We start from the raw sequence: 140,570 nt of genomic DNA on the forward strand, positions 1-140,570 counted from the left end.
TCGTGGGTCCTCCCATGCGGTGATGGAGGGAGGGGCAAATCGCAACAAGCCATGGCCGAAGCTGCAACCACTCAACAGACTTCAGTCAGATGGAAATCATGCGTTACTGCGTTGCACGTAACTTATGGTAAGATTGAATGTGGTATTTATAGTCACCGTGGTAAGAAGACCTTTGGTGCTTCTGAGCAAACCTGCGTTTGTCAAAATTCCTATCCAGCCTTGTCAGCAGAAGCTACGATAAATGCATGCCTACGCCTTCTTCAGTGTCTCTTTTATGCAAGATGATTATTTATAACTAACAACGAGCACGGAACAACGAACTGTTACATTCGAAGAAACACTTGCCCTCGTGGTCCAATTCAACGAAGAGAACAAACACCCGTTCTACGTATACCACTCCGTCGCTGGCCATTATATCCCTTCCCGGCCGACAGTGTTGGATCCATCACCTCTCGCCAGTGTCCCGGGAGGTGACAGGCGGTAACGGGGCCGAGCGGGGCAGACAGACGCCCTCCCGATACCCACGGGGCTTACCGCGCTCCAGCCTGGGTGCATGCCAGCTGATCCTCTCCTGCTGACCGCGAGCAGCGCTCACCGGCGCGCCCGAACACGATGACGTCACAGACGGAATACCAACAACGCTGTCAACTAACGAGATTGCCGTGTTTTATCGCGAAGTTTGTCAGCAAGACACGAGTAAGAGAGAGTGTTCTGATGGTGTGGTATTTTGTGATAACTGAGGAAGTGAATGGCCCTATTCTTTCATTCGATAAATATGAGAGATGTTTTTCTACGATAACTGATTAATAAGGACACAAGTCAACAAATGGGAAGATAAAGAGTGAAAAGATAAAACACAGTCTCGCATATCTTAAAATGTCGCATTAGACGAACGGTAGGTACACCGTTAAATACGCGCGAAAAGGCGTGGAATGAAGGGCTAACATCAAGATGACAGACTGATGGTGCAGGAAACATTGCTCAAGAAACATTCGTAGAAACTGATAATGTTAGTGTGCATACGTAACAGACTTACGAAATCCATGACAAATTGTGGTATAACTGGTTTGTGGTGTGGCTTCAAGTCTTTCACAAAGATGACTAAAAAGCATGAATAATAATGCTGCTTACGTTGATAAGTGAAGTGATCTTGTTTAATTCATATTAACTTGCACTTAGGGATGCACTGCTGTGATGTTTTGCTTGTTGTGTTTGTTTAATTAGTCTCAGTCCCTTATCGGGACAAATTACGGTATACCTATCTTTTATCCTGAGTTGCGGTAAGTGGTTCTCCTTTACCGAACGCCTTCCTTTGGCCGGCCGGGAACACAGCAGTCAAAAGCTTAAATGGCTATGTAAAGCTGACCGACAACTGTGCTGTGCGGTCTCAGCGGCTCTATAACTTCTGTGTCTATGACAAGAATCAAGAATAATCTACAACGTAGCTTGTCTAACTGAAGCAATGATCAATGTTATTTTCTAGTATAATAATCATGCTCAAAGAAATGTTGAATCATATAAGATTATCTTTGAGTGATTGAAATTGTAACTTATCAGGTAAACTAACAGCATTCATCAAACCATCGGATCGTTGATAAATGCATCCTCAGAAAATAACGAAATTAGATGAGCAAGAAGTAGCAATAAAGAGCACACAATTGCACATCAGTCGCACTGCTTAGACTTGGATAAACCAGTCATGCCCAAGGACGTATGCATGGACGTCAAAGGCAGCCGCAACGAGCGCGTAATCAGTTCCCATTTCCTCTCAATCGCGGCCAATCCGGTCCCACAGAACACTGGCAGCTGACTAAGGACACGAGAGGACGGTTCAGGATTCAGTGGCGGGTTCGCGGCACATACTGGGCGGTTCAGAACACAGAAGCAGGTTCAGGATACCTACGAGCTGCGGGTCCAAAACACAATTGTTGGTCCAGGACACAACGGCCAGTTCATAACATAACGACTGGTTCACGATACGAGCTCGATCGATTCATGGCACAGCGCGCCCGGTTCAGGACACAAAAGCACGGTCTTATGAGCGTCAGCAGCAGATTCACGACACAGAGCAGGTGATTCGGGACGAACACACGGCTCAGTTTCAGGCCGCGGGATTCAGCCCCGTTATGCGTCGCTCTGCAGACCCGTCCGGCAGGCAGCAGGCGCCCCTCCGATCCTGGCGTCCGTGGTGGCATGTGGCGCCGGCCGACGGACGGCCTTCCGGCGCTGCCGGGCGCAAATTACGGCCTCTAGCGTGGCCCCTATGTGGCTGCAAAATCGCCAGATCGTGGGCCGGTAATCCGTTTTTCGCCGAAGTGCCGCCTTAATAGGAGCACGGTCGATCGTAATGCCATGCGGCGCCCGGTCGGGCGCAGATGGGCCGATTTCGCCGGCACACACTGCAGCCAGCCCAGCCGGCTTTTCGGGTGACGTCAGCCCATTTTAGGAGACAGCCGAAATCTACCCCAGGGAATTTGCTGTTAACAGGGAAAACGCTGCATTTATGGATGGCAGTTTTATGCGTCTATCCGTCATTCATTGGTTATTATAAGTACTATTTGTGAGCAGAAACCATTTCAGCAATGTGTTTCTTAGAAATGTTTTCACAATTGTAGTTAACGAACTCAAAATGAGATGCCAACTTTTGTGACCTTGCGTGATTTCTAAAACACTTGTAAGTCACATATAATATAGGACACACATGCGAATGCAAAATCATCCAAACATACATGCATGAGTGGTTTTGCGCGTCCGATGTCCGTCGCTTCATTGTAGGCCTGAGAACATTTTAACTAAGATAAACATGCGCTATCATCCATGAAAGGACCAGTGTCCTAGCTTATTTTTCTTCCTGCAAAGCTAAAAAGAACAGTTTTCGCTGATCGCTTAATGCGTATCTAGAGAGTTGCTGACATCTTCGTTTTGTTGTCTTTCTACTTATTGTATATGCATGTTGGCCATGTGCAGTGTACACAGATTCATGACCAATAATACCCATGTCAGGGTGTGCCGGTGTTAGCACACGCTATACCTCGAGCGTCCTTCACGCATTCCACGGCCCACGAACAGTGATCCGATCCAATTTCTGCTGCACTGGCAATAACGCCGCTCTTCTATTTATGTATTTTTTGGTGAATCTCCTCCGATTTAAAAGGAATGTGGAAAGTACGTCTGTTTGTTCCTCGTAGTACCACAATCTGTGTTACCTTAGCATGCCAAGGCGAGCTAGTTGAAAGATTGGGAGGGGGAGGGGGTACATACGTTGCCAGGCAACCAACCTAAAGGAGCCTACCCAGACGAATCAACCGAGAAGGCTAGCCGCAATGCTTAGTCAATGAGGCTGAACTATTTTAGTAGCTACGTAGTTTCAACCCGAGCTGCCCCAATGTGCTTACTGATTTGACATATTCTAAAGCAAATGCTTTTATATATAGTTAGGTAGTGTCGGTAGTGAGTTTTAATCAGGGCTGCGGAGTCGATGGATTTACGGCGACTCCGACTCCGACTCCGGCTTTCAAAAACCAACTCCGACTCCGACTCCGGGCAGAAATGTCGACTCCGATCGACTCCAACTCCCGACTCCGACTCCGCACACATGGCAGGGCTGCGGAGTCGACAGACTTTCGGTGACTCCGACTCCGACTCCGGCTGGGGTTTCCAATATCGACTCCGACTCCGACTCCGGTCACAACTGTCGACTCCGACCGACTCCGACTCCGACTCCGACTCCGACTCCGCAGCCCTGGTTTTAATACGCTAAGTTTCTTGGCTGACAAATATAGTAAACGTCGTTGATTTTTATACCTCATGTTGAAAAGAAGTAAGATCAAGCTCAAAAACGCATACCGTAGGCACACACATTTATTTACAATGGTCATTTATACATGCAGGGTCGACATGTATGTAGCTGGATAAACTTCCCAGTAATACATGGACGTAATGCTGTGTGAGTGCCGGGTGATTTCGAGGTGGTGATGGAAGACGTCATTCAAGCGTCTGAAACAGTTCAGAAAGAGCATTACAGATTGAATTACACTGTTGCTAGGCATTGATAGGCAGCACTGGATTATTAGGCAACTAAAGAGATTATTATGGCTGCACTGGAGAGGCGCTGGGAATAACTCAGATAAGGCGGTACCTGGCTAGCGGGGACGCTGCAACACAGCACTGGTGGAGTCAGGATTGGAAAGAAAGACAGTTCACGGATGTCATTGGTCTGGAGCATCACTGGACACTGGACAGCCCAGACTGCCATCGAGGACGTAGCTAAATGTGTCTCTGGTGACACGAACGTCGTTAAAAAAAAAAACTCGTATCATCCAAGCTTCCAGTCTTAGAAATGATGGTGCCACAAAATCACTATTTATCATGCCTGATTGCCGTTTATTCCCAGTTCCTGTCTATGTACTATCAGTAACAAATTAAAGAACAAAAACAAAACAAAACAGATGGGCACCAGAAATACCACTTCATTGTTATCCCTTGCTCGTTTGTCTCGACATTTTGTCGATGTTTTCATTATTTTATCCTCTCTTTGCCTACAACCGATGCTGTAATGTCTGTGTATACCATGCCTCCTCAAACCTCGAATCACGACTGGCAGTATTACGGCGGTCCCTGGGTCCAGCTGGAGGAGCCAGCAGAACGAGATGAGAATACGTCGAGTCCCACTGGTCTCATCCTGTACCGCGTATCGTGAGACGCGGAACCTTGGTGATGTAAGAAACACCGGCTTAGCATGTGGTGTACCTGAATCGGAGATTTTGGGTAAGCAAAAAGGAGTAAAAATTGTCATTTTACGTATTAAGAAAGCAATGCACGTAAAAAGGTTAATTCGCTCCGCGTGATCATTGCATAAGAAAGGCTGAATATTATATTTAATTCACATATAAGAAGTGTAATCGTAGGCATTACATTTTTTATTTGTCCGTCGAGTGCAATAGATAAAACAATAGAGACTCAGCATGATACCTACATCCATACTCTTACTTCTGTTCCAATGTCTCATTCCGCACAAATTGGTCAACGTCCTTACTAGTGATGTCATTTTCCCAAAAATGTCTGACCGATACCGACCGAAACCAAAATTTGGGGAAAATTTCCGACCGAATACCGACCGATAACATCCCAAGCCAAAATTTGACCGAAATTCTATTTGCTATTACTCTACCCCAAAATTAAAATATGGTAAATTATGATGGAAAATAATGGGAAATGGCATTTCAGTCCAAGTTCAGTCAATTCTTTGCCACTGCAAAATACATTTTGTGGTAGAAGTTAAATTGCTGAGGGTAGCAACACATGGACCTCAGCATGTCACAGATTTAGTTAATTAGATTTGTCAACAATCTAATTCTGGAAATAATTTGTCAAGAATCTACTGTGGTCTATGTAAGGAAGAATGCTCATTCATGTTGCAAAAGCACAACCAATTAGTAAGTCAAATGGTTGGTAATAGGTATGTTCATGACAACATTCCCTTGGAGAAAAGGCGGAATCAAAACACCACAAAACACATCAAAACTGCTTGGAAACTTGCCTTGAGTCTTGAGATGTGGTCTGAGATACTACAAAGAATTTCATTTGACACTGAAAATCCAGCTGAAAAGGCAGGTATTCGGTAGCTCTGAGCTTGAATTTTGTCCCAAAAATGAAATGAAAGTTCATTTAACAGGCACTTTGCCTTATCTCTTGTTTGTCTTATCTTTACAAGAAAACAAAATATGCAGACAAAATTAATACAAAATACTGAAAACACTTTTGAAGAACGTTAAGAACGTACAGGGGCATTTAGACCCCTGTGGGGTAAAATGTTATGCCACCGTTTTTCAGAACCCCCATGGTTCTTCACGTAGACGGCTTTGCATTCTCATCAAAAGAATCCACACGATTCTTCCAAAGACTCTTATGAGGTTTAGGGTTTATAATAAGAGCGTTCTTAGCACCTAGATAAGAACCCCAAAGGGTCTGTGAAGAAGTCCCTGAGGTTTATAGGGAAACCACCCTCTGTTCTGAATATCGGTTGTAGAACCCTTTCAGTTCTATTGCAATACCGCAAAATCCCCGTTCATTCGTCTATTGAACCTCCCATGCATGGCTATCGACCTGCGCCGTCACATGTGCTGCGCAAACACAGTATTTGATACGTCTTAAAATGTATTACCTTCCTCTTTACTCTGAGCAATCAGCCTGCAAGTCTCCAGTCAGGAACAACCAGCCCGCAACCAGCCCATGCGATCAGCCCGCAACCAGCCCGCATTCAGTCTGCAGGAACGCTTTCCCCTCGGCCTTGTCACTTGCCTTACACATCCAAGCCAAAGAACTCCAGAGCCTTTCGGGCATGTTTAATTATTTAGGTTGATTCCTTCACGCTCAGGGTTGCTTTCTGTACAAATTTGAACACATTTTTAGCTTTAGCAAGTGGATGTTTTCCCAAACACAGTATGCGCTATCGCCCATGTCAGCAGCCGGGTGGCGATATCGCATTCTCCCAAATCACATACAGTTTCTCCTTCCACCACCAGCTTCAAGCCAGCGTTTTCGACGATGTCGACGTCTCCGCGCGCCAGGACGCTCTCCCCAGACTCCAGGGCCTCAATCAGAGCGGGATGGCCTCGTCCCCTAGAATGAAGAGTCGGGCGGATGCGTTATTCAACAGGCAGGGAGTAAAGAAACTTAGATTGACTTCAGAGACCATGAGACTACTCCAAAAATAAAATAATGCACTTAACATATAAAGTGCAGCTAGATAAAATATTGCACTAATTAGCAAGAACATTCCGATGTTTATTAAAATCAGCCAAATTTAGGTACCTATACCTAAATCAGTTGACCCCAAAATGGCAAGCTGATTCTATTCCTGATTTATCTTCATTTGGAAGATTTGTCTAAATACCACATGCATAATTTAAGCTATGGGGCATTTATACAACATATAAATACTTACTGCATCGATTGGTCTTGCATATGAATTTTCTTCATCCAATGCATTCATCCATGCATTTGAAGAGCGTTGTGATACTGCTTATCATTGTCAATCACAAGTAATATAAATAATACACAACACTTGACAAGCCAAAAAATAACCTTATTTCAGTTCTTCAATATTCGATTACTTGTTATTCACCCAATCTTGCACCAGCCGCTCGTCACTGCACAAAGCGTGATCAAACGCGATCGAAAAATGGCGATCGCTTCCGGTAGACGCTAGAACGTGGTACCGCGGGCGTGGTCTTGATGAAAGCCATTACACCGATTAAACCACAACCCCTTCTTCTTAAACCCGATGCTAGTTCGTGCAAAACCTTCAAAGGGTTTATCTTTCGCGCGCTTTGTGTGACGTAATATCACGTGACTAGGGAGAACGAAGAAGAACCGGTGTTGGTCGAGTTGAAGCCCCCTGGGGCCGCTAAGACTGCACGCGAAGAAGCAGCACGTGTCTTCGGTCTATGTGGAACACTGGGTGTGTTCTTCATGAACCAGACGTTCTGCTTCGCCTCTAATCCAGTTTACCCTAATACCCAAAAAACCTAAGCGTGGAATATTTTAAGATGCTTTTGCATTACGTTCTTTCAACTTGTTTTCAGTGATATACAAAGTGGCGCCAAAGTGGCGCAAAAAGTAATAGAAGAACCAAGGATTGACTTTTAAGATCCTCTCTTCCCTAACGAAAGGATGTATGATGATGACGTAATATTTATTTATATGCCCTTTTGGTCGAATTATTGAAGGGAAATTAATTTCCTTGTAGTAAATTACACTCAAAATGTTGATTTCATTAGAATTCAATATCGTGTTGGATCATTTACATCAATAAAATAATTCACGAGGCTTGTTCAATCCAAAACTTATTTTTTGCAGCAACTTAATCAGCTGGTTTAAAGTCTCTGTTATGGCGCATCCGTTTCGAAATCCTTCCTTCACCTTGTGTTTGGAACGTTATAGAGTTCAGTGGTTTGGAATGTGCAAGATTCCAGAAATCGGACATGGGCCGAATCTGTAGTTATTGTCAAGATTCCTATGTTTTTATGTTGTTGTCATCTATATTTCAAACATTTGGTTGGTACCTGCAATGTTTAAGGAGAATGTGGAATAGCAGAACACCTGTGAAATGTAAATGTGATCACTGCTGAGTGCTAACTGTACAGTCTTCAGAAACACATTTCAGTAATTCAAGTTATTTTTGTCCTTGCATTTTTGATGACTGTATAATGATTTTTGTAGGCAATATTTCTTTGATTACAGGTGAAATTTTAACAGTTTTAGACTGGAATAGAGTTTCAAAATTGTGTGTACGTGTGGGGCCAACTGAGTCAAAGTCAGCCTGCTTGTAGTTGTGGTTGGACAATGGGTGGCTGCTGCCTGCTGGGTGGGATGGCTAATGAAGTTGCCAATATGTGGCATTTGGCATTTGGGGAAAATTTTGCAACTATATCATTAACATCCCAATAAATTTCATTTTAACTAGGCAAAAGTGGAATACTTTCTCTTTTTGAAAATGGTTTCACTGGCAGGGTGACCGAAAGTGTCCGATTTTTGGGGGGCCTGACCGACCGATTACCAAATCGGTCAGCATATCGTTTCGGTAACCGAAATTTTCGGTAACCGATTGACACCACTAGTCCTTAGCGTTACTCGTATACCAGTCGCTTAAAACGAACGTTTAAGAACACTTTATACGCTGACAGTTGGCAAAAATACGATAAGCTGAAAGTCTTCCTGAAGAGAACTAAGATAAGAAATGTTTTGCGATGTTTTTTTCCGAGACTCTTACCTACCGATATTGGTCATGTTCTTAAAAAGGAAATACACGAACACATTGACTGATCTTACACGTGAAAGCGTGGAGCAACAAGGCCTGACGGCCGGGATTTGCCGTTAGATACTGATCTTCAGAAGGCGCCGCTTGAAAACCGTTCGGGCAAACGGATTGACAAGGCTTTTATCAGATCTGATTGAAGTTATATCATGTCCGGAAGTGCAGCGCTAGCAGTTGAGTCATAGTGCGCACATAGACCGGGAGAAGAAAGTTAGCTCTTATGAAACACTTCATATGTCGTCCACTATGGTTTTGACCCAATCACATCATACTTGTAGTTATAAATGGACAAGTATTGTATCGAGAGTACATGAACCTCCAGGCTCCACGAATCAAACTATTAAAACAGTTACATTTAAGGCGCCTTAAATGTAACTGTTTTAATAGTTTGATTCGTGGAGCCTGGAGGTTCATGTACTCTCGATACAATACACATCATACTTATTAATACCAAAATTGCATCTGAATTGCAGTCTACTGGTCAGGCTGAGGGGACTGACGATCGTCCCCCAGTAGTATGCGCCACCGGTTTTGAGCTGACGCCTATCACTCTGCCGGAGCTCTCAACAGCCGTGCGTCACATGAGTAGCTCCAGGGCTGTTGGTATGGATGGTGTGCCAATTTTAGCTGTGCGTCGCTGCTTCGCCGTTATTGGACCATTGCTGCTTCATGTGATTAATAAGTCGATTGTTACTGGTGTGTTTCCTGATAGCTGGAAAATAGCTTGTGTGGTCCCTATTCATAAGGCTGGCGACCGTGGTGTAGCTGGTAATTACCGGCCTATCTCTTTACTGCCTGTCATGTCTAAAATCGCTGAGCGTGTAGTGTGTACCCAGTTGAGTGATTATTTGTATGACAACCGTCTACTGAGCGCATGTCAATACGCTTACCGCCGTGGCCACTCCACGGAGGACGCCGTACTCGACGCAGTATCGTGGGCCGTTGATAAGATCGACAACGGTGAGCTCACGTCGATAACGACGATCGACCTCAGTAAGGCCTTCGACAGTGTTGACCACGGCGTCCTCTTGAAAAAAAATGGCATGGATGGGTGTGCCTTCACATTGGTTCGACAGTTACCTAAGCGGACGGGGGCAAATGGTACGTGGTGGGTCCAAGATCTGTCCTGTGAACTTCGGTGTTCCTCAGGGATCTATTGTGGGACCTATTTTGTTCAGCATATTTGTGGCAGATCTTCCGGGACATCTTCCCTACGGCCGTTTGGTTTGCTATGCGGACGACACGCAGCTCCTCGACAGCTCGCCGCCAGACAGTGAGAGTTTGTCACAGCTCAGAAAGCGCATAGAAAAGTCAATGGCTTCCGTTCAAAACTGGTTTAGAAGTAATTCTCTAAAAATGAATGCATCAAAAACAGATTTCATCCTCCTTGGCTCCAGAAACTCGCTTCAAAAAGCATCTGGTTTCGCTTTCACGTTCTCAAACAGAACCTTTCATTCTTCAAAAACGATCAAACTTCTTGGTGTAACTGTTGACCAGACGTTAACATGGAATCAACACATCTCATCAGTTGTGCGCCGTTGCTACAGCATATTGATTTCGCTTTACAGATTCAGGCGTAGCTTCACTACCGAGGCCCTGCTTACTATTATCAAAGCTCACATCTTCCCTCAAATTATCTACTGCTTACCAGTTTGGGGCGGAGCTGCCGACAAAGAACTTAAGCGACTGCAAAAAATGATTAACTTTGCGGCTCGTTTGGTGACCGGTTCGAAGCGCCGTGATCACATCACACCAGTTCTTAAGTCGCTCCACTGGTCACGGATTGGCGAGCTGGTGGAGGAGCGTGATCAACTGAAGGTGCACCGCGCAATCTGCGATCCCCATGCACCAATCGTGGTACAAAACATGTTCAAACGTCGATGTGATGTGGCGACTCGTGACACGCGCCTGACAGATACAGAGCAGGTGCACCTACCGAAAGTGCGGCTTATTGCCACTCAAAAACACTTCATGTACAGGGCTGGCTCGGCATGGAACCGGCTGCCCCGAGAGATCCAAGGCATGTCCAGCATATTTGTTTTTAAGCGGGCGATCAGGCCACCACGAAATGTATAGTTTGATGCTGAAGTGGTCTAAGGTGTTGCCTTGGTCCTGTTTTCTCTTTTTCTCCTCTTGAGTGAACTCGAACGCGGGTCGAGGAAAGTGCATGTGCATTGTGCATAGTGGTTCCCTGATCATGTGCCATCCTGAAATAACTATGCCTGCATGGAAGGATGTGCAACAAATAAATAAATTAGCCGATTGCCCCACACAAGATATGCCATAAGTATACACACTTTCTTGGAAGCACATAACAGGCAGCTGTTAAAATTTGACATTTATTTGTATTGAACAGTTGCAGGTTTAGAAGGGTGTGTTACATTGACCTATAGAAGCATCTTTGGCTTATAAAAGGCTCATTGAGTTCAATAGTGTGCACATTGTTGATTATGCCTAAGCCCCAGTCAGAACCTATGTACAAGCAAGGGTATACTTTCATGCATATGACTTTTTGTTATATTGAAAAAAGTGACTAATGATATTATCAACATATCATCACCATTATAATGTTGATAGCTACAAGATAACATAGCGAATTGTGCTTTGTTTCGCATAACTTAGATACGTACGTAGGTATATCTCATACATAATCCATAAAACTATTCATTGTTATTGCTTACTTTAATACCTACCTGATTTAATCAACAGGAATTCTGATTCAGGTACGTTATGTTCTCACTTGGCTTCTTAAATATTATTGGCTTCTTGAATAATAAACATTATTAGTATAATGTTATATAATGAAATAATTGGCTTCTTGAATAATAAACAGTACCATACAAAAGTATTTGGTGTTGTGCTCAGGTTGTGCATGCGCCTATAATTGTCACATATATGCCTATCGCATGCTTGAGCCATCAACATCGTAGAATGTCTTCGCATTAATTTCGTTTTTGAGTTCTTCAGAAAAGCAAAATTGAACAGCATTTACCCAACGGAGGATGAAAAAGGGTATTTTTGAAAACCATTAATGTGCCTGAGGGAGGACTTGGAAATTCTTATGTAAGTGACTGGGTCTGCTCCGAGGGTCCTATGTGAGTGGGTGGATCAGTTCCGTGAGTCTTATATTAGGTGGCTGGGTTAGTTCCGAACTAACGTGAGCCCAATATAAGTAGCCTGGTCGTCCAATGGTCGGTCAGTCCTATGTAGGTCATAGGTGGCTGGGGTTAGGTGGTCCGTGAGTCCTATGTAGGTGGCTGGATCAGACCCGTCAATCCTATGTACCTAATTTTACAGTCTTGTATGCGGCTGCGTCAGGTCCGTGAGTCCAAAGGCAAGGGGGCTCGCGTTCTCATTGACGTCATTTTGATTTCGTGAGCCAATTGGATAAATTTAGGGCTTTGAGTCCATAGTCATACGTCCATCGAGTAAGGGCTGCTGAGTTGGTGAGTCCATAAGCTCCGTAAGGGACGCTGTCGGGCTGCTGGAATCCGTGAGTCCATGGCCGGTCGCCGGCTCCCCGTCCGGCGTCCGCCGCTGTCTGTCCGTATTGATCGGATGGTGCGGCGCGGCCACTGCGCTGTCGGCTCCCCGCCTGCCGGTCCGCTCAAACGGCCACTAATGGGCGCCACAATACCCGACCTGGCGCCTCCTCCGACACGCCCCCTCCCCCCCGGACCGACCCCTTCGCCTGTCCGAGGGGGCCAGGTGCGAACGAGGCACGGCGCCGGCCCGGGCCGCCGCGACACACGACTGCTGTTTGTGTCGCCAGACGCCACATACTGCGCCCGGTGGCCGCTCAACAGACTCCCTTTTCCCTCGTTTGTTTAAATTCAGTCCGTGACGGCCGGTTTTTAACCAAGCCGCCCGTTTCCGGCCCAAGTCATACAATTTCATTCATACCGAATGAATGAATGGAGCGATTTCGCTGGCCGCGCGGCCGCGGCGGCGGCAGCACCGCGCTCGCCCGATGGTTGCCATAGCGACGGGGGCGGAGCCTCACGGCCGGCCGTCTCGGAAACGGGCACACGTGCGGCGCCCCATTCAGTCGCATCGGAGCCGCCGTGTGGTGAGGGCCGGGACGTTGTCGCCGCTACGTTGCTGATTGCGTTGAATTGCGATTTGTGCTGCCTTGGATATTGGCTACACACCTGTTGCCATAGAGGAGCTGCTTTGATAAGGTGAGTTGTGGCTGCTGGAATGAATGGTTTGTGATCTGTAAGGCCGATTTAGCGGTTATGCCCGCAGTACTTTCACCGTCCGGTGGATCCGTATTGATCGGTGGCGGTGCGTCGTCTCCGACGCTCTGCCGTCGCTGATTCTGCGGGAGCCCAGCCCTGTACTCCCCTCAGCGCTCCTGTGTGAGTTGGCTCATTCATTGACCTGTCGGGGGCGTCGATATGGGTCAGATGTGACGCAGCTGTGGGGCTGCCGCTCGCGGCCCGTCGCCGGTCGGCCCGCCTGCATCTGGCGACTGGCGGCCGCTTTTTGTGGCCGGTCGGGGCGCAGCCACCGGGCCGCGGAGACGGCGACCGGCGACAGAGCAGCCGCTTATTTATTCTGCCATCGGGCGTGGGCCGGTGTGCGCCGTCCGGCCGGCTGGGCGGACGGACGGACGGCGGCGGCGGCGCGGCAGCCATGTTTGCTGCGTTGGAGATGAGACGGCCGGTCGGCGCAGCCTCCGCCGCCGCTGCCCGCGGCACCTGCGCGACCCACATGCCGTCATGGCGGCGCCGCCACCGCTGCCGCCTCGACACGGCGACGGAGCGCAGCTGATAGCGAGACTGAGATGAGCCACACCCAGCAGATACATACTAGGACATTTGGGATGATTCGAGATATTTTGTCCGGAAGGACGGAGCCAGCTCTGTCCATATATTATATTTTGTTTTTAATTGTACCGACTTATGCTCTTATTTACACCTCCGAAAGCGCTCTTGGCGTAGCTGTGTAATGTGTTTCAATATGAATTGCCTAAACTTATACCTAAGTTTGCTGACAAAAACTTTGCTATGGCGACCTGTCGACGGTGAATTTAGTGAATTTACCAACATTGGTGTCAGCACACTATCTCTACTTCGATATCTCCTTAAAAAAATGTCAGTTTCCAATAAACTATCGTTTCGGTCTATCACTACCTATTCAACTATCAAACTTCCAACTATCGAACTTCACTCTTTTCAAAAAGCGATGCTATATTTGTGTTTCTTTCAAGCACGCGATTCCGACATTTATCCATGCTGTCGCTGCAAAGCGTCCCTGACATTCGTAGAGAGAACGTGAGAGAACGCTCCGCAATTTTTAGAAGTTTTCAATTAAAAGGCAAGATGGCAAATGTAATGTCTTTATCGATTTTATACATGCTGCTGTGACACGGAACAACAGTGTCGGGTACTGTAAGTTAGCGGATACAAGTTATTTTTCAGCCCAGTGCACGCTCACAGCTAGACACAGTTGCTGATGAAACTCATTCCAGACACAGTCGTCCGGCTTTGAGTATCTGGCTCTAGCGTGCTCGGCTCTTTCTATGGTCATGTGAAGCCGAAGCGTGTGGTTCTAATCACGCCAGCCAGTGATCTGGCCCAATTCGCCTAACTAGAATGTAAACAGACCTGCTCGGCTGCCTGTTCGAGTCGCGCTGCTGGCTGCTGGCTGTCCGTTCTTGGAATACTGTCAGGCGAGAGAGCGTGTCGGCTTCCGGGCACGGAGTGGGACCACGAACAGAGTGGGAACCACGAACAGAGTGGGAACCATGAACAGAGTGGGAACCAAGAACAGAGTGGGAACCGCATGCCACACCTGTCACTGCCGGGACAACGCTACAATGGACAGGGCTGCCACAAAGAGAAACATTTAATGCCTGTTTGCTGCGAGAATGATTGACATTGCTGGCTTATCGACATATGGCAGATCATTGTTCAGCCGGTTTCAGAATTTCTTTATTTTCGTATGGACTACTCACCGGGTGTTTCCAAAGTGTGACGAACTCATTTATCTTGAGCACAGTTTTTAGCCTCCTTTCGGCCGGCTCATTGCATCACAGCGCTGTATTTTCGTGCCGTGTATCACGCTGGGCAGCCGCCGAGCGTTTGTGTATGTTTGTCCAGGGCGGCCTGCAGTCTCCTGCGCCACGGCGCTGACAGACCGGCCGGCTCGGATGGGTGGTCGCTCTGTCTCGGCTTTGACTAATGGCTCTGACCAGATTGTGGTGACCGCAGCACCGACAGACACGGGCCGGGGCGTGTCGGCCGCTCCCGTACGACCGAGAGCTTACCTCACCTCGCTCACCGCACCTTGCTCACCTGAACTTACCTCACCGAGACCGGTGTCGTGTGTCGTATGATCCTCGCTGAACTGCTTACGCCCGGCTCAGCAGGGCACTTCACTGAAAATGGATGAGGTGGTACACAATTTTTTATGTCGATCTACTCGTGTGATGCAACTCATCGCTTTGTACAAGAGGTGCAGCAGTGTTGTTCGACTCCTTTTTTCGTGGCTGCTCGGTTTTATTGGAAATCACTTCATTCATCCATAGTTGCAGTGAAACATTATGCTCTCGTCATGCTTCTAGGGCTCGGCACTGGCTGATGAGACGGATTGACGTCTGAACACGTATCGCTACATCGTCTTCCCGCATCCATTGGAGGTAATTCCTCCGCGGAACTGGACCGACGTGGCCCGGCGAAGGCGTTTTTGCCTGTCGACGAGCGGCGAGGAGGCGGCGGTTGGCACAGGCCCGACCTTGGCTCCGGCTCGGCCCGGCCCGGTGTGTGTTTGTCCTTGTTCCAGCCTTGACTATCGATCATTCATGGCGCCCGCTCGGGTGAAGCGTCGATTCCCGCCGCCGGTGTTAGCCCGTTGTTTTTGTGTCATTTGATGGAGTGGTGGTTTCCCGTCAGTGTCCAGGAGAATAGCGCACACCAGCAGCAGCAGCCGATCGTTACGATGTCGCCATTGATGGAGCTCATGCTCATGTCAGGCGGGTGACATGTTAGGATCCTATCCTCCTACCCGCCTACATTCATAACTTTACGGTGGACATAGCCAGGTGCCTGGTGTGGCGGCACGGGCCGGTCGGGCTACTCGGTCCTGCCTGTCCAGCCGGCGCAGCAGCTCGCGCGCGAACAATACACACAGCCTTGGTTTTTATCGCGCTGCGCCGAGCGCCACCGCGCCGGTTGCAGCCGGCCGTATAAGGTGGCCGCTCGACCGCCGCCCGCTCGCTCGGTCCTGGCGTGCCGGCTAGAGGACTGAAGGCTGGCACAACCTACCAGCTGTGAGTCGCTGTTGACGGCGGCTAACCTGGCGCAGAGTGCGCCGCGTCCGCCGTCACTGTGCCACCACCGTGGGTAACTGTTCCGGCGGCGCGCGGCCAGCCGGCCCCATTCATGGATCGGCGGCGGCGGCGGCGTGGGAGCGCCGGGCGGCTCGACGACCTTCGGTCGGCGCACCTCCGGCCGAGCGACCGACCAGCTTCCGCCGGCGCCGCCCGCACCCGGCGGAGAAACGAGCCAGGAAACTGCCGCCAACGGAGAAACGACAGGAAATCTTTTGTGGCCGCCGGAAAGGCAGGGAAACTCGGCCGCCGCCGCCGCAGATTAGTAGGCCGGGTCGGGCCGTGAGAGGATTTCTGGAGACAGAGAGCAATGACTGTCAGAGAAGGAAGTGTCAGCGACCGAGACTGTTCGATTGTGTCCGGTATCAATCCTCTAAAAAGTACTCAGCGGGAGTTACTGAGATATTCAGCATACTGGTATTTCCATAAGAGTTTTCTGCTTTGGATTATATAATATACCACAATGATGACAATATCGTGTGCACTGTGCATACGATTCGGGATTGTTCCTTCAGTGTTTTCATTCAGTAAAACATGTCTGATGCTGTATGTATATATCCCTTTCTTTTACGCATTCTGTTGATTTTAATGCACAGATCTCCCAATCTCTTTGGCAATGACCTATCGAATAATGGTTCCGTTCTATACCGTACCCGTCCATTGTGCAGCCGATAGTCGAATCGATAAGTGGCTGCTTTGTGAGCACATGACCCGGTGGCTAGTTTGGGTCAGGTCTGCGACCGAGTAGGCTCCACCAAGGCCGACTGACCGTCCATTCGTCCCCCGATCGTGATCGGGGAGCGGATGCCGACCGGGTATCGCTCGGTGCGCTGCCTCCTCATCAGTAGGCGATGGCTCTGCAGGCTGCAGCTTATCTGTCCGACGACCTCCGCAGTCCGCACCGCCCGCATCCGGGTTAAAGTTGTCATTAGATGCCCTAGCAACGGAGGCGCGGTGTCCTCATGGATTTGGTGCTCTGTTCGACGATTTGTGGCACGGCCGACGGCCTGGCCCAGACTGGGGCGCGAGGCCTTGACATTTGTGGAGTTGTAGCGGACAGCGGTGATTGTGGAAACAGTGCCGCTGGATCCGGAATCCCAAGTAGCGGTCGTGTGATGTGGTCGGGCTATCAGTATCGCTGGTGTTAAAGCCACAGCTCGGTGCTTGCCAACTGGATGGCCGGCCGCTCGACATGCAATGTTTGTTCTGCATCGGACTCTCAACACGGACTTCATTGATGCGCATTTAGCGGCGTGTCCGCGTGCGACCCAAATACCGCTCACCTGTCCGGAGCGAGGTCACGGCGACTCCGGAACGTTCTAAAGAGAGGCTGTGCCTGAGGGCATGCCACACCACGTCAGGAGGTGAGAGAAACGGGTCGTCGCTCGGCGCCGGAGCGCGGACATTGAAAGGCTTTGAGCTGAGCGGTGCGGCGGTCCGTGGCAAGCCGAGCCCCGCCGGAAACCGACACCGGCAGCCACTCGAAATGGTAATAACATTTCACTGGCCCGATAATGTGGCCCCAGAGAGAGGACACTTCGCCGAAGAGCGGACACGCTATCAAGATGGTGTCGGTGCGGCGCGGCCGACACGACTGCAGTAGTCACGTGGGCCCGCCGCGCGGCCATTACATATACAGCGGCGGGCGCGGACACCGCTCGAGCGCCGGCCCCTGGCGATAACCTGTCATGTTGGCATGTGCGAGTGGCTGTGGCAGTGACGACGCGCCAGGGGCCGGCGACGGGGCCACGTCTTGTCAGTGTCCGGGGACGCGCGCCTGGCGCCACTCAGGACAGGACACAGGGTTCTATCGCTGGTTGTGGTGTCGCCATGCATATTGTCAATTTGGCTTCACTATACTTGGGCCCGACAGGGACAGCTTGAGCCTGAGGAGGCCCCTCCGCGATCTCAACCTTTGGTGGTATGTAGATGTACCCCTCCCCCCAGCTACAGAGGCCGTTCCCACGCGCCTTTGCGGTTGAGGCGATTTGTCATGACCCCCTCCCCAGTTGGGCGAGTGTCGGACGCTCCTCCTAATGAGGATAGCGGACGTCGGCGGGGTCAGACAGCCTTTGATGACTTTTTTTGGCGCGGGCCGCGGCCGCAGTCCGGCTGGCGGCCGCCCCGCCCCTCCCCTCCCGCCCCTCCCCACATCCTGTGATTGTTTCCGGCGGGGCTGATTGTGAGGCCGGCCGGCCGTCCCGTCCCGTCCGGTTCGGTCGGCTCCCACAGGCCACCTGACGACGCGCCGCCGTCGGTCACCGTTTCCTGCGGCCGTCCCGCCAGGAAGTGCACCCCGGTCCGCGCTCCCCTCGGCTCCCTCTCGGCGCAGCGTAATCCGAGTCACCGGCACCGGGACCAACATCCGCCTGAGCAGCCCCTCGCTCGGCGCCCGTCGAGCCCTCGCCGCCCGCCGCGCTCGTAGCCCTCGCTCGCCGCCCGCCGCCCGCCACCCGTCGCCAACCGTCCACCGTCCGTCGCTCTCTCGGGCGCCCACCGTTTGCGATAAAAGCGGCGATTAGGGACAAAACACGAGGTGGCAGCTGTGTTATCCGCAGCGCCGCTCGCCACTGCCGGTCGCTATCAGCGAGATTTATGGCCACACGTCGTGTCCGATCGCCCCGATGCACAATTATCGGCCGCTGCGAGTGGTCGTGTTTGGCCGCGCGCTGTCACTTGTCTAAACACTCGGGCACCACGCCGACCGCACGGCCCCCAGACGACAATGTTGTTAATGAGTTGTGAACTGCAATCGCGGCCACAATCAACACGCTAACTAATGAGCAGAGACCGCGCGGCGATAAGCACATCCATCCATGATTTACACTCGAGGTGGTATGCGATTCATACCCGGCAGTCTCCGGACAGCCCGGGTTGATCGGGGTTCAGGGAGTCGCGGCCTCTGCCCTCGGGGTCGGCCGAACTCCGACGTCATCCTAGCTCGGAGCGGGCGAATATACGAGACGCCGGATGTCGGGAGCTGTGCAAATATACAGACACGACAGCGGCGGTCCGGCTGGGCAGCCTGCAGCGCGGGGTGGACACGGCTCTGCGATACACAGACTGACGGAGCGTCGGGGGCCCCGCGGAGTGTCCGCCGCTGGCCGGAGCGCCCCACATCACTGGGCTGTCCGGCCGGCCGAGCCGAGTCGAGCCGAGCCTACGTCACCTTCCGCCGCGGGGTGAGCCGCGGGTCAGAGGTCAACAGAGGGTCATCGCGTGGTCAGCAGCCCTCGGCCGACCCACCGGAGATGGCTCAGGCTTTCACTGGCTCTCCGTGGGCCGTTTCAGTTGTTTATGTAGCGGTACTTCTTATCATGTTTGGGGGATGGAACGTGTCGTGCCAGCTGGTAACTTCCGGTCAGATGTTCTGATCTGGCAACTTTATCAGGTCGCTATCTGGCAGTCCTCTGTGCGGCCCGGGCTTCGTCCATCTGGTCTGAGAGCGCTGGGCTGCGCGGGCGAATATCTGCTGATGCAACTGTGAGCTATCATAACCAGCTGGTCTGCGATAATCAACTCATCTCTAACCCACCCAATCTCAGTTTGAACTACGGCCTCACGAATCGCATACCTGTTTCAAAGCTCTTGAGCAAGGCCATTTCGTGGCTGTCAATTTGGACGGCGGCACGATATGCAACAGGTAAATTACGGATTCCGGTCTGTCTGTCTGACCTTAGTTGGGTGTGCGCGGCCGTCGGTGAAGGGTGACCCGGCCGCGTCAGGTGGCAGTGACGGGTCAGTCCAGTCCAAGTCCAGTCGCCCGGCCTACCCGCCCCGGCCTCGCTCAGTAGGCACGCACGTGCGGCTCGACCGCGGCCGGTCGGCCTTGGAGACGGCGGGTGCCGCCGCCGCGCCGCGTGGGCGCCTCACCGGGGTAGCTCGGGGCGACAAGGCCGTGCCCGCTGCTCACCACCTGGCGATGAACGCGGCTACTGTGGGCCGCTGCGGCTTCCCGGCCACCCGCGCTGTCCGGCAGGGCGTGCATGAGATGATGACGGAGATGATGGTCAGTTCTTGTTTGAAGTTTAAAGTGCGGCGGGAGTTTGAAGTGCGTGGACTGCGTAAATGTGTGGTCAGCTCGTCATCAAATATTGCCCTAATGGCAGCCAGCTGGCAGCACGTCGTCAGAGTTTAGCCGGCGGCTCAGGTTTGTGCTGAGCGATGGCTGTTTTTCATAGCTGCTGTAGTGGTTGAGCTAGCTCACATTGGGGGTGGCGTGACGGGCGGTGTCGGTCCGCCCGTCGAGCCTCGGGTGGGTCCGGGTCCACCCCTCCACGGCCGGTCACCAGCACTGTCGGCAGTTACGGTCCGGTCAGCTGCTGCTCAGTCGGCATTGGAAGGCACGTCCGGCCCGGTCTGCCACCTCGGAAGAGCACGGCCCGAGCGCTGACGACGGCCCGGCACGGCTCCGGGTCCGAGACCGTCCCAGAGGCGTGCTCAGTGGCTCTGCGGTGGAGGGGCGGCATGCAGTTCGGTCACACCCGGGAGATTTTACGTGGAGGGAGTGGGAACTTTTCACAAATAATATGAACAATTTTCAACGATTTTTAGGTGTGATGTATTACTAATACTGCCGTCCAAAGGCAAAACCCATAATGTTACATTGACCTGTGACCTAACATAATGGTTTTTGCCATTGGACGGCAGAATAGCACACAATTTTACTGATTATTTGCAGCAAATTGCACGGTGCACATCGAGTTAAAATTTCTGAAGAACACGGGTACAAATGCTCTCCATCTTACTATATTTTTGCAGCGCTTGTTAATGAACATGTCGTACTGTACTCCCTTGTGGCACCAAACTGTTCACACGCCCGCTAGCTCCCGTTCTGAGCCTATCCTCCTGCGCTCCTCCTGTTCGCGTCCCTGTCGGCGCCGCTGATGCCACCACCGGCTGGTGTCGAATGGATATCGTCACTGCCGTGTGCCGGCCGTCTCGGCTAGAGCCCAGGCTCCACCACCTCACCGAGCTGAGTTTCAATGGTGCGAGCGGTGTTACCGGATTTTCCGCCCCCCCCCCCTCCTGGTCCCTCGCCGGCCCGGTCAACTGTGTGGGATTTTTGCCAATGCAGGTCCTAACCCTTGTTATGTGGCCAAACGGCCTTGATTTGAATGATGTGTTTCCTTGAGCCATAAGGAGAATAAATAGAAGCCGTGCAGCGGTCCTGCTGTTCGGGGTAGTTGCCACGCCGCTTGGTTCTGTGTACGCCGCCTCTGACGTAGATTGGGGGGCCAGTGAAACTTCCAGTTGGTTCTCGACCGCCTTTCACTCGGTACCAGTGTGCAAAAGGTAACGGCTGTTCTGTTTTGTTTCAGGGCTGTGGATGAGGAATAATGAGCTACAAGCTTCATTAAACAGGTGGGTTTAGCGGCCGTGTGAACAGTGAGAGATGCCACGTTATTTCCCGAGATCTGCAAGATCGCATTAACTCGCGTCCTTGGAAACAACCTTTGGAGCTCGTGTGAATCCGACTGTTTCCTGCTTCAGCTATCCAAAGTGATTGACACGGATGCCTTTGAAGTTTTTGTGCCTGTTTATCTTTCACGATCCTAACATATTTGTGAGGCCAAAACAATAGATTGGATCACCCGAACATGTGTATGCTCGATTTCTGCCAATTGATGCTGGGAAAGTGGTCTGTTGGCTGCAGTCGTAGTCGAGTACTACATGGCAGTCCAATAAAGTACGCAGATAGACAAGCAGCAAAGGCGTCCTGTCGCACAGACGATATGGGTGGTTGGCTGTCAGTTTCCAAGAACTGGAACAGTGGATATGGGCGGTAGGCTGTGTTTCCTAGGATCGGGACAGTGATGCCGTAGAAATGATCAAAGGGCTGGCGTGTTCGTGTCTGTACCCTTCTGAGACTTGTTCAGCATGTATTCCTTCGTGGTATGTCTGGGCATGCATTCTTCGCCTGTGCATTCTCCGGGTAGGCACGTCTCGATGCGCTCGTCTGTGTGATGCTCCGGTGGTGTACATTTCTGTGGCGTGCGCGACACACGTAGCACGCTCTAGCCGACATGTCCGGCTGTGCATTCCTCCGTGGCATGTCGGCGATGGTCGTACACAGCGTGCAGTCCAGTGTATACCGTGTAATGTATACAAGTGACCGCCGGCGGCGTGGCGACTTCCATCCGCGCCTGACGGGCCGGGGGGTGTCCGTCCGCGCCTGACGGGCCGGGGCGGGAAGGGTGTCCGTCCGCGCCGCGGCGGCTCCCGTGCCCAGCACGGAGACCGACGCGCTGACTGCTGCGGCCACCCACCGATCTGACGGCTGGCTGCCCGCTCGTTGCCATAAGCTGAATTTATCATCTCTGATAATGAGCGCCCGCTAACCTCGGCTTAAGATGCCGTGTCGGTGGTTGTTGATAAGCGTCCTTCGTCGCCCCGGCGAAGGACGTCGTTATTTCTGCTAACCGTCACTCATCGAAACCATCGGGTGTCATTTGTGCGGCGTTAATTACCCAGATTGTAGAGTTAGTTAACTCGACCAACACAAACTACTTCTCATTCACCATTTGAGTATCGAAACATTTCCATCGATATTTCATTTTTACCGAGAAATAATAAGGAAGTAGATTGAAATGAAATGATAAGAGTTATCGCCTTTCGTGTATAATTGGACACCCGAGGCATGATTATGCCTGCGTGCCTGATTGCCGTGATAATTAGCACTGATTGCTCCCTCGGACCCACCGTCTCCACTTGCCACTGGACCTGTTCGCGGTCCATTAGCTCCCGGTTTCTGAGAAGCGCGTGTCCCCACCGTACGGGTCGTTACATCTGCGGCCGGTCCGGCGCGGCGCGGCCGCTCGTTCGGGCCTCCATTCTCCACAGCATCCGGTGCGCTGAGCCGCGCGCCGGCCGACCCCTCCCCTCCTCCCCGCCCAGACACTCTCCGCCGGCGGCACCGGAAACGAGCTGAAGGCGGCCCGCTCTCCCCGCCGCCCTCGCCCTCTCTCCGGCCCTCTCCCCTCTCTCTCTCTCTCCGCGCGGCCAGATGGGGCGCGGCGCCGCACGAGGGAGAGGCGACGGCGAGCGGGCGGGGATGGCGGCGATGGGCGAGGGAGGGTGCTCGGCGACCGGACGGAGAGCGAGGAGCGATGGGACGAAGGCGGGTACGGTGGAGAGACTAGAGAGCAATGCTGGCGAGGCGATGGAGTCCGACTATCGCTGTCGGCACGGCCGTGCTCTGCCGAGCTCTGGGCGGCGGCCGGCGGGCGGTGCGCGCCCAGCGTCGGCCATGTGGCGGCCGGCGGCGGCTGACACAGCCCAGCCGCCCCGGTGGCCAACCCAAATAAACAGACGGGGCCCGCCGGCCGGTCCGGCCCGCCCGTCGGCCTGTTTATAAGGCCGGCTTCACGTCGGCCCGGCCCGGCTCGGCGACAGGCGGCACCGGATGGAGCCGCCGAGAGCGGCCAGTCAGCGCGGCTGATGTGCCAGGCTGGACGGCCCATCATTCTCTACTCCTATTTTCTCAGAAAAGAGCCTTCATGCCATGCGTGTATGTCGCTGGTGCGTTTCCTCTGCACACTTTTTGTAACAACCCTTCTTCTTCCGATTGCATGTCTATGTACCAGACTCTGCCGCTGTGTTCTGTGTCACCCCGCCTTCCCGTCTCCCGCCCTCTTCTCGGCCCTGGCGTCGCCTCGGCCGTCCGTCCCGCCTGGCGTCCGGACCCACACGCCTGTCCTCACGGCCAGCCGCGCTCCGGAAGGAGGCCGACATCGGATAGCGAGCCAGCCGCTCTGCCGGCGCCAGGCGCGCCGTCCGGCACAGATACCACGCGCTGGGGGGCTCGCGAGGGGGCCCGGCCCTCGCCAGACCCGTCCAGCACGCTCTCAGGGCCACGCGGGGTCGCCCTGCACCGGCCAGGCCGAGAGATGGGCACAACGTCTGGACTCGAGCTCGCCTCGCCGAGGTCTCGTGTTGGTTGGAGATCTCTCGGAAAAGAACAACTCGCGTCGGTGATAGTGGAGAATGTCCAACACGCAACATTAGCATGGGCGACAGGCTGTACCCCGCCGGTTTCTCGCGGTGATGTCTGTCGCTGCATGGTGACACTGCTCACCAGGAGCGTGACATGTTCTCGCGCCCATGTCGCGACCGCGAGGCGACGCTCGCGCGCCTCTGCGGCCGCTGAGACCGGCTGGACACCGCTCGACCACGTCATGTCAATCGCCGCGCCGCGCCTTGCCGACGTACCGGAATCGCTCCTGTAAACAGCGCTGTTTTCTTGTCGGATTCGGCAGTACGGTGCGATTTGCAGCCGTTTTTCTCCCTGGAGACTCTTCCGGCTTGGATCGGTGTCTGTTATCTGGTGAGACACTTATTTTGTCATGTCGCTGCAGCTGCGGTGAAGGATTTGGCCGCAAGGATCAGTCAGCTGTCAATATGTCTGTCTGCCGGCTGTCTGCACCGTGCCCCAGAGAGTGTGTGACAGCACCGTGCAGGCGGGACGACCGGTCATTCATTTGGTGCACGGCTCGTGACCGCTGTGCTCCTAGACAGAAAAGGAATTCAGATGTTACAATATGCATCAGGACATAACATTGCAAGTATCGAGTGCTTTTACCATAGCGTCTGGCCCGGATGCTGGCGCCGTGTAGTTTATGGATATTGCCGTGCTACAGCAAGTAGTTGTATATCATTGACACAAATGTATTCAAATATTCAAATAGTGTATGTCAATTGCATGCGTTCAGGGAATCGGACTCGGGTGCTGTTTCGTGTAACGATCTTTTGGACAGTGTCGTCGTGCAAGTGACGCGAATTGGAAAACCCTGAAACATTGTTCCTTGTGAAATGAATGGTCGTGACTTTCTGTTACTATCCGAGTCCGAAGTACGACACGGAGGACCGTCCGTGTAGCGGGTGTTGTTCGCTGTCTTCACCAGAAGACACTGATTCGTTGATGTCCGCCAGCCAGACGCTAGCATCCAGCAGAGGCCTCATGTGGCCATCTCGCCCCTCGCCTCTGGTCCATTTCTAGCGGCGGAATGCGCCGATCTCCGGGGCCCGGCGCGGCAGCTATGTCCGACATTCGGCCGGCCACCGGCTGGCCGGGGGCGGTGCGCTCCCACGACCTGTGCCCCTGTGCCGGCGCCTTCCCACGGCTCAGTGGCTCAGTGTCGGCGGCATTCCTCGACCGCTGCCCGACTCCCACCGCCACCTGCATCTCGCCGCGGCGCGGTGCAGCGCGCGCTGGCGCCGATCGGAGGCTGCGCTGCCGCCGGCCGGTCGCGGTTGGGGCGCGACTCTGCAGCGACCGCCGCCGCCGGCAGAATGCCCGTCTCGTGAGAGACCTGTTCACTGCGGCGCCGATCGCCGTCGGCCAGTCACGCGGTATGTCGAATCGCCGCCGGCGCAGACGCCAGAGCGGCGCTATGTTGAGATGTGGCTGGCTGGGCCGAGCTGGCGACCCCTCGTGACCCCGCGCTGCAGACGTGTGAACACCTCTCCCCCTCTGGCCGATCTTTTAAAATCCAACCCGACTGCATGCGTGATTATAACACCCTCCGCATAGCTGCGATCATTTCCGGAAACTCGCTAGCCTGGGTGTCTGGTAAATCCAAACCCAGTGCCACACAAAGCAGTGACAGCGTTGGCGCTCGCACCGTTTCCGGTCCGTGTGAGCCGCCGCCGCAATGAATGGGCGCTGGAATGCGGTGACCTCGAGGGCGGGACGAGCGGAACGGACGCGCACCGGGCCGCCGCCGCCCGGCCGACCCGAATAACCAGCGGCCGAATGGCGCACTGGAGCCGGCTCCAGAGCCGCTCTCTGCCAGCCAAGAGTCAATAAATCGCCGCCGTGTTGGCGTTGGCACGGATTCTGCGCAGTAGCTTTACCGGCTAAAGTGGCTGTTATGTTCTCAGTATGATTGTGTGGCTGTGCTCTCCCTGAAGTGTTGGCTGTGCTCCGGTGGAGTTGCGCCATCAGATTACTTTTAACATTGAAATCTGATAAGGTGCGCGGTGATCCGGGGATTGTTTTCGTCCCGTTATGTTTGATTCGTTGTCTCTTTCGAGCGCATCGGACAACACCTCGTCCACCTGATGTCACCGGCGCCGTTCTCGTAACTTTGACGCAACAGTATTTCGTGTGTGGGAAAACCACAACGCCTGCACTCAGTGATGGTCGCCCCATTCACTCCGTTGGCAAATGTCAAATGAGCTGACGAGAACCACTTTTTATACCGCACGTGTCGTGGCAAAACGATTTTTATGCACGGACATGCCGTGTCTGTCCTGATGTCGGTGGCAGACCATATTGAGGTGTCACGAACTACGGACTAAAAACTACGAACTACGCCAGCACACCGCCGCGCCGGTGCTCAATGTCATCCACCCAGACCTCAGTCTGTGGTCGACGGTGATTGCGTCGGGCATTGTGTCAGCGGCACGAGATCCCATGATTTGCGCGTTGCAATGATCATCGGCAGAGGTTGGTTCCAGAAAGTGAGCCGAAACTTGCTCATCTGTCATTATCAGACGGACAACACAGATGGTGGGTGGTGCGAGAAGTTTCAGATGCTGCCGTGGGTTAATTGTTACACAGTGAGAGGTCTCGTTCTTTATATTCAAGCACCAGCAGCGGAAGTTGAAGTCTACGAATCACACCCGGACCGACTGTTTGATCAGCGTCGTGCAGAGACCGGCGCACACGGTCATCTCCTGATGTCGATGGCCCGTTTGACGTCACTTGCCACTGAAGTGACCATTATCGCTGTCGGTCTTAGATAAATTCAGACCGCATGACTAGATAGATAGACAGATCGACATCGGCTGACGCTCCGGTGACTAACTCGAATTAGACAAGGCAGGATGAAGCGGCCGAGTGGACCTTTGACACCACTGTTGACCTATGTCATCATGACAAAGGGAAGGCCGTTGATTGATGGATTAATGTCACGGAAATGGGCTTACGCAACACACTGATATCGATTGACCTGTTTCAATATAACTAGGTGTAGGAGTTAGGTGCAGGAACAAACATTGACGCCGTTCGCAGGCGGTGATAGGCATGCTTTGTTCGTTTACCACCGGGCTACTATTTGACAATGTGGAGTGGTCTGTCTGGCGTGATATCGTTTTGCCGTTCAATATTTTCTTTCCCAGGTGTCTGGCAGATCCACCTGTGTGTCGTAATCGAGGCTTGTTTTCAGAACTGCAGTGGGTCGCATGGTTCCTCGCCGACTAGTTAGCCGCCAACATCCGAGCTTCCCAGGTACCCGCTCGGCATTGCATGTTCCAATGACCTCACGAAGGCACCCGGACGGCATTCGGTCTATGTAGCTCGTTAGAGGCTTCCACTCCGAAAACAATATCAGATTTCAAAAGAGCTCCCTCGCAACGTTTCGCTGGCCGCCTGCTGGAAAACCCAGCGCCGTGTTGCGCATGCGCCACGCCGTCGAGCGACGCGGCGGCTGACCGCAGGATGCATATATGCATCCCGATGCATTTATGCATGCCTGCCGGTGGCACCACGAGAGAGATGGGCCTCCGAAAGTCCGGGAGTCTGAATGAAGCGTCGTGACCGGGTGTGACGCCTCTGCGGAGCGCGGCCCGCTCCCGCTGGTGGCCGGCCATCTCTCAGTAACAGGGCCGAGTCGCTGTCGCGGCAGACGGCTGCGTCCGGTCCGACTCGGCGGCGGTAGGTCGACGGCAGGGCTCGGCGGCGGCGGCCGGCCGTTTGGCAGCGGACCGGCCCGGCCGGTCGGTCGGCCGGCCGGCCCCCAGCCCCGCACGACCTCACCGGCCCTCACCCGGCCGGACGGACGGCCTTGGCGGCTCATTGAAAAGATGGCAGGCGGCGTCGGCGCGGCGGCTGGCTGGCACGCGGCGCCGGCTGCGCCCGCTCGGCCCGCTCCGGCGCGGCTCGGCGCGTTGCATGCGGGCCGCCGTCGGGCCGAGCGGCGCACGCTCGGGAGCCTCATTGTTCGCTGCCGATTAACATGGCGTTATGGGGCGGCCGCGCGGCCGTGGCGCCGGTCTCTGCCCGGCTCCGGACTGTCCCGGAATGTCACGTCCAGATGGTGCGCGTCGCCCGGAGGACGGTGCGTCGCTCGCAGGGCGCCGCTCACAGATGCCGGCGCCGGCGCTCGGCCGGGGTGCCGCGTGCCGCGGCGGCGCGAGGGACGGGCGGCGGCACCCTCTCGCAGCTTCCGACCGTGGTGCCGTCCGCCGGCGCTGGCCTCCAATGTAAACAGAGCTGGCTGGGCGGCGCGCCGCTGCGCCGTGCCTCGTGCCTGGCGCGCCGCAGTGGCCGCAGCAGCGCCGAGGGCCTCACGGCGCGGCGTGGCAACACCGGAGGCGTCAGTGACGGGACACGGCGCCGCCTAACTCACCTTGACCCGCCGCGCCGGCCCGGGCCTCTGCATTTACCTGGTCCCACCCACCGGCCGGCGGCGGCACCTGTTTCTGTGAGTGTCTAAGTGGGAGCTGTAGTGCGTCTGTCGGCGTGTTGCGTGTGCAGAGCGTCTTGCCTGAATCTTGTCTGATAATTGGTCGCGTATCGCCCTGCTCCCCAACAGACACCTCTCCGTTCACTCACCACCGTTGTAGACCCACCACAACCCTTGTGCCGCTGTCAGTCGGACGTGTGTAGACGGGATGCCGACCGCGTGTTTTGTGCCGGTGGCTGCGCTCCCCTGGACTGCTGGCTCGCTCGTGTGGGCGCTGCTGGTGGTGCCGGTACAGTAACCGTGTTCCGTCGAGCTGTGGTGTCTGAGCGGCTGGCAGCCGCCGCCGCGCCACCACCGCGGCCGTTTTCTGTCAGTGACCATGCCCGGTGACACATTCCGAGCATACCCGTCTGACAGGTGGTTCTGCTTTCAGGTTTCTGAGGCTCGATGGCTCTCTCTGGATGAGGGTGTAACTCTTGATGGCCCATCATGGCCAGCCGGCCGCGCCGCCCGCGCTGGTGCCACGGCGGCCGCCTGCCGCCGGTCGGCCCCCGGCCGCCCTGCCCGCGCTGGCGGCCGTGCACCGACCGCCGCCGCCTCCGCCGCCGCCACCGCGGCCCCCTGCGCGCCGCGAGGTCACACTGCAGAGTCCGCGACCCGACCAGCTGCGCGCCTTCAACATCTACTCAACAACACCGTCGGCATCCGGGGATCGAACCGACGCCGGGCGCGGCCGACGACCGGCGTCGGCGCACGGCAAGGCCGGCGGCGACAGCGGCTGGCACGGCAGCGCGGCGCCGGCTAAGCCGGTGAGTCGGCAGCCGGTGCCGCTGAAGCCGCCGCCGCCGCCGGCCGAGGAGCCGGAGCCGAGCCTGCGCGACTCGTTTGTGTGCTCCGTGTGCGGCCGCTGCCGGTGCGAGGCGTGCCGCGAGCCGCGCCCGCTGCCGCAGCACCTGCTCTGCGGCCAAAAGTGCGTACTCTCTGCCGAGACGTGCGTGGACTGTGTGTCGTGTCTGTGCTGCGTGAAGGCGCTCAGCTATCACTGTTCGTCTTCGGACTCGGGCTCGCGCGACGCCGACAAGCCGTGTTCGTGCGGCGCCGGCAGCGCGGGCTGCTGCCTGCGCTGGACCGGCCTGGGACTGCTGTCGGCCGTGCTGCCCTGTCTCTGGTGCTACTGGCCGCTGCGAGGCGGCGTCAAACTCTTGGAGAAGTGTTACCAGCGGCGCACCGGTGCCGGCTGCACGTGTCCGGCGACCAGCCTGCTGCAGCGGTGAGCGACGGACGGCCCGGGCGGCCGCTCATCTGTGATTCGCCGACGAACGCCGGCGCCAGCGCGGCGAGAGGGAATGTGAGCGACTGGGTGAGAGCCGAGTGTGAGAGAGCGAGAGCGAGAGCGTGGCTGGTGGCTGTTGACCGGTATCGGTGCGGTGGACCGCTGTGGGCTGCACCCGGGGCAATCGGATATTACATAGTCAGCAGGCATGTTCTGTATATTTTGTACATCCAACTATAGAGAAATAATTTATTTATATGGTGGGTTTACTTCGGAAACCGGCGATGTACAAGATTTGCTAAGGAGTATTTATTCGCGCGATAGCTAGAATTTTCTGCGCGTGACAAGGTGCTAGTCAACGTTTCGTTAAAACCCGCTGACCCGCCCGCTCCTGTTCCCGTGCTCCGCTAATTCCTCTCGTCTGCCTCTGTCGTTTGCTGGGCGCCGGTCGCCGCACTGCTCTGTCCGCCTCAGCTCGTGTCCGCCGGCACAGCCCGTGTCCGCGGACAGCCGCGGTGTGTCCGCAGCCGGACACAGTGTGTGTCAGCCGCCGCCCCAGGTCAGGTCGCCGCTACCGATCACCAGCAGCCCACGGCCGCTCTCATGTATTGGATGATGCGTTTTCCTTAACCGAGTTATACAGTATTATCTAGTCCCTGTTGGCGGTGCCCAGGCGCCCCTGCCGCACACGTTGTTTGTTGGTTGTACTGCTAATTACAAATAAATGCAGTGCGTTGTGTGTATGTATAACTGTACATGTATGTATAAATGTACCGGCTGTACGTGATCAATACAGCTACAGTGAACAATGGACAATGTGTGTCGAATGGAATGGCAACCAACGACTGGGAACAGAATGGAGACTGACGCATAGAACCTGTACCGTTAAACTGAAACAATACGTGATACAACTGACGGTTTAGCGAACTACTGCCTCTACCAAGCAGGCGCACCTGCTCAGCGATTCCCCGCCGTTTACCGATTTAGTGTGAGGTCGTATGGCCAGCCGTTCGGCCGTCCTTGTGGTACTCATCAGGTCAATGAGATCCACAGAGTTGCATTGCACTCTGTCGACCCGTCCATCGGATAATTGCGTTATAGCTGCAAGTCCTGCAAAGAAAAAGTACAAGATTGCTGAAATTAGCATTCAAATCTCGTCGTACTCCAGGATGCAGAACCAGGCAGAACCGGTTCCACTGCTTCCTTTCAGCGTTAGTCAAACTTCGGCCTATTATCCTGCAGCCGGTCTGGTGTCCGGACCCGGCGAGCAGGCCGGCCTCAGCCTGTCCCTGGGCTGAGGAGACCCTGGCACCGCCCCTGAGCCCCAGCCCGTCCCTGAGCTGAGAGACCTGCTGCCGCCCTTGAGCCCCAGCCCGGCCCTGGGCTGAGAGACATGCTGCTCCCGTGCCGTCCATGAGCCCCATCCCGTCCCCGGGCTGAGACACGCTCCTCCATCCCTAAGCTGAGACGTGCTAGTCCTGTCCTTAGGTTGAGACAGGCTGTTTCTATCCCAGAGCCCCAGAGCCCCAGCCCGGCCCTAGGCTGAGACACCCTGGCACGGCCCCTAAGCCCCAGCCCGTGCCTGGGACACGCTCCTCCCGTCCCCGGGCTTAGACAAGCTAGTCCTGTCCCTGGGCGAGACATGCTGCTCCCGTCCCCGAGCCCCAGCCCTAGCTGGGCTGAGGGGAACGCTGCTCCCTCCGAGATTCCTATAGATAGCTCCCTCCTAGTCCTGTCCCTGGGTGAGACATGCCGCTCCCGTCCCCGAGCCCCATCCCTATCTGGGGGGGGGGGGGGGGCACGCAGCTCCCTCCTGTCCCTGGGCTGCGACGTGCTACTCCCGTTCCTGAGCCCCAGCACGTTCCCGGCCGATCTCATGAGCCATGCTGCTCCCGTCCCAGAGCCTCAATTCGTCCCTGGACAGTGGACTGAGACATGCCTCATCCAATCCCTGAGCCTCGTCCCGTCCATGTACTAAGACATGCTCCTCCCGTCCATGGGCTTAGATATGCTGCTTCCGTCCCCAGGCCCATCCCGTCCACAAGCCGAAACGTTCTCCCTTGTCCTGCTGTTCCTGATCATTGACGGATCCTCGTAGATCCGCCAGTGACTTCTCATAACATTTCGTCTTGCATTTCCAAACAGTAGCAGAGAGCGCAGAAATTGTGCCCTCTCCAGGGCTCCCTCTCGGTCTGCTAGCTTTGGGCGTTGGGCGCCTGCCTCCACCAGCGCTGCCCATTTTCATACTATACTACAAAGTTGGGCCTCTCTCTCTCCCTGGGATGGGCTTCTGTTTCTGCCAGAGCTACCCGTCTACCTCCACCAACGCTGAGGTCTACCTCCGCCCCTAACGGCTGCTTCCCCGGCGCTAGCCTTCCACCTCCGCCTCTGATGGCTGCGCTGGTCGTCTGCCTCCCCCAGCCCTGACCGCCTGTCTCCGCCTCTGCCCTCTGCCTCCCCAGCCCTGGCCGCCTGTCTCCGCCTCTGCCGTCTGCCGGGTCACGGCGGCGCTCCCAGTCATTGATCGGCCGGCAGCGGCCGGAGGCCGACACCCGGAACCGTCCGCCCATCTCTGCCCTGGGCGGGTCGCGCCCACTCTCTCCCAGACTCCCTCTGTCCGACGACCCACCCTCGCCGGCCGAGCTCTGTATCTTTGGCAGCTCCAGAGCCGGCACTCCGGTACTTTCTCGGGCTGGCAGTCTCTCCCGGTCCCGGCCAATGACTGGTTTATTATCAAACTTCAGTTTCACGGATCGACTCCCGTCATACCAATGCCCTCGCTCCCATTATCGTCATCGTTTTCCAGGCAAGACTCCCGTGCATTCCCTTCGTGCTCTCTCCTGCACCTCCCAATGTTTTCCCTTTTCTGATACACTTGCTGCCGTCCTTCCTACGTTTACCTCTTCCAGCCATATCTCCCCGAAACCCTCAGAGTTATTTATCTCATTCATTTTCATTCATTTTCATTCACTGTAATTCTTTCATTCCTTCACTGGTAGGGCTCTACATTTCATGCTTCCTCAGCAGATATCAGACTCATTGATCCCCACTTCAGGCTCCCCTCCCAGCTTTCCCTTCTTACAGTAAGTAGGTAATCTTCGAACTAACTAATTTCCTTATAGTAATTATCCCTCCCAGCTTCCACAGGCCATATCTTTTATTTCAATATTTATTTCGACCAGCTTTTTTACCCCCGTAACTCTATCAGCCGTCTCCCTTTATCTCTCTCTCTCTTCTCTCTCTCTCTCTCTCTCTCTCTCTCTCTCTCTCTCTCTCTCTCTCTCTCTCTCTCTCTCTCTCTCTTCCTCTCCCTCCCTCTCTCAATCTACAATTTGCCCTGCCATCTCTCTGTCATCTCTTCTCTCTGGCATCTCTCTTAGCCTCTGCCCCATCTCCGAGCTCTCTTCCTGCCCCCACTCTGCCAGTCTCCCATTCCTCTCTCCAGTCCCTCCCCTCTGTCAGACCCTCACTACTCCTCTCCCCGACAGCCAGCGGATGTGAGGCGCTCCGCTTCTGTTATGATGAAGAGCGACCGATCTGGGCCAGCCCGCAATGGGCCGCGTCCGGCGACCCGACCTCTCGCCGGCCACGCCGGATGTGACTCCAGTGCGCCACAATGACTGGCCGGGCGCGCCTCGGAGCGGTGTCGAAAGCGGCGCGGCCGGCGGTGACGTCCGGCCGAGTTGTCAGCGCGCCGCGCCGCTCGGAGGCCGCGGCCGCTGCGGTCGCGTGTTTTTCGCTGCCGGTTCATTCATACGGACGGCGGCGGGCCGGTGCCCAGAGCGGCCGCGGCCGAGTCGGGGCCGGGCCGGCCGCGCCGAGCCAGAGACACGGCCTTGCCGACCGGGCAGCGGCGGCGGCGGCGGACGGCGGCGCGGCCGGCCCGTCCGGCCTCCGCCTCTCTCAGCGGCCCAGATAGCGGCCGTCTGTTTGCTCAGGCCGTCTGTGATTCACGCCCGTGATAGTGGCAGATAGCGATAGGGGCGGTGGCGCGGCAGCCGTCGGTCCGCCGCGCGGCGGCCGCTGCCTCCGCTGCTGCTGCTGCCTGTTGCGCAGTTGTTCCCGGAACGGTCGGTCGGTCGAGCCGGCCGGATGCCGGTCGGCGCGCGCACGGTCCAGCCACCGGCGCTGCCGCCGCCAGACGCCAGCACGCTTCCTCTGGAGCTGATGAGCCGTTTCCGGCGCCAACAGAGAGCCGTGAGAAGCCGATGCAGGCCGCCCAACGAAAATAGGTCGGATGCCCCTGAAATTCCGGCCCGATGAATGGACGGTGTAATTACGGACTGGGCCGGAGAGGGCGCGAGCCGGGCGGCTGTGCCGGCCGCCGCTCAGCTCCATGAATGGAGCTGCGCTGATCCGACTCGGCCTTGCCGATGACCACGGAAGGTTCGTGCCCCCGCACTCGGCCGCTGCGGTCGGCCGCCTTTCTTGCTCGTCCTTCCATTGAGCGAGACGGTGGAATTCCATTCACAGCCGGCGCAGATCGTGACGGTGAATGAAAGCGGGCGGGCGGTTGGACCGCGCCGACCGGGGAGGAGGGAGGGGGGGGGCTCCCGGGCGGTGAGCGTGGGCAGAGCAGGGGCGATAGATGCACGACAGTACGCCGAAACGCTGACCGGTCAGTACCCCCAGGACCATCAGGAGTCAGAACAGTCAGGGCAGATGGCATGATGCGTAGCGCCGTCCGCCGTGCGTTTCTGGCACGGGTGTGCGCCGGCTGTGCGCACGGTGCGGGCAGAGGCGACACTCGGCCGAGCGAGCGCTCTGCAGAGGCGGTGTGGCCGAAACACCTGCGGCCCTCTCGGCTCGACTCGGTAAGATGGCGGCCGCGCAGCCGGCTCCAGACGAACGACTGAGTGAGGAGGCGAGACCGAGGGACATGCAGTCCTAAAACAGCCCCAGAGCTGCTCCCCTGCATCATCAACCCTACCTCCGGCGCAAATCGGCATCAGAGATAATAGCCTTCCATCCAGATGTGCTACGTACACCTCGCATCTCTCGTATCATCCCTGCTGCTCTGGCGCTCCGACCAGTTTTATCTCCAGCCGCGACAGGGTGGTTCCCGAGGCGCCGCCCGTCGCGCTGGGGCCGGGCCCGCCGGGCTGACACGCGCACTTGTCTCGCGTCCCCTCCTCTCGCCTGCTCAGCGGATGTCGTCTGGAGGAGGGTCGGCTCTACGCTCTCTGAAGAGTGACAGGTGTCCCTCGGCGGGGAGGGGAGAACGAGGGAGGGAGAGAGAGAGAGGAGAGATAGGAGAGAGAGAGAGAGAGAGAGAGAGAGAGAGAGAGAGAGAGAGAGAGAGAGAGAGAGAGAGAGAGAGAGAGAGAGAGAGAGAGAGAGAGAGAGAGAGAGAGAGAGAGAGAGAGAGAGAGAGAGACCGGCGGCGGCGCCAGGACAGACGTTGTCGGTAACCTGAGCCGCCGCGGCCATCCTCTGCGTTCCTCTCTAGAGGGGAGCTGGCGAGTGGCGCCCGTCCCACGACAGGAGTCTCACAACGGGGCGGAGGCACACACACCAACACGGCCCTTTCTCGATACGGCCCCGCGTTCATCATCCGATTCGTGAAACGGACCGGCGGCGTCGGGTTGACGATGCGAGCTCTTCAGCGGCGCGGCCGGTCACGGCGTAGCCCGTCGAAGCTCCGCGAACCCGCCGGTCGGTCAGGCGGTCCTGCAGCCGAAGGTCAATTCATGCTGGCTGGACGGCCGGCGAGCTTGCCGCGTCGGCCGCTGGGCGGCGCTGGCGTCCGGGCCGGTCTGCGGACTGGCCGGCCAGCCGGACGGGCGCCCCGTGGCTAACGACGAGCACACATGTCAGCTGGATGGCCTCCCCAGGGGTCACCGGAGGGCGTGGCGCCGCCAGAGGGCGATCGGGGGCCGCTGCCGGCCGCAAACCGGCGATCCCCTCTGGAAGCGGGCCCCCAGACAGCGCCGGCCGCCCCCCACGGCCCGGCTACCGCCGGATGTGCGACTATCAGATAAGACGGCGCCGTCGCGCTAAAAAATAAGCCTCTGATGGGACACGTAAAGCGTCAGCTGACGGTATGGGCTGACGGTTCGGTGACCTGACCCAAGAAAAGCGGTCACAGCTCTCAGGTCAGCATGGGTAGGAAATGACAGCCGGCCTGTCGCTGAGGCCGAGTGCGTGGGCTGCAGGTACAGAGATAAGCTCAATGGCCTGAACCCCACGCCCTGCACCGAGAGGCCACTCCCCCGGAAATGACGTTTATCGTCGACTCCTCACAGTGTACGAGACTCGAGGTGCCGCCTTTTATCGAGCTGAAACACAGCATGGCTTCTCTAAATCGATACCTCAGAGACTATAATTTCCAGCCCAACAGGGAACGTGCGGGGAATGCCGACGATCAGGGGTCTGACGTCAATGCCGCGGCCCTTCTGCGAGATCTTTTGACTCTGAGTTTTGCAACATGGATGCAGCTGCTGATTTCCATATGACTCTGTCTCCTGCCCAGCCCCTTTTCCGGCGGCCGCTTGACTCCGAGCCTGGCTAATGCCTGAATTGATCACCGACCACAAGTAACCACTCTCCGGCACGACTCTGACTCCGACTCCGAGTCGTCCCCGCGGCGGGAGGTGGTGCCGGCCCAGCCGGGTGCCCCGACATTACGTAAGCCTACGTGAGACTAATGCAAACACCGTCACCGACGGCTTCGTCCCCTGCCATCCCATCCGCCGCTACTGTCTCCCATCGGTTATGCCAAAACCATATCACCCATTGCCGTCGTACCCCGCCGCCACCGTTTCCAAAGTCCAACGGCCAGCACTCGCTACCACTCACTAGTCACTAATGCATACCACCAACACCGCCGTGAGCCCTCTTCCATCGGCCGATGCCACCGCCATCTCCGCTATGTTGTCTCCCAGTCCCTTCAACAACCATCACCAACAGGAGATGGTGGCCGGTCGGTGGCCGGCCGTCTCCGTTTATTCATCACTTCAACCATCGATACATTCTCCCATTTATCAGCACCGTCTACCGTTTTCCTTTGACCACCACCACTTATCCACAATCATCCTATTAAGTATTAAACATCTCATTGCAAACGTCGTTCTTAATTGGCTGACTCAACCACCAGTAACGCATCGTTTAGCTCAGTAGCGGCGGAACACCTTCATTTAAGGGGGGGGGGGGGCACTGCCGACTTTCGGTCCCATTCTTTCCATGCAACGCCCATAGGGCTAGTGTTAAAATGCCAAAATCAAAGGGGGGCCCGGTGCCCCCCCGTTCCGCCGCCTTCCGGCGCTAAACTTTAGCTCTCTGCCATAAGTCTCCAGCTACGTATCAAGCCCTCGTATTTTGCTCGACAGCCGCCATCCCGTGCGCCACCAGCGGCCGTCGCTGTCGACACTACCGCCCTCTCTCTCCCCATCGCCGTCGACTATCACCGCCCTCTGGCGTCATCTGACCTCCCATTGCAAGCCCGTCGCAAACGTCAGCATGTTTCCCGTCTACAGCACTGCTAAAAACGTGACACAGAAGCAAGGCTGGATTTTTCGTCTGGATTTATCCCATCAAGGACGTGCCAGCCGACAGTTGATGTAAACTTGGAACTTTTCCATGTTTGCTTGCATGCGTGCCTGCTGGCTGCATGTCGCAACGCTTGCTATCTTTCAATCGCTACCGTTTTCATGCAACATGTTCCAGTTACGTGCAGTCAAAAACTTTTATGATTTGATATGAGCGACAACTGACGACAGCTATCGCGGACTTGTAGCATAATATTCCATTCAACCACGTCACTTAGGAAGTCGAATTCATTTTACCCGAATTTTACCAAACTAAAGCAAACCATGCATAGATCGATTCAATGGTTTCGATATTCGACAAGCTGTTGAGCGGGAAAGTACGGACTTGGACTAGACTCTAGAGTCTTGCTTTTTGAGGATCATAAGTCACAAAACAAAAATGTGCATGCGAAATCTCAGATCCGACGAAACATTTGAAGCATGACTGGGGTCTGAGGAGTGAGAACCGAGGGTCAACCTGGACCCCACCCCAGAACCTCACAACCTGCTCACAATAAAACTCGAACTCCTGCCGCTCGCAAAATGCTCATGAAGTTACTTAGCACTTACCACGGTGCAATCCTTCGTTTTTTTTTTAGCTCAATTGGCACGGTCATGTTGGCAAATTACTCGTAGTAATCACCAATACAATAAATGCAATACAAGATACACGTTGGATACACCCAAGATGCATAAACATATGCGTAAACACAATAACAAGCAAAAGGTAAACAAACATTCCCGCAATCAAAACTGACATCAATATATGATGATTAACTGTATTATGTTGATTTTTTTATGTTACATTTTGATTTATCAAAAAAAACCTTCAGAATTATATTTTTTGTGTAAGTGAGAGGTAAAATCACCTAACTTAGCCGTAAAATTCTGCCATTACAGAACTAAAATGTTCAGAAACGTCATTTACAATTCAAGCGTTCGGTGTTTGAAAGGCCAAGCCTTGAGGGCAAATAATTTCGACGATTGCGACAAAAGCGGCGTAGTAGGCGGCGGCGCGCGGGGGAGGCGCGTGGTTGTTGTAAGATACCCTGGTTGTAAGTTCTATAGCCTTGCAGGCCCATGTCGTCCCCTATCTCCCTGTGTGTCCAAGTGCACAGATGACGTCACACGAAGGGGCGGAGTCGGGGGCGGGGCCTGGCGCAACGGCCGCCATATTTGAAATTGTTTTATTAGAATTTATTCTATATTTTGGGTTTCAGTCAATTGTTATCGATAGTTTTATGAACCGTTAGATGTAATATAAGTGATTTATCAAGAAAAAACACATATTCCGCTTGCAATTTCGATTTAAGTACGACCCGCGCCTAGATTCGAACGCACGATCTTTGGATTACGGCGCAAGCATCCTAACCACTACACTACCGCGGCGGCGTGGCGGCCGGCGGAGGGGAGGCTGCGGAGGCATGGGGGCTTTTTTACGCATTTTTGGAAAAACTAATGGGTTTAGTGAAAAACGCTTCTTAGATAATTCAAAGAAAAATGTCTCGGCTTTCCGGTGATGCACTTAGTTTTGTGCTAGCTTTAGCAGAGTTTGTTCTACAGCGCTTCAAAAATCGCCCATTTACATGGGACTTAAACGGGACTTCAAGACTTGCCCCCAGATGACGTCACGAGCTGACGTCACGATCAGGTAGAATCGCCGGACGACCCTACCTGGTATATAGGGCCTTGTAGCCTTGGTTGTAATAATAAAGCGGGTTTTGCGGTAGTCGGGAGGTTTTATTTCAGTTGAAGAAGTCGTTCTGAATTTGTGTTATAGTTTACGTACTTAAGTTGAATAAGCAGCATGGCCTGCAATGATTTGATCTTTCTGCATGCTGGCTTCAGCTTATTGTTACAGTTATGCTGATGCCAGCCGCCAGGGCACCGGTTTTGACTTTAAAGTTCTTCTAGGATTTGAACGAAATTTCAAAACATTTAACTGTAGTCTGTATGACAGTGATAAAGATAATAATGCCATTTTCACTATTTTTCCATTTCAGTGTGACCTTGAGCCGCTGGCGGATCTAGAAAGACGGTCCTGGGACACTGCGGTCTGCGGGTGGAGCATCCAAACAAGTTTCCAAATTCCAAAAACTCATCAGATCTTGATTCCTTATGTGCTGCTCTGCATATGAAACCAAGTTTTCCTAACAAAAGTTGTTAAGTTTCTGTTTTATTCTTGCAAAACCACAAATTTCCATCAATTTCAGACGTTGTGAGGGGAATGCCCCCTTGGATCTGCCAGTGTCTCAAGCAAAAGATGATTGATAAATGATGACCATTGCACAGGGTTCATGTAATATACCCTCCCCACTGCATAAGGCAAAATCCTTATAAGAGTACCTATGCAACAGGCAAATGCAGTTATTAATAACAATAACATGTTAATGCATGCAGTATCACAATATATTGCTTTTTTAAGGTATGCAGAGTAATAATTAGGGAGTATGAATTTTACAGAATATACTAAGTATCTAAGCCACCCTCCTTTGTATTATATGGTTACAAGTGCTCCATTTCTTAATTAGAAAGCTCTGTTTATCTCAAGCTTGAGAATGGAATGTTGTTGAAAATGTACAGGCCAGTGGAACAGTACTCTTCACACTGATGTGCCATTCTGTTTATAGGTGAACCATGGAGCCCATGGGTGGTGCCGGCCTTGGCATCTGCACCTTTTTTGCTTCAGCTCATCCAAATGAATCATGTGGCATGAATGGGCTGCCACTGACGCCCAATTCCATCCAGATTCTTGGCGAGTTTCAGTACCTTAAAACACTGAAACACCCCAATATATGCCAATATGTGGATATCTGTCGTGGGAAACATGGTAAGTTTCAACCATCTTGGGACTTGGGGTGTGTGATGCCTCTTTCTTCTTTATGGTAAGTTGTTTGGTGTACATAGGCAAATGCATATTGTTGTACATGTGGTGAACCCTTGTCACAGAGGGCATAAGCATGTGTACTGCACCATTTCCTGAAGGGTTCCTTCTTTTACTAATGATTGCACTCTTCAGCTATGATTCAGATGGCATCTGTCGAGGGGTGTGATGCACAATGCTTCACATGATGCTTTTAGAGAACGTCCAATGGTTGCGCCAAGCTTTGTCCAAGCACTAGCTCCATTTTAAATCACAATGGTTAATCATGATGTGACTGTCATGCTCTGAATCATGAATGTGATGCCTTGCTCTGTGTTTTTGTCAGAGCGTCTGATGGTGGTTTCGGAGCGCTACGGACACTGTGTGGCCGACGCTCTGGCCGCGGGCTCGCCGCTGGACACTGTGCGGCTCGCCTGGGAGCTGCTGCAGGCGCTGCACCACCTGCACCAGCACCAGGTGGTGGTGCGTAACCTCAGCACCAGCACCGTCCGTCTGGCCGCCGACGGCACTGTCAAGCTGTCCCAGTACGGCCTCTACTACATGACCAGGGACGGCGAGCTCGTGGCCTTCCCCATCGGGTGAGTGGCGTTTGAGCACAGTAACGCAGCTCACTCACTGAACCCACCAACTCCAAACAGGCAATAGCTGAAACTTGAGCACAATGCACTAAGCAAGGTGTAATTCGTCGTTTTTTATCGCGATTAATGGCCGATTATCGAATGATTCTGGACATCGGCACACCTTGCAGTGACCTGACCAATCGCTAGCACGTCCTACTCGGGTACGTTACAGTCGATATCAGGTGGTGTGCGGGGCCGCTGGCGCCGTTCTATCGTGTCTGTGCTGACTGCACTCCTCTCCCGCTCGCCCTCTCCGCCCACAGGGACGTGGCCTACCTGGCACCGGAAGTGCTGGCTTCCGGTCTGACCACTGAGTTCCGGTCGGGTGCCAAGAGCGACGTGTGGTCGGCGGGCATGGTGCTGGCGCGCGCAGCGCTGGCCGGCCGGCACTGGCCGCGCCGGGACGTTGCGCAGGAGGTGATGCGTGTGTTCCGGCTAATGAACAGCTCAGACGTGCTGACCGAGCTGGCTGACGACGCACAGGCTCGCACCCAGCTGAAGGTGAGGACTGAGGGACATGGCCGAACGGTGCGGGGGAGTCGATCGAGATGCTGTTGCCTAGGCTAACTTAGAAAGCCGTTGATTGAAGTGCATTCGGGATAATCCATGTTTAATTATAAAGATATTCGAAATATACACAAATCGTGACCTGCTCCGGCTGATCGAGAGTCTAAGTGACCTGTCACAGTCACTGGGTGAATGTTTGTCGGTATATCGTTTCTACTGTCACTTCCAGAAGAGCAAGCCGCTCTGACTCCGTCGACCGTCCGCCTTGCATTCGTTACCTGAGGACCTGGCTGACCCCAGTGTCTATCTGGCTATCTCTCTGTCTGACTCCTTTCATCTAATTTCTGCCCTCGCAGTCGTTACCGGAAGACGTGGCCGACCTGCTACGCCAGTGTCTGACGCCGGACCCGGCGGCTCGACCGTCGGTCTCTGACCTGCTCTCCCACCGAGTCTTCTCTGGCCGCTCACCGCCGCCGGCCAGCCGCCTACTCCAACCCTTTCCGCTGATGTTCGACTCTCCAGTGGGTGAGGACGAACCGGCCGACTCCGGCTCAGAGGGGGTGGGAGTGGAGGCACACCTCCGGACTCGTCCTCTGACGGAGGTGTACCATCTGTGGAGGCTGGCTGGAGGGGACCTGGAGGCCGAACTGAGGAACCAGGGACGCGTCAAGGGAAAGCCGCCCATCCTCACCGTGCCAAAGTGAGTGACGAGAGCGGAAGGAGACGATGATGGCCGCGTCGGGGGTTCTATTTAGGCGTTGGTAATAGTGTGTATTTGGGGGGATAGGGGGGAGATGAACAGCCGCGGATGAATTAAAGTTTTTTTTTTCTTTTGTTCCAATGCGTCCTATCTGGTAATCATGAGGCATTACCGTGACCCCGCTGTGTTTCCGGCGCCTTGACGTGTCCCGTTACGTTCAGCCTTTGAGACGTGCGAATAAGCGTGGGATGGACTGATTCCATGTTTGGTCTGGTCTGACGCCGACATGTCATTTTGATGGGTGCAATCGAATCGATAGCTCCATACTAATTTCCGTCGAGTTTCGTGCTATTGAACCCTGCATTGATATGCGCTTAAGCACAGAACAAAAACGCGCTTCAGTGCAGCTGCATCGGCTTAGATCGTTTCACAGAAGACCCGTGCCCCGGATGTTGTGATATGATCGGGTTGCCAATTTCGCCAGCGGACTGGGCTTTTATTAGCGTGCTCCATTTTACACTACTACCAAATTTTCTGATGTCATGCTTATGACTGAGGGAAATATAATGATCGTATTCTTCCAATCGAGCTGGCCTATGACTTTTTCTCTTTTGTCTGTCTATATCTCAGCTGACAGTGCCTATATTATCCATTTAGCGTTCAGCTGTCTGTTTGTGCCTTCACAGTGTGGTGACACTGGAGGGGGAGACGTTCGGTGTGCGCCGCGACCGGGACACCCTGTACGACCCCAGCGAGATAGCGCTGCCCCTGGAGCCGCTGCTGCGCCGGCTGTCGGATGTCACTGCCGCCGCCTTCTACCCGCTGCTAGAGAAACGGTCAGTGTCCACAATAAAATAGTGACAGGAATCTGTCTGCTGCTAGAGAAACGCCAAACGGTCAGGCTGCACTTAAATAGAACAGTGAGAGAAAACCACTCACTGCTCGTGAAAGGGTCAGTTTCTACATACAATAAAACGGTGGCAGGAATCCACATTCCACATGCTGCTAGAGAAATGGTCAGTATCTGCAGGAAATAGCGCCAGTATCTCAGTAGATTGCTAGTCGGGTACGGGCCAACGGTCGGTGCATACCTGGGAATGATTGCAGCTCTTCCTAAACGCTGTTGGAGAAAGCCGGCACTGTAGGTCGCGAGCTTAAAGGTAGACTGCCACCTTTTTTCCACAAAACGGTTTTCACTAGAGCTGAGCCACCTATGTCCCAGACTGAAGTCGGTTTTCCGAAATTCGAACCCGTTTGCGAGAAATCGGAGACCAAAGTTCAGTTTGATGCCATTTTTTTAGTCCAAGAAAACCGACATCTCTACTGTTTATCGATAACTTTGAAACATGAATTTTCTTATCTTTTGGTAAATATATGTCAAAACTTTGATTGTTTCGAGATCAGAGAAGAATTTTGGAGTGTCAAAATAAAAGTTAAACTTATATATTCAGTAGTTCATTTTTTCCAAAAAGTGTGGGAAATGGGGTTTAACATGGGCCAGACCCATTCCAAATGAGCCATGATTTTTAAATGTTTTACGAACTTAAATGCAAAATAAATTAAACATGGCCAATTTCTTATGAAATCATATATTAGTAAATCATAAAATACCTTACTTTTTCAAATAAAATGTAATAATCTTATGACCTTGAAGTCTAGTGATGTGTAAACATTGTCGCTAGACATTAACCGATTGATAATTGTATGATAATCGACAATTTTTTTCGCGATTCACGTGATGATACTTTGTCAGGTGAATTCTAAAATTTTGTTTTGTCCAGGGAATAAATCATAGGCCGATCTGAGAAAACTTTTTGAAGGTGGCAGTCTTCCTTTAATGACGGTATGAGAGCGACCCATCGCCTTCTCGAAAACTTACATAGTTGTTTGCTGAAATGACGCCAGTCAGGCCTTCCTAGCTGGTTGACATCAGTAAAGCGACATGGCGACCACTACTCAAGTGCTCACTCAGGTTACAGCAATTGGTTCTGAGAACGTCAGTGGAATAAGAAATATCACGTCTTTTATTCACGTCATCAATAACGGTTCGTACGATGAGGCCCGAGTTACGCAACACTGTCTGCTGCCCGTTAATCAGTAAGCCCGTAAAGGAACAATGAAATCAGTGGCATGCGATGTTCTATTTATGAACAGTAATTTGAGCCGTGTCATAATCCGGAACCCGTTGTCCTGTCACGTTTTATGTAAAGTGGTTAACTAAACGTCATCTGACACTTATGTGAAATCATCCAACACGTTATTGTGGATGTTTGCATTTCACATTCAACGTTATGGCATTTATTTTGGAGAACGAGCTCAGTGTTGCGAGCAATTAAAAAAAATGGACTAATAGAAAAGTACCGTTTCATAACGCGCCTCTTGTCTGTTGTTTTCCATATTTGGTTGGACTGCAGGGTTAGACAATGTCTGGCCATGTAACCCGCTCAAATAAGTTGTCCACTCCTATGATCCACCAATGGAATGAGGTCTGTCGCTGACCGCCCGGGGCTCGCCCTGGAGGGTCGATCTGTGGGATAGAGCGCGATAAGTCTTTGTGAGGCCCTGCAGCCGTCCAGCGTGGGTCCGTCTACAGGAGGGGAGCGACCTGTCGTTGATTGCTCATTGCAGTGGTCCAGCAGCTGTGCGCGTGTAGGATGGGTTCGTTTGTGTGGCATACGCGGCTGTCATTGACTTAGGCTGTGTGCTCCTCTAGGATGGGCCCAGTGCTGCACAGCCAGAGTCAGATGGAACTACAGGAGACCGCTCAGCTGCCGCTGGTCATCCGCGAGTCCGACATCGAGTACCAGCTGCACCGGATCACACTCTTCAGTCGGCTGACACAGGTACTGAACAGCCCAACTCAGCCCCCGGCGCTCTCATGCTCCACGGACGTATTGTAGGTATTCGTCCTTTTCAAATCGCACCGACCCTCTCAAACCCACCGTATCGTCTTTACAATACTTACCAAACAGCAGCGCCCAGAAAGCTGGCCAATGATGCCTGTAACTTTTGTCCCTAAAATCATGCAGTAAGAAATGACATACGCCGAAGTTACATTTTCAGCTTGTATTCGTCATTGATGCTCATTTTCCAGACAGGAACCGAAGAACGGTTACACAAACATACACACAGCATTCACAGTCTGAGAGCATTTGTTGTAGAAGTATGCTAGAGGTACGACAATGCGGTACGGACAGGGAAAAGTTCGCCGATATTTGTGTGGGTATATAAAAAACACAAATATTAAGTTTCCTTTCCATACCTCCGTCCGTACGTCCTTATGAATACCGTTTTTCTTAACATTTGCATCACAACACGGATGCACAGTGAGCTCCGGCAAAACATAAATATAAAACCTGATGCCTCCATCAACATCTTGCTATCGGACCACCATTATCAAACAGATTCTGTTGAAACACCCCTGAGCACCCGGCGCGGATGATGCTAAATTATAGTCGTCTTTCTGAGCGGTCCAAATGTTTGAGTTGGATTATATGGCGCCATTAACCCTGCACCCTTGAGTTTGTCTCACGTCGTCGCCGTTCGTCGTTGCTGCTCCCCGTCCTCAGGGTGCCGCTCCTCCAACATCAGCTGTAGCAGGCTCTCGGTCCGCAGTACGCGGGGCACCTTGAACTGCAGCGCGCTCGTGTCTGAGTTGGCCAGCACGTGTTGTCGGAGCCGCTCGAACGCGCCCGGTCGGAGGCACACCACCTGGGCGGGTCCGATGGCCGCCTTGGCGCGGAACGAACGGTACACCTCGTGGTGCGCGCATAGCGACTCGTCCACCTGCCGGGAGAGAGGCGGGGTTCGGGAAGATGGTGACTAAGAGCCCGGCGGCCTATGGCACATAGAAGTGGCGCTGCCGCCAAATTTAAATACATTCTCGATAAGGCGAGCACAGACCGAGTTGGACCGTGTCCCTTTGGCTTTAAAGACGATCAACCAGCCGAACACAGTTCAGCCTCTGCTCAAATTAATCACGACTCTGAGCCCTACCGACCCACCGACCCTAGTCCCACTAGTCCTAATTGCACCGTCCTACCTTTTGCCTTTCGTCGTCTGTGAGCGGCTTCCCATTCAGCTCCAGCAGTACCACATAGTGAGGTGGTGAGTCCGCCGCTCCGGCCAGCAGCACACTCTCTGCAGTGGTGTAGTCCACCAGCGTAGAACTCCAGCCGTCTGCCGCTGACCGCAGCGCTCCGAAAAACGCCGCCTCGGACATCTTCTCCGAGTGGACGTCCAGCAGCTGGCCCTTCCTGAAACGGGCGAAAGTTTGAGGAGGTTAATGCGAGAGATAAATATCAAGTGTCGACTCGTTCTTTGATTGCCTAAACATGACGCCTAAATATGTTTGACGTTGGTATCCGGTCCTGTTACATTTGCCGCTACAAGCTCTAAATTTGACACATTGGCGATAAATGGGATGGTCGATTAGAGCAAATTGACCGTGGCTTGTAATTTTTTCAGTACGATGCTTACAAGGCACTTGTTGGGGGTAATCCGTCTGTTATTCCCACTTTCTACCTAGAAGTCTAACTTCAGCGTCCCCGAACTTACCTGTAGAGGAACTCGACAACTGGCGCGCCGTTGTAGAAGTCCACCACCCGCACTACGTCGCCCATGCGGAACCTGAACATGCCGGACCGGTTGGTGACGATCAGCTCGTACTCGCCGCCGACCTCCAGCTCAGACGCCAGCAGGATCTTGTCGCCGTCTGTCCCAGCCGTCTCGCCGAACTCGAACAGCATGGCTCGCGGGTGAAGTACGTAGCGCGGTTGGGACTCTTCAGGCCAGAGATTGACGCCGAGCAGACCCTCGGTGGCGGCATAGAGCGCACTGTAGAGCGGCACCTGGCCGGTGTACCGTCCCTGGAGTCGCGCGGCGTACAGCTGCATCGCTCCAGAGGTCACGGTCGTGATGAAGTTGAGATGAGGCCACACGCGTCGCGCTAGGCGACCGTCCCGAAAGGCGTTCTCTGACTCAAAGATCTCTCTCAGCTCAGCGGCGCGGGCCGGCTCAGGGCTGAGAGCGGCGTCACACGCGGTCCGTACGGAGTCGGGTACGTCGACGTCCTTTCCGAGCCTGCCCGCAGCCAGATCTCGGACCAGACGCTGCCAGTCTCTCTCGAGCGCGGAGAACACGGAGTAGACGAATGAGGCGAAGTTGGCCTCGATGGCTCCCAGCTCGCGGTCTCTCAGGCCGAACAACAGATGCACATACACGGCGGCCGGTTCAGATGGGATGTCGTTGGCCGCTGGCGGGGAGCTGTACAGAAACTGAGTGTGTTCACGGCCGTCTTTTTGTCCGGGAGGCGCGACTGAGGCGGGTCCGATGGGCAGTCCGCCAGGGGAGTATCGCCAGCGCGGCGCCACCACCGGTCGCATCTGGCGCTGCAGGCGGCCGGCGCCGGGGAAGGCGACCAGCTGCCGGTCCAAGAGCAGGAGCACGCCGCTGACCAGGTTCACCACCAGACTCCCGGTGACTGGCATCAGTTTACTGCCGCCCGAGGTGCCCGAGGTGCAGGCGAGTGACCGCGGCGGACCGGTGAAGAGTACGTCCCGCTCGCCGTCGGCCAGCCGGCGGACGTAGCCGTCGTAGTGGCCGTACTCGGTGACCGGATGCGAGGAACGGAACGCAGCCAGACTGGTGATGCCGCTCAGGTTGTGGTCGCGGCCGTACGCCGAGTCTCGGCTGGCGCGGAGACGCTCCAAAAGGGTCTGCTCCTGACACTGTTAATCATTAGAAAGAGATCAAATTAATATGGCAACCCGTCTAATGTCAGTGCAACGTGTTCCAGTAATCGGTGCACTCACGATGGACAAGCTGCAATTAGGGTACAATACTGGTGTACTAAGTACTTGTAACTTTTTCAACTTAATGCTTGAATGAATAACTATTTCAGTTAAGGTTAATGGGATCGTTGTTTGGTTGTCTTCTTGATAAGAAACGCTTTTGAGTTTTGAGCCCCCCCACTCCCGAGTCTCGGAGGACGCGGTTACACGAACACTGGCTACACGTTGCGAGCTCCACACACTGTTTCGGTCGACTCACTTTCATGAAGTGTTTGGTGTCCCTGTCGAACCTCCTCCTCATATATCTGGCCACAAAGGCCAGCAGCTTCTGTGTAGCGTACTGTTTCACCATGCTTGCGAACGTGTGGTACGGCGACTTTCGAACGGAGCTGATCTGAATACAGGCGAGGGCTAGCAGAGATATTGCTCCTGAAACAAACGAACACAGCAACTAATGAACGGGGCTGACCTGCAGGCTTACATTAGGAGTAACAGCGATACGGTTCATGCATATGCTGAAACTGTCTTTTGTTACCGATAACCACTTGGCTGGGCTTTTGGAAGGATTATCAGCTCACCTGTATACATGAATGGCCAGGAGTACCAAACGTTTTTGTATCCAGTCAAATGAATCGTAAACCACTTTCTTCTGTCGTAAATGAATTGCGTTAGATCGTATTTCACACACTGTGGTACATGTTTCTGCACCGTTTAATTACAAAATAGCGCCTTACCGAGCAGTATTCCGTTCAGCAGCCACAGCAACATCATAGCAACAACCGTCCTTTATACACAGGTGTAGCGCTCACGCACACTAAAGCCCCACTACCGTATCCTCGGACTGACACGAGAGCATATCTGCGAGGTTGTTACTTGTTAGTCGGCCGAGAGACCTGTTGCGCTGCAGGGCTATCGACGCCCTATCATTGGGGTCGCGGGAGATACAGGCACGTTTCACCAATGGTCGCTTTGAGCGTGTGACCGCACAGGTCTTCAAGTGGTTTGGGCGATGTCGACAGGTGTTTTGCTGTCATCTTTATCCCCTTTTTGCTTTTATTTTATGGAGCAGCTGATATCAGTGTTTTGCGTCAATTGACAAACAGCTGGTAAAATTGCATCTGAGCCTTTGTGTTTATCTACCAGGTATCAATTAATCGACATGTTTGGTATTTACTGCATTGTAACACTTCCCGATCAAGTGGTGTTGGTAATGATTCCAGTAGTAGTTTTTCCGTGATTGGTGGCAGTTTCGTCTAAAAAAGCTGAAATTGTGACATATGTCCGCTGATTCAAACCACGGGTCCAGCAACCGTTCCCCTGAACACGCATCTGGCCAGTGACCACTGACCACTCCTATGATCCCGTGCATCTGACTAGTAATCGTTCTGACCCCAGGTGTACCCGTTCCTGTCCGGCCGACTGGAGGAGGAGGCCCGCACGGACACCCCGCCGCTGTACCGGGCCCACGGCTGGGCGGCCCTGCTGCGGGTCACGGGCCTCCTGCAGAGCCGCTACGACGCCATCGACAAACTGACGGCTATACCCACCGACAGACAGGTGAGGAACACCGACCAAAGTCGCACCAGCAGACGGGCCATACCCGCCGACAGACAGGTAAGGATATTGACTACAAAGGTACACAGAAGCTGACGTTCAAACCCACAGACAGACAGGTGAGCGGTGCTAGGATAGGGAGATGTCGCTGACGGATCCGTAGAGAGGCAAGTTAGATCTGCTGAAGGTTAGAACGACCAGACGCGCGAATTGACGGATCAGGCAGAGCCGTGCTGCAGAAGGGAAAGCGTATAGAGCCGGCATTTCCTTGCAGTATCGATTCACAGTATCGATTCGCCGATGATAATGAGCGCGCCATTGGCTGGTCGCATGCTAATGCGCTTCCCTCTTATTTGAAGTTGCGAAGTCGAAGGTCTTTACCGTATGGGTGACCATAAAATACTTTTTCCGTTTTCGATAGCAACAGCTGTCGAACGTCTGACTGCGCCGGCGATGCTCATTTCTGTCAGTAAGCGAAGAGTCGCACGTCTAACCACGCCCTTCTCTGTTCTGCCGTCAGATCGAGGTGGACATCCCGCGGTGTCACCAGTACGACGAGCTCCTCTCGTCACCGGCCGGCCACCGAAAGCTGCAGCGGGTGCTGAAGGCCTGGGTGGTCACCCACCCGCAGTACGTCTACTGGCAGGGACTGGACTCGCTGGCCGCGCCGCTCGTCTACCTCAACTTCAACAACGAAGGTAGCGGAGCGGGATCAGGTCATCCAGTTTTACCCCGTTTAAATAATTGGCGATTTGACGTGGTAGACAACTTCTGAATATCGATTGCTGAGCTTAAACGGGATAACCCCTATATTCAAAGCAAAAAAGAAAAAAAAACGAAAAAAACGAGACATCTCCGTCCGTATTTTGGCACGTATGCTGGTACTATAACAGCACCACGCTGTTAAACAATATGACGCACTTTTGCCACTGACAACCGTCCAGATCTAACCACTATCACCAGGTAGACTAGGTACCGTAATGTCTTGAGCCACGTCTGACCATGTTCACCCCTCCCACAGCGCTGGCGTACGCCAGTCTGTCCGCCTTCATCACCAAATACCTGCACGACTTCTTTCTGAAGGACAACGCGGCGGTGATTCAGGAGTACCTGGCAGTGTTCGGCCTTCTGACGGCGTTCGTCGACCCCCTGCTGGGCCAGCACCTGACCCAGACCGGCTTCGTGCCGGAGCTGTACGCCATCCCGTGGTTCCTCACCATGTTCACGCGTAAGTACTTATAAGTGTTACATAGGAGTGATGCTAATGATTTGTTAGGATTCTTTGTCATGGTCCTTGTCACCGCAAGTTAGTAACTGGCAGGACTCAAACCTTAATCCTTCATCTCAGCTTAACGTAGGATCTGTTGGACATTTACCTCTGAGTCATCTGATCCGGAGGCTTGTAGTAGTGCTGCTACGCTTGTGACCACAGAAACAGCTGCTTCCAGTGCACGTAATGAATTTTTTGTCATCGACTGTACGTCAGCTGGTGAGGTGTTATAGCAAATCCGGGCACGCCCAGAGGAAGGTCCACTTACTACGCGGTCACTATCATCTAGGAAAGCCCACAGCCCGATCCACCTACCCTTATTATCCGACCCCACCGTCCACACGCCCACGCTGTAATACACAGGTCTAAGCGACAACCTGTGCTACCCTATGACATCACCTGGAGACAGCTATCGCTAACTTACATGCGAACGACTCTAGGCGACGGTACAGCACCAGTCACAGCAAGGCTGTAGTCTCACTAAACTGTGTAGGACACGATGGAGCGGGTATTGTCGCTGTATTAATGGGGTGCTATCGCCGCTGCTGGCGACATGCTATTGCTGCCGGGCCGCTGTACTCTAGCCGATGGCAAGCTGTAGTCGCTGTATTTAGAGATGGGATTCGGATCGTTCGCAGGAAATATGACATAAGCATTAGCTCGCGACACAGGTGTGACATTCATACTCGAGTATTACACCCCTCCTGCCTGACTAAACGACACGCTAAGGGCCCGGGTAACACGTCGGATATGGTAATGATTCGCCTGTGCCACTGTGATGCTGTTATGGACATTGGACAAGCCAGGCGATTTAAATCTGGGCGTGTTGGGACTGCGTGTTCGGTTGGGCCTTAGCAGAAGGACACGACACTTGCAGCATGTGTCGGCGGCACGGCCGCTACCACCAGCCGGAAGGGTGGGAAGAAAGACGCTGCGATTTGTGACCTGCCCAACAGCCTGATCGGCTGGGTCACCCCTCCACTGTTAATTGGTAAGGCTACATCCGACGGGTGTGGCCCACTCAGCGGGACTGCAGAAGCAATAAAGCTGCGATCCTTCAACAATATCTACTTCAAAATGCTATTATTTTAAGACATGTTTTCACCTACTTCGACCTCCCATTTCAGACGTGTTTCCGCTGCACAAGATATTCCACCTGTGGGACGCGCTACTTCTGGAGGACTCTGGGTTTCCGCTCTGTGTCGGCGTGGCCATCCTGCAGCAGCTGAGGGACAGACTGCTGCAGTTCGGCTTCAACGAGTGCATCCTGCTCTTCTCAGACATGCCAGGTTAGCCGAAGTATAGGCGTTACGCATGTAAAATGTGTTCAGTATTTTTGCCACCTTTAGTACTGTCGCCATAACCGGGTGTAAAAGGGGATAGACTTCCAGCTCGTACGTGGGCCAGTCATAAAAGTTTCTTCAGTGCTGGACTACGAGTGTGAAATGCGATTAATGAAACACTTGACAACTCGTGAAAAATCGATCCGGAGGCCGGGTGATTGGTTCACTGCAACCTCCGACTCAGCACATATGTTGGTGCAACTGTTCAAAGCAGTGTACTAGTTATCTATCTGTGATCCTGACCTGCCCTCCCCGCTACTGCCACAGACATCAACATGGAGGCGGTGGTGGTGGAGTCGTTGCGCGTGCAGGCGCTGACGCCCCGCTCGGTGCTGCACCGGGAGCACGCGCCACCGTCGGAACACAGCCGCCCGGGCCGGCTGGAGGGGCCGCCGCTGCCGCTGGCCGAACTGCGCCAGCTGCGGCTGCCCCGGCTGGCCGCCGCCGAACTGATCGAGTGGAGCCGCCGGCCCGGCCCCAGCCAGGTGTGCGTCCTGGACGTCCGGCCCGCCGACGAGTATCCTTTTACTGCGTGACAGACGGTGATGGGAGCGGGGAGGAAGAATTGGGCAAAGGTAGCTAATGATACAAAATATAGGACGAATGACATCTACGAAAGACGGAATGGGGGATTATATTCATTTTTCACGTTGAAGTATCTGGCATTTATTATTCAGAGGTACTGAATTTACACATTCGCAGTCTGCTTACTTTTGTCTTATTTCAAATCGTTTTCATTCTGGTAGAAGCGCAGGCCATGACTTCGATATTTTTCCGCAGCATGCTGTATACAGCTGTGTAGTTTTTCAGGAACAGGTAAATGAATTCTGTGCTCATACATTAAATATGTCAGCTGTCTGGTTCTGCCAATTTCCTGAGCCCTTGGTCACCAGTTTCCAGCGCGGCTGTTTCCCGGGTGCCGTGCACGTGCCTCCCGGCTCTCTGCTCACAGAGGACGGCCAGCTGGTGCCCGGGCCGGCCGCCGACGCCGTCCGCGCCGCCAAAGGACAGATCATGTGTGTGGTCGGAGGACGAAACGCCACTGCCGTCAAGCAGGTACGATCGGTGGGTGTAGGTGGCGCTTTGACAAAGCTTTCACCGGCTATGCATAATGATTTGGGGTATTGACTCTTTGCAGCACTGTCTTCGAGCCACCCTTTTCACTGCTAATGGTTTGTTATTTTGTCCGGTACAGCCGTCATGTATTTGCCATTAATTGGCAACGGTTTCATTAACGCAAAGTGCCTGTCCCCAATCATGACCGGCTCTTGCAGCTATGTGCTTTTCTGACGCTCTGACCCTCTCGCACAGACGTCGGAGGGGCTGCTGGCTCTGGGCTTCCCGCGAGTGTGCACTCTTCACCGGGGCGTAGAGGCACTCAGGGAGGCACAGGCCCTCCAAGTTCCCTCATCGTAGTGCGATGACCAACGGGCGAGCCACAACGCAGTGCCGTCGCTCTGTCATCTGCAGGAGACGCGTGAATCTACAGGTATGAGAAGCGCCCGCCCGGTACCGCTGTGTTGTGAAATGTCTACAACCGAGGACGGTGATTGTGCTGCTGGTTGTTGCCGGTTTCGACAGAGCTTGGCTGTTGGTGTTTTATAGTGGACGTAACAGCTATGATCTGCAAGTATGTGCGACTAAGCCGGAAGAATAATTTTCAGAGTTGGTGGCATGTCCTTTTCGATTATTGTCCAGTTCCTAAGTAAGAAGCATGCCCGTGAAAAAGGGGCTGTAATAGCGCAATGCGCAATGGACATTCCCATTCTTAAATGTGGTACAACGTTTAGGACATTTACAAGACGAGAACCTTATCCCGTTGTCTTGTAGGCTTGTCCAGGCAGCATCACGTAAATGGTGTGTACTTTGAAATCATGTAGGTACTTTATCATTTCCATTTTTCACAGTCCACTAACGCACGAGAGTTGAGTGGAGGCCATTGGGCACAAAAGCCCAAGCAAGCTTATGCAATCATTCACAGTTGTGCTCTTTTTGTGCATTGTTCCGTTGTTTGTTGCTTTAATCATAGGAAAGAATAACTAATTTCTTGTCAGCGGCAGAGCAAAATCGCAATACCACGGTGCAGCTTAGAAAAACGCCGATGACCTTACCATAAATTTACCACACATGCGAAGACCAGATATATAGCTGGTAGAGTTCTATATTACTAATTGTAAAAAAACGGGTACGCTGTTTCATGCTCTACTGGCGGAAAACGGTAGTGTACGTTTCAACATCCCCTCCCTCCAGTAGAGAGCGGCTGGAAGGAAGGAGGAGCGATTGCCATGGACTTAGTCACAGCAAAACGAGCACACTGACTGGGTGCTTTTGTTTATTGTTCCTCAGCCAAGAACACAGTCATCAGAACCACGCTCGCAGAGACGGCATATGTTTGGGCATGTTTACCGGGCATAGAACGCGAGTTGAAGGTTCTTGCTAGGATTGTAAAGAGCGCTATTAGCCTTCATTGTGATGATGGTAACAAGTATTTGCTAATATCTTTAACGCCTATGACGGTGTTGGGCTATTTGCACCATTCCTTCTGGTGGAAGGCAGTGTTGAAGGCATTTTATGATTTATTGTACAGTGAACTGTGATGGAACCGCGAAGTCATGTTACATAAATACACAATATATGCAAAACATAAATATTTGTGTCCTAAGTATAATAATCAACTTTTGTTATCGTACAGCTGTGATCGACGCCATTCAAATCAAGCCCAAAATAGGCCGAACAAGATATTAAGGTAATACAATGCACACTGTTTCAGGTGCTAGTATGATAATCATCGCATTGCAATTGCGATACTGTTGGGTGTTGGTGACTGGAGTTCAGGAGATGAGTCATTGCTCTTCAGAAGCGACCCACAACCCAACTGCTTAATTTGAGTTGCAGCACGACACCATTTTCACGATGAGTTTCAAAACTCCTCAAGAGATGAGACAATCAGCATTCAACAACACACGGCGTCGATGTCATCCACACCGCTCCAACATCCCCGGACCATATGTAAATACACCTACTATGAACGGACTGCGAGGGCGGCGGCGACTAGTCGAGCTGAGCTGGCGCTGCGGGGTCGGAGGCTGCTGATGACGGAGCTGCCGTCACCGCCGAGCCGCGACCTCTCGACACCAGCGTCACCGCGGCGACCGCGACGACGGCCGTCAGACCCAGCGTGGCACGCGCCACCTGCGGGACGAACGCAGACGGGCACAAAGACGGTGAAGAGGCTGTGAAATGTGAGTTCTGCAATATCAAAATGATAGTGATGTTGGCATGGTGCCCATGCTTGATAATGGTGAATTTTAGGTAGCATGGTGAAGAACGATAACAAAAGATCTTCCGGTGTAAAGAAGAAGTCGACTTTGATGTGGAGTTAGGTAAGAGATCGATCAAGTCGACGTGACTTTCATTGAACAGTTAATATGATACCTGTGCCATTGTTCCTTCAGATCTTCCAAACTTTGCTGTGTTTTCGATCATTCTTACTCATATTTATTGATTCATCTAATCAAACTAGGTAGAACAGCCACTTACATTCGCTCGTCCTTGAATGGTGCTGCTGTTGAAAGTCTTGCCAAGAGCTCCAGGAAGCTCTGCCTGAACTGTGCCTCCTGGCTGCTGACCTAAAACATAGAAACTTTGTTTAGTTATGAATTCTAAGACAGATTCAGGACACTGGATTTCATTGTATCAATTAAAAAAATGAAACCTTCACTGATTATTACATAATGTTAGGTACACTACACCTACCTTTAACAGCTATTTTGTAGAGCTCTTGCAAAAGACAGAAGAATGACATGGGTGGTGCTTTCTGGAAAGGAGGAAATGGAGTTACACTATTGCCAAATGACACAAAAATTAAATTTAAATTCAAATGAATTTCAATGGAATGGATTCATTTATATACATTTTAAGCTGCCCATGCATAAAACCTGATTCTTTTTCAAGAGCAAGAAGCATCTGTATTTGGAAAAAATGCTGGAAATGCCTTGCAAGACATTTCTTTTTTCATTTGAGGCTTAGCAAAACATTCCAACACATAGAGGATTCACAGCTACAAAACATTCAACAATGCTGGTGGTTATGTAACAAGGGATCAATATCACAGGAATCCGGTTTTATCTGCTTCGTCAAATCAATGTAGATAATCGATTGAGTGGGCAGAAGTATCGAACCCCGAAAAGTACATCCAAAACGGAATGGATTTTATAGATAGCTTTAAATACGCACCTACCTTCCCCACAGAAGAACTCAAGCGATGCCGAGCGAGGGCGAGAGGGCCCTGGTATTAACTGGATTATTGGCCAGCTGGCGCCGTATGGTGGCGCTAGCAGAGTTTCTTACATTTCAATGCTAGATATAAAAGAATAAATATTTACCTATCAATTTTTCATTTAAAGCCATTTAAAATATTTATGTCCATCCTACTACCTCGCTTATATCTATAATTAAATATCTATTGTACGTCGCCAGCTGGCCAGCCAGCTGACGCAATCCAGTTTTTACCGAAGCCCGGGCGAGAACGAAACCGAGGGCAGCCTTTGCCTGGCGTCTTTTGGCAGTCTATATGGAAGGGGGAGGAGTCATGTTATGTAGCAGGTGCGGATATTTGGGTTCTCATTTGTGCTTCCAAATGAAGTATTATCCCTAATGTGAAAACCGGAAATAATTTCTGAGGCCAAAAAACAATTAGCAACTCTGAATGTTGAGAACAAGAATATGTTGTCAGGCATATTTACGTCTGGACAACGAGTTGCGGGGAAAAGTGCTGATTTTGTTGCAGTTTTAGGAGCCGGTGATTAGGCTGGATTTTTGGGTTACTTTTTCGTTCCGATTCATGTATTTCATAGTGTTTGGCTTTTGAATATTTTAGTTCTTTCAGATAAATATTACTTGCCTTACAACTTTTGTAAAAACGTTTCATTTTTTATAAGCCGACCTTCAGAGTCCTAAAAGTACATCAGCACTACAATCATTGTAAACAAACAAATGGAGCATGGCTCTGTTCCAAGGCGCTTTTTAAGTTTATCTGGTGGTTTCCGTACTCTTGTACGTCGTTTTGTTGGACGTTTTGAATCCCTTAAAATTGACTTATATCATATTTAAGAAGCATGTGACTGAAAACAATCCGAAGTATCCAGGAGGCTGACAGAGTGAGAGGTCCTGACTCCTGAGCAGAGCAATATCAATATCAAGTTGAACTTGAAGCTATGAAATTTTGGTTGATAACCGCAAGTTGATCGGGCTCATATATCAGCAAGAAAAAGTAAAATTAAAAGAGCTTATTGGCCGAAAACAAGCTATAATATTACAGATCTTTGAGCAATACTGAAGAGCGCGCTGAGCAGGATCATGCCAGAAAATGTTGACTGATGAGCGTATATCAATAGATGTAGGTATTGGTATGGTATTGAATGATAACTTACAACAGCAAGATAAATTAGTGCTAACTATCAAGTTAAAAATCTAGAATGAATGGACTTTGGCAGCTTTACTATGCTTAGATGCTATGCAGATTGTAATGTGCATCACCAGCATCAGGTACTCAGTGTCTGGCAAATGAAACATGCGTTCATTCCATTGCTACTGGAGGAGGAAGCTTGGATCACTAAATCCACTTTATGTTGATTTTGATGTTAATCATTACTGTATTTCTTGAAAAAAGGATTGTTATAAAATTGTCAATGTGACAATCCATGCAACAATGTGATCATATAATGTGTTCATAGTCATTCGTGATAGTGATTGTTGGTCCAATATACAATGGCAAAGCTCTCAGTCTCAGCGTTTCTTCCTGTGGATGGCCAGCAGTGACTCAGAGCTTAGAAGTATTAGTTTTCTTCACAAGGCTGGGATAAAAAGTACTGAGGGTAATCTTCCACCAAGGAACTCTACTTTGACATGTTATGAGATGTAGGCCCAAGTAGGTAGGTGCTTAGTTCCTATAGTCAAGCGGTTGTGTAGGTTTAGTCGGGTTAGCTTAGATTAGGTTATGTTAGTTTTTTAATTTGCCAAGCGTCCATAAAAATGTGACCTGAGCAATGAGCATACCTGAATAACCTGACAGCTGACCTAACCTCAATCATCACACATATTTGCAGCCTACCCAAGACCTGCATAGCAGTAGCACCCAGTTATAGGTAGGTACTCACCCTAACTCAATCTTACCTGCTAACCTTCTACTTGCCAATAGCTAGCTCACCTCGCCAAGCTGCATCCAGGGAAACAGTCAACTGAGGAACTGGCTCATTGGGTGGCTGGTGTGAGTCTGTGCATTTAAAGTGTTTTTTTTTCTCTGAAGCTACTCTGCACTGCTGTATGTCATGTTAGATGCTCAGAAAATGTGGGAAATGATTACTAAGCTACTTAAGTGCTTTGTTAATGCGCGAGACATGAACAAGTACAGATCCTGCTGCCTGCACTTGCAGGGTACAGCTATGAGTTAGGTGCTAGGTGAGTATGCTATGTGAATGTGCTGTTCCCTGTTTGACCATAGTAAGTATACAAACAAGTACAGGGTCACAGTTATATTCAATCTCCACATAAACATACAACAAAAAGTGCCATATAGCCTCACTCCGAACACACCACAAAGAACTTAAGCCTTGCAGGCACAAAAATGCTTTGATTTACAGGACAGGTATACAATATATTCTCTGTCCTTGGGGATCTTGCTGCCAAGTTGAGGTACGATGACTGAACTTCAGGATTGATCAACTTTTCTTCTTAGCCACTGCTTATATAGGTATGAGATAGACCAAATGCTTGTTTGTACTGCCTTGAAAATTTAATGATCCACCTTCAATTCTGACATGAAGCCTGAAGGCACAAATAAAATTGTTCCCTCTCCTTTTGGAAAACACAAAGCAAAATATTTAATAACTTCTAGTGGATGGACAAGAGCAATTCGCATAGCTTCCCTCAAGTTAACTTCTGGCACTGATGAATTACACTGACTGTGACTTTTTTTTTTTTTTTTTTTTTTTTAGTGGCCCTAACTTACGTTACCGGCCTCGCGAGGAGGGCGGCGACCTAACTACGCCGCGCAAAACAAACCGGCCGTCCTAACTAAGACCGGTGGCCACTTTTACAGCAAGACAACATGGGAAAACCCATATCCATGTACTATGCCATGAATATGGGAAAAAACCCATGAATTTACGTTAAGACACATAAATGACAGTGAAACTTACCGGTAAATTGATGTTTGTGAAGGGAGGGAAGGAGGAAGTTTGTGAATGGTAAGGTTACGAGAGTTTGATGACAGGAATGGTTTGAAGAGTGGGGGATATGTCGCTGGGAGGGATGGGGTTTGTGAATGTTTAAGCGTCACGATGAAAGGAATGGTTTGGAGGATGGGGAATCTGTCGCTGCTGCAGTTGGCGGCCGACGGTTGTCTGTGGTCGTTCAACCCGGCCGCCGCCGCTGTTCAGCGGCCGGGGTCCGCTGGTGTAGCTCGCTGGGCCGCTGAGCCTCTAAGCCTGCTCCAGCGGCAGGAGAAAACCCGTCTGCCACCGAAGCTCTGTGTTTCGGCACCAGCGAAAAACCCGACCCATCCCGTATCACAAGTCAGCCTGGTGGTAGCGAAACGGGCGCCTGCTAACAGTCAAGGCCGTTAAAGTAGCTCTGAGTAGGGTGATGTTAGGACGAAATCAAGTACCAGGTTTGTCAATGTTGTGTCGTCCCCGAGAAGCGTCGGGAGGTCGTTTTTAAGGTGTTGTACCGCAAGATAGTTAGTGATGTGTCTTCGTTCGTGATGCAATGCCGTGCATGCGATCAAAATGTGCTCTACGGAGATGCGTGTGTCGCAGGTGTGGCAAATCGGAGGGCCCGTCCTATCAAAAAGGTGGCCATGGGTGAGGCGAGTATGACCACACCTCAATCTGGCCAGGGTCACCTCGCGTATCCTGTCTGGTTGGTTACATGTGACCCATGTTCTAAGTTCTCGTTTGATCGCATACATATGTGCAGCATGATGTTGGTCCCATTTGCGTTGAAGGTACTCGGCGAATTTGATTTTTATCATATGAATAGCGTCCCCTTGGGCCATAGGTTCCACAACTGGATCAGGTCGCATTGCAGCCTCCTTTGCGAGGACATCCGCACGTTCATTTCCTGCAATACCGTAATGACCTGGAACCCAAAGAAGGGTCACATGCTGGCCCTCATTGAGATCTGATGTGATCCTGAGAATATTGTAGATACCGTGGTGGGTAACATTATCGGTCCTTTCCAGTGCTTGAAGAGCGGATTTCGAATCAGTACAGATGGTTGCCCGATCAATCTTTTCTGCCTTGATGTGCTCCATAACTTTTTCGATTGCGTGAACTTCGGCACTAAAGACTGTGCTTATTCGCTTCATATTTTGTAACAAACGCGCCAAAACTGCAATATAACAGCACTATATGCTTCTGGACAAAATGCAAAAGTAGTAAAAATTTAGCCCTGGTGGCATTCTATCTTGGTGGAAACGTAATTACAAAATATTTTGTAGTAACTATTAAATTCCGGCCGAAAACAGTGCACGGTTTAAGAAAGAATCATCCCAATGACGGTCCATTCTTGCGGTCCTGAAATCGCCACTATTTCCGGCCTCTCCAACGCAACTCGTTGTCCAGACGTAAATATGCTGTTGGCAGGACTGCCTGAAATCTGGTTTCAACCTCAGGGTGTAACGTTCTTAAGATATCAGATAACGTAAGACGATGATATGTATTCAGTAATGTCAGATATTATACAGCACTGACCAACCCTAGCTCGGGTGTCCAACTCTTCAACCCTCCGGCTGCCGCGCCCTCACTTGCCGTCAACCACGAGTTCGCTTTTCTGCCGTTAGATGACAGCACGTCTCAGGACACTACAAATTACAATACGCCACATCCCTTCTCCTGCGACAATGAGATATCGAGATCACGGACATGCTGGTGTCCGTACACGAACACACATGTGCAATGCACCACATCAAATGCTACGCAAAGCTACTGTGCGACGAAGCTATACTGCGGCACTGGAGGACTGAGCACTGTAACACTACTGGTAATCGCAAAACAGTATAAAGCACGACAAAATATTTACATTGCATACCTCTCATGACGCTTGGTCATTCTACCGTCTGCTGATAAGTATGCAGCCACATCCAGCATGCATTGACACGAACTGACAAGAACAGTGAACACGAACTGAACTGACGCGAACAGTGATTCATCTAACGTAATCGGACAGATAGGCGGGCGGGCGCCTTTCGCGCTGGGGACGGCGACTTATGACCGGCGGTGAGCCTGCCCCGGTCAGTGGTGCGTAAGGCGCATGGACGGGGGACGGCGGGAGCGGAGGAGATGACGGCACATCCATCCACGGTTCGCCAGGAGGCACGGGCGGGACGACGAGCGGGCGCACGCCCGTGCCGGTGGCGACGGGAGGAGTCTGAGGCGGCTCTGGTAACGCGGTGGGTTCCCGTGGCGGACCGAGCAGGTCTGGGTCCGAGTGATCACTCTGTACAGGCAGAGGGTCATTGGTGGCTAACAACTGGCGGCGGTTGCGACGATAGGTCACTTCATTCACGCGCACCCAGTAAGATCGCGGCCCAGCTATTCCTGTACAGACGCCAGGGGTCCATGTGCGCTGTCCAGGGAGGCGCATCCGAATGGGCTGACCCACGACCAGAGGGGTCAGGGGCTGCGTCCGACGATTGTAATATTTCGCCTGGCGCAGTTTATTGTCAGCGAGAACACTCGGGAGAGGAGTCGGGTACGCGGGAAGCAAGTTTGACCTGGGAGTAGGCAAAAACGTCCGACAGGCACGTCCAAACATTTTCTGTGCCGGCGACATGTCTGACCCTTCACTGGGCGAATTACGCCACGTCATCAGCGCCCAAAGGAAGTTTTCACCGGAGGCGATAGCCTTACGCATTAAACTCTTCGCCGTTTTCACGGCGTTCTCAGCCTTGCCATTCGACTGCGGATAGCCTGGGCTGGAGGTAACATGATCAATATCCAGCGAACGCAGAAATGCTTTGAACTCACAGCTGCTGAATGGTGGGCCATTGTCACTAACCAGCGTTTCTGGAATGCCATAGCGAGCGAACTGGGCCGCTAGAGCTGAGGTCACATGTGTCACAGTAGTCCGAGTCAGGCGGTCAATCTCCATGAAGTTGGAGTAATAATCTACCAGCACGAGGTACATTGACCCATTAAGTTCAAAAATGTCCGTTCCCAGTTTCGCCCATGGCCGGGAGGGGACCTCATGCGACAATAGCGGCTCGGCCGTCTGAGCCGGGCGATGGGCTAGGCAGGTTGGGCACTTCAGAATCGCTTCTTTTAGCTGGCTGGTCATTCCGATCCAAAACACGTTCTGCCGAGCAAGTCGCAGTATCGATGACAAACCAATATGAGTACGGTGCAGGCGCGAGATAAGGTCCTGCTGAAGAGCGCTGGGAATGACCACACACCTGCCTTTGTACTGTGATTTAAGTTGGTCCCTTTGTATAGCCTACATTGCATCCTGATTATTTATCTGTTGTCTAGGGGATTATATTCTTCAATCTTTTACTCTATGTGCTGTCTAGGGGTATTACTGATGAAAACGCGATCGATATGTGTGTGTTTCTGGTTCCTTTCCCTCCTTCGTTCCCAACACCATCCACCATACAGACGTGAACATGAGTTAAAAGTAGATATATTGAAATGAGCCAAAAGATGAGGTCGAAACCAAAATGTCAAAAGGAAGCGATCGAGTCATTAAACGAGACAAGGCCGAAAATCAGTCCTGCACGAATAGCCGTTGCATTAGCACAGGCTGATATCGAAGAAGACGGAAGAGTGTCGAAAGAAGACCGAAAATCAGTCCCACTCGAGTTGCTATCGCACTCGAGTGTGCCGATATTGGAGAGGCCGGAAGAGTGCCGAAAGAACAGCCTGCTGCCGCCAAGCCGAGCCAATCGGCTCCCTGGTCAGCGTCATGATGGCGGGCAGGCTGAAACACAAACAGCGCAGTGAGACCGGACAACGGCGGTCAACGGTCACCAAAAAAAAGGCCGAAAGAGATAACCGAATGGTTAGCCGAAAGACAAAACAAACAGTTCAACCATATACCGAATAGTTCGGCAAGTTAAACGGACTTCCTAGAAGACGTCACGTCACCTTGTCCCCACAGCACAGCTCCAAGAGAGCTGGCTGGGGCAGACCGTCCGGTCTGAGTCATTCTTACGTAGGTACTTACTTGTGCATGTTGAGTGGAGTGTTGCAGAGTGGGTGTTGTCGAACGTGGTGTGGACTGTGTGAGGAGTGTCTCGCTGCTCCGTCTCGCGCCCGTTTTATTCCTCGCTGGTCACACAAAAACAGGTAAAGCCACTGCAGTCGGTAGTTGCCCTGCAGCGTAGGTGCAGCTCAGCTCTTCTCTGCCGATCTGCAGACAGTCGCTAGCCCGGCCTTGCCGATTCCACTTTTTGTCCGGTGGTACCGGTGCTCGGTCTCCGGCGGCCGTCATCGTATGGTGGCCGGTGGGAGGCGGCGCTGGCCCGCCAACAGAACAACAGTCAGCCGTGGCTGTCCAGCTTCCACTGTTCGGATAGAAGCCACTGGTCGGATAGAAAATACTCACCAAAACTATTTCTCACATCCCTTCCATTTTTATAGCGAACGAAGAACTGTAACCTTTGGGGATGAACGGGTACACATACGTAATAGTTAGATGGTTCACAGTCTAAATTGAGTTTGACTCGTTGATAAGTCAAATGCGACAAACCCTCTGTCTTAAACCGTTTTGTATCTTCCTAAAAATATGACTTTAGTACAAAATACAAAGTACTAAGTAGCTTGAATCTTAATTGATCATAACTTCATCAGATCGTATGGCTTCAATAACCCAAGCACTGCAAATTGGTACTGCTGCTTGATGCCAAATACTGGTAAAGCAACCAAAGCATATTTACATTTATGCTATTCTGGGAACCACATCTTCTTGCTACTGACCTGTGACAGTTTCAAGGATAAGGAATATCGGGGTTAACCGAAAAGGATTAGCAGAGGAACACGCCATGTAATATGAAAGGTACTCATGTTAACAATTCCCAATGCGGGCTTGGACTTTAAAATTCCCGAGCGTTAGCGTGATGTGTCCATCCGTCTGCTCTGAATTGCCACGCATGGAGGAAGATAAGTTACAGTCAAAGGGCGAGTGATCGTTTGCCTCTGTCATAACAGAAGGATGCGGCTCAGACTTCTGGCAGCAGTCAGCATCGAGACGTGGGACCTAAGGGCTCGGGTGAGGTGTTAGGGTTGAAGTCAATCTGTCATGCCGAGAGGTTCGTTGTGCCTGTAGACCTTCTGGTATCTCAGATACCTGTGTAGGACTCGCTCTGCTGCTGGCGCCAATGACTTGAGGACATTGAGAGGCACCAGACGACGCAAGCATCGTATCACACGAGCAATTTGTCCTATGACTATGCCGGTTCTATGCCCGCGCATCTTTGGTCTGCACAGATCCATTGATTGTCGCTGGATCTAGATTCAAGGCAATGCACAGGATTGTTGCTCCACCATAACTTGTACCTCAAGCACCAACTGACCCTTGTCACGACCTTCATGCATACTCTGAAGTAGATTGTAGCAAACTCATCTGCTTTACTTTAACAAGTGAGCACATGCCCGTTGGCTTTTGATCTTTCGATCTCAAAGGTTGTCCTTACTTTGTTCGTGACCCGACATCACCGTCGCTGGTCACTCACGAGTCGGTGGCGCTCCATACAGGGTCGGCTAAATCCATCAGGACCTCCACTCGGTGTGGTGTCTGTTGCAGACAATACAACGAAAGTTAGCCACAACAGCTGGTAGGTACACCTTTCATGAAACAAGACGTGGGCTCATCGTTCAGACTTAGGATTGTCAATAATTCAAACGAGTGCTGAACGAGTTATCTAGGATTGCAGATCTTAACTGCATAGGCTTCACGTTACACAGGAAACGGCGTGGTCAGTTTGCACAGTTGATGTTACTCCAGAACCTTGCTTAAAACCGTTAACATGCCGTTAACATACTTGTTATTCGCTAATTCGAGACAATGCAACCAAGCCAGCATTTCATTGATTTTTACTTTACCGTTGCGGTGCTACTCGGTTTAGCTCTACCGGCCAGAACTTCTCGGGACGTCTCGTACCTCGTACCTGCGCTGAAATCGAAACCTTTCGGCTTCAGTCAGCTCACGTTGTGACTGCTGTTGGGCCGAATTGTTATTTGTCTTTGCCACGGTATCTCGACCGCAAGACCCACGAATTCATTTTCGATGAATAAGGACATGAAGCGTATAAGTATATCTTCCACCTTTAAGATGAGCCATGGACTGGGCTCCTGAAGAGTTCTGCACTTGCTATGACTTGCGAAGTGCAACTAAGCAAGGATTCGAGTCGTCTTACCTCCTGCCATGGAATGGAGATAAAACGAGACGAAAACCACTTTCCCCCTTAACCACTGTCTTTCCCTCTGCAGTCACCTGAAGTGTACTCACATATCAGCCGTTTGTCGGGTTTGCTGTTTCTGCAACATCTGTGCAACGAAGCACAGCAAACGAGTCACCTTTCTTATCGACGCTGCAGTCAACTTCTGAAACAAGTAAACTGTCGATCGGTTTGCTGCTTCTGCAACACCTGTGCAAATGAAGCAAAGCAACCGAGTCATCATCCTAAGACACCTTTCCTATCGATGTCATCTTCTGAAACAATAAAGCTACTGGTCAGGTTTGCTGTACCTGCAGCACCTGTGTAACAAAGTCGAGCAATCGAGTCGTCATCACCCAATAAGACACCTTTCCTATCGACGTCACCTTCTGAAACATATAAGCTGTTAGTCGGGTTTGCTGCTGGCCTCTCTCTTGTAGTCGCCGGAGTGTTCGACTCTTTATACTCCGGTAGCAGTGTATTTGCGGTGGGGTTTGCCGCCTTACACGCTCAAATGGTTCCGTTTTTCACATACTAGGAACACCTCCTCAGCATGGATTGTCGCTTGTGCCAGTGACCTGCTGCTCCCGTCACTGCACGCCCAGCCCTTATGCCTAGAGCGTAAGCTGACCGAGAATTCCACCCATACCCGGCCGGTGTATGTTCGGTGGGCATGGACCCCCAGAGGACCACCCTCTGCCATGCTACTCACTCTGGTAGATAGGTGGGGCAGGCCCTATCACCAGTTCTCCTCAGCTCCTACGCGTCCGGGCAGCGACTGCCGTCCTGCTCCACGCGAGCAGACGGTCCGGTGACGTCCTCCTCCAAGAGACGTCTGTAGGCTGCACGTCCTACCTAGCACTCGCCCTTCTCTCAGGGACGTAGGCAGACGGCACGACCTACTCAATAAACGGAAACCACATTTCTGGCCCAGCACATCACCCGCCAAATAACAAATGCGTTTACCATTCTGTCAAATACTTCCCAACTGGACGGGAGTATCACCAATGTTGACTGGGATTATCTTCACAAATCACAACCCTCAACTGACTGATGAGATGACTGTCTGTTTGAACCGAAGCAAAGTTAAAAGTATATTGCCATCCAATGTTAACCATTAATGACTAATTAATACGAAATTTACCTATCAACTAGGGCAAAGTGTCTAACACAGAGAGAATTACTTCACCCGAATTCGACTTGCCGGAAACCTGCCACATGCTCTGAAATGTTGAAATTCCTGTGTAATAACTGAATAGATGTAAACGACGTTGTACTCTCACAAATAAATGACATCTCAAACTGTGAAACATTGAACCGATCTTATTCCACTGAACCTTGTCAACAACTCAGCCATGAAACAACTCCATGAAACAACAATTAAACCCAAACAACAAGTAAAACCACAAAAGAATAACTAATCATGTCAGCGAGGCATCAATCCACTCAGTCACAATGACACTTCGGAATGTGTCAGGGCCATGTAAGGTTATGTCAGCGGACCTCTGAACTCCGGAAACCTTGATCATGGGATACTTCCGCGATCTTGAAAACACTGATCAAATCGCATATCCGGTTTGGCGATCAGATGATCGAACTCGCGATGTTTTATCTGTGGATGGTTATTGCCCCGAACACGCTAGCTGACCACTGTGCTGCCATGCACCTGGTCACTGACGTCCTATGGCAACTACCCCAAAGTTCAATGACACCAAGTCGGTATCATCAGAACGTGTCATGACAACGAAGTCAGTGTTGGCTCCCTAAAGCCAAGTCAGTAACATCTGAGCATTAAAGGTCAAGACAAATCTCAATAACACCAAGTCGAAGTTATCAGATCAAACCTATGGACCAGCTCAAGAACACCAAGTCGGCATTATATGAGCACCTTATACGGGCAACTTCTTAATAAAGTTCAAGAATACCAAGTCCTGTATCATCCAAACATATTTTCAAGTCTAAGGAATCGAATGGATGTAATCAATGGCGCATATCAGGACATTCATTTATACCTCCTATGAAGTTAGGTAGCCATTTGCTGTCATGCCAACGATGCGAACGAATTAATTTACGAGGCATACGACCGAATAGCGTATCGCCAGAAGGCAAAGTAAGTAGACCCACAGAAGCAAGCAAGACTAACCTGAATCAAATGAACTTCAAGAGATGGCGACCTCGACGGTGCGTCCAATGTAGGTTGTCCATGCAGCATGCGGACCAACAATTGGCCTGACGAATCTAGTAGCGTCTGAAACTCGAGCCATTCACCATCAAATAAAGGCAACTGGAAATACACAAATTGTGACCAGTCAATTCACGAACACGGTGAAACGGAAAGTTTACGAACCACGAGCAGCAAGTTACACCAACGAAAACTTTACAAGCAAGAACATGCAATGAATCAACGGCATATACAATCAGGGTCCTGTTCGAGCAGAACAGAGTTTGAAATCCCGGCTGAGCCCCCAATGTGATTTAAGTTGGTCCCTTTGTATAGCCTACATTGCATCCTGATTATTTATCTGTTGTCTAGGGGATTATATTCTTCAATCTTTTACTCTATGTGCTGTCTAGGGGTATTACTGATGAAAACGCGATCGATATGTGTGTGTTTCTGGTTCCTTTCCCTCCTTCGTTCCCAACACCATCCACCATACAGACGTGAACATGAGTTAAAAGTAGATATATTGAAATGAGCCAAAAGATGAGGTCGAAACCAAAATGTCAAAAGGAAGCGATCGAGTCATTAAACGAGACAAGGCCGAAAATCAGTCCTGCACGAATAGCCGTTGCATTAGCACAGGCTGATATCGAAGAAGACGGAAGAGTGTCGAAAGAAGACCGAAAATCAGTCCCACTCGAGTTGCTATCGCACTCGAGTGTGCCGATATTGGAGAGGCCGGAAGAGTGCCGAAAGAACAGCCTGCTGCCGCCAAGCCGAGCCAATCGGCTCCCTGGTCAGCGTCATGATGGCGGGCAGGCTGAAACACAAACAGCGCAGTGAGACCGGACAACGGCGGTCAACGGTCACCAAAAAAAGGCCGAAAGAGATAACCGAATGGTTAGCCGAAAGACAAAACAAACAGTTCAACCATATACCGAATAGTTCGGCAAGTTAAACGGACTTCCTAGAAGACGTCACGTCACCTTGTCCCCACAGCACAGCTCCAAGAGAGCTGGCTGGGGCAGACCGTCCGGTCTGAGTCATTCTTACGTAGGTACTTACTTGTGCATGTTGAGTGGAGTGTTGCAGAGTGGGTGTTGTCGAACGTGGTGTGGACTGTGTGAGGAGTGTCTCGCTGCTCCGTCTCGCGCCCGTTTTATTCCTCGCTGGTCACACAAAAACAGGTAAAGCCACTGCAGTCGGTAGTTGCCCTGCAGCGTAGGTGCAGCTCAGCTCTTCTCTGCCGATCTGCAGACAGTCGCTAGCCCGGCCTTGCCGATTCCACTTTTTGTCCGGTGGTACCGGTGCTCGGTCTCCGGCGGCCGTCATCGTATGGTGGCCGGTGGGAGGCGGCGCTGGCCCGCCAACAGAACAACAGTCAGCCGTGGCTGTCCAGCTTCCACTGTTCGGATAGAAGCCACTGGTCGGATAGAAAATACTCACCAAAACTATTTCTCACAGTACAGCAGTCCGTCCTGTGTGAAAAGTTCGTCATGAAAGCCATGATACGGCCGGAGTGCGTCTGGCAACTGGCGCCGATGCTTCGGCCACCCTGCCAGTACCTGTTTGACGACCCGTGGGAGGACCAGATCCGACTGATACGCGGCCCGTATGGCTTCTAGACGCTCTGGAGACACCGCGATCCCACTGGACAACTCTAGGGATTCGGTCTCCATTGCGAACAGTGAGGATGGTTGCTGAGTTGGAGCACGACTAAGCGCATCAGCAACAGGAATCTCTGATCCTGGTCGGTACACAATGTGAAAGTTGTACCTCTGCAGTGTGAGAAGCATTCTCTGCAAGCGAAGTGGTGCGTCACTGAGTGGTTTGTTGTGTATCGCGACCAATGGCTTATGGTCAGTCTCGACTGTCACTGGCCTACCGTACAGATATTGGTCCAGGCGAGTGAGCGCAAAAGTAATGGCCAATAGCTCCTTCTCAATTTGCGAGTAGGCTCGCTCCGCTACCGTAAGGGAGCGCGAGCAGTACATGACTGGGTTTCCCCGCTGCAGAAGGACAGCGCCGAGGCCATGGCTCGATGCATCGCACTGCACTGTAGCCTCGTCATGTGGGTCATAGTATTTGAGCACTGGCGCTGTTGTAAGCAGCTGCTGAATGGTTTTGAATGCTGTCTCACACTGGGGGCTCCAGTACCAGTCGAAGCTGGCCTGTGTGAGCTGACGGAGAGGTGATACAGTCTGTGACAGGTTGGGGATGTAGCGGGCCAAAAAACTGACCATCCCCAGGAAGCGTTTGAGACTGGGCACATCCGTGGGGGGCGGATAGTCACGCACCGCAGACACTTTAGCTGGGTCTGGTTTCAAGCCGTCAGCCGACAGGACGTGACCCATCCATTTCAGTTCTGTCACTTTGTACCTGAATTTATCCGGGTTCAGACGAAGGTTCCTCTCACGTGCCCTGGCTAGAAATGCCGCCAGATTGCGGTCATGATCCTGTTCGGCCTGCGCACGCGTGTTGCCGCGACCAAAAACTACAAAATCATCAGCTATGACCTCCACACCCTCAAGACCCCTGATGAGCTCATGCATCATTCTCTGCCAAATTTCGGAGCTGCACTTCACGCCATATGGCAGCCTGTTCCAGATATAGCGTCCAAATGGCGTGTGGAAGCAGCACAGGCGCGCCGACCTCGCTGATAGCCCAATCTGCCAAAATGCACAGGATGCATCCACGAGACTGAATACTTTGGCTCCCGTGAGCCGGGCGGTTACCTCGTCCACAGTGGGTGTGGGATAGTGTTCTCTCCTCACAGCTCGATTTAGGAAACGGGGGTCTATGCATAGGCGAATATCCCCGTTCGGTTTATCCACTATCACAGGATTTGAGACCCAGTCAGTTGGCTCAGTGATGTGAGAAATGACGCCTAGCGTCTCGAGATCGTCCAGTTTTTTCTTAAGTTTCTCACGCACGTGCACCCTCACTCTGCGGGGAGCTTCCACTACCGGGATAGCGGACGGATCTGTCACAATTTCATAGTTGTCCGCCACTAGTCCCACGCTACTTTTGTCAAACACGTCATGATACTCAGCTTTGATGCGCGACTGACCGTCACTCACACACCCCGACCGCGGTGGCCCGGGCGAGGGACGAGCTCCGGGAGGGCCATGACCCGGTTCGGTAGCGAGGTCACCCCCTGGGGTCACGGCCGGCGGGGGCGGGGCAGGGACATAGTCCAGTGGGTCACAGTCGCGGACGTCAATCAGGCCCAGCTGGACTGACGTGTTCAGGCTCAGTATGGAAGAGATAGCACTGTTCACAACTTTACACTGAAGGATGTGCCTACTCCGAGACACGGGATTAGTAAAGCACAGGGACCGTTTCCCCTCACATGACACGAGAGCGCCGTCATACATGCGCAGAACGGTATGGCACGGTCTCAAACATGCGCCCTGTGGATCGTCGGTGATACGCACGTAGTCTGTCCATGTCAACACGTCACACTCGGAGCCGGAATCTATCAGAAACGTTACCGATTTTCCCGAGGCGGTCAAAGTTTTGTGTGCTTTTGTGGGTGTCTCACCGGAATGGCCAGCTGTCGACAAAACGTCCCAGTGCTCATGTTGATGTGCACCTGACGCGCCGGGAGGCGGGTCGCGGCGCTGGCCGGCTGGCGGAGTCGCAGTCAGCTGATCGCGGCCGGCGGCGGCGGCGCCGGCGGCGCCCACGGTGGCGGCGAGAGACAGCGGCCGGGCCGCTGGCTGGCGAACTGGTCCGCGCCCGCCAGAGCCGGGCGGGGGACGCCGGGAGCCGCAGATAGTACTGCATGCGAAATGGTTGGCCTGCCCGCAGGCGAGGCAGGCTTTGCCCCATGCAGGGCAGCGAGACCGAACCATTGGGTGATCACGGCCGCAGAACTTGCACTTGCGGGTCGGTTGGGACCGGTTGTGTCCAGAGACGGCGGCCATGTTGTCTGTTTGCTCACTGTGGGGCTCAGTTCCAAACACCTTGAGATCACGATTGGCGGCTTCTTCGGATAGCGCTATGTCGATTGCCATCTGAAGGGTCAAATCAGCTCGCTTCAGCAGCGCTGCTTGTATTTTCTGGTCACGGAGGCCGATGCATATTCTGTCTCTTAGCATGTTGTCCCCGTCTGGGAAATCACACGTTGCTGCCAGAGATCGAAGGGCCGATAGATATTGGCTGACCGACTCGTCTGGCTTCTGACCGCGAGTGTAGAAATTGTACCGTTCACGGACAACATTCTGGCGGGGCACACAGAACGCCTCGAAGCGTGACACTAGCTCATCCAACCCTTGTTCTGCAGACCACCCAGAGAAATGAGAGGCGACTTCTTGTGCTTCACCACCTGCACAGTTGAGAAAAACGGCCACTTGGACGGCCTGGGGCTTGCCAGCGAGTTCGACAGCCACAGCGTAATTCTCCCATTCACGCCGCCAGGTCCGCCATCTTGTTGCTAATTGCGGTGATGAAATCTCGAGCTCTGCCGGTGGGCGAAGATTCGACAGCATCGTCGGCACCTTTGTGTTACGTTAACTTCTGACACCATGTAACGTTCTTAAGATATCAGATAACGTAAGACGATGATATGTATTCAGTAATGTCAGATATTATACAGCACTGACCAACCCTAGCTCGGGTGTCCAACTCTTCAACCCTCCGGCTGCCGCGCCCTCACTTGCCGTCAACCACGAGTTCGCTTTTCTGCCGTTAGATGACAGCACGTCTCAGGACACTACAAATTACAATACGCCACACAGGGGTGGAAAACATGCGTTCCATTCACAAAATCAGTCCCAACGATTCCCTTCATTCCCTTCAATCCTAAAAGTTTCTCCCTACTATTGGTAAAGTAATCCTGCTGCCTACCTCCATTTTGCTAGTCTATTCAACGGTGCGAGCGCGAGCTGCGAACATCTTAAGTTTCCATGGTTACTGGTTCGGCATGCATTCGAGCGCGCTGAAAAAATATTTGATTACACGACGTCACAAATGAGTAAAAGGATATTGAACAGGTGGTATTGTGAAAAAAACGAGTTGAAGACGTGTGTTTCATTGGCATGAGTGGTTCTTTATTATCCTTTAGGGGGTGCTGAAAGGGCTAGGGCTTGGCTGGTGTGCTGCAAATTAGTATTACGGCTTTGATAATTATGGTTATCGCTTATGGACCCTAAAATACAAGGTTTCATGCCCCAGGACCCAGAGCTCTCAGCTCCTCAAGCCTCAGATACTCTATTTCTTTTCATAAATAAATGGCCAGGGCCCTGTTTCACCATCCCTATGCTACGTGAGCTGCAGGCTGAGGCTGCAGCGCGCTAGGAGCTATGGCATACCATATAGTCACTTGAAAGTTTAATGACGTTGCGTGTGATTCGCTAGCTTATAATAAATCTTGTTTGGAACAGAGGTCCAAAAGATCCAAGTAGGGCCAAGAACAGAGGTTTGAAGTCAAATACTGTAAGCATTCTGTTCTGCTGGCACTGCAGCGCTGTGGTGCGCTAGCTCTTCGCAGTGACGTCATAGCATAGCATCAGTGAAGTTTGTTGATATGGCCATGAAAATGTAACGCACTGACATGCGCAGCCACTGCAGCCCTGCCGTGAAACACTGCCCAGGACCAGGTTGCTAGCAAATGCAAGTGGCATGGGAGTTGTGACTGTATCTGATGCATGAGATTTGTGCCAGGTTGATATTTGTCTTAGGTCAGTAATACCACCCTAAGTCAAAGGAATGAAATGGACTGCTTCCGGGCATACTTGGGGTAGTCCTTAGTCCAGCTTCATTTTTTAAATGTAGGTACCTACCTATGTCACTCATGAGTCATGACTCATGTGAAAGCCGTCATGGAATCAAACGCACCAGACTTCTTTGTTGTTAGAAGATGTTCAATAATTACTAAACCCCAGAAACTGGCTCATGGCTGAGCTGAAGGACAACCTTGCTGAGGAAATAAAACCAAAGTGCTAAGTGCTTGAAGCTAGGACACCATATATAAATGCTATTTTTATAATTTATCAGCATGATGTATTTACCTTAAGTATTTACCTTAAGTAAATGTCATTGGGTACCCTTTCGAGTAATCAGACCCTTTACTCAAGAGATGCCTCCTCTTCTTCTGACAAAGATGAGTAGGCTGCCATGCTAGGTGAGGCCATACATTGATGGCCACGATGATCATTAGTATGAGAACTTGTAGTTGAACTTTTCAGGGTGGTCCTTCCATTCCTTCCCCAGTCTGATGTGAATAAATTTATGTGCTGCATCCACCTAGCCCATTGCTATATAATTTTATGGAAGGTAAATGATGTTCAATGAGTATGCTGATGTATGTATTTCTACTTTTTGTAGCTTTTAAATCAAATATATTACAAATTATGAACAATTGCTAATTCTCTGTACATATTTTTCACTGTGCATGGCCCTGATAGTGCAGAGTTTTGTGCTAAGACCATCCATGGTTTTGCATGGATTCTGTATGGAGCAAATTTTGCATGTGGGCCAAACTCTACTGCCTTGGGCCAAGCCATAATGATATGGTGATATTGGCTATTTTTGGAAGAGAAACTAATACCTACATGCTGTGAAATATACAGAGTGCAGTGTGCATGGATTAAATAATTATTTGGTGCTGTAATTACTATACTTATAATAGTAATTAATACAAAATACAAGTAATTAATACAATAATTACTTGCTGTGCTGATTTTGTGAATGATTTTGCCCTTAGATGAATATTTCAATTCTTCATTTCAGGTTGTAGTTCAAGGTATTGATCAGACTTCACACTGTCTTGTGATCTATTCAGCCCATAGTTTCAATCATCATTATCAAGAGGAAGGACAATGTCAGCAGACGCTCATACAGAAGAAATAACTCAACTGATTAAGAATATTTTAAATAAAGAAACCAGAGAGGCAGCTCTGAAGCAACTTAGCAAGAAGAGAGAGGTAATGTATCTTAACTACCTACTTTATTTGCTTTGATTGAAATGTTTTTTTACAACTTTTTTAATATATGTTGTAACACACAACATTTTTTAATATATGTTGTGTGTTAAGTATCCATATCATTTTATGAGGTTTGAAGTACTATTAAAACTGATAACACTATTTGTGCATTTATAGCCACCTAAGGTGATGTCCACTGGGTCCATGGCGGTGTGGACCTCTCTCTCCTCTCCTCTCTCCTCTCTCCTCTCTCTCTCTCTCTCTCTCTCTCTCTCTCTCTCTCTCTCTCTCTCTCTCTCTCCACTCTTGACCTAATCTCGCCTCGCCTTACCACATGGCTCCCCGCCTCGCCTGCGCCACCACCTCGCCTGCGCCACCACCTCGCCTTACACTAGGCCACACGAAAACCAAATTTGTGCACAGTGCATCGTGCAGTTTATATTGGTCACGTCATTATTTTCGGTGTTTCGTGCACCTATTGTCCCATCTCATCTATGATCTGTCTCAGACGGTGTCGGACCTGGCGCCGATGCTGTGGCACTCGGGCGGCACCATCACCGCCCTGCTGCACGAGATCGTCAGCATCTACGGCCTCATTCACCCGCCGACGCTCACCGCCATGGACAGCAACCGTGTGTGCAACTCGCTGGCGCTGCTGCAGTGCGTCGCCTCCCACCCCGAGACACGATCGCCCTTCCTCTCGGTAAGTCTGCAAAGAGCTGCTCGTGATGGGTTTTGTTAGATTTTGCGTTGCCTGATCATGTTATTCGATGCTTTTAGAATTTGTGACGTTTTGCGAAAAAATATGTGTGTCTTTTTTGGTGTCTCCTAAGTGTGAAGTGACGTGACTAGTCCGTAAATTGTGACTTGTCTGACATTCAACGAGTACAAAGTGCGGTTTACCTAACTCGACTAGTTTTTTCTCATCTCATTCACACGTGTTGGGTCTTTCAATGCCACGCCGCCTGCCTGTTTCTCGACTCTATACCCATATGTTCCCACATTCGGTGCTTTTATCCTGTACCGCTCGTGACCGTGTTTTATTGTCCCTGCAGGCGCAGATTCCTCAGTACCTGTACCCGTTCCTCAGCACCAGCAGCACGGCCCAGCCATTCGAGTTCCTGCGGCTTACGAGCCTCGGGGTAATCGGCGCGCTGGTCAAGGTAAGGGACGCTAAAAAACATTTGCGGATGGACGTTTTAGATGTTCAGGCCTTATGTAAACTTGTTTCGCGTTAGGTATTGTACGTGATTACCACATATAACTCCGTAATGGAATACAGCTGTTCAGCTAAATGTGGATCGATCTATGTTTCAGCATGCTTACGAATTACTTACTCCGTGATAGTGCTAGGCTATCGTGCATGGTATGCGTTGATATGGCGACAATCTCACATTACAAACTTCAAAATTGTATTGCTATTGCTGGTTTCGTTTTATGGTTAACTGAGATTGACGAATTCTAACCGGGTGTCTTGCGTTTCCAGACGGATGAACGCGAAGTGATCGACTTCCTGCTGACCACGGAGATCATCCCTCTGTGCCTGCAAATCATGCAGCACGGCACGGAGCTCAGCAAGACTGTGGCCACCTTCATCCTGCAAAAGATTCTCAGCGATGACACTGGTAAGTAGTAAGATTCTCTGAAGTGTGTATCACTCCACCTTAAACGGGAATACTGCTAGCGGAGATAGCGTGCTAATTTGTTGAACGGTTTGGCTTTTTAGGTCTAACCTAAATGACCGGAGAAATCATCACATTAACTTGTTGTACCTCTGCTTTTAGGACTGTCGCACGTCTGTCAGACATACGAACGGTTCTCCCACGTGGCTCGCACTCTGGGCAATATGGTCATCAACCTGGAGAAGGAGAAGTCGGCGCGCCTGCTGAAGCACGTCATCCGCTGTTACCTGCGCCTCTCAGACAACCCGAGGTGAGAGTCGGATCCAGTCGGCTGCAGCGGCTCTCGGCCAGTCAATTCTTATCTCCGATCTCGGGTATTTCGGCTAACGTATCTGGCTCATTCGAAGCCGGTAACTGTCTATAAACGAACAAAATTACGGGAACGTCACTCTTCATTATTTAGTAATTTCCAGAGGTACGTCTTTGGTAGCGTTTGGGTGATCGTCTTTGGCCTTGCCTGAATTCGCTTTCAAGTTTGTGCTTTTTATCTGGATAATTTCGCAGTTGCTGGTATTATTAAAGGGACCCTCCCACCTTAACATTAGATTTGAGTTGAGATAGCCAAAATGAGGTCCCTGGCTCACAATTACCGGTTTCGGCACTCACAACATCGAGAAATGCCTTAAATCGGAAATATTGAATTTCAAAATTGCAGCATTTTGATTCAGAGGGGCTAATGCATAGGAATACCCCTCTGAATGTGTGACGTCAGCGCAGATATCTAACGATTTTTAAATGTTTGACTAAAACGTTTTGTGGCACGCGGTGGTATATGCTGCTTTGCGCGCAACAAGTGCCGCACTTTCAGCTGCCAAACTATTGTTTCCAAATGAAGTCGCTAGGAACAGCGGAGATCCCAAAAAGTAAACAAAAGTAAAAGTCTAATATCTTGAAAACCGGTGAATATTTTTCGGTGAAATTTGGTACACACAGAAAAATATTGACACCGTTAGCGGTGTAATTGCACAGTACATATCTGAGCACTTGAGGAAAGTTAATTTAGTCCCTTCCCCGCTTAAATTACTCGCGCTTCCAAATGAACACCTGGAAGAAGGTAATAGAACACTGTTAGGAGGGTTGGGTGTTTTACTACATGTAGCAAAACACCCAACCCTCCTAACAGTGTTCTATTACCTTCTTCCTGGTGTTCATTTGGAAGCGCGAGTAATTTAAGCGGGGAAGGGACTAAATTAACTTTCCTCAAGTGCTCAGATATGTACTGTGCAATTACACCGCTAACGGTGTTAATATTTTTCTGTGTGTAGATATTCGTTTTCGCTCTTTCTGAACCGAGCGACATCACTTTCATGCCAATTCATAAACTTTTTTGAAGGTAGGAGGGTCCCTTTAAAACAATGCGTTCAATCATTATATTATATTTCTGTACCCATTAGTCGACCTCTGTGTACAGAGGTCTATGCTATACCGTGTAGCGATTGAGTAGAATTTCATATCAGGAAGTCACTGCTGACACATCAAATATGTGTTCACGGTCTTTACTCGCTGTTGTGAGTCGCGTCCTACCTGCCAGCTGTGTCACCATTCCCTCACTTGTCGCTGCAGAGCCCGTGAGGCGCTGCGCTCGGTCCTGCCGGACCAGCTGAAGGGCGACACGTTCGACGGCTGTCTGGAGGACAGCTCGGTCCGCAACTGGCTCACCCTGCTGCGCAAGGCGCTCGACGAACCGGTCGGTCCCGATCAGGGCATGGCCGCCGCCGCTGCTCTCCACTGAGGCGGGTCACTCTCCTCAGAAGGCACTCTGCGGTGACGGTCAGTCCGTTCAACGTGCGCTGCGGCATCTTCTGTGCTCCATTAGAACTGGGTACAGTGTCCGCAAGTGTGCCAGGCCGATGGCTCCACGCAGCTTCTCCGCCTTAGCCGATGCCTGATGGAAGACGTAGTTTGTAGCCTTCTTGTAGTTAGTGAATCTCCTTCGACGCCGCTCACTGGCACGGGCGCGCACGATCAATAGCGGGAGGTGGTAGGAGGGACGAACTGCAATCAGTGCCTCATGGTCGCTGGACATGGAGCTGGATGATCCGGCCAGTCTTCTAGCACGATTTCGTACGACGTAGCCGTATTTGGAAGAAGAGATGAACGGTTGTTTTATCTGCCGTTCGTGAATGTTAGACAAATGACATCAAACTTTGCGTACAACCGGTGTTTTTATAATCTACTAGACAGCGTACAAGTTTTAGGGAAATGATTAGAGAAACTCTTGTCAAGCTTTAGTCCAGAAGGACCGGTGCGTTTGATTCAGAATGTTCGTTACTTTGAGTAATTAAAATTAAGACTTTCACTCTTGATAGTGCTTTTCATGTTTGTATGCGCCTATGATGTGATGCTGTAACCCAGCTGTAATAGTTTGGGGGGGAATCTTGCTCTACTACGCTTTTAGCAACCTTTCTTTATTTCGTAGTGTCTTTTGTAGTGTTTTTCTTCTGAATGTTTGATTTGATCTCAGGATGATTTCAGAGCACTGATGTGCGTTTCGACTTTGCCCCGCTGAATTTTTTTCGCGTGTGCATCTGTACCAAGAAGAGAAGCCAAAACACCTCTGCTCTGGATTTGTAAGACTGTGCTCTTCTGTCCAACGACGTGTGTACCTGAGGACGGCTTCCAGGATCGTCTGACTGTAGACTGTAGAGCGACGCTCGGCGGATGTGTGCTTTTGACCTCGTGTTTGACCAGTACAAAGATGTGGTAGCGATGTAGGGGTGTTGCGAGTTGAAAGTGCTTTCATTAGATAGGACCGCCCTGCATTCTGCTGTTCAATGATCATTCCAGCCTATTAATCATGACAGCTGCCGAACGGTTGTGTGGCTCCCGCCCTTTGAATGGGCATCGGGTGTGTTTTGTGCGTACTTTTTAAAGGCGTCGTGTAACCCAACAGACCGTAGACTGTGGAAGTGCATATACCGATTCAAACTTTCAATCAGGATTAGGTCGCTGTAGGCCGTGCTTTTGAGAGCTTTGTCACCGCGTGCCCCCTCCACAGCTGCTCGTGCAGACGACCTCTTCAATACAAGGCCATCAGGGTATCCGCACAGCGTCTGTTGTAAATTCAATTGATGAGCTTACATTTCACTTCAATTGATCATTTGGGCTGGACGGGCTTTCAGGATCGTGTGTTGACTGCTATCTGGCATGCCATGAAAGGCGGTTAGAATGGTGGCCAAGGCCAGGGGTTCGGGACGCTGCGGTATTCCCAGACTCGAACCACACAAATGTAGCCGGGCGGTGTTTCACGACCACGCTGCCAAGTGCCAGCCACTGCCAGCGCATTTCGCGAGCTGACGTCATACTTGTGGTAGTGTTTGAGCTATGGGCTTGCTGATGTTTCTATGGAAGCCCAAATTGCCACGTGTGCTGGCAGCGTCGGTGAAACACCGGTTGGGCGGGTACGGGGAGTCTGGCTCCGGTTGCTCGCTCCGGCTGAACCCAGCTGAACCGCAAGGACAGCTAATTTGGTATGAGAACTGGCTCCGAAAATATATCTTCTCTCCGACCCGTTACAACGCGAGCGTGCGTGGGCTTAAAATTTTGTGAAAAATGTGGATAGTCATCATAGGCGGCGGAACGGGGAGGGCACCGCGGCACCGTGCCCCCTTTAATTTTGGCATTTTAACATTAGCCCTATGGGCGTTGCATGGAAAGAATGGGACCAAAAGTCGGCAGTGCCCCCTCTTAACCCTATTCCTGGCGGGGGGGGCCTCAGGAGCCCCCCCCTGAGGTTTTTTGGTTATTTCTCCCAAACGCGTTGAGCTAGGAAGCTCACATTTTCTGACTTTTCCTAAAAGGCTTCTACGCAACATGTCTGAAAATTTTGAGTTGATCTGACCTCAGGTCAGGTCACCAGAGGCGGTTTGGTGACCCTACCTCAGAAAAGTTTGCAATCACGCCAGAGCTAGAGTTTTTGACCGATCAATTTCTTCTCTTCAGGGTTTAGTTAGGGTACCAGTATGTGCAATTTGTATATCTCGGAATTTTGATATCGGTGACCTAAGGTCAGGTCAATTTCGCGACCTCCCCATTATAAGTCAATGGGGGAAAAATCAACTCCCTGTTTTTACCACTAAAACGGGTCGAAATGGCCCCATATACCATACATGACTTCACATACGATCAACCTTCACTACCTTGAGGTCTGTTTTGCTGTTGGGCAGCTGTGAGGTCATGTGACGTCATCAAAGATCACCAAAGGTTTTTGGCCAATAACTCCGTACAGGAACAAGATACAGACGCGTGGATGGTCTCATTGTGTTCAGCTCGTCAAGACGCATCGAATGATATACATGATGACCTCGAGGTCACGTGACCTGAGGTCAACCTTTGACCTTGACCTTTCGAGGTCAACATATATATCATTTGATGCGGATTGACGAGAGGATCACGATGATGCCCTTAGTTTGTTCCTATCTTGACTAATTCGAAAGTTATTCGAGAAAAACTCTCCATATCTAGCGCCGCCATTTTGACTTTTTCGACCCCTGTGACGTCATCTTTGACCTGACCTGAAAATGACCTTAGTAAAAATTGTAGATCTTGGCCGTGCGTATCCGATGCCGTTTACCGCTTGTCGCTATCTTGCTTCGTTCTCGAGATCTCAGGGGGGGGGGCCGAATCGGCCCCCCCCGCCAGTTTCTTGTCCCGGCGGAGCCCGCCAGGAATAGGGTTAATTGAAGGTGTTCCGCCGCTACTGATAGTCATCTTCTACTTAGGAATTGCTGCCTGCGACACGCAACGCGTAATGCGAAGTGTGTGGTTTTGAGTGATTTGGGGTGGGGTGTCGTCGGCATTCAACACCTAAATTTGCGCATGATAGCGGTCTTGTTCTTGTTAAATGTCGCAAATATGTTTTTTTTTTTTTTGCACAGTTTATTCATCAGCCATGCAGGACGGACTTTATCGATCTAATTACACGAGTTATTCGATTTATAGTCACCTTATTATAGGTACTAACAATTTAGCGCCGTCATTTCTATCTAACTTTCACCAGTTTGGGAACAAAATACTGAACAAAAAATAGATAAATACCTTGACGTCATAGATTATTGTAGTCTCGGCTAGCAGTTATGGAATGACGCACAGGGAAACATCCAATCAAATGTCTAAGTCTTTCGTTTTCATGACGTCATTTTAATGTTCATACTTTGAATTGCTACTTTCTAGCACAACCCAGCCATTTTTGCCGCGGAAACGCCTACTGCAGTTTCATTGTTCTGTTGCAATTGCAATGCGTTGCTTGAATGAAACAATTTGGAGATAGGGCGCCGTCGGTCGATTCATTTTTCAAGTTGGGTCAGAGGCTGTCTTTGTGAAAGTTTGTCTTTCTGCCAGTGGGCTAGTGAGGGGGTGTATCACACGGTTTGCAATTTTTGGGGAGGTTGAGGTGCTGTCAGTTGTTGATTTTGTTGAAAATGCCTCCAGTAGAAAAGGAGAAAACGAGGGTGAGTCAGAGTTGCTGAGCCTTAGCACCTTGACCTATGTGGGACCTGCATTTTTGCAACTATTCGTCCAATTATCTCGCATTGAAGTTTCTTGTTTTATCATCAGTCCAGTTTCAGCCCTGAGGGCCTGCACAAACAGATCAAGTAGGTCAGTTGGGCAAACTAGACTTTTGGAATCAAAAAATGGAGGCATCAATAATTTGATTCTGGTGGGAGGAGCCATGACCAAATATGGGCATGGAATCAATTTTTTGATTCATTTGGGTACACTTTTGACTTCAAATGTATCGTTACGGTTGAAAAAAGGCCCATGACGGTGAGATTTTTCTTTAAAAAAGGTAGAAAAATGTGGTAGGTTTCCAAAAAGTGTTACCTCAAAACTAAGAAATTGTCCCTTTGGCCTTGTGAATGGGAAAAAGACAGAGCCACTGTCCATCACGTAAAAGCTGTTTTGAGGAAATCACACTGTACGTTATTTTTGTATCATGAATCGCATACTAAACAATCAGTATTTGTGTACAATGGCAAAATGAAATTTTAAACCCCTAATTATCATTGTTGTAGTGCTTTTATATTTATTATATGGTTTTTACCTGTTGCTTCAGTTTTTGTATTTTTGACATTTAAAAATTGTGAATTGTTATCAAATGTAGTGAAGGTTAAGTACAACAATGCTATAGGTATCTGTTGTGGTGCTGAGGATACCATTAAATGAGAATAATAGGAAGATAAATGATGTATTCCTGCAAGTCATTGTTACCTATCTCTTAACATTACCTGTGAATCAAAATAATGATTAGCCAGCTGATGGGGAATCAATATTATGATTATATGTTTAAAGTGAATCAATTCCTTGATTGCCTTTCACTACCTATAGAATTCAAATTGTTATGATAGGAGCAATATTATTTTACTTAGGAGATAGTTCCAGCATTTCTGTTCAAGATCAGGCATGCTCCTTCTTGAAACACTCTCTTACTTTTATGTGATTGGTAAGTTAGAAATGGTCTGCATTTATGCCCAAATATGGTCATAAGGAATCAATCTTTTGATGCCTCCATATTTTGATTCCAAAGGTCTAGTTTGCCCAACTGAGGTGGTATATTTGATGTTGCGGGTGACCTACCCACAGAAATATTTGAATAACGCACATGTTCTTCTGTACTTCAATTGGCTGATGAAGTGAGGTAGAAGTTGAGCAGGATGAATGTTATCTAGATGCAAGATTTGGGCTTAGATAAGGGTTCAGGTCTGTTTCAAAATGTTTTTTAATGTAGTTAGTTGACATGGCAATAATGCCACACTTATTGTGACATGGTGGTGAAAATGACCACCAATGGGCAGGTGATTTCAATTTTGGCAAAAATGCCCCTGGATCTCCCAGTGAAAGGAAGGGAATTTTTAGGAAAGCAGCATGCTTACCTACTTTCCCGAGAAACAGGGTCTAGGGAAGGGCTTAAGGGATTCAGATTAAAAATGTATTGTCAGTTGGTCCAAGAGAAAAATGATAACACAATTAAACAATGTGTGACTTTCCCCACAGATGGTGCTCAGTTTGGTTGTCATGCTTTGTGAAATGGCTTGGTTTAACATCAGAGACACAACAGCTATTCAAATTCAAGCCTAGATGATTTAAAAAACATGCAGTTATTGCATGCAGTAATAAGTATATTTCTTGGACTTGCTGGAACTTGCAGCTTGAACTTTTTTACTTGACTAAACTAGAAGATTTCATTGACTGTTTTGAAACCAGGATGCTGTAGGATGTTATGCTGATAAATTTTCATCACATGAACACTGAACAGTATGTATTTTCTGTTTTGCAGGCTGTTGGAGGGAACCAGGTTAGGTCTCTGGATTTGTCTGGACATGTTGGCTTCGACTCCTTGCCTGACCAGCTGGTGACAAAGTCTGTGCAGAATGGGTTCACATTCAACATTATGTGTATTGGTAAGTAATGAAATAGTTACAGCCAGGGCATCCTGATTCATGACACAATGAGTGCATTTTGTGTTCTAAATTCTAATGTTCAAGATTAACCATAGCATTTCAAGTATGATAAAGTAAACCAGTGCATGAATCATTTTGCATAAAAACTCTATGCAGAAACAGGATAAATGTAATGTTATACCTTGTGGCACTAGACAATTCTGATGAAATAAAGTATGAAACTCAAAAGCTAGCAATATTTTTTTTTTTTTTTGTATTTTGACTAGTGTCATTGCTGCTAGTTGACTGATATTTTATCGGGGGACCATCAAAGCGTCCAAAACCGCAGCATCCAAGGTACGCAACATCCAAAACCGCAGCGTCCAAAGTACGCAACGTCCAAAATACGTCCAAAATCGGGTATATAGGGAGCATTCACAACGTCCAAAACCGAAACATCCAAAACCGCAACATCCAAAACGTATCATCCAAAAACGCAACATCCAGGGACGCATCATCCAAAGTACGCAACATCCAAAGTACGCAACATCCAAAGTCCGCAACATCCAAAACCGTTAGGTTAGGTTAGGTTAGGCTAGGTTAGGTTAGGTTAGGTTTTCTTATCCCCGGTAGGCATAAATCAGTAGGTTAGGTTAGGTTAGGTTAGGTTAGGTTAGGTTAGGTTAGGTTAGGTTAGGTTAGGTTAGGTTAGGTTAGGTTAGGTTAGGTTGGGTTTCCTTATCCCCGGTAGGCAAAAATCAGTAGGTTAGGTTAGGTTAGGTTAGGTTGGGTTAGGGATAGGCAAAAATCAGTAGGTTAGGTTAGGTTAGGTTAGGTTAGGTTAGGTTAGGTTGGTTTTGGATGTTGCGTGCCTTGGATGTCGTGGTCTTGGACGTTGTGGTTTTGGAGATAACGTACTTTGGATGTTGCGTTTTTTGGATGATACGTTTTTGGACGTTGCGTTTTTGGATGTTTCGGTTTTGGACTTTGTGAATGCCCCCTATAAACCCGATTTTGGACGTATTTTGGACGTTGCGTACTTTGGACGCTGCGGTTTTGGATGTTGCGTACTTTGGATGCTGCGGTTTTGGACGCTTTGATACGGACCCATTTTATCACAGGCATCCAAATCAAATGTAGGTAATGGAAACATTCTGACAAGTTATAGATGCCCTTCTTTGGTCAGTTGATTCAGTTGTATGCATTTTTCTCAGGTGAGACTGGGCTGGGAAAGTCAACTCTTATGGACTCATTGTTCAATACCAACTTCGAGTCTTCACAAAGTCCACACAACTTGTCAGTAGTGAAGCTGAAGGCACACACCTATGAACTCCAGGAAAGCAATGTTAAATTGAAGGTAAGATATATTCTCATACCTGCCTATTTATAGTGTTCTATTTACTTACTTTTTGTGTCACTGAATTTTGCATATTAGAGGGATAATTTAAACTTAAAAAGTAACTGAGAAATTCAATGTCACTTGTTCAGTCCACAACATTTAGGCTGTCATTTCTATATTGAAGAAGTAGAAAAAGTCCTACCTATGCAATTGCACTAATTATACGATGTTCAATGATTGTCTTTTGATCCTCCAAGCAACCGAGGAAGGTGAAGCTGGTGGTAAGTCATAAATGAAGGACTCGGGACGTTTGAACTTCTTCACCCGCTCTTAAATCAAACGCTTGTCTCACCTTCTCCTTTAACCCTCACCCGTATTGGTGTTTTGCCAGCCGCGAACGTATAAGGGAGGGGGGAGGGGCGTCCGTTGGACCCCCTTGCCGTTTCGCCCCTGATATCGAGCTAGAGCTTCGCGGAAAAAACGACGGTGTTGTCCGTGACGTGAGGAAGCCGATGATGCCCAATTTTAAGGTCCTAGGTCATTGGTTGACCTTCCAGGTCAGGTCAATGACCCAAAGGTCGGAAAAATCGGAACCTGTTAGAACGTCGTAAAGTGTGGCTGCTATGAGGCTTTTCGGGGTGCTGATCACGAATATCATATTAGTTTTGATCACAGATGATATCTTCATGCATTTAAGCTAGGTCGGGTCAGGTCAGGTCAGGTCAACCAGTAGGGGTTCTGCCGGGTGTTCGTGCATCTGACAGCTTCGTAACATGTTACGAAGGCACCAAAACCACTTCATAAATGTTTAAACGGCTGCTAAGCTCGAATTCAATTCCAAAAACTAGCCTAGAAACATGTAAAACTCGAAAAAGTCAACCGATGTCATCTAAGGTCAATGACCTGACCTGACCTTCAGGTGACCTTGAGTCTACCCTAATGCATAGTACCAACATCATATCACATGTTTGAACGCTTGAAACCACGAAAAGACTGCAAACGCGCGGCTAATGCGAGCCGACATAGCCGAATCGCGATTCCGGCCAAACATGGTCTCGAAAAGTTGGTCACTGGTGAAAGGTCATTTGGGTCCGGGTCATGAAATTTTCAGGGTAGGTGCAAAATTGATTAACGCGAGGGTACTGACATTTTCGTCGCGATCGGCCGCTTTTTACGCCAGTTTTTCGCAAAAAACCGAGGGGGTTCGTTCGACTTTCTCCCCCCCCCCGCCCCCATACGGGCGAGGGTTAAGTGATAAGGCTAAAATCATTGTGAGGTGCAATGTTTCAGGCTGCTATTGGGTGAAATAGACAAGCCTTAGAAGCATATGTTTTGTCCGCTGCAACTTTCGTTTCACCTAGAGAAATGATCGATCGTGAAGCCATAGGCTATTTTTATTGACTTCTTTTGTCTCTGAAATCATTTTGAATATTCACGGCCTTTTAATTAAAAAATTACACCAATGTTTAGGTGAGTTACAATGTAAAATTCGTTCGTCGCATATCTAAAACATCGACAAGCCGCATCATCAATGTAACCCATCAATAAGCGGTCACAAGTGATGGCAATGGCGTCTGTATAAGTGCGTTTGTCCAGGCTCGTATGTCTCCAAGCTCCACCCAGTTTTTTTCTAAGTTCTAGGTATTTATTTTGTGTTATTTTATAACTATGGTTGGTCTATTCCACATCGCGGAGAAGATCACAGCTCTTCCAGACCGCCTTGGGCTAACAGGAACCGCCGTTTGTTTGAGTGATGTGTTGACGGTCGCGTCAATAGTGTGTCCGATGTCAGGACGACGCTCCCGGCTCATGCCCTCATATGGTAATGTTTATGTAACGGATGCGGTCGGTAGGGCGACAAGAGCCGGGGGATGGACTGGCTGGGGCTGCAGAAAGAATGACGTGATGTAACTACCTCGCTGGTTTCATTCATGGCATTCCTAGGCGGTCAAGCATGTGAAAAAACTTCACTCTGCGTCATTTGGCTAACATCGTCTTTGTTTGTTCAGCTTACTCTCTGCGATACGGTCGGCTACGGAGACCAAATCAACAAGGAAGACAGCTTCAAGGCCATCGTCGACTACATCGACACCCAGTTCGAGAACTACCTGCAGGAGGAGCTGAAGATCAAGCGGTCCCTCTCGGCGTACCATGACACGCGCATTCACGCCTGCGTCTACTTTATCTGCCCCACGGGGCACGGGTGAGTGGTCAGCGCAGAGGCCCAGAGGGGAGTTTCGCTGATGACCATTGCTGATGTTTGTGAACGGACGACGCCGGAACGGGAAGGAGAGAGTGAGATAGCGGCGCGTTGTTGCGGTCGCTGTGGGCGATGGCGTGGAAAAACGGCATCGTTTTGCGTCGCAGGCGTCCGGTACTGTTTCGTGTATTGTGAACGTGGAGATCCGCAGGCGTGTGATTTCACTTTAAATCGCCTGAACCTGTTCGAAAGCGGGAACCGGTCGCACATTTAATCTGGGCTAGTTGAGCCTGTCTCATAATGCTTAACGACAAGTGACCGGTCTTGGACTTTTACGAGTATGGTGCTGATCTAACCATCGCTTGTATTTTTAACATCCCAAGTGGCCCCGCTGCGAGGGGTCTCTAAGGTAGTTAAAACGTGGATGACGTAGGGTCTGTTCCAGTCGCACTTCCTAACACCCCTAAACTCCTCCAAGATTGCTTCCCTGTTCCAGTGGCAGCTCTAGCCCCTATAAAGTCAAGGAGGGTCCTGCTCCAACCTCCTCTATCTTGCTCTTGGAGGAGTTTAGAGGTGTTTGGAAGTACGACTGGAACTGAGACTCGTAGTCAATCACCGTGCATGGCCATTCTTATCATTTGTCAAGTGTGAAGCTCAAATCGGTAACCTGATTACTGTGACTTTGTTCTTCACACGCACGCCGACGCCAAGGCTTCGATGGAATGAAGCGTCATTTACCGCAAGGTACGAGTACTATTTTGATATCCTCTTACCGCTTCCTCCCCGTTCCTTCCTCAGCCTGAAGTCTCTGGATCTTGTGTGCATGAAGAAGCTGCAGAGCAAGGTGAACATCATCCCCGTCATCGCCAAGGCGGACACCATCTCCAAGACCGAGCTCATCAAGTTCAAGGTAAATTCAGATGTTTATACGTTGGGTATTTAAACGGTAGAAGTTACTTATAACTTATAAGGCTAGGAGTTCAGTATTGCTAGACAACGTCAGATTCATAAAAAGGCTAGGAGTCTCTAGGCGAAGAATATGCCCTTACTATGTCAATGGCCAGCTACTTCAGTTGAAATTTTCTTTTCGTTATAGTTCTGCCTATCTGCTGTGAAAGAATCAGAATTAGAAGACATTGTTGCGCCCAGTCAATTATGTCATTCGGGCTAAGCTGTTTTAGAGCACACCTGACTAAAATCATAATAGTGATTTTAGGGCATAACTACGTTGCGTTATCGAGACAGACGGCCTTATCTTATATTGCATGCTGCTTTAAAGAGGCCGTGATGCTAACCGGTGCATATTGAGTGCGGATATCGTCAGGCCAATCCTTTCCGTATCGTTCAGTTGATTTCCTTAGAGTCCACCGGAATTTCCGGGAAGCTCCTGTAACGGTCAATCCGAAAGCCCTGAGTAGCCTACACCCGATGTCTCAGTAAGGATTGAGCTCCGTCAAATAATATTATTCATTCCTAGACTAGGTGAGCTCATGCGGTATTGCCCTTACCATAGACCATTATATATCGTATCGTGTTGATACATAGTGGTCTATGCCTCTATTATTCAATCGGTCATCAGTTAAGTGCACCTTACGATATTCTCCCACCGGCCGACAGCAACGCATTCTGGCCGAGTTGAACAGCAACGGCGTGCAGATCTACCACTTCCCAACCGACGACACGACGGTGGCCGAGACGAACCAGGCGATGAACGCACACATTCCGTTCGCGGTGGTGGGCAGCACCGACTTCGTCAAGGTCGGCAACAAGATGGCCAGGGCCCGCGAGTACCCCTGGGGCACCGTGCAGGGTGAGTGACGCAGCCCGGGACGGTGAGTGACGGGAGATATGAAAGGGGATGATCGAAGAGGAAGTGGTGTGATATCACATTCACCACGAAGCGCTTCCATGCACTGATGCACTGTTATAACTAATCATCAGTTTTCGAGAATGAATATTTGTCTTTAAATGCATTATCTGTTTTTTTTTTTTCGACAGTATTTGCTGCAGTGTATCAGCGTACGTTGTCGTGTTTCAGTTGAGAACGAGAACCACTGCGACTTTGTGAAGCTCCGTGAGATGTTGATTCGCACCAACATGGAGGATCTGCGCGACACCACGCACACCAAGCACTACGAGCTCTACCGGCAGGCGCGCCTCGAGAAGGTGGGTATTTTACGTCCAACAAAAACCTCTGGCCAAAATGGCACGTGAGTTTTTGCTTTGAAGGAATCCTCACTCCTCAGCCTGGTGGGTTAAATATCTCCAGACGGAACAATACATATCCGAGGTCGGTGTTTTTAGTAACATTTGTTGGTTTGGATAGACCAGGGTAGCTTTGCGAACAAAGCCTTGTTTGACACACATACCACGGTCGTGTTCCACTCGCTGCACTTTCTCCTGCACTGGCCCGCCATCTAGCGACCCCTCTCTAACCGACTACCTTCCCTCGCCGCCGCCAGATGGGCTTCAGCGACGTCGGCCCGGACAACAAGCCGGTCAACTTCCAGGAGACGTACGAGACGAAGCGCTCTGAGCACCTGGACGAGATGCAGCAGAAGGAGGACCAGATGCGCCAGATGTTCGTCCAGCGCGTCAAGGAAAAGGAGACAGAGCTCAAGGAGGCCGAGAAACAGGTACGCGCCAATGAAAGCGTTCGCGGCTCTTATTCCTTTTTTTTCTTCATCGGCGTCGTTTCATTGTTTACTGTTGTTTCGATTGATAGAAGGAGGTTTTTGGAGATTCGATCTAGTTCTCAATGTTTTTTTTCAACTCTTGTACGATTTAACACTTATCGGACAAACGTTGACCAATGTATGCCATCCCTCACGTTCATGCCCTCCCTTCGTGCTGCTCACATAATGTGACACATGAATCGAAATGTATGATATGATGTTCTGTGCCGGTCGTAACGCCGCCCTGTGCGCCCGTCCGACAGCTGCAGCAGCGGTTCGACAAGATGAAGCGTGAACATGGCGAGGAGAAGCGGCGTGTGGAGGAGGAGCGGCGGCAACTGGAGGAGGAGATCGCAGAGTTCCACCGGCGCAAGACGGCCCACATGGCCGGATCGGGCACCCTCACACTCGGAAAGAAGAAGAAATGAGCGGCGGAGTGACAGGCGAAGGAGAGGAGGGGTGAAGAGAGCAGCTGAGGTGACGGAGGAGAGTCAGAACGAGCGATACCGAGAGGACCCGGGGAGAGGAGACAGAGTTGCGGAGAGCTCCTGCCTTGACGACTGTTTTAACCTGATGGCGCCAAATAGTCCATGAATTGCCAATGCGAATGATCCGGCGGGCGAGGTGAATACCGAGTAGCCGCGCCCCTCTACAGACCATGTTAGCTGGCCGGATACGCTGCACGTTTTTAGTATCGTTACACGCACCCATGTACTCCGGACTGGACTTGAACGGGACGGTTCATCATGCGCACCGAACGCCCGACCCGCCGCGCTGGTGGCTGTCGCTGCTGCCAGTGTGGCATGCTTGCGCTTTTCTTGCTCCGCGTATCGGTCTTGCCCTGCTCTGAGCGTTCGAGGGAACAATGCTACCTATATAATTCCCCTGTCCAGTCATGTGCCCCATGTCGCGCTTCCTTTACGTTTTGTACGAGCCGTATAAACTATTTGTAAAGAAATCGCTTTTATTTCAATCGGGTCTTGGCAAAGTAACTTCTTCAGACGGTAAAAAGTGTCACGAAGCAAATAGTTATGCTATCCTTGACGATTTGTAAGGCCTGGTAGTGCGGGTTATCTATGATGCTTAGTAAAGGAATGGTGTAAAAGGAGCCGGAGAAGGCGCTGGAGAATCCCGTACGCTTGGAACTTTGAAGCGAAGCAGGACGGGAGGCAAAATAGCTGTTGATTGGTGATCGCCGATATTGTAGCCTCAACAGATATCGATTGTGCATCGATCAGTGGAAGAAGGCTGTAGAGACTGGTCAGGCTAATTGCTCTATAGGTACAGTGATCTCTCTTGAAAGTACCGATACACAGTGCGGCGATGCTATCAATGCCGTCCGAGGAGGGCTGCCAAGTTTGAGTCGCCGAACCACTTGACCTAGGGATGGATGGAAATGCCTGGAAGGAAGGGGTAAAAGAGGGTCGAATTGGTTTCAGCCGTTGGTTTACCGGTTCATCCTTTCCCCGCATACCGGTACTTTCAAGAGAGACTGCACGGCGTCGGCATTGGCCAGGTACGTACGCACGCCGAATTGCACACAAGTGGTTCGGTTGCTTCACATAGGAGCGAAAATGAAATTTATGTACCAAGTAGGTACAGCTCTTCACCCAGTTTTAAAGTCAAGTTAAAGGTTTCCTTTTTTACTGAGGGGTGTTCACGGGCACCGCACACTGCTGCGTGCGGTGTGTGCGGTGCGTCCAGCAGGCGTGGGGGTAGGGGATGGGTAGGCGGCTCTGACGTCACGGCTGCGTGCGGTGGACGGTCCGCTGTGGCCAGTCCCGACCGGCCACAGCGATCGCTGTGTGCGGTGACGGAAGGCTGACGTAGGGACGAAGTGGGCGGAGCTTCGAGGCTGTGTGCGGTCCGACCGCACACAGCCTCCAAGCTCCGCCCACTGCGTCCCTACGTCAGCCTTGCGTCACCGCACACAGCGACCGCTGTGGCCGGTCGGGACTGGCCACAGCGGACCGTCCACCGCACGCAGCCGTGACGTCAGAGCCGCCTACCCATCCCCTACCCCCACGCCTGCTGGACGTACCGCACACACCGCACGCAGCAGTGTGCGGTGCCCGTGAACACCCCCTGATCTTTTTTTACACTAATATGCTGAGGCAAGGCCTGTGTTGTAGATCAGTCTGGAACTGGATCAGTCAAAGATCAGCCGTGGTTTTCATGACGTCACTTCACCACATTTGTAGGGTGGGCTAAATGAAATCCTGGTATATCTTACAACCTTGATCGATAAATTTTAGTTGTAAACATACGACGACGCGACGGAGACGATATCGGCTGGAGGGATTGGAGTGTGCTGTTGTGATAAGATAAGGGACTTTTGGCATGTTTGTAGGAATCATTTTGAGTGCTGATTGTAGATGAATCAGATTGAGATAAGATTGTACTGAAACACTCAAGACTGAGATAAAATGGAGTCGCCACATCATATCAATAAGGCAAAAGGCAGGGGCCCATCGCAGGCTGCTACTGGTATGTACAATTTAATTTCATTCCAATGTAAGATAACGAAACTCGATGTTTGTTGGATGCTTAAGCTACTGCTGATATTTATATGTATATATATATTTATTGTTAAGAAATGAAACTTAGTTTTTGCACCAATATTTGCGAAAAAACGCAGTGGATCGTAATGTGTATTTAAAGCAAACAGTTTTGGGTCATCTCGACCCCTTTTCAAAGTTTACACACATTGCACAGAGCAACCCATCAAGTGACGACATTATTATACAGATGACATCAATTTCTTTGCACGCAGACACATGGCACCATTCAAATGGCACTTCTCTTGTAAAACCTGGCCAATTCTGAAAATATATATATGTTACAGGCAAAGTGAAAACTCGGGCATTTTGCAAAATGCCTAGGCAATTTACAAAATGCCTGACACGCCAGGCATTTTGCAAAATGCCCAGGCAGTTTGCAAACTGCCTGACCCACCAGGCATTTTGCAAACTGCCTAGGCATTTTACAAAATGCCTGACCCGCCAGGCATTTTGCAAAATGCCTGGGTTTCCATATATTCCACGGTTCTTGTTGACTACAGGCGTTGATCATAAACGTTCCACTGTGCCTGACCCTACAACGCATTGCACATGTGTTGTGGGCACATGTGACACATTCCACGCTCACGAATACAGGGTGTCACGAAATTGTTGCGGGATGTTGTACCTACTTGTGTCCTGAAATGTATTGCATCGTAGTTGCGTCAGTGTTCTCCAGCACCTCGCTGACAAGTTATCAGCGGCCACATGGTCTGTCCCCGCGGCACCTGGTGAAGCTCAAATAGGCCTCTGTAGCCCATCATGCCCCAAATGAGAATCCCCAGTGCCCAGTGGGTGCTTCGCCGTCTCGACGGTGCAGCGCCTCTGAGCTGCTGTTGGCCGGCTTGTCGGGACGGTTAGTGACTAAGAAGAGCTCTAATAGCCGTTTTCACGACGGGCTATCCTGCGATTGCACCTAATTTGACCAACTCTGCACATAATCTCTTTTACAGCAAATATCTTTATTTTATGAATTTATTTCAGTGTTTTAACCCTCGCCCGCACATGCCATTTTCCCATCCTAGAACGCACATGGGGGGGGGGGGGTTGCCACCCCCCGCGCCATTTCGTTCCTGTTGGAGATAGAGCTTAGCAGTAAAGACCAAAAAGATTCTTTGGGAAGAGACGAATCCAATGATACCCAGTTTTACCCTCTCAGGTCAGTCATTGACCTTCCAGGTCAGGTCAAACTAAAAAATGTTGCTGTTTTGGGTCACCGTTGGATATCAAGTGCGCTGCTTATCAAATACCGATGACGATGCTGTTTTCTGGTGCCAAGCCAGCTAGAACCTCTTAATCACACTATCCGACCAGAATTTTGCTGCTGAGGTCATTTCAGGTCAAGTTAGGTCAAGGTCAATTACATGTGTTTGTATGTCTGTGTGTGTCTGTGTGTATACTGATGTGTGCACCGATTGTTTTTGGGTCCACATCACATGAAATCATGATCTGAGAAGCTTTTACCAAAATGCAGTCAAAAAACTTCACAAAAAGTAAATTCAGCTTGCCTAAAACGCAATTATCTTAGATGACCTAGGTTGACCTTGACCCTGACCTTGACCCCTGTACATCGTCGAACAACATGTTCCATGATAGGTGGGAGGTAAGACTGGCAAAAAAGGCCGAAATCAGGGTGTCAAAAGCTCACAAGGCCCATGGCAAACGCAAGATGTTGAGAATTGGCCATTTGGGTCATGACATGACCTGAAAAACAAGGTCATATCTCCGAAACCAAAAACCACAGAAACTTGAAATTTTCATTGGACATCAAGAAAGGATAGACAAGCAGCTATACGAAAAATCAGCCTTCTAGCTCTAAAAATGTTGAGTGCAGAGCAGAAAGACTGCCTGGGGGGGGGGGGGGGTGGCAACCCCCCCCCCCCATGTGCGGGCGAGGGTTAACCGATGATGCTCTCTGATAATATGACAAAGGAGGCATATAAGCAATTAGTAGAACCCTAGTTGATGGCTACTAAGAGACACACTGAACCAGTTTGACCAAATACGCACCTAATCTGCACCAGATGTGAACCAAATGTGTACCAGATGGCCGTCGTGAAAACGGCTAATATCGCCTCACGGCCTCATCATTGAAAAGTCTGAATCTCTAGTCCTGAATGGTCCAGATTTGGTGGGTTTTGTCGAAATCCAGCTGCATCACTTATGGATGACGGTAAGTCAGGGTTGCAGCCTGAGTTTGAGCGGCTTCAGCTTCAGGGTAAAATCTTTAGATACCGGGGGATGACCGATTTAGATGCCGAGTGCCCTGGTCCAGATGCCCTGGTGCCGGACCCGTTCAAATTGCATCCATTCAACACTCAGGAGGGGCATGGAGGGACAAGACCGCGCCAACCGCGTATCAAGTTCGTGACACTCTGTACCTATACCTACGTCTTGCGTCAATTCTGTCGAGATGGAGCCAACGCTGAATGGACTTGAGCCACCGTCTCCGTACCTTTCGTATATACGGAGTTGTAGCCGTGTGTAAAAGCTGCGATGTCCAGTATTCTGCCCCGTTGGGCAACTGTTCCGGCAGAGACGATTGATAATGTACCTAAACGTGTAACAATCAAATTTTCGTAAATTGGAAGAGTAGTCTTTTCTGATCAATATCCACCCATAGTATTTTCAAAAAGCCACCAAGAACTCCTAGAAACAGTACAATCATTGAACCGAGCGCATGTTTACCCACGAAACCACGCCCGGTGTTCGGCACCCGACGGCCGCTGAGGCTCAGTGACCTGAACTCGGCGGCGCTACCCGGAGAACGCAGTATCCCCTCACTTGGTGCGCATTGACAGCGATCAACTTTTGTAAGCGGCAGTTACAAATGATGCTTACCTATACATCGTCGCTAGTGCGAGTTTGATGTCAGGCATTTTGCAAAATGCCTGGAAAAATATTTCAGGCAGTTTGCAAAATGCCTGGTGGGTCAGGCAGTTTGCAAACTGCCTGGGCATTTTGCAAAATGCCTGGCCGGTCAGGCATTTTGCAAATTGCCTAGGCATTTTGCAAAATGCCCGAGTTTTCACTTTGCCTGTAACATATATATCTTTTTCTTTTTTGCTTGAAGATGTGCCAATGCTGTTGCTGTCAAATGCAAACCCTCCCATGTGCATGGAGGTTGAGATGATGATGATGGCCTTCATATTTTGTTTTCTATATCAATATTATGCCTAATCAAGCGGTCATTAATTTCATTTTTTACATGTTTCCCGTTTGACTTGGACTCCAGGATAAGGACTCCTTACCCAGTGGCGGATCCAGGGGAGGGCAAAATGGGCATTTGCCCTCCCCAAAGCTAAATCATGTGGGCAAGACTGTCCTTTTGCCCCTCCCAAAGCATATAGAGATGATAGAATTAAATACGGCGTCGAGGACTATCTGGATGAAAAGCAGGACTTTCTGTGACGGCCATTCCGAAGGAAGGAGCTGGACGCTCGCTGCTGATGATTTATGCCAGAATGCTGTTAATAGATCGAACTCCCTGAACTGATTGCATGCAGATAGTGTGGCATTGTAAAGTCGTTTGGTCATCTCGGTGCTCAAGGGTGGGTAGCGGAAATCCGGATAGAGGGTGCAGGGGTTTCAGCTCCAGACCCATGGAAAACATTAGAGTGCAAACATAGCTTTTTGCACCCTCCAAAAGCCGTATAAGAGGCCTGTCACACCACCAAATACATTTTATCCTAAAAACCAGTGATCGGGAAACGAACGATCATGTGGGATCACCGATCATCAGACGTTCAGTTGTTGGTCAGGAGCGCCCTATGCTGGTCTTTGGGGACCTCACCGGCTAGGAGTGTCCCGAACCGCGTTTGGTGCCCCATGACGGCATCTGAGGACCCCACGGAGACTCCAGGGGTTACGTTGCCTCTGAGGGCCCCCACGGCGGTCTCTGAGGGCCCTCGTGACACGGTCCTAGACCCATCTCAGGTCTGAGTGCCCATCGGGCTTTAGACGGCCCACGACGGCCTCTGAGGGCCCCAACACAACCAGGCTGCAGGGGCTATGCTGGCATCTGAGGAACCTGTGACGGTCTCTTGATGGCCCTAACGATGGACTCTGATGTCCTTACCACAGCCTCTGAGGGCCTTGCAAAGATACCTGAGGGCCCAGGGCCTATGAAGACCGTCATGATGGCCAAAGATCTTCATGATGACCTCTGATGGTCCTCTTGAAGGCTTCTAAGGGCCCTCACAACGATTTCCACAGTGATTCCACCCGAGACGGTCCCTGAGGCCTGAGGGCCCTCACGACGACCTCTATCATCTATGGGCCCTCACGACGACCTCTAGGACCCAATGCAAGCTTCAAATGCCCACGCTGGCGTCTGAGGGCCCCACGATGACCTCTGATCTGGCCTCAACGCAGGCAGACTGCAGGGGTCATGCTGACCTCTGAGAGTCCTGTAACGAAGGCTCCAAGGGCCCACGCTGGCCTATGAAGAACCCTACGACGACCTCTGGAGGGCCTTAACGCAGGCAGGGGACATGCTGGCCTCGGGGCCCCGCGAAGATTTCAGATTCAGAGGCCCTTCACAACGACCTTTGAGGGCCTTACAAAGGTTTCTGAGGGATTAAGCAGGCTCGTGGGATTCCACACTGATTGTCAGGTCCCATGTAGGCTTGTTGAGACACTGTATCCGCTCCTGGTGCCCCTTCGCCGGCCTCTGGGAGTCTCAACACCGGAACTTCTAGGCCCTACACCGGCTTTTAGGACCATTACAACGATCTTGGTACCCACGACCCATCAAATACACCCATCAAATGTATGTGTCCAAGCGGCTTCTAAGAATCCCCATGCATGTTCCACGGACATGAAGCCGAATTTTTGGGCTCACACGCGAGCTCTTGGGACCCCATGCACGCTCCAGGGACCTACCTGCCTCCAAGAGCCTCACACATACTTTTGGGGCCCTAACGCTTGCCCCTGAAGGCCCCACTCAGACTCCTACCCTTTCCTCCACACCGGTTCTTTAGGCTAAACATCAGCTCCTTTGGCCTCTATCCCGGTTTTTGAGGGCCTCCATACAGGCTTTTTGGGTCCGATGCCGGTCTTTAAGAACTTTCCAGACTCTCGAGCCTACGCTGCTTTCTGAAACCCTTCAGCACCTTCTGAGGAACCGACCCTGGTCGGGGACTCATTCAATCTGAGAAGTCGTGAAGGCTTCTGGAGGAGCCTCCATTGAGTCATTCAGTTTCCAGAGGTTTTTTAACGGTCTTGTAAGAGCGGACCCGTAGGGCTCTCAAAGGTCCACTGCGGATCCAGAAAAGTGGTTTGAGGCTTGCGGGTGGTGGTTAGCATAAGAAAAATCACCCAGTAAAAAAAAAACTTGTTGCATTTCACTTATTTAGGTATGCTGTGATTTTGTTAGGCTCACTGAAATATGCAAACATTTTGGATAACTTCCTGTATGGATTGTTTCCTTAACTTTTGGTTTTCATAAATCGATGATTGACAGCTTGAAAAAGTAAAAGGGCCCAAAACCTTCAGTGGGGCCCCTTGAGAAAATTTTGCATCCCCTTCCAAAATTTATCTTACATTCCTCCCAGTGCGGGGGCGGATAGGGGTCGTCGGATAGGTCGGAAACTTTTGCCCTCCCCAAACGGATCGGCTGGATCCGCCCCTGTCCTTACCTCACATATGTATGCTGCTCCAGATTTCAATTTGGGATCGCCACTGGTTGCTGGCTGCAGAGTAGGTATCTACCTACTCTTTGGTCTAAGGACACTGGGCTGTAGCCTGACCTGATGGTCTGCCCCACATGGTTTTCTTCAAGTGGTGCACCCTGAAAATCCCAGTGTGCTGATCCCTTCAAGTAACATCTGTGACCTACTTCACAGCATCGTTTCAGAGTTGAAGATCAGGCTAAATAAGTGAAATAACGGGAGTTGCACTTTGCAGTCTGCAGATATGAGCCAAAATGCCCTCACATTTTGGCCGCGTAAGAGGAAAAAGGGGAACATATAAAACATGGACTGCTCTGTCATATGACATTATATGTATGCAGCTAAAGATGACACCTGTGTCAGCTAACTGTGAAAGGAAAAATATATCATAGGCAAATCTTCTTGGTGCATGTACTGTACATGTTGCATGCCTACATGGCGTACTCTGCAGTCGACCACAAAATCACTGATTCTCTGTTCTAACTGCAAGGGGTTGATACTACATATATGAGAGTAATTGAATATCACATGACAACATAATTACAAATGGCAACATCCTCTGTCAGCTCTTGCCTCACAAGATCAAAATGTGGTAGGAGCAGCTGGCAGCATGCAGTGAAGGAAGACCTGGTAGTATCAGCAGGAAAACTTTGCCTCCCTTTCAGCTGCATATTGGGTTTTCCATTGCCCTGTTGAACTGACCCCAACGTGGGAGTGAGTGAAGTACCTAAGCAAATGCCTCTTTGTTTCACGTATACGTACTTTAAGAAGGTGGATATCATGCTTATCATTACCATGTTAGGATATGCTGTCTGACAATAGTTATTTTTGGCATGCTTGATGTTGACCTAAGATGAGCTTGCAGGACCTTCACACACTGTGGGTCATTTATGAGCTGTTCATATGCGCTAATCAGGGTTGCAGAGTTGTAATCGGTCGCCGTCGGAGTCGATAATTCTGACCGGAGTTGGAGTCGATTTTGGAAACAGATGGCGGGTTCGGAGTCTAATTCACCGAAAATTCATCAAATCCGCATCCCTGCCAGGTCAGCAGAGTCGGCGTCGGAGTTGGAGTCGGTCGGAGTCGACAGCTCTGCTCGAAATCGGAGTCGAAACTGATTTTTGAAAGCCAGAGTCGGAATCGGAATCACCGAAAATCCATCGACTCTGCACTCAGCAGCCCAGGCCTGGTGCTAATATCAACCTTGGCATCAATGCTGACATAGTCGGGTGGTGGTACTGAGGTGCAGTGCAACAAGTCATGGTTGCCTAACACTCCAGCTGGAAACTACTCAATTCAGACATTTGAACTTAACCCTCGCTCGGTATTGATCACATTGACGTTTTGCCAGCCGCGAACGTACGGGGGGGGGGGGGGTCCGTTGGACCCCCTTGCCGTTCGGCCCCTGATCGAGCTAGAGCTTCGCGGCGTGCTGCCCCTGACGAGAGGAAGCTGATAATACCCAGTTTTAAGGTCCTAGGTCATTGGTTGACCTTCCAGATCAGGTCAATGACCCAAAAGTCGAGAAAATCGGGACCTGTCAGAACTTCGTAAAGTGAGGTTGTAATGGCGGGTTTCGGGGTGCTGATCACAAATTTCATGCTAGTTTGATCACGTATGATGTCTATATGCATTTAGGCCAGGTCAGGTCAACCAGTAAGGGTCCGGCCGGGTATTCATGGTAGGTGTCAACCACCACTGGCAGCTTCGTAACATGTTACGAAAGCACTAAAACTAGGTACATGCTTCGTAAACGTTGAAACGGTTGCTAAATTCGAAATCAGCTCCAAAAACTAGGTTAGAAACTCGGAAAGTGAACCAAGGTCATCAAAGGTGACCTGATTTGACCTTCAGGTGACCTTGAGACCCACCTTAATGCATGAGAGCAACATCATATCACATGTTTGAACGCTTGAAACCACAAAAAGACTGCAAACGCGCGGCTAATGCGAGCCGACATACGCCGAATCGCGATTCCGGCCAAACATGTTCTGGAAAAGTATGTAGGTCACAGGTCAGAGGTCATTTGGGTCAGAGACCAGAGTCATGATATTTTCAGGGTAGGTGTAAAATTGATTGACACGATGGTACTGGAAGTTTCGTCGCCGCGAAAACCGAGGAGGGTCCGTTCGACCCCCCCCCCCCCTGTACGGTCAAGGGTTAAAGATGTAGAAAAACTACAGAAGCATTTCCATTTACATTTTTAAGTGACATTGGAAGGCGATGAATGCACAAGGATATCTGGTTGTTAGTATATTGACTGTGATGGTTTGGACTTGCCCCCTTCGGTTTGTTACATCGGAGTCGACATTTCTGGCCGGAGTCGGGGTCGTCGAAATTTAGACTACTTCGCATTCCGAAGTCGTAGTCGACATGGCTTTGTTGATAGTCATTTGCATTTTTAAAAGTTATATTCCCGTTTTCTACCGGTCGTGCACGCGGGCTAAAAAAAGAAATTGGTAGGTACTAGGTGAGCAGACCAGGTGGTCGGGTCGGCACGGCCACGGGTCGGATGATGATGCGTTTGCTGAAACTCGGCTTTCTGTCTCGTATCCTCGCACGCGAGGCTAGCGGGCGGACGCTCAACAAATGACTCATAAAACCAACTTTGTCATTTGTCTCTAACTTTCCTCGGCCCTGTGACGGAAATATATCTTATAGATGGGCCTTCTTTCTGTCGTGTCTGTCGAATTATAGCCCGCCGCGCTGGTGGCGGCTCTGGAGCTGAAACTGAGCCCGAAAAGTAATCCATCGTGGCGGATTGCATCAGTAAGCAATGTGCCGCCGTCAGGGCCGCGCCGATGGCGGGCTCCGATTCCGAAATTCATGGCCAATCTGTCACGAGTCAGCGGTGTTATCTGCACGCCGATGGATGGTGGTGTTTCCGTGAACGGCTTGAAGGTACGGGTACACGCCCTAAGATCAGCATGTGGCCTCCACCATCCCCCACATCACCCTTTTAATCCAATTATGTTATGTAACGTCTTTTTCTGGTATTATACGCCTTTATCTACTTTGGGTGGCTGTTAGTCATCGACACCGGAGGGATTGCATGCCCGTGTTCTCTTCCCTTCTGCGTCTAAGTCAAACTGTCTTTTGCGAGTGTTACCTGTAAAAAAAAATCCTTACGAATATACCAAATTGCTTCTAGACGATAATAGAGAACGTGTTGGTGCGACCAAGATTAGTTTTCTAATAGGTGCGACGTCTCCCAGCTGAAACCAGACCCGGGTCACGGCATTCTTTCTCAGGCGGCCCAAAGCGTGACTCCCCGCCCGCTATGTGCCCCGTCGCACCTGGCCAATATATGGATTTTTGTGAGAACCCGCCCACGACAAGGAAATTTACAGAGCTGTTAATTTGGACAACTGTTCCGTTAGTAAACCGAACTTCATGCTCCAGGGACCCGTTATTTTCGCCCTGTTGCTAGTTTACCGTTATGTGGCATTGTTCACATGGCCTTTTCAGCCAAATAGTTAGAACATGCTGCAATGAAATTACGAAATGTTATACCTACTAGCGGTTCTTACTCGGCCAGACATGTCATCTTTCTCCTCTCTCTTTCCACTTGTCACCCGGCTGACCCCGATATGTCTCCCTGTTGCTTGGGGCGCGGCGGCGAGTCATTCGGTCACGCTGGGATGCTATCGGACCACCATGGAGCCGCAGGACCGTGGAAGGACCGGGAGACGGCCGCGGGGCGCGACCAACGGCCCGACGGTGCCGGTGCACGGCGCGGAACGATCCGCTCGGACGCCCGAGGGTGCGGCGAGGCGGTGCTGGGGCGGCGGAGGGTATGGGCCGGCGGAAGGCGCTCAGTCGGTGCTGGGTTGGTGGAGGGTGGTACGGAGTTGCACGGGGTGGTACTAGAATATTGTAGGGCGCGGCGAGACGGAACTCTGCCAGCGAGTTGTGGTGTTCCTGGGCAGACATGAAATATTTATAACAAATTTGAAGGATATGATATGATGATTTTCTTGACGAAGTAGTTATCCATGGGGCGTTATAGATGGACGCGTTTTTGCATTGGTTTCTACTGGCCAGTGGCTAATCGTTTCGAGCTGCAACAGGCCAGTGGTAACGCAACAGAACGGTGCCCTTCATTCGCGGGTACCTAATCAGTTTGAACACTTCGCCTTCCCCGTTTCGCCATCCAACAAACAAGGACCTGAAACTGAACGCCGAGCTGCGGTGGGACTCCTGTGTGCGGCTGCGGTAATCCCCTCCCTCCCTCCACTGCGTCATGTTCCGTATCTCTGCTTCCCGATGCAGTGACTCACCGTCGCGCGGTAGCTGACTGGACGTCCGCGCTGACTCGACAGAGCGCCCCCGGGGCTGCCCGCCGCCCCAGTGCAGTGGGCCCTACCAGGGACCGGCCGTCTCTAGACGCGCTCCCGGGCCTCGGCGGCGGGTTTACAAGCCTGGGACGAAGTTTGATCGATCTGAGCAGTTTGCAGAGAAGCAGACCATTCGTCGACCATGTCACCAGTGTAGCAAACTGAATACAAATGTCCCGGAATAGCGGAGCTAAAATTGCCGTCGTCTGGGGTTTGGTTCAGCTTTGTTTGTGGGTTGTGATGGATTTCGTGGTTAGAATCTCGGTTTATGGTAATCACATCACGCCAGCAGTCGACGCTGTAACACATTCGTGTTGGCCATTGCTCACTGTTTATGGACAGCTCAGTGCATTTCGCCGTATGTGAAGCGACCATGAAGCGCGAGGAAGTCCGTCAGTTCCGGTGATAGGACTGTATTTCGATCCCGCTCTGCTCCGTTTATTTGTAATATGGGTGGTCTGGTCGTCACTTCCTTTTAGCACGTTAGCACGGCTAACTGATGGCTTATGACCATGGCTGGAAGGCTAGGTGTTGATAAAAGTAACAGTAACTTTATGGCTTATGACCATGACGGAAAGGCTATGCGTTGATAAAACAAACCGTTAGTTACCAACGGTTACTGGGGTCTGGCTCAGCTACCTGTTCTTGAATATTGCGTGTGTAAGCAATATCGATATTGCGTGTGTACGCAATATCGTGAAAGGTCGAATTCGGGCTCATTTTCTCATTATGATGCAATTTTGGCGTGGAAAACGTCCTCGCTGCGCAGTTTGCGCATTGCATAGTTTTCATTTGCACACTCCGGTTCTGGTTGCCGTGTCATGCTAAAATGAAGCAACGGTTAGTGCTGATTGCGCTAAGTGGCTGGGTGTTCCTGCCTGCGGTAAGCCACCATTCATTCATACATTGTGTGAACTACGGCTGTGTGAAGTTTGGGCCGCTCACCAGCGAACCGCGACCGGGCCAAGCTCACCGTCCGTGGCCGTAACGGTCACGGCTAGTCGGTGCTGGTTTCCAGCAGATTCCCGAGTGAGGCGCCACGCTGCCGGCCGCCCGCGGCCTCTCCCTGCTCCGATTGCTGCCCTGATTGCGGCCCGATTTCCAGCGGCAGACGAGCCGGATCCAACCCTGACCTGATGAGCCTGTGCTCGCGCTGACCTTTTCCCATCTCTCAACCCCACATCACCGACCCTGACTTTGTTTCCACCAAATTCGTTGTTATACGACCGACTCATTTTCCCCACCCCTTCCGTCGCGTGCTCCCCGTCACGGCTGTCGAGCGCGTCGTCGCCGCCGGCGGTGCGGTACGACCGACCGACCACCGTCGGGCCGTCGGCTGGGCGGGTGACCGGCTGCCCCAGTGGCTGGCATCGCTCGGCAGTCGGTGGGAGACCGCCGCCGGGGCTGGAGCCGCCGCCGCCTCCCCTGCCGCTCGAACCGTATCGCTGTTGGTATTGAAGTGGTGAGGGGATTGGTGCCCGTGTTGGTGCTGAGAAGTGGTGCCGTGGTGTTTGGAGAGTCAGACTAGAAACTACAGAGGTCCGGTGGTGATAAGGACCCTGGTTGTCGCGACTGGTGCAGACTGCAACCATGCTGCGCGTTCAGGAGCCGACATCCGCCGGTAGGTCGTGTCTGATAGTCATTGCATGTAACGCCCGGTTCCTTCTCACTATTCTGCAGACTCAGTCAGAGACAGAACGAAGACAGAGGCAGTGGACTGCAGAGAGTGTCCGGTATTGACCACTGGGCGTGCCGGGCTTGCTGTCTGTTGGCCTGTTTTCAGCCAGACGCCGCTGGTTTCCGTTTGTGTTACGGTTTACGGTAATGGTGTGAGTGCGACCGAGCCGGTGTCCCAGATGGACTGTACGTGGGCTCACCGCGCGGTGCGCGATGGACGGTAACGAGGAGTTATGGGCGCGTGTTGTCCTGGCCTGCTCTGGCCTAAATGTGGCGGTGTCACAAAAAAATGAGGAGAAACGAAACTTAAATATCGTTTTCCAATGTATATCTTTTACCCTGTTGGCTGAGCGTCGTTGTCTGATTTGATGCTACATGCAAGTGAATTTTTCAACACAATTTAGACAAAGGCGCGACAAACGCTCGATACGCACCACGTGCCACATACGGCTCTTCAGTTTCTTTGTTTGCTTCGAATGGCTCGAATGACGTCTTTGTGTACTTTCGTTATGTCGTGCTTGAAGGAGCACAGCTACTATAATGTATCTGATGTTGGAAGTTTGGGCCAATATGCGTCATATGGACAAAAAGTGTCAAATATTGGGCCGTTAAATGAGATTGATAAGATTTATGTCTAATTCTCATTTAGCTCCTCAATATTTTGACACTTTTTTGTCATCTTGTTTTTGCAGCCATATCTTCCCGCCTCTACTGTGTTGGTGAAATGGCGCTTCAAGCAATCACTCTTGCCTTTCTATCTAACAGGAATCTTCTTCAAATCCAATCATCCACCCCCATCCACTTCCATCCCAATCTGTCGTCCCTCCCAAATTGACGATTGGCCCTCTGTCCCCAGGCTGCGGCGTGGGACCGCCATCTCTGCCCGGCGCGGGGGACGACCCGTACCCGTCTCTATCCGACTATCACGACTACGAGCCACAGCTGGAGTTCGATGACACAGAGGTGGCGTGTGCGACCAACGCAGGCACAGGTCAGAGTCGGGTCCGCTCCGGGGGTCGCCAGGCACACTCGTTTTCATGCATGCTCTGCCGCCTGGCCGAGCTAATGCATTTTAAGTGGATTGATATCAGAATTAGATTCCAATTCACATTTCTGGCTGGCATTTTTGAAACGATTTGTGTCATGTTCGTGTTTTAGTGGGTTTAATTTCCAGAACAGCAATTTGACATTGCGGACTGACCCAGAGCTAGAGACGGGGCTGCACCAAGTGCTCCTGTGAGACGTCCCATGGCGCAGTTCTGTCCTATGGAAGAGTTCCTTCCTTTCAATTGTCCAAATTATCTGCGTCAGCCTTAGAGCTGAATTTATTCGTCCCATTGACGCTCTTCTCTCCTTTGGGTATATCGGACATCCGAAATTGAACTGTTTCTGATAGAACGCTATGCGCCTATTTACTGTCCAGTGTCCTTTCTGATAGAGCGCTTTGCGCCTATTACTGTCCAGTGTCCATGTTCTCCGACAGGCTCGCAGCTGGAATAAATTTCTTCTACTATTCTTTGTCAGACTTGGAGCCCCTGTGACGTTACCGCGCATACTTGAGACTAGAGCCCCTTGCTAGTAATCTCTCTCCTCTCGAACCGTTCTTCTCTCCGCCAGACCCGGAGCTGGAGGCCGAGCTAGACCTGGCGCTGGACGGCACCATGAACTGAGCTTTTCTATGGCCGGACTCTCCCCTCTGACTGTCATCTGTTCTCCGTCAGACCCGGAACTGGAGGCCGAGCTGGACCTGGCGCTGGACGGCACCATTGACTGAGCTGTCCTCTGACCGGACTCTCCCCTCTAATCTTCCTATTCTCCGTCAGACCCTGAACTGGAGGCCGAGCTGGACCTGGCGCTGGACGGCACCATTGACTGAGCTGTCCTCTGACCGGACTCTCCCCTCTAATCTTCCTATTCTCCGTCAGACCCTGAACTGGAGGCCGAGCTGGACCTGGCGCTCGACGGCACCATTGACTGAGCTAACCTCTGACCGGACTCTCCCCTCTGACTGTCATCTGTTCTCCACTAGACCCTGAACTGGAGGCCGAGTTGGACCTGGCGCTGGACGGCACCATGTCGGACGGCGCCATCGGCACCATGGACGGCACCATCGAGGAAAACTTCGAGGAGGCGCTCGGACCGCTCTCCCTAGGTCTCGAGCTCGGCGACGATCTCGAGCGGAAGGCGCGCCTCTCGACGGCGGCGGATTTCAGAGACGTGGCGCAGCATGGGATAGTAGATGTTGTGGGGGACGATAGTTACGGAAGAAAGGTGATTGTCGTGTCCGCCTGCCGACTACCCAGCAACAAGGAACTCAACCACGCCAAGCTGTTGAGGTGAGTGACTGAGGGATAGAGAGCATGGGAGAGGAAAGAGGGATAGACGATGAATAGAAAAGAATGAGAGCTTCTGCGTCAATCTTATTTGAATTGTGGATTAGTGCTGAGAACTCTTTAGGATCATTGTTCGGAGATCTGTTGGAGCGGTTCGGTGCTTTGTGTTCCATATGAACTATAAATCTGAGAGGGATCGTTTGAGAAGGGCGACCAGAGCCAGTAAGGGTCTCAGCTCTCAGTCACCAGTCTTTGTGTCGCTTTTTTATCTCCACCCTTTGTACCGGCATTGTTTTTATGCGACTCCACCCTGCCCCAATCGATGCGTCTTGAACGACCCCCGATCGAACGGCACCGTCTGCCGGTCAGTCTCTCTGTCTGGGTGGAGCCCGCCGAGTTCGATTGGCCGGGCCGGCTCCGGTGGGTCTGATGGGGCCGAAAATTGGGCGGCCGCACCGGTCGATACTCCGCCACTGGCGATGGTCCGCAGCCATGGGATTTGTCGGGCCGCCTGCCAGCTTGCGCCCTATTGCGCAATACATTAGTTCGAGAAAAAGACAGCGCTGTTCAGACGCCATGAATTGATTTGGCCATTATGCCAGCGTAATTTAATTTGCTCACATCTTTAGCTCGCTACAATGACTTAAGAATGTCTGTACTGCTCCGTGGAATCCCTCTGTCCACACTGTTGCTTCCTTTCTGTCGAATTTTAATGCTGATACTCTCTTTCCAGTTACTTGATGTTCACACTGAATCAGTACGTCGAGCAAGACTACAGTCTGGTGTACTTCCACTACGGGCTGAACAGTAAGAACAAGCCGCCGCTCAGCTGGCTATGGCAGGCGTACCGCGCCTTTGACAGGAAGTACAAGAAGAACCTGAAGGCGTTGTATCTGGTGCACCCGACCAACTTCATCCGAGTGGTGTACAATGTGTTCCGGCCAGCGATCAGGTGGGTTGTGCAGGGACTCCGCGAGTCATAAATGAATTTTAGGACCGGGTGTTAAGAGTGATATGACCTATCGTAGCTTTGGAGGGTTGACAGTTTCTGTCGCATTGATTTCATATTGCATGCCAACATAGGTGGTATAATGCACAGAGAGCAGGGTTCTTACGCGGGCCAGAATTGATGAAGGTCATAAGATCTAATTGTCGCGACCCTCGTGCTCGCGGCTTTGCAGACTTAAAGGGTAATATTTTGGGTCAAGGAGCCAATAACGGTGGCAACCGCTATTTCAGCTGAATTATTTCACTTCTTTAAATGTTACCCTGGAAATGGTCGACTATGACCCGAATTATTGCCGGATCATTTCTTTTCATTGAAAGTTGAATGAAAGTAAGTGACATAAATACTTTTCGACACAACCTTCATTTCGACCAGCTTCCAACAATCTAACTTTTTGGAGCCTCGAAAGGCCGTGACTTAGAGCAAATCGATACGATCTATTTTCGCCCACTCGTTAAATCGCCTTGTCGGGATAGATTTATAATGGTGTATCGTCATGATTTGTGTTGAACATTTCTCATGCATTTCGCAGTACATCCATCCTCTGACCGCTTTGTTATATTACAGCGTGAAGTTCGGGAAGAAGATAATGTACGTCAATTATCTCCACGAGCTGAAGGAATACCTCCCGATGGACCAAATCACCATCCCGGAGCCCGTGCTAGAGTAAGTTGCGGATACTTTGCTTCATAAATGCAGACCTGCAAGATTATAGATATGGTATATTTGTGTCCACTATACAATATCCAAGTGTAGTCCTCGCTTCCTACTCTACATTTCTACTTCACATTACTGCGCACTCGGGCTCTCAGGCTCCCTCACGTCTGCTGTGTCACACCTGTGTTATCGGTCACTGACTGTGGAGCTCCGCTAATCCCTGGACCAAACACCCCTAGTCAGTCTGATACCGCCGGCCCCTCACCGACCGATACTTATCGTATGTGGCGTAACGGTGGAACCACGCCTCAGAGACGACCATTTCTGGATTCTTCTGTCTGGGAGGTGGTGTCATGGGAGGTCGTTTAGGGCTGCAGGTTCTAGTAATTAGCACAGCGGTATAAAAATAAATGGAGTTTTTATTAATTGATACGATGTTTCATACCATTCATCACAAAGGCAAATTTTGTGTTGGTATGTATCCCATCAGCAGGGACTTTCTCTCGTCCCTGATTTGGGGTTTTCTGGAATACGAATGGGCTGTAGGCATCAGGTCAACATATTTAGGATAGTTCCGCTTGCTTGTGATCAAGCTGCTCTTACTTTATCAGAATACATTTTACATGATGTATTCACTATACCGGTGCATGCATTTTTTACATTGTGTTCTTTTCGGCCGGCAATGCTTCATCACGCATCCTTTAACGTCCCTCATGTGTTTCCAGACACGACCGGACTCTGATGACCAAGCCGTCGCGGCCGGTGGCGACCCCGACCGCCTCGGCGCAGTTCCACACGCCGCTGGAGACGCAGCAGTTCGGCGTCAGTCTGCAGTTCATCAAGGACAATAACGGTGGCGACCCAGTGCCGCCCGTGCTGAGACAGGTCAGGAATGAGCGCGGGCGAGAATAACACGGGGACGTGCACACGCACGTAAGCACGCAGTGGTGCACTCGCACGCTTTGTGCACAATCTTCCTTGTGCGCATACGGAGGCGCAGAATTGGCTAAAGTTACATTAGGGGAGAGTGGGGCAAAGCGGCCACCCTAACACTTCTCACGATGCCAACGCTTGATTTTTAAACTTGGAAAGATTCTTTCTATACCAATGTGATCCCTATTAAGTTGCCTTTAATTTCAACTGCGTTTTATTTCCAAAGGCGTTCACATATGAAAGATATTGACAAAACTTTAAACCTATGCATATTGGCCACTTTGCCCCATACCCTGGGGCAAAGCGGCCACCGGCGTCTTCTCAAGTCCCGATATGAGAAACAAAATAGTTGCCTCGTGTACGACTAGGGTATTTGATGGTGACAAGGTTAAGCGAGGATGGATGTTTACTTTATCATCTTCCACCTGTAGGTAAACAAAGAAAGGATTTTCATGAAAATAAACATTTAATTGCATTATTTGGTAACTCATGCAACTGAAAAGTGGCAAAGATGAATGCATGACGACACATTTGAATATAAATAATGTTTTTTATCCAGATGGAAGCAACTTATGCCCAATTGGGGGGTGGCCACTTTGCCCCGGCCACTTTGCCCCGCGCATACCGTCCGAGACAAAAATATTCCAGCTTAGCTATTAGTGGGGTAAAAAACATTAAAATTGGTAGAATACATGTACAATACCCATGCAATGCATGGACAAGAACGCTTATAAAAATTCCAAACGGTTATGGAATAACATAACATTTAAAAATTGTAAACATAGTTGGTAACCTGGCAAGAAATGCTTTTCCGTGTTTCACAGAACAATGGTGATGGGCCTGAAACCCCGGTCTGGCTCATTCGAACGACCGTGCAGAGAAGTATAATTGGAAACCATAAATTGGAACTGACGCCAGCTATGAAGGGCTAAAACGATGGGTGGCCGCTTTGCCCCGGGTGGCCGCTTTGCCCCACTCTCCCCTACATTACCCGCAGAATGCGGCGGAGGTTAGAAGTAGCCACTTGACATGCACACCTAATGTGTACCGACTGATACCGATCGCTAGGTGCAGAATGTGTGTAGATGCTATCGAAAATACTGGACAATTATGGAGAATGGTGAGTGGTGACTGGTGACTATGAGAGCTGTGGCGGGTAGTTTGCTTATTCAGACTGAGGCACTCATGGGATTAACATGTAGATGTGTCTAACTTTTTGCACCAGTCGTTGATTCTGACCATCAGATTACAAGATTCTTGCAAAACAAAGACAAACATAGAGTACTGACAGACTGGGTGGTGATTGCTGATTCCTATTTCCCGATACTTTGGTGGTACTTGGCAGTGGACACCGTGCACCCTACACAAAGTCCAGTAGCCACTCTATTTGTGTTAAATTCGCCTGATGCCCAGCTCAGCTTCCGTCGACCTTCACAAAATTGCATTGCACCACACAGGGTTATTTGGTTCGTAGTGATGGTCAAAGTTGATAAAGGTCAGGCCAACAGACTCAGTCTCTTCCGATTATGTGCCAACCTGTCAGACAGTGGCAATCTGGGTCCATGTGCCCTGGCAGTGTTCAAAACTGTTGTACAAGCTCGCCTTGAGCGGCAGACGTACTCTGGAGCGAACTCGATTGCACTTCCTGGGTGCAGGCGATGTCTGGCAAGCGCTCAACTTGTAGTTAATCATGCAGATGGTAGTGAAGCTGCCTCTCGTAGTAATTGTTCTGGGTTACACTAGTTCACGCTGGAAGGAAGTAAAAACGGGTAACAGATTCTGAGTTTTAACATCGGCAAAGACCCTATCGGCAAGTGTTCCACCTTGCTTTCTGCATTGCACTGACATTTTTTCGCCACTCGAACACTCACTTACAAAATACTAGGCCTAGCATGACCGTCCACCTTTGTATACGACAGTGTGCTAAGTTTCTGAGCTTCCTGGCGCTCTGTTCCAGCCATCGGCTACACCTTACCTATCTAGTCTCCCCCTTCTGTATTGCAGTGTGTGGAGTTCCTGAGCCACCCGGACGCCGGGGATTCCTCACCTGACCGTCTAAATCCCTGTATTGCAGTGTGTCGAGTTCCTGAGCCACCCGGACGCCGGGGATTCCTCACCTGACCGTCTAAATCCCTGTATTGCAGTGTGTCGAGTTCCTGAGCCACCCGGACGCCGGGGATTCCTCACCTGACCGTCTAAATCCCTGTATTGCAGTGTGTCGAGTTCCTGAGCCACCCGGACGCCGGGGATTCCTCACCTGACCGTCTAAATCCCTGTATTGCAGTGTGTCGAGTTCCTGAGCCACCCGGACGCCGGGGATTCCTCACCTGACCGTCTAAATCCCTGTATTGCAGTGTGTCGAGTTCCTGAGCCACCCGGACGCCGGGGATTCCTCACCTGACCGTCTAAATCCCTGTATTGCAGTGTGTCGAGTTCCTGAGCCACCCGGACGCCCGAAGTGCCTCACCTTACCGTCTACATCCCTGTATTGCAGTGTGTCGAGTTCCTGAGCCACCCGGACGCCCGGAGTACCTCACGGCTCACCTGACCGTCTACATCCCTGTATTGCAGTGTGTCGAGTTCCTGAGCCACCCGGACGCTCTGGAGACGGAGGGCCTGTTCCGACGCTCGGCCAATGTGCGCCTGGTGCACCAGCTGCAGTCGCAGTTCAACCACGGCGAGACGGTGCAGCTCACCGAGCCGCACCTGGCCGCCGTGCTCATCAAGTCCTTCCTCAGGGAGCTCGAGGAGCCGCTCATGACCTTCGACCTGTACGACGAAATCGTCCAGGTGCAAGGTATGGATTGGGAGGGGTGTGTAGTGTGAGGTATTTGTTGGACGACATAGCCAGTTTTGGTTCACTTGGGTTCAGTTCCTCGGCTGAGTTTTCGAAGATGTGTCCCGAGGATTTCGTACTGTAAATGCTTTTAGCAATTTGATATGGATCGGGCCAAAGCCTGAAACAGACTCTTTCCGCAGTCAGGAAATCGCATGCGAGAGCCTATTCAAATACATGGAAGCACGCTCGCATCAATCGCACGCATCTCCCGCAAGCGATTGATGCGAGAAGAATTACAATGTATTTGAATAGGCTCTCGCATGCGATTTCCTGAACGCAGAAAGAGTCTGTTTCAGGCATAATTCAATGTCATTTGTCTTTTTATGCGCTATCACCGCTGATACGAGTACATTCAGTTTTGTCGCATGATCCTTTCTTCGCACGAACACGGTCTCGTGCTAATGGCATGAATCAGTGCTAAGATTGGATGTTTTTGCAGCGATGCCCAAATCTGAGCGGGGCACCCTCGTCAAGTCGCTGGTGCTGGAGAAGCTGCCGGAAGACAACTACACCGTCCTCAAGTTCATCATCCACTTCCTGGCGAAGGTAACCGCAGGCTGTTTATAATGCTACCTTTGTCGGACAATACGTGCAACATAATTAACTCTTGGCTTATAGATCTAATAGTGGAGTTACCTAGCTTTTGACTGTTGAGCTAAAAGTTAGATCGTCGATTCATCTTGTAGGAAACTTCGCCGTACTTATCCGAACCCACAATTATCGTTAGCAAATGTGGCCAGCCAACATGGCCCAAATGAATGTCTCTCCCAACGACTAGTTATGACTCATGTCATTTGTTCATATAACAATCACTGAGCCGGCAAGTCTGCACCTCCTCCACAGGTGATGGACCGAAGTGACCTCAACAAGATGACCTCTGCCAACCTGGCGGTGGTGTTCGGACCCAACCTGATCTGGCACCAGAACCGGCAGATGTCGCTCTCAGCCATCGGGCCCATCAACACGTTCACCGACTATCTTCTGCAGAACCACCATCAGCTGTTCATCTTGTAGCGCGCCCTCGGACGGGGGCCGGAGCGGCCACACCGGAGGCTCGCTGGCAGGTGGGCGAGTGGACGAGCGGCGGGTCCGCCTCCCACACCACACACCTGTCTTGTCATCTGACCAAAGAGCAGACTATGCGCGGCCGTTCTCCTACGTTCGCTATCACTAGCTCTCTGAGGGGATTCTTTAGCACCACCACCCATGACCACCGGTTAGGCGGCTGAGTGCTCCCACCAGGGGTAGCGTGCGGTGGTGGCCGACCTCTATGCAGGAGCACCGCGCGGCGAAGAGGTGCCTACACGCCGCCAGTCGGTGTGAATGTACCGCGTTATCGTCTACACTGGCGTACCGGGTCTACGGCGACCGCACAGTGCGTCTAAAGCTCCAAGTTCAACTAGTCCACTGCTCCAAACACACATCAGCACACGCACTAGCTTGAGACGCGGCCGAGCGACCGGCGCGGGCGGCCGGCTTATAGTAGGTGCCGTGTTATACACCTATTCCAATCATGCCGATGATTTAGTATATACAAGTAGCTAAGTGTGAGAGACGTCGGCTGACTCGTCTCGTAGGAATGTTTAGAGGCTTGTGTGCTAGTCGACCACAAATGTCTGGCGTTGCGCGAAAGGAGGTCCATCCCCTCGCGACGGGAGTCTTCTGGGGGTGTTCCCATAGGGAGGGCTGGGGAGGAACGTAGTCCCCGTCCGCGGACACAGGACATTCCTTGTGAACCTCCTTTAGTCGGCGTCTGTCTGCCAGTATCCGGCCCAAAATGGTGTAAGTGTGGATCCGGACCACAGGAAGTTTGACCCTATCCAGCCGTGTACGTGCGAGTGTTTTTGGGATGGATACAGAGTCTAGGCCGATGTGGGTGAGGATTGATTGTAGGGGTATGTATGGTGTGGGACCACAAGCTCTTCTGATGAATTGAACTTCTATGCACACATCAACTTTCCCTTGCCTCTCATCTCCTTGGGAATTTCGGAGACCCTCTGCGGAACATTGGATTTTCATATTGTTCCCATGAACCCTAGCAGTCCCATGTCACTTCAGGAGTCGGGACCCTGTGGGATCCTAGATCGGACCCTTTGTGGGACCCCATACCTCCGGGCTAGTCCGGTCCGGTCCGGCTCTATCTTCCATGTGATATTGCGGTCGGGTGTGCTGGGTGACTGCAGCAGTTGTGTTCGGAGTTCGTAGCGCCGAGGGTACACCGAAGGGATGCAGTATGTTCGCCGGCAATTGACGACGAGCTGGGGTAGGATTCTCTGATGAGACGCTCTTGGGTCGCGCGTGGTTCCGCACACACGAGCTAACCCACCTGCTGGGACTGTAGACGGTCCGTCGTTTGTTAGTGGGACGTTTGTGCCGCTGGGTTAGAGGGCTAGGTCTGTGGGGATTTCTGAATGCACCCCGTTTGCTGCCCCGGTGCAGTTGGGAATCTAGTTCGGGCCCGTATTGCGGGCTGGAGCGACCTCGCGTTCGATGACCATGTCAGAGTGTGTTCCCACCCAGCCGATGCATTTTAGAGATGTGCATTTGTTCCGGGTCTTTGCCGGTATCGCCTTTTCCCTATGTATGCGTGACTTTGTATGTTGTTTTCGCTTGACCGTGTGCCGGGCGGCATGGAGCTATGCAGTTTGTCTGCACTTGTTATGGAAAACAAAGCACTAGTGAACCACTAGGTAACGTTTTTGAGTCGTCTTTCCAGTGCCATATGGACGCAGATGCCCGCTTTTGCCGCAGACGGTTTCGTATGTGCACGTTGTTTATTTCGCTCGGCAGCCGGCGTGACGTCATAATATGTGGTCTTGTGACGTCATTTGGCGATAGTGTGACGTCATTGGGCGGCTGGCCGTCCGATCGCGGGCACGGGTCGACGGCCGCTCATCCACCGTGTGCTAATAATACATGTTACCAAATGTCTTACTGTCTGGTGTTGGTAGCGGTGCGAGATTAAAGTCAGGGATGGGCGTCTAAGGCGAGCTGCACAGTGCACACGTCCCATATTTGGTGAAAGTGTCAGGAATTCAAGTTTCACTAGGCCAATGGTTGATGAAGTCGATGAAATGACTTCAGTCGCTAGTCACTCATTCCAGTAATCCTGCGTTCGGCTTCGTTCACTTCCTAGTGAATAGAGCGTTAAACAGTAGTTGCTTTACGTGCTCTTCATTTCCGTCTCAAACGGAAATAGCTCCGTGACTGGTTTACCATGAATTGATGCAATTTATTAAAACACAGTATGTTTGCGATCCTAGCAGTGCAATACACGAATCTCATTTGTCCATCATATTTATAAGAGCGAAGTCAAAATTTCAAAACCAATACCCACACTTGTTGCAGTCGCAGGGAAGGCAAGATGATGATACTAACGAAATGATAACTGACAACATACCTATCAGTAATACTCGTAGGTATTTTTTTTGCGATGTTCTCAAATAATATTATTACTCTTGGCATCGAATTTCACATACCTATCGCATCTTAGGGATCACTAGTTACACTAGGAAACTTGGGCCGGATTTCTGGTCCCGGTTCGGCCACACATTACCGACGAGCACACGCCGTGAACTCAGGCATAATCCATACCGACTCACATTGACGCTTCCTGGCTCACATTGACTCGGACTTCACTCAGACTGACTCAGACTCCGCTCGACTGACTCGGACTCCGCTCAGACTGACCGAACCCAGCTAAGACTGTTCACTGCGACTCAAAGTCGACTTAGGCTGACTCAAAGCCGACTCGTCCTGGCACAGTCGACCGAGTTGGACCTTACGGTCGGAGCCCCATTCACTTGTGGTCCCGATTGGTCCGAACCAGATGACTGGTCCGATACAGTCTCAGAGCCAGTCTCGCCTGGTGCCGGAGCACAGTCCCGCGTCGCGACAGTAGGTATCACAGAACACCGAACTCGGCTCAGTCGCAGGAAGTCACTGCACAGTGCATGGTAAACCACAGTCAACTGGGAACCGTCCAAACGACGTCAGACACTCCAGGCATTTCACTTGTTGCAACACCCTCCCTTTGGCGGGGGCAGGCTTGGTTTTCTGAGAGCTTGTTGCAGTGCCTTGGTTGCAGTGCGCAAGTGCTATCCAACAATCAGTTGCACTTCACGGTATTATTTTTTGCGATGAAACGAAAGGCATCATGACGTCATGGAAGTGAAGTCCCGTTTGTCCATGTCGCAATCTGAGTATATCCCAGACATGCTCGTGCTAGTGTCCTCGTTTCACAAAGCAAGTGCCTCGCATGCGAGTCCATCAGCTCTGAATCATCGGAAGGCACTTGACCGCAAACTTCATGCGATGACATTTTGCGGAAGGCATGACATCCGCTTATGCGACATCACGTCATTTGTCGTGACCTTGTGGGATCCAGACTGTCCAAGCGTCACTCGTCAGCAAAGGTCGATCCGCTGATTGATGACATCAGCTTAGACCAGTCAGTTGACTTGTGACGTCATCACCGACCAGTCAGCTGACTGATGACATCACCACTGACCAGTCAGCTGACTGATGACGTCATCACCGACCAGTCAGCTGACTGTTGACGTCATCTCCGGCCCGTCAGCTGAGCAATGCAGCTGCCGTCAGGCTCAGGAGGGCGGCGGCGGTGACGGCGGCAGCGGAGGCGGGTGTCCGGCCGGCTCCGTTGCAGAGGTCACCCTGACACATGCACAGGTAGACTTTACGGTACTGGCCGTACATGGTCAGGTCACAGCGCTCCTGCAGGTCCGATGGAGGCCGCTGCATGCACATCCGCTCCGTGGCCGTGTCGTAGTCTGGAATAGGCGATAAAAGCGTCAGTCACTCACTATTACACCTTCCGTACGATCGGCGAAAGCCTGCGAGCACAGATCAGACAGACATCACGACCTACAGCTCTACCAACTGAGATAAAAAAAGGTAATGCAATTGGTGGGCTAAATGCACAACGTTTGAGGCATTGATGCTTTCCACTGTCAGACCACACTGTTCTGACTTCCGGTACCCTGTACAGTATCCCTCGGAGCATGATTCTGCTAAAAAACAATCACCCATCCGTGGGTCACCGGATTAATCGCCAATCGACCCGACCATCTCATCACGCTTATCTTCCTCTCTTCCCAGACGACAGATGTGAGCAATGGCATGTTTGAGCCAGCCAGACCGTCCCTCCCCTCCTTTCACGCTCCCCTTCCCTTCCCTCTTCCAGTTACGCCTTCTCCCCAGCTCCTCTCCATCACCCTCCACAGCCAGCCTCTCACCATTGACGCCTGTGTCGCCCTCTATGATCTTGCCGCACCAGCCGGAGGCACAGGGCTCGGCCCGCACGCCTCGCACGCCCCCTGCCAGCAGCTGTGTCATGTTGTGAGAGAACGAGTCCTTGCAGCCGCCGCGGGAGCCACGAGACCGACACTGGAAACAGCGCCGCTGGCCCACTCCTGTGGAAAGAAGAAGGTGTGGTTCAATGCAGTAGGGGCGGAACACCTTCAATTATGGGGGGGGGGGGCACTGCCAACTTTTGGTCCCATTCTTTGCATGCAACACCCATAGGGCTAATGTTAAAATGTCAAAATCAAAGGGGGGCACGGTGCCCCGGTGCCCTCCCCGTTCCGCCGCCTATGGTTCAATGTATTGATAAGGGCAGTGAGACATCGGCCTGGAGGCAATGGAAGAAAATGGACGGGGCCGGGAGGCAATGAGACACATGGCCCGTGGCCGAGGGGTGGTGAGACAACAAACTGAGGAACAATGAGTCATGAGATAATGTACAGAGAGACGGTCATGAGGTGATGAACTGAGACAGTGTATAGTGGACGGATTGAGGTGATACAACAGACTGAATGGACTGAGACTTCCCACAAACAAGGGGGAATAAGACAACCGCGAGACGTTGGCACAGCGAACAAATTAACAATGGGACAACGGGCTGACTGTGATTGACAGCGGACGAAATGGGCTCCTGATAGGCATCCTTCGTCCTTACACAATGGACGGGGGATGAGATATCGGATCAATGGGCGAGATGAAAAAGGAGACGAACGGGAGGGGTTGATATTACGGTAGTGTGGCTGACGGGACCACGGCCGAAAGCAGGGTCGGCGAGAAAGTAGACGAAGGGGAAATGGGACGGGCAAATAGGAAGTGGATAGAGGGCAGGTGGGATTAATTGACGGACGTAGATGCATCGCATAAGGACGATCAATGGACATTTACAGACACCTGAACACGGACGAGTATTTTTTAACGGGACAGGCATAATATTTGATGAACAGACACTATCAGTGCCAACGGTTGCTGAAAACCGACCGCCACATGTTAGTACCAAACATATGAGCAATAACCAAAAAGGAATGGGTATTTTTTTCTGATGTTTGAGAAATAGTGCATGTGATAGCGCTGCTACTTATTCTCCATTTCTGACGGCTGACCGTCGTCCTAGTGATGTGCCTCACAAAGTTTTCCTTTAAAAAAGTAGGCCCTGCCTGCTCGTTGCTCGTTCCCGGACTGACGTTCACCCCACCCAGGCAACCGGTGATGACAATTAAAAAGCTATGACCCTCCGGCGGAGTGACCGCTTAATCGGCTGTGTGGCCTCTCCTACCCAGAAACCATATCGCAATGGAAAAGTGCGGACTCAAACGGCGCCCCGACCGGCGCGGGGTGTGATCGAATCAGCCCATGGTCTCCTCCCTTGCTTCTCATTTTCGTGCCCAAAATAGTATAAAATAGACCAAAGGGACCTAACATCCAAAAGAAAAGAAACACTAGTGCTGACAAGAGTATACAATGCGGTTTATATTATATTATCTAAACAGAATCTTCTGTGTTTTCTCTCAATTTCATCCGATACATTTCAATCCTTTACAATTTCTTTAATGATTCCTCTCCTCTCTCTCTCTCTCTCTCTCTCTCTCTCTCTCTCTCTCTCTCTCTCTCTCTCTCTCTCTCTCTCTCTCTCTCTCTCTCTCTCTCTCTCTCTCTCTCTCTCTCTCTCTCCGAATGGGCTCTAGGACGTTGACATAGTTTTGTTTGAAGGCTGGGAAAAGTTTGTGAACATAATGAAATCGAAAGCCTTACTAGCATCGTTCCGTTCAGCCATCCGAACAGTGAGAGTTTTCACCTACTTTTCCGCCGCAGCAACCCGCCCGAGTCGTTTCATCAGAGCCTTTGATGAATTATCAGTTCTCCCCGAACCAGCCCTAACGCTGCGGAAAAAACACTTGGCTCAGCTTCTCGGGACAAAGGCTTCGCGGCGCAGCGCAGCATTTTATATACGCCCCAGTCGAATAGTCGGCAGCAATCGAAAGCTGTCGCACAAAGGCTGACGGACCGGTTGGTCAGCTGGGACGGGGGTGGCGGCCGCCCCCCTCTCCCCGGTCCGTTAACTCTTCTGGTTCATCCGTTAGTCAGGGCGTGGGGACAGGTGCGGCCAGAATCCAGTCTGAGTCACCTCACTCGGCCGCACCGCCGCCGGCGCTGGCCTCGAAAAGTCCGGAACGACGCAACACGCGCCGTCCGGCGGCGGTGGAAAGTCGGGTCGGTTCACAGCCGATCTCTGAACAGCTGTCTGTTCATCTGAGCTGAGAGATCCGTACCCGAAGGACAGAGCCGTGTCTCGCTCCAATTACCAGCTCTGTCCGCAGGGACCCGCCGCCCGCTCAAGGACGAAGGTGAAGGTCGAAGTAGAGGAAATACACAGAATGCGACACATGTGCAACAAATTTGGGCATACTAGATCACTGCAGCTGTCCTAGCTTGAAAGAAAAGGTGTTATATACTTCTGTACATAAATCTTATGCTAAACCACTGGATTCGTCCACAGTTTCACCCAGATCTTATCGCAACAAGAAACTCTGCGTCCCAGTTATCTCAGAACTGCCCACACCCAGCCATCTGGTTCATCCACTCACCATTCACAGCAGCCAGCAGAGCCACTAACACCACAGCACACAAGATCACACCCGAACACTTCATGATGAGCGCTGTTCACTATCGTCCATATGCTGGTGAGACCACTCAGAACTCTCTCGCGATGGAGGCGGCCATATTGGACGGCAGACGGCGGCGGACTGGAGCGGCACCGCGCGGCTCGCCGCCGACCTCGGGAGAAAGTGGCCGGCCGGCCGGCCGGACGGCCCCGCCGCCAGCACACCGCGCTGGCACGGCCGGGGCCGCCCGCACCGCGCTGATCAGAGCTGAATGTCTGCCGCCGTCTCCGGCTCCGGCAGGCGTCTGTCCGCCGTATCCGGCTCCGCCCGAAGATCGTCCGCCTAAATGTCCGCTGTCTTCGGATCCGCTCAACAACTGCCCGCCGTCTGCTATTCGCATAGGCGTAGGAACGGGGGGGGGGCGGGGTCATGCCCCCACTTTTCAGCTATTTTTTAGAGTAAAATCTTTATTTTTATTTAAATATTACCAAGGGCAGGAAACGGTTCAGCAAGGTGAGATGACCACAAAACTACAAAGAATTTCTTCATAGGGGTATCAGGGCTCCCACAAAGTGCAATTGAAGTTTCCCTGCCCCCCCCCCACACTTTTCGTGAGGTTCCTACGCCCATGGGTATTCGCCGTGTGCTAATAACTATCCATCTTATCCGGCCCCGCCCTACGACCGTCCGCCTGAGGATCGTCGGTCCGACTGTCCGCAGCCATCTCCGGCTCCGCCCGACGGCTGTGTGTCGTCTGTGAGTTCGCTTTACGGTTGTCCGCCACGGCCTCCAGCTCCGGCCAACGACCGTATGCCGTTTGCGAGTCCACCCCACGCTTGTCTGCCCGATTGTCGGCCAGTTGCTGTCTGTGGGTCCGCTCGTCGACCATCCGCCAACACCTACGAGCTACTGCCCGCACCTCTGAATTCACCACATATTGACCTGTGCCATCCCTGGGCCGTCGCTGTTCTTATCTTCATTACTCGTGCTGTCTGCCCTGTTATCCAGCATTATCACCTCTGCCACCGGTTTCGACTGTGGCTGTTGTTGAGTGTGGAAAATGCGTTGTCATTTCTAAAATGTTTTCCTTAGCTTAATTACATTTTCTTATGTAAATTGATGAATAATGATGCCCCGCGGCATACGATTAGTCGGTATTCCCGTGACTCAAGCTGGCGATGAAATACGCTTACAGTCACGCACACTAAAAGTTATTTTCATCGTTTTGTTAATATTCTGCCTGTTTCCTTGACCAAAGTTTCCAGCCTACTCGAGTTTCAATTACACACCCTCCCCAAGGCTGTGCTTGATCGTTTTCCGCTGAATGCATTCCGTCGCACCGTCCAATGGGTTTTAACATCGGGTGTTCGCTTGCTTGTCTTAAATGCAGTCTCCAATCTCCGTCTTAATGGGATGAGTTCGTTAGAGGAGATCAACTGTTCGTTTTGATTGCAGAGACAGTGATCGATGTTACCCGGTAATCTGGTGAGACAATAGGTGGTTTTAGTTCATATGCCTATAGGTAGAATCGTGAATATGATAATGATAATGGAAACTAGTGAAATAAAGATTAACTTCGTCCATATGGATTACGCTGCCTATTGTAGCCGGTTTGCCAAAGACTGCGTTTAGGTACATTTACCATACCATTCCACCTGTCCTATATTGCTTGCCGCTTGGAACGTCAAATGAAAAAAAGACTTTGCGGTGATCTTTCAGCCGAATTGTTTGTTAACCAAGACTTTGCTGCACTTATGTTCATGCCGTCAATCGCCATACGTATTTAAAAAAAATAGCGCTCATACGTAGGTACATAAATTGCGCATGCATGCCTGGGGCTTCTCGTTCGATCTTTCATTCACGACGGCCGATCTTGCCTCAAATGGATACGTAAATATAGGTTCATGTGACGTCAAACTTCATCCGCTTTCTCAGCCATTGACGCAGTTGTTGAGTTTAATAATAAAAATAACCAATAGTACCAAACCAATGTACTTGATGATCCCTTCGGTAATGGAAAGCGAACTTTTGCGGAATAATCTGAGATTGAAAGAGAGGACTAAAACGCCAAAGTTGATGGTTGAGAGCTCGCTTTCTTCCATGCATTCTATCGGCATGATCTTGAAAATCGAGTCTCAATGGAGGGTGTCACTGCACCCTGTGGTCCGCTGCGACAGCCAGCGAATGACGCCACCTTTGACGGCACCTATGTAGAACATTTCTACAAACATTACTACAACATTTGTACGCAGTACATGAATATTGCATACAGGTAAACTGATTTACCTATGCATCTGTTTATCAAACAAAACAAAATTTCAGGAAGTAAATTGCACAGAAAAGGCTTTCTCAGATGATCATAAGACACAAATTATTTATAAGAAATGTGTTTTTCATCAACTTTTCTAAAATAATTTCCGCCGATATCCGAGCGTTCCTGCCGCCGTATTGCATGAAGTACTGTGTAAGACCATTCATTACCCCGCTTGTCCTGTGTGACTGGGTCGAGTCTGCCCAGCTTCTTGCTTAGCGTTATTTTGCTGTACGACAGCATTATGTCAATGCGAATTGATTCTCTAAGGTCGAGTGCAATACAACTACTCCCAGGCTGCTCTGCAAAGGAAACTGGTCAGCCGGTTAATGTATGGTCAAGTCAGTAGCCGTTCATTTTCTTATAGAAGGGATAGACCAATAGAACGGCTTAAGGTGCAATCGAATCGTATTACTTAACACACAGTTCATTTATTTTTATGCAAGAGCCAAGACTTAACTTGGTGTCCGGACAAACAAAGCTAGAACAAGTGATGTTAAATATAAATATGATTATGAATAGGTAAAAACTAACTTAGATTAAAGGGACACTCCCACCTTAACATTAGTTTTGAGTTGAGATAGCCAAATTGGTGGCCATGGCCTGCAAATACCGGTTTGGGCACTCACAACATCGACAAATGCTTTAATTCGGAGATATGGAATTTCAAACTTGCAGTTTTCGGATTCTAAGGGGCTAGTGCATTGGTATGCCCCCTTAGAATTTGTGACGTCAGCGGAGATCTAACGATTTTTAAATCTTTTACTAAAACGTTTGGTAGCACGCGGTGGTATATGCTGCTTTGCGCGCAACAAATGCCGCACTTTCAAATAAAGTCGCTAGGAACAGCGGAGATCCCAAAAAGTAAACAAAAGTAAAAGTCTAATATCTTGAAAACCGGTGAATATTTTTCGATGAAATTTGGTAGATATTCGTTTTCGCTCTTTCTGAACCGAGCGACATCACTTTCGTGCCAATTCATTAACTTTTTTGAAGGTGGGAGGGTCCCTTTAAGAAAGTTAGATTAAGAAAATAAACGGATAAGTAAAGGCAACTGAACTTATCCGTAAGTTCAAAAAAACTGATAGGTTTTAATTGCAATCTATATTCGCCTCAAATACGTTTAACTCTGCACGTCTAATTTTAAAATGCGCAAGCTTAGGGGAGAGCGGGGCAATGGCGGACGGTGGGTAATGCCGGCCACCCATCTCTAGTGTGTACTTTGTCCATCACTAATCAGCTGATGTTGTTTACATTTCAGTTGAGCGCCATTCTAGCACGTGGTGCAAGTTTGTCACGGTAGCTCCATTACTTTCATTTTTATAGCGTTAAATGTGTTTTTCGTATCTGATTTTTAATTTTTGTTGCATCTATTTGCTGACTGTGAAATGTGTTAACGCATTTTCAGAAGTGCTGCTTTGCAATGACCTTCAATTAAGCCTTTCTTAGGCGACTGCTGGATGTGAGGCGTTTGCGACGCAATGCCTTTGACTGCTGCCTGCTTTCTTAAAATAAAGCTGACCTCGGGGTAATACCGGACACGGGTCCGGAATGACTCCACGCGGTTTTGTTTGCGACTTCTGTCGTTAAAGCTCAACGTTAAGGGTTGCTGTGTTTACGGCTGTGTTAGTTTGCTTGCTGTTTACGGTTGTGTTAGTTTGCTGCTCTGTTGGCGCCGCGCTGTTGTGTTGCAGCGAGTGCAATGTTGTGTTGCAGTGCAGTGCACTGTTAACTGCTGAATACAGTTGTCGTTTCTTAATTCTCACTTAAATTTCCATCAAAAGAACGGTTTAAGGATGAATACCAGTGACGATATTTCGACTTTTTGTGCTTTTGCACTTAGTGGCCGGCATTACCCCTCGCTTTTTTGCACCTCCATTTTTCACCACATTTTCGCGTAGGCTCTGAATCTGTCATCAGTGATCTGAGGTACTAAAACTGGGTGTTATCTGAAAGCCTATTCCTTTGGCTATAACCACAGTCAAAATCACCACAAAATAGCTTCAAATAGCTAAGCTATTGAGCAAAATGCTTATGGTGTCGCCATTGCCCCACTCTCCCCTACTATACATACATGTAGTGTTATATCATATCTCAGAAAAAAAGAAGTTTCAAGCTGCTTGCTTTGTTTCTTATTTCCATAATGAGCGGCTGTGGTATTACGCTGGATGTGTAGCTAAAATAAACACTGAGATATCATCCAGTGGGGACATATTCTCCGGCACAGGACATTAACAACATTAGTAACAAGGCTCGTCGGCGCCACGCCTGACAGAAACAACAAAAACACCACGATATGGGCTCAGGGAAAGGCCGGAGATAGCCGGTACAATAGTGAACTGATCGTGGTCCCCAGAGAGCCATAAGCAGCGAGAGTGGCTTGCACGCCGATTTACAGGGAATGGCGGTGCCAGGATAGAGTGAAAAATTATCGATATATGTGCCTTCAGCAAGAGAGGTTTCTAGTTTTGAAAATCGGAAGCAGACAAGTGGTCGTTTCCAGATGCTTAGGTAGAGAACTTTTCTTACACAGATGCGCCTTTGCTCTTTACATTTCGTCACATATTCTCTCTCTCGCTCTCTCTCTTTCCTTCTCTCTCTCTCTCTCTCTCTCTCTCTCTCTCTCTCTCTCTCTCTCTCTCTCTCTCTCTCTCTCTCTCTCTCTCTCTCTCTCTCTCTCTCTCTCTCTCTCTCTCTCTCTCTCTCTCTCTCTCTCACTTTCTTTTTTCTCTCCCTGTCATCTCCACGCTTTTATTAAATTAAATACATATACAATGGTTTATGCAATATCGCTCATTTTATGCATACCTTTAGTTTTTTTACATGTTTTTTTTTTGTCAAAGTGCTTTGAGCGTAAATGTGATAATAGTATACAGTATACACGCGATATCAACTACATTTCCCTGTGCCGGCTCTATTTCTACTCTTTTATCGGTGGTTAGTGTACCACCATCCCGGAGACTGGTCACGGACCGCAGCGAAGAGGCGGCATCGATAGCTCTGTCCGCGCGCGCGCTCTGACATTGATTCCTAATGTACTGGCGTGAACACGTTGTGCGATGATATTGCCACAATTGGTGCTGGCGATACCTCTGATGTATTGGGATCCATTACCCGCACGACGCCTATAATGCTTCTACAGACACGTGCACAATTGGGCCGGGTCGCTTAGACGTGCGTGCTGGTGTAAAAATGAGTGGTAGTAACACATGCTATTGCCGATGAAAAATGTCTCGGTGTAAAATAATCACGAATAAGGACTGACAGAAGGGAGTGAAGGAGGGTAGTTGGTAGGGTTTGAGGCTTGAGCTTTGTGTTCCACGCTCAAATTGTTTCACTCCTTTTTGGTAGAACATTGCTAAAAATAAAACTTTGAATCTCACAATTCAGACAACGCCAGCGCGAGTTTTCATTCAGTCCAAAGCAGTGGGCTTTGTCATACACTACGCTCTGATTCGAGTTAAATCTCACATATGTAGTTACCTACTTGCCTGGTCCATTCTGGATTATTTCATTTTATTACTCCCTCTTTTATTTTCATTTCGCCTGTCTTTATTAGCAGCCGTTTTCGTGAAGTGTTTTTTTTTTTTGCGGGATGAAGTGCCTTACTTCAGCGAAAATATAATTTCATTTATAACCCCTACCGGTTCCTAGGTATAGTTGCCCCAGCCAAGCTCAGCCCAAAGATCCCAGCCGAACCCAGACCAACCCATACCAGTCAAGTCGCAACTCGCAACCCATCCCCAGGCCCAGCCCAGTCAAGTCCAGCTAAGCCCATCCAAGCCCAAGCCAAGGCCAGCGACGACTAGCCAAGGCTAGACAAGACTAGCGAAAAGCAGCCAGGCCAGCCAGGCCCAGTCAAGTTCAGTTCAGCCCAGCCAAGCCCAGTCAGGACCAGTCAAGTCCATCCAAGCCTATGTACTATAGTTCAGTCGAGCCTAGTCTAGCCAATTCCAACAAAGCCCAGCCAAGTCCAGGCCATTTCAGCCAAGCCCAGCCAAACCAAGCCAAGCCAGGCCAGGTCCAGCCCAGTCCAGCCAAATCCAGTCAGGCTCAGCAAAGCCCAGCTAAGCCTAGCCAAGCCTAGCCAAGCCCATTCAAGCTCAGCCAAGATCAACCAAGCTCAATCCAGTTCAGCTAAACCCAGCCATGCCCAGACCCAGTCAAGCCCAGCCAAGCCCAGCCATGCCCAGTCAAGCCCAGCCAAGCCCAGCCAAGCCCAGCCGAGCCCAGCCAAGCCCAGCCGAGCCCAGCCAAGCCCAGCCAAGCCCAGCCAAGCCCAGCCAAGCCCAGCCAAGCCCAGCCAAGCCCAGCCAAGACTGGGCTAGGCTATCCAAACCTACCAAGACCAGCCAAACCGGGCCAAGCCCCATCCAAGCCCATCCAAGCCCAGCCAAGCCCAGTGGCGCCCCGCCCACCGTGGCTGGCGCTCAATTGATTGGCTGCGGGGGAGGCGGTGCCGTCGATCGACCGCGCGCCGTCTGGTGGGCCGGCCGCTAGATGTCGACGCGCCGCGCCGCGCGCCGGCCGGCACCCTATTGATCCCCGCGCCGTGGCCGCCGCCGGCCGTGCACCGTCTCCCGGTGAGTACCGGCGTGCTGGACGTGCTCCCGCCGTACCGGACGGCACGACCAGTTGCTGGGCCAGGGGAGCAGTTTGACACCTGGGGTAGGCGAGATGTGATGCCAGGGGAGGGCGGGTGACTGAATGTGTGGGAAAATGACGACTTATGTACTGAGGGGCGGGGCTGGAAAGGAGTTGCTTGGTTCCGTATAGTTGTCGATACTTTTATGAAGAAAGGATACGTTCAATTGTTTAAGGGGACAAATTCAATACATTTTGGTGGAAACTGATTTTGGCTGTTGTAAGGCACAAATGTCGATTCATTACCATTTAAATAGGCTTTGAGGGGCGGCTTGGCTACCGCTCTTTCATCTTTCATTCGGAATCGGCCCAGTAGTTACCGTCTCGATCTCGAGAACGGCTAGGCCGATTACGCTCAAATTTGGCACATCGCTAGAGACCGGTTGGTAGGGTGCAGTCCATAAGTTAGTTAGAGGTACCCCCTCACAATTTTGCACGTGCAAGGCCCACCCTCTCGCTCGCTCCGTTGGTCGCCCCAAAAGGCGTTTTACTGGTCTTAGAAAGGCTGATGAAACACGTTTGTTTCAAATTCTGTTTTAACTTTACATGCTCATCTTTGCAAGCGTTTTCTGCATAGTGAAGTCAGTTTTATAAATTTGGTTTATTTTGATAAATGGGTGCATGAATCTGTCTCTCTGTATTCAAGTGTGCGTATCACTGCTGTGGTGTTGTTTGTAGAAATGTTCTACATATGTGCCGTCAAAGAGTGCGTCATTGGCTGGCTGTCGTAGCAGATCACAGGGGTGCAGTGAAGCCCTCCATCGAGACTCGATTTTGAATATCATGCCAATAGAATGCATGGAAAAAACCGAGCCCTCAACCATCAATTCATTCATTCTGTATCATTCAATGCACTTTTATCTTTGCTCACATCACTGTTTTGAAAAGAAATGTTGCCCTGTGCATGAATTCCAGTCTAAAGAATGATGTGAAATCTGGTAAAAAACACTAACTCGTAGTTGATTCGAGAAAAGCATCTGGGCGCGAAATCAATGTTTTAAAAACATCGTGTCCCGTCTAAAGCGGGAAGACGATTCAGCGACCCAGTTAATGCTTCGCAGCCAATATTTCATGCAACTATAATTGTAAAGTCAAGCATTCATGTGTTATATTATGTCACGCACTTAGGAGTCTGGAGTGTTGTTGGCTTCTTTACATTTAGGAGTCTGCCGCAACATCGAGAAGAAAACATTAGGCATGGGAGCACTGGAGTGACTACTAACGTCCAACGATCTCTTTAGTGATAAGACTTGATTAGTCAAACTGTATTTCATACCTTCATCACGATAAATTATCAATAAAAATCATGAATCGGTGCAGTCCGCGCAGGCCACCACCACAACATTTTTCCTTAATCGTCGCCCTCTGCACCCGGAGGTGGGTGGGGACAGCACGCTGACCGATCGATGGCCGTAATCGGCGCCTCCCACCCAATCGCGCTCGTCTCCTGACTCGGCCAATTCCCCCAGCCCGCTGGGACACGGTAGGTATTCGGCCCGAGAAGGTCCCATGACTGGGGGAAAGATCTCGTGCTATGACGGTGGTGTATGGTGAGGATGTACAGTCTGTCTTAAAAGTACCGCGCAAAGTAACGGTGGATCCATCAAGCCTGACCGAGGAAGGGCCTGCTAAATTTGAATCACCGAAGCAATTGACATTCTCGACCACTCCCCAGGTCAATTGGTTCGGTGACTTTCAAATTATAGCAGGCTCTTCTTCGGTCAGGCTTGATGGATCCACCGTCACTTTGCGCGGTACTTTTAAGACAGACTGTACAGTCAGTCGAGGGACTGATCTGCATTTCTAAAAAAGATTAAACAATATTCACTTACACTATACACATTACTGTTTCGAATGTTTACGGCTTAGAATCGATACCAAGACATGGAACTAAGCAGTCAATACCTACGTCTTAGCTGTTGCGTTAGCAAATACAAATGTTCGATGTTCACCTCTGCGTTATCACTGTGTGATGACATTGCATGGATAAATGCGATTGGTATTTTGTCCTGTGCAATGTGCAATTATATTATTATTTAAGAAAGGATATGATCAATTCCTAGCATTCAATGTTTTTTTTCTGGCAAGAAGGACGAACCGAAACTTATTGCTGGTTTTCAGTCTTCTGTCTTTTATTCTGCAAAGTCTCTATTCTGACGTTAATGTCTGACCATTGAATTTTAGTAACCTCTCTCGTCGAAAAGAAAAACCGTCATATAATCATTCATGAAGGGAATGAAAGGGGATTTGTTAATCTCTTCCATGGAGCTAAAACCCCACACGGCTGCTGAAATAACAGTTTTCACTTGCTCGACTCCGCCAGGCGCCAGCGTCTGAAACAGCTTATCTTTAAAGGGAGCGGGCTATACTAACTATGTAGTCACCAGTCATATTCAGTCCGGTTCCATGCCTATCAGATTGTAAGATAGTGTCAGTAAAACGTTCAGATAGCCATCTTGAGGCCCAGTCATCCCATGTTTTCGGCTAAAAGCTCATCGACTGCAGCCACCCGACTCCGTGACCCTTCAGCTAGCTACTCAGAGATAGCCATTACCTCATTCTGTATCTGCAAGTGACCTTCCTCCATCCAACCGCGCTCACAGCCAGCCGCCACCCATATCTAAAACATGCCTCCAACCAGCCTCACTGGGTCAGTGTCCGCTCGTCTCTGCTCTGGTCTCTGACGAGTCGACCCAACACCGTCCAGTGGAGCCCCAGCGAGCCATTACAGCTATCCTGGCCGCGCCTGTGGGGGGCCACAGCTCGTTGGAGCGGCGGCCGGCGGCACGGCAGCAGCGTCCGTGTCACTCCGCTGCCCGGATAGGCGGAGAGAGGACCCAGATGCAACCGCAGGGCGACAAAATGGCCGGACCGAGAGCCACAAAAGCTCTGACCTTTACCGGAACTGCGGCAACTTTTTCCCAATATGAATATTGGGCCGCGTCAAACGAGTTATGGCTGGCGATAACTCCACGGAACTCAGCCGCTGTCGATGCTAAGTTGTAAAAATTCAAATACTTAAGTTACTAAATCTGTCGAAATCAGGCTCTGACAGTGAGAACTGGTCAGAGGTGTGGTTTGACGAGTTTTGTTGTTTCTAGTGAGGCAATTCCCGCTGGTTTGCGCCAAGTTTGCCCCCGTGGGAGTAAGGAGCTCTCACCAGAAGCCGTCTGTGTCGGCGATGTCGGTCGAGGCGACAGCTGAGTGCCCAGAAACCTAATCAGAACGGCGCAGACAGCCGGCCGTCCGCTTCGCCGCCTCTGCCGTCAATATCGCAGCTGATTTGACGGATTTCAGCCCAGTTCTGAGCAGGGCTGGCGGTGCTGACGGCGCTGCGGATCAGGATGGATCTGGTGGTGTCCTGCCGCCGCGAAAACAATTCACACGTGCAGCCTAATCACATCGTACTTGGCATTTACCCTTGTGCAGATTTGATCACCCCTGTTGAATAAATCGAGAACAGGAATAAGCTTTAAGACATGCAATTCTGGAATATGAAACAATTTAAAAATGAATAAAACGAACAAGTTATTTAAATGTTCTTTGTGTAATCCATATGCTCATTCTTGCTTTGCGCATCTCATTTTGCACCTCAATTATTCAGTTTTCTTCGTATGGGGCATTTTTAGTTAAAATATATTTCGATATTCCGTATGCACGCCATCTCAAGGATTCAGTTCTTCAGCCACCGCAAACGAGAGTCGGTCATTGCCTCAGAGGGGCGCCGAGGCATGCTGCACATTGTCTCTGGCCGCTCCCTGGCCAGCGTCGCTAACGATACGGCCGCCGCGAGCGGTCCGTCGGTAATTGACGGCTCCGGGATCCGTCGCCGGCTCATTTCGGAGCTATTTCCAGACGGCGTAACGCGAGAGACGTACAAGAACCTCAGACAGGCGGCCGGTTTATCGGTGTCTCGGCGGCAGCTCAATATGAAAAGAGCATGGCCAGGTATTGATCTGGGCGTGTGGCTTGGTGGCTGACAGAAGGAAGCTGAAGCAAGTAAATGGATCTGTTTGCGTCAGAGCTGGGTGAATGTATGGGTAATGCCGCTGTCTCATTAATGCTGGGTCTTGTGTGAGATTGAATGCAAATACTCCGCATTACTCACGTATTACTCGTATATTTCACTTCTCGCGTCACGCATGGATTTCTACTTCTGCTAGGTCATGCGGCTGCGTGCTATGCAATGACAGCTACTAAGAGCATGTGGGAAAAATGAAAGAGAAAAGGAAGATACGTCTCGATGGAAGTGTCATAACATCCCATATTTATGGCTGGTTTACCAAGAGTTGTGCTTACTCCTTCATTACGCTCGTAATCAGTGAAGATGCATAACGCTATAGCTAACATTCAGTGTCCATACATCCGACTTATATCCGTCTTATCTCATCCGTCTCATGGAAAGCCTTCGCAATGCTCGAAACCGATCCGTATTGTGGTGGCAAGATGGCATATTTGAAACGTTCGCCCTTTTGCTGTACGGTCCGAAACTTTATAGGTACCCGTTCGGAGGAGTCATGCTTTTGGCGACAAATGCTCGTCTCTGTCACCATTTCTCATCCCTCCACGAATTCCAACAGCTCAGCAAGTTATTTCCAGTTTATCGACAAGTCCCTTGACGATATGAAAGGGAACGGTGCACATGATATAAATGCATTCACGCTGTCATTCATCAACAAAGCCCTGTCTTTATCGGGCGTTGTCTCATGCACAACCACAAGTACAACTCGCTTGACATTTTGACAGCGGTTACTGGATGCTACGGCGGTGCCTCAGTGTTTGTCGCCCCCACTTGTGGTGCTAATGTATTCAGCTGCTGCGGCGACGGCGCCATCACTGTCACCCCTCCCCTCCCTCCCCGAACTCCCCCGACACCAGCCCGCCCCCAACCCGCCCGGTCAGGGTCTGCGCCGGTCGGCTGGGTACCGATTTATGTTCAAAGTCCGCTCCCATCGACTATAGAACCGACCAAGCTGCTGCAGCTTCCTCACATGGCAGGCCGCGTCATTTCCTGGTTGTAGTCTGCGCAGAGAGAAGTCGGCTCATGGCCACGCCCCTCACGGTGGACCGCTTCTCCTTGCGGTGGATTGCTCCCATCGGCTCTCAAGGTCAAGGTGGACCGCTGTAACTATCTTACATGGGGCGACCATATACGACGCTCAGTTAGCTACTACAGGGGTTATTTATAGCTAGATTAGAAGAGCTAATTTGCTTTATTACCGTGCCATTTGAACGTGTGACATTCTCAATCATTTTACGTCAAATGACTCGTCATCGAGCTAACTAATTGGGCGACAGTGGTAATTTACGAATATTTCACTTGCGGATATAGATGCATACCTACGTTTGTTACGAGCTTGATGGTGGCATGTGTGCACCTATGGATTTGCCTGAATGATTTATGAGCTGCGTGGGCATTAGTTACATCTTGAGTGGTTTGTAAGTTGCTACGTTTCCATACCATTACAAAATGTAATTTGATTTTGTTCCAAGGTCCTTGCTACACAAACGCCATACGTACAGACTTCGCTCCGCTGAAAACTTTTGACGAACCTACTTCGTCAAATCATATGACTAAGCTGAAAACCTAAACGAAATGTAAAGCTCTTGTGGTGCTGAACTCATCCAAAAGAACAGAAATGTCAGCGTCCGTGCTGAAAGCGGATCACGTAGCTGCCTCAAAGCCAACCACCGAAACTGGTGTAGAGCACTCCAGTTCTAAGCCGTAACCCGGTGTACCGAGCTTCACTCGCGTGTTCGCGTTAACTCGATGAGATGAAGCTCTCCAGCGTGAAGCAGCCGCTGGGGGCGGTGTGACACGCCTAACTGTCGTCACCAGCGCAGCTCTGGACTGTCCGGAAAGGTCACCAACCGACGACTAGGCTGGCAGAGACTGACGGCCTGTTTGAACTTCCAAATTGGATGACTGATTGGCGATGTCAGCCTGATTAGGTTTGGTTATCAACAGCCCTATTCACGAGAGTTTCCAGAGTGTGCTGTCGATGGATTTCATTTTTGTTAACTCAACCGAGTTTATTTCATCATCAAAATTTGAGCGACCAACGCTTTGAGGAGAAAAGTTAGCCTTGTTTGGTGTGCAGTTTAAATATAAATTACATCGCACTATAAACTACCTTTCCTGCCAGCGTGATGCAACGGATTAGGTTCTCTCTCAACAAAGTTTACAAAAGATCCTGTTAGATTTTATCGCATGGGTGGCGCAGTCCAGACAAAATCCAATTAAGTGAGCCCACGGTGGAACCCCGGCCGTCTCCTGGGCTGCATAGAAAGCAGATGTCTCAAGGCAGAGGTCTCCACCGGAGACAGATTGCTGCAGGTGACCTCCGCCCTGTGCAGGTCGGGTCGGCGCTGTCGGCCCGGGACGAATCGCTCATATTCCGGCGCGCAGTCCATTCAGGCGGTGCTCAGCCGCAGTCGGCGCTCCGTCTGCCCCCATTGACAGATAACCAGAGGCGTCAATGTGTTTGATGGCCTAGTGACGTCATGCCGAGGCAGGGCCAGCAATAGGCGGTGATTACTTGACGGTGCAGCGAAAGAACGTGAAGTTTCTTATAAACTGTGTATGGAGCAGAAATGCAACGGTAAACGTTTTGTGTCGGAAGACTTTCTTAGCTAACATATTCTTCTGTATTTTCAGATAACTGCCGTAGTTACGGCACTCTTTTCTACATCACAGGTCTCCAAAAGAAGTCAAAATTGCTTCCTTTCTGAGCTTCAAGCAGTCCTTTACTGCTAATGTCTCCAATCTCAAAAGGAGGTAAGACGGCTGGCCAATGACGAGGCAGGAAGGTGTTATAATCAGGTATTTAGGTGCCCTTTGGTTTTTCATTCATTTTTACGCTACATGTGTCATTCCCGTGCTCACTTGGAGGACCATAATGCATGTGCTTTGTCTGTGGCAATCAGGGTCAAGGTATGGCTGCCAAGCCACCTCGTGCCTCCGAGTCATTTCAGTGAGTAAGCGGATTATGTGCACTTTGTTGATGGTTCATGAGGAATACTGCTTCCTTCCACGTGACGGCTGGTGTAAGATCAACATTCAACAAGTGTAACACTTACAGGGCGGCTGTGTCGTGATATGCCCGCCCATAGCTATACGCTGTGTCATGCACATATTTACCTATACAAGCTAAAAAAAAGACAAAGAAGCATAATTTACATATATGACTCACGACATATTTAGATTTCTCGTTTGCCCTTTAATTATCCTTTTTCGTTCACTTTCGTTTACAAATGCAATGCAAGCTTGACTGTTTTATAAAGTGTACATTATATCATTATATTGTACATTGTATTTTATATCAGCGATGTTATTTTCATAAAATCCGAGTAGGATAGTGCCAAGCTAAAGATCAGCTTAATTTTTTATTCAGTTTATTGAAAGGTGATCTATGAGGCATACGTTTGTCAAGAACTTAGCAATAGGACGCCGTTAAGTGACAAAGTCAGGTGGATCGACTCTAAATACTACAGGCTCGTTTCCCCGATTCACTCTGAACCGGTCCCAACTTCTCGAGTCCCATACATCATGCATGCAGCCTGCTAATTTCGCCCTAAATCCGTTTCAAGTTGAGGAGCGGCGCCTAACTTGGCGTGTGCGCCGAAACGGTCGAACCGAACGTCCGTGAGCGCCGCGTCCGCCCGAGACGGAATCGGGCTGCCCCTCCCATGTAGTTCCCGACCAACATCGATTCAACGGCGGGCAGCGGCGGCGGTGGCGGCGGCGCGGCGCGGCGCGGCAGCGGGCGCGTCCCCTGATGTCGGCCATAACCGCAGCGTGGCGCGGGGTCCAGTTCAGAGCCAGCCCCGGCCCCCAATTGTCTGAGTGGTGCCCGATGGCCCGACCATCGGACACAACGACAGTCTGCGCCGTCGCCGGGCCGGCGGCGATTCGACGGTCGGTAGTCTCCCGGAAGCTCTCTGCGGAGCCGGGCCGTCCGGCGCCGGTCGTCATACGTTTACGGAGAATCACGTCCAGTTAGGTCATCCCGCGGGGGCTGGGTCGGTTCAGAGGAGACCGCCGGCCATCAGGTGGGATAGGGTCGGCGCCTGCCGTCGCCCCGGCACATCGATCTGTCTCTGCCCGCGCCGGGTGTCTGGCCCAGCGTGGATCACGTGGCGGTAGTATATGGAGTCGGGGGAGCAGCGGGCGTGGTCGCACAGCGAGGTTTGAGTCACACCGCAGCTGACAGGGAGCTGACAGAAGGCCCGCTTCTCACCAGCTCGCTAATGTAGGCCACCACGCCAGTAAAACGCAGAGGACTTACAATGCGGAGGCGAAAACATGTCCGGGAGAGAGTGCCCAAGTGCTGTGTTATTAGCTATAGCTCATAATTGAAAGCGTTTTCCCCGATTTTTAAACGTAGCCAAAGAAGAGTTGCAGCATTGCTAAGATGCAGACAGGCTATGTTGCAGCATTTCATTGCAACGTATTGTGAACACACCGTCATATAACGAATAAACATGTTCGTAAACAATGAATGTACAATATACGTGGAAATTAATATTTCCAGCGTAGAGCATACTCTTCTTAAGGTTTTTTCTTCTAACTGGTAGGCTGTGCGTACCGTCAGAAATGTGCATCCGCAATTCCACAATATTCCAAGTAGACATCATTTATTCATTGTATGTCCGTGGGGTAGGTATGCATTTGAATTATAGGTAATGTGCTGCAGCCGTAGCCATATAAGCCATTATGCACACAGCTTATGAAATTTTAAACGTGTAGTTAAGCAGGGTCCCACATATTAATTGAGCTACTTAGCTAGAAATAATCGTCTATGCACACTCAACGCTTTCCGTTTAGTATCAAGCATCATGCACAAATGATATGCAATTAGCAGTTGACATTCCTTATGAGATCTTCAAACCACAGTTAGCATCGCAATGGGGATAATGTCAGCAAAAGTTGCGACATTTAGAGGATGAAATTACGCTCGTTGGGTGTAAGGAATCCCAACCACTTTCTGTTACAAAACTGGCTCAGTCTGGCGCCTCCAAATTGTTGGCTTTCGGGCGGCAACGGCAATCACGTGCCGCAACGCATGGCCTACGGAAGATGTTCAATAAATAACTGAACGGCGACGGACATTTTCCATTCGGGCCGCGGCAGCTACAGATGAGTTGTGCTGTGTTTCACAGATTCAGTTCCGGCGACTTGGCGTCGGAGTATGAGGATGGGGACGAGGTGCGGCAGCGTCAGGCGGACGTTGTAAACCAAACCCCGGCGCCTGCTGCGGTTGGCTCGGCCCCCGCCCAGCCGGCGGCTGGTGGTAGCGCACCGCCGGCCCCCCAGCAGCAGCAGCACCAGCAGCAACACCAACAACAACAACAGCAGCAGCAACAACAACAACAGCAGCAACAGCAGCAGCAGGAGAGCTCCGGGTTCAGCTTTGGCACGTTCCGTCCCGGCGGCCGGACTACCTCTGCACCCAGCAGTCCGAGCAAGACGCGGGAGTCGTTCCTACAGCGGGTGCAGAGCCTCACCTCAGGCGTCACCAGGTGAGAATGAGTCGTGAAGTGGTGTCAGGTGGTGAGAATGTGTCCCACTTAAATGGAGTCACTTCTCACCATGAAGGAATAAGCAATGGATTTCTCCATCTCGCTGCGCTTGCAAACACATGACTGGTGGATACGGGTCTACGTATTCCGTTCAGCTCCGACCTTTCCAAGCGAGCGCCCGGAAAAAAACGAGATGTGGGGCCTGGGATTGATTTTCGGTGGTTGTTTGAAAACAATTTTGCATTGTAATGGGTAGTACTTGTGGGCACCGGTATGATCGTGGTATTGTTCATATGCAAAGTCAAAAGAAATTTTCATATTTTTTGAAAGATTGCACAAGTTTTTCATGAATGCATTCACAAGCAAACACTATTGCTCAAGTGATTAGTTCAAGCGTCTGATTACGCGACATGAAATATCGCCAGTTCTAAATTAAATCAGTTGAGCTGCAGCGGTCTTCAAATATGTCATCCCAAACGATATTGGAATGTGACCTTTCCTCTCAACTTTAATTGAAGACGCTCAGTATGAGGGTCAAGCTGTTTCAGGCGACATTTCTTCCCGGGTCAACCCGGAAATGAACGTCTCATTTCAGTACGGCGCTGCAGCCAAGGCACCATTATAAGGCGGTAGGGCTTGAGTGATGAAGTTTAGGAAGATGACGATGATAATGATGATGATGATGATCATCATCATCAGCAGCATCATAACACTCATAACACTTACTACTTATTCTGGCACTGGAAATGTTCATTTTTTTCGGTCATGCTGAATCATAACCTTTACTATACTAACACCACCTTAGCTTAATGAGACACTAAAATGCCCTTGCGGTCCCCCTATTGCTGGTCCCAAGGCCGCTGGTCCACTCCACATGCCTTCCGGTGTCATAACGCCCCGACTTTCCGCTATTGTCTTCGTAAACCTCGCTGTTTTCCCGCTGAAGTGCTTCCTGTTTGTTCTAGGCCCGATGGACCTCTGCGGCAAACGTTCAACAAGGACCGGTGCTTTACGCTGTTGGTCATCGATGATCAAAACACCGACTGGTGAGTCTGGGCAATAGCTGAGTGCTGTTTTAATCAGGCTCGCAGATGTGTTGATAAAGGGTGAAGCGACATGCACAGAGACGAGTATTCGATTCATTTGGAGAATGATGGCGCTCTGTAGGCATGAACAGTTTTTACACAGCTTGTAGTAAAGTTGAAATTAATTGTTATGTGAGTTAACGCTTCACGCCCGGATTTAGGCATTCCGATATTCACCCGACTACAGAATGACAAAAGCTGTTGCATCAGGTGTATCCACACCTCTTTCCGTTGTCTGTACTCGATCCCTCAACCCCGTCGAACAAAACTCTTCCGCGTGACACGTCCATTCGATCCACATTCCATAGCCCCTTACAACATGGCGGTGAATCAGCGAAACTTCCCTCCCGGCCTCCCTGATACACGCGGTCAGCGTTGTCGCTCCATAGACCTCTGGACAATGAGTCAGCTCACACAACCCCCGGGACTGCACCTGTCCGATACTGGCTCAGTGGACGGTCGAGCGGACGTAATCGATGGGTGGTATTAGATTGTGATGGTGCAGCTAAGAATAGTCGCGTGAGGGGCGCTCTGTCTTTTAGAGACACCTCACTGGGGCTGGCTATGTGCTGGTTGTGATGTAGGGAGGGCAGTGGAGTGTAGAATGTTGTTCGAATAGCCGTTTGTTGTTGCTGATGGAGCGATGTCATGAAGAGATGATAAACAGGTGTAGACCCATCGAATATGGAACCGAATTGGAAAACGAAAAAAAAAACGAAACATAACATAACGCTCTCAGATAAGACGTGTACGACAGCATTGAAGCGAGATGGGATAAAAATACGTTTCATTTTTTCTTCAAAAGTCCTTCATTTTCATCGTATTTACATATAATGTTAGGCGTCTTTTCCACTAGTGACAAACAGATCCCGGTATTCACCTTAGGTATTTAGGGGGCCTGCTTTCTCATTCAAAAGACGTATGGACCTTACTCTTGAACCTTGCTAAAATAGACAAGGTGAACAGATGCAGCACCACATGGGCATTCATGTTACCACATGCTTGGCATCTAAAGTAAGCATTAAATATGCTAGACAAAATTCTCTTGGCTACCAGGGCAGTCCAGACTGGAGGCCAAGTGGGCATTGGGCACATGTAAAAGTCGCCTCAGCTGCAGCCTGCAAAATAGCACGCCCAGTTAAAATGACTATCAGGAGCAAAAGAATATTCATTACTGATAGGTGTCGCAAAATGATCTGCGACCAACTGGAGTTATAAGCGTTTTTGTGCGTTTGGTGTGTTTGTGGGTACGTTGTGCGCTGACTTATCTCCTGTGCACAATAATTACATGTTTTACTCATTACCGTCAGGTCAAAGTACTTCAAAGGCCGTCAGATCCACGGCGACTATGACATCCGGGTGGAGCAGGCGGAGTTCCGTGAGATCTCTGTCAGCGGCAGTGCAGAGAGCGGCACCCACGTGACCATGGTGGTGCACAGGGGCGGCACCAGGGTCGTCAGGTGAGGGGGCGCAGGGGCGGCACCAGGGTGGTCAGGTAAGGGAGGTCACAGAGGCGGCACCAGGGTCGTCAGGTGAGGGGGCGCAGGGGCGGCATCAGGGAGGTCAGGTGAGGGGGCGCAGGGGCGGCACCAGGGTCGTCAGGTGAGGGGGCGCAGGGGCGGCACCAGGGAGGTTAGGTGACGGGGCACTGGGGTGGTATTAGTTTTTATTTGTTAAATCGTGGGCTGTGTTACAAAACTCGTTGAATGTTGCATAGTTAACGTTCTGTCCTGTTAATAAAGATGTAGAACTCCGTATTTCACTTCTAAAAAAATAGATCAAATACACATAATTTTATCAACATCTGTAATAACTCACATGACACAGACTCAAACAATGAAAAGGATGAAAAGTTACGAGTTTGAAAACGGCAATGCCATCCAACTCTATGTCGACACCGTCGTGACTGACCTGTTGCGCCGCCCGCAGGTCATTCAAGCCGCACTTTGTGCTGGTGAGGCAGAATCTGCGAGACGCCTCCGAGGACCACAAAAACCTGCTGCTCGGGCTGAAATACGGAGACATTCCGTCCATCAACAGTCTGCAGGCCATCTATAACTTCCAGGTCAGTTAGTGCTACCACCGAGCAGTGGAAATTCGGAGAATACGTAGAGCAGGGAGTTGCAGGAAAATGAACAATGAAAGACATTTAAGTGTATTTTTTGGAAAGAATATTATTATTTGTGGTAGTTTTGGTATCGCTATATCATCCTTGTTTGTTCAACACTATTAGTGCAGTTCTAGTGCTCATGTGTGAGAAAAGTTGCGACGAGTTTTAACGTGTGTACACCTGCAACTGAAGTTTGTTGAGCGTTTAGCGTTCATGGTTCGCAGGTACATACACATTAACTTTCCGTGCCGGCTGTTCGACAGACTGACCCCGGAGACTTCGCAGAGTTTGCACATTAACTCATGGTGTCCGGATTGTTTCAGGACAAGCCGTGGGTGTTTGCGCACTTGCTACAGCTACAGAAGAGGCTCGGAAAAGACGCCTTCCCTCTGATCGACCAGTCGTACTTCCCCAACCACAAGGAAATGGTGAGTAGCAGACGGTGTGTGTATTTCACCAGTCATAGAAGTTTGATGTAAAACTATTGCTATGAATTTTATAGTTAGGTATATTTAAGTATTTTCTTTCAAGCCATTCATAAATGGTTATTGCGGCCGTAATTCATTAAATTGAAGCCTGAAACTGATAGACAGCACTGAGCAACGACCGCAGGTCTTCAACCAGGGAAGCTGTAAAAACTTCTTCATGTTGACTCATTTCCTTTTGACGGTCATTCCACTTGTCGGACTTTATAGCTTCAAACGAATGGTCAGTAACCGAAGCCAACCACATTGCACCCGTCACGATCAACTGAACATTATTCTGCGTGGAAGAAAGGGTGTGCGGTCAACGTCCACAATACATCAGGCCAGCAATAACACACGTGTAGCGTGATTTCAGCATTTATATTTCCGCGTCATTCTAAGCATAAAAGAAAAAGGAAAAAGGAATGCGTTCTCGGTTCTGTTTCTCTGGTAAACGTCAAAGACTCAAATTAATATGGTTTCTCCATTCCGTCCTACTGTCATGAGGTTTCTGATCAAACAGAAAACTTATATCAGGATTTGGGCCACAGACTCTGCGTCTGCCTTTGTGAGTCCAAACGTTTGAGTTTACTCCATGAGTAGCACAAACCCTTACTACTGACCACAATACTAGTCTCATCCACATTCCAACGTGCACAGTTTGCGA

General features: G+C 50.6%; 9 protein-coding genes and 1 long non-coding RNA gene across 24 annotated transcripts in view; 6 read left to right on the plus strand and 4 right to left on the minus strand.

The window, feature by feature from the left end:
- The first annotated feature begins 12,864 nt into the window (after positions 1-12,864).
- Positions 12,865-30,650, plus strand: LOC122363772 (protein sprouty homolog 2-like). Its single transcript, XM_043333399.1, has 3 exons — positions 12,865-12,999; positions 21,476-21,518; positions 28,998-30,650. Exon 3 carries the CDS (start codon positions 29,044-29,046, stop codon positions 29,836-29,838), a length of 795 nt encoding a protein of 264 aa, XP_043189334.1. The 5' UTR covers positions 12,865-12,999; positions 21,476-21,518; positions 28,998-29,043; the 3' UTR covers positions 29,839-30,650.
- A 7,733-nt stretch (positions 30,651-38,383) lies between these two features.
- Positions 38,384-54,086, plus strand: LOC122363773 (TBC domain-containing protein kinase-like protein). Of its 7 annotated transcripts, none has more exons than XM_043333402.1 (14): positions 38,384-38,402; positions 39,994-40,193; positions 40,573-40,825; positions 41,131-41,368; positions 41,731-42,074; positions 42,761-42,910; positions 44,788-44,917; positions 49,262-49,423; positions 49,941-50,118; positions 50,442-50,648; positions 51,818-51,979; positions 52,301-52,550; positions 52,927-53,089; positions 53,345-54,086. In XM_043333402.1, the coding sequence occupies exons 2-14, from the start codon at positions 40,001-40,003 to the stop codon at positions 53,447-53,449; spliced, it is 2,535 nt and encodes an 844-aa protein (XP_043189337.1). In that variant the 5' UTR covers positions 38,384-38,402; positions 39,994-40,000; the 3' UTR covers positions 53,450-54,086. The 7 variants fall into 7 exon arrangements, with proteins under 7 accessions (XP_043189337.1, XP_043189342.1, XP_043189338.1 ...); XM_043333407.1 differs by lacking the exon at positions 38,384-38,402 and adding an exon at positions 39,007-39,040; XM_043333403.1 differs by lacking the exon at positions 38,384-38,402 and adding an exon at positions 39,048-39,066.
- Positions 45,129-56,333, minus strand: LOC122363774 (probable indole-3-acetic acid-amido synthetase GH3.9). Of its 4 annotated transcripts, none has more exons than XM_043333408.1 (8): positions 56,274-56,333; positions 55,790-55,850; positions 55,574-55,662; positions 55,057-55,225; positions 48,126-48,295; positions 46,632-47,803; positions 46,117-46,330; positions 45,129-45,860 (listed from the first exon to the last, which is right to left on the minus strand). In XM_043333408.1, exons 5-8 carry the CDS (start codon positions 48,216-48,218, stop codon positions 45,603-45,605), a joined length of 1,737 nt encoding a protein of 578 aa, XP_043189343.1. In that variant the 5' UTR covers positions 48,219-48,295; positions 55,057-55,225; positions 55,574-55,662; positions 55,790-55,850; positions 56,274-56,333; the 3' UTR covers positions 45,129-45,602. The 4 variants fall into 4 exon arrangements, with proteins under 4 accessions (XP_043189343.1, XP_043189346.1, XP_043189345.1 ...); XM_043333411.1 differs by having other exon boundaries at positions 56,270-56,333; XM_043333410.1 differs by lacking the exon at positions 55,790-55,850.
- A 4,434-nt stretch (positions 56,334-60,767) lies between these two features.
- LOC122363776 lies at positions 60,768-72,362 on the minus strand. Its single transcript, XM_043333412.1, has 2 exons — positions 71,174-72,362; positions 60,768-61,531 (listed from the first exon to the last, which is right to left on the minus strand). The coding sequence occupies exons 1-2, from the start codon at positions 72,120-72,122 to the stop codon at positions 61,527-61,529; spliced, it is 954 nt and encodes a 317-aa protein (XP_043189347.1). The 5' UTR covers positions 72,123-72,362; the 3' UTR covers positions 60,768-61,526.
- On the minus strand, positions 62,698-69,083 carry LOC122363777. Its single transcript, XR_006253425.1, has 2 exons — positions 63,257-69,083; positions 62,698-63,010 (listed from the first exon to the last, which is right to left on the minus strand). It is a non-coding gene; the product is annotated as an uncharacterized LOC122363777 (long non-coding RNA).
- Positions 72,363-72,626: 264 nt separating the features above from the next.
- LOC122363778 (CCR4-NOT transcription complex subunit 9-like) lies at positions 72,627-78,634 on the plus strand. Of its 6 annotated transcripts, none has more exons than XM_043333419.1 (7): positions 72,627-72,656; positions 74,365-74,558; positions 75,067-75,261; positions 75,614-75,721; positions 76,045-76,183; positions 76,343-76,490; positions 77,804-78,634. In XM_043333419.1, exons 2-7 carry the CDS (start codon positions 74,454-74,456, stop codon positions 77,970-77,972), a joined length of 864 nt encoding a protein of 287 aa, XP_043189354.1. In that variant the 5' UTR covers positions 72,627-72,656; positions 74,365-74,453; the 3' UTR covers positions 77,973-78,634. The 6 variants fall into 6 exon arrangements, with proteins under 6 accessions (XP_043189354.1, XP_043189353.1, XP_043189352.1 ...); XM_043333418.1 differs by lacking the exon at positions 72,627-72,656 and adding an exon at positions 72,666-72,700; XM_043333417.1 differs by lacking the exon at positions 72,627-72,656 and adding an exon at positions 72,667-72,726.
- A 2,774-nt stretch (positions 78,635-81,408) lies between these two features.
- Positions 81,409-90,791, plus strand: LOC122363779 (septin-2-like). The gene is made up of 9 exons (XM_043333420.1): positions 81,409-81,690; positions 83,517-83,640; positions 84,834-84,976; positions 86,968-87,161; positions 87,957-88,068; positions 88,776-88,968; positions 89,197-89,324; positions 89,621-89,794; positions 90,097-90,791. The coding sequence occupies exons 1-9, from the start codon at positions 81,661-81,663 to the stop codon at positions 90,259-90,261; spliced, it is 1,263 nt and encodes a 420-aa protein (XP_043189355.1). The 5' UTR covers positions 81,409-81,660; the 3' UTR covers positions 90,262-90,791.
- Positions 90,792-92,086: 1,295 nt separating this feature from the next.
- On the plus strand, positions 92,087-114,776 carry LOC122363780 (rho GTPase-activating protein 1-like). Its single transcript, XM_043333421.1, has 9 exons — positions 92,087-92,320; positions 104,934-105,068; positions 106,107-106,413; positions 107,144-107,362; positions 107,984-108,082; positions 108,799-108,958; positions 111,578-111,803; positions 112,285-112,391; positions 112,689-114,776. The coding sequence occupies exons 1-9, from the start codon at positions 92,260-92,262 to the stop codon at positions 112,857-112,859; spliced, it is 1,485 nt and encodes a 494-aa protein (XP_043189356.1). The 5' UTR covers positions 92,087-92,259; the 3' UTR covers positions 112,860-114,776.
- Positions 114,777-115,056: 280 nt separating this feature from the next.
- LOC122363781 lies at positions 115,057-119,960 on the minus strand. The gene is made up of 3 exons (XM_043333422.1): positions 119,750-119,960; positions 117,101-117,277; positions 115,057-116,635 (listed from the first exon to the last, which is right to left on the minus strand). Exons 1-3 carry the CDS (start codon positions 119,811-119,813, stop codon positions 116,421-116,423), a joined length of 456 nt encoding a protein of 151 aa, XP_043189357.1. The 5' UTR covers positions 119,814-119,960; the 3' UTR covers positions 115,057-116,420.
- A 10,415-nt stretch (positions 119,961-130,375) lies between these two features.
- Positions 130,376-140,570, plus strand: part of LOC122363765 (synapsin-like) — a 16,489-nt gene continuing 6,294 nt past the window's right edge. The window contains exons 1-7 of the mRNA XM_043333385.1: positions 130,376-130,525; positions 133,394-133,500; positions 135,885-136,244; positions 137,210-137,290; positions 138,640-138,789; positions 139,259-139,394; positions 139,763-139,867. Of these exons, the coding sequence (XP_043189320.1) occupies positions 130,376-130,525; positions 133,394-133,500; positions 135,885-136,244; positions 137,210-137,290; positions 138,640-138,789; positions 139,259-139,394; positions 139,763-139,867 (1,089 nt within the window). The remainder of the gene's footprint in view (positions 130,526-133,393; positions 133,501-135,884; positions 136,245-137,209; positions 137,291-138,639; positions 138,790-139,258; positions 139,395-139,762; positions 139,868-140,570) is intronic.

The sequence above is a fragment of the Amphibalanus amphitrite genome, unplaced genomic scaffold (genome assembly GCF_019059575.1).
Source record: "Amphibalanus amphitrite isolate SeventyFive unplaced genomic scaffold, NRLGWU_Aamphi_draft 000639F_arrow, whole genome shotgun sequence".
Lineage (NCBI taxonomy): Eukaryota > Metazoa > Arthropoda > Thecostraca > Balanomorpha > Balanidae > Amphibalanus > Amphibalanus amphitrite.

Coding starts and splice junctions, on each gene's coding strand:
- LOC122363779 (XM_043333420.1), top strand. CDS start 81,661: ATGCCTCCAGTAGAAAAGGAGAAAACGAGG. Junction 81,691..83,516: donor TAGAAAAGGAGAAAACGAGG/GTGAGTCAGAGT, acceptor TCTGTTTTGCAG/GCTGTTGGAGGGAACCAGGT. Junction 88,969..89,196: donor CCCCTGGGGCACCGTGCAGG/GTGAGTGACGCA, acceptor GTCGTGTTTCAG/TTGAGAACGAGAACCACTGC.
- LOC122363776 (XM_043333412.1), bottom strand. CDS start 72,122: ATGCTGTCGAATCTTCGCCCACCGGCAGAGCTCGAGATTTCATCACCG.
- LOC122363774 (XM_043333410.1), bottom strand. CDS start 48,218: ATGGTGAAACAGTACGCTACACAGAAGCTGCTGGCCTTTGTGGCCAGA. Junction 46,331..46,631: donor GTTGTCGAGTTCCTCTACAG/GTAAGTTCGGGG, acceptor CGCCCGTTTCAG/GAAGGGCCAGCTGCTGGACG. Junction 45,861..46,116: donor CAGACGACGAAAGGCAAAAG/GTAGGACGGTGC, acceptor CTCTCCCGGCAG/GTGGACGAGTCGCTATGCGC.
- LOC122363781 (XM_043333422.1), bottom strand. CDS start 119,813: ATGAAGTGTTCGGGTGTGATCTTGTGTGCTGTGGTGTTAGTGGCTCTG. Junction 117,278..119,749: donor TCTGCTGGCTGCTGTGAATG/GTGAGTGGATGA, acceptor TTCTTTCCACAG/GAGTGGGCCAGCGGCGCTGT. Junction 116,636..117,100: donor GGGCGACACAGGCGTCAATG/GTGAGAGGCTGG, acceptor CGCCTATTCCAG/ACTACGACACGGCCACGGAG.
- LOC122363772 (XM_043333399.1), top strand. CDS start 29,044: ATGGCCCATCATGGCCAGCCGGCCGCGCCGCCCGCGCTGGTGCCACGG.
- LOC122363780 (XM_043333421.1), top strand. CDS start 92,260: ATGGAGTCGCCACATCATATCAATAAGGCAAAAGGCAGGGGCCCATCG. Junction 105,069..106,106: donor TGCGACCAACGCAGGCACAG/GTCAGAGTCGGG, acceptor GTTCTCCACTAG/ACCCTGAACTGGAGGCCGAG. Junction 112,392..112,688: donor TCATCCACTTCCTGGCGAAG/GTAACCGCAGGC, acceptor CCTCCTCCACAG/GTGATGGACCGAAGTGACCT.
- LOC122363778 (XM_043333419.1), top strand. CDS start 74,454: ATGTCAGCAGACGCTCATACAGAAGAAATAACTCAACTGATTAAGAAT. Junction 74,559..75,066: donor AACTTAGCAAGAAGAGAGAG/GTAATGTATCTT, acceptor GATCTGTCTCAG/ACGGTGTCGGACCTGGCGCC. Junction 76,184..76,342: donor GATTCTCAGCGATGACACTG/GTAAGTAGTAAG, acceptor CTCTGCTTTTAG/GACTGTCGCACGTCTGTCAG.
- LOC122363773 (XM_043333402.1), top strand. CDS start 40,001: ATGGAGCCCATGGGTGGTGCCGGCCTTGGCATCTGCACCTTTTTTGCT. Junction 51,980..52,300: donor GCTCTTCTCAGACATGCCAG/GTTAGCCGAAGT, acceptor CTACTGCCACAG/ACATCAACATGGAGGCGGTG. Junction 52,551..52,926: donor GACGTCCGGCCCGCCGACGA/GTATCCTTTTAC, acceptor CTTGGTCACCAG/TTTCCAGCGCGGCTGTTTCC.